Source organism: Lontra canadensis, unplaced genomic scaffold, assembly GCF_010015895.1.
Source record: "Lontra canadensis isolate GAN:19392208 unplaced genomic scaffold, GSC_riverotter_1.0 scaffold59, whole genome shotgun sequence".
Classification (NCBI taxonomy): Eukaryota; Metazoa; Chordata; class Mammalia; order Carnivora; family Mustelidae; genus Lontra; species Lontra canadensis.
In genome coordinates, this window is record NW_022631053.1 from 4,329,438 (window position 1) to 4,440,317 (window position 110,880).

Sequence of the window (110,880 nt, forward strand, 5' to 3'; positions counted from 1 at the left end):
TTGAAGGCAGTAATATCTCTGACATTGGCCATAGCAACATTTTTCTATATATGTCTCCTGAGGCAAAGGAAATAAAAGCAAGAATAAACTATTAGGACTATATCAAAATAAAAAAACTTTGGTATAGCAGAGGGAACAGTCAACAAAACTAAAAGGCAAGTTACTGAATGGGAGAAGATATTTGTAAATAACATTATCTGATAAAGGGTTGGTATCCAAAATATATAAAGAAGTTACAAAACTCAACACACAAAAAACAAATAATCTAACTAAAAAATGGGCGGGAGACAGGAACATGAACATGACTTTTTCCCAAAGAAGACATCCAGATGGACAACAGACATGAAAAGACATTCATCATCACGGATCATCAGAGAAATGTGAATCAAAATTATAATGAGCTATCACCTCACACCTGTCAGAATGGCTAAAATCAAAAACATAAGAAACAAGTGTTGGCAAAGATGTAAAGAAAAAGGAGCCCTTGTGCACTAGTGGTGGGAATGCACACTGGTGCAGCCACTGTGGAAAAGAGTATGGAGGTTCCTCAATAAGTTAAAAATAGAACTATTCTGGGGGTGCCTGAGTGGCTCAGTCAGTTGAGCAACCAACTCTTGGTTTTGGCTCAGGTTACAATCTCACAGTTGTGGGACTGAGCCCTGAGATGGAGTCTGCACTCAGTGCAAAGTCTCCTTCAGATTCTTACTCCCTCCCCCTCTCTTTGCCCCTCCCCACTCAAGCACACACTCTCTCTAAAATGAACAAATAAAATTTTAAAAAGAAAATAGGACTACTCTATGATCCATTAATCACACTACTGGGTATTTTTTAAAAAAGACTTTATTTATTTATTTGAGAGAGAGAGAGCTCACACAAGCAGGGGGTGTGGTAGGCAGAGGGAGGAGGGGAGAAGAGGGAGAAGCAGGTTCCCCACTGAGCAGAGAGCCCGATGCAGAGCTCAATCCTAGGACCCTGAGATCATGACCCTGAGATCATGACCCTGAGCTGAAGGTAGAGGCTTAACCAACTGATCCATCCAGGCACCCCACAGTACTGGGTATTGACCCAAAGAATACAAAAAAACTAATTCAAAGGAACACATGCACTACTATGTTTATTGCAGCATTATTTACAATAGCCAAATTATGGAAGCATTCCAAGTGTCCATCCATAGATGAATGGAAGGGTGCCTAGGTGGCTCGGTTGATTAAGCATCTGCCTTTGGCTTCGACCATGATCAGGGTCCTGGGAACCCAGTCCCGCATTGGAGCAGGAAGTCTGCTTCTTCCTCTCCCTCTGTCTGCTGCTCCCGCTGCTTATAGTCTCTCTCTCTGTCAAATAAATAAATAAAATCTTTTTTTTTCTTAAAGATTTTATTTATGTATGACAGAGAGAGAGAATGAGAGAAGGAATACAAGCACAGGGGAGCTAGAGAGGTAGAAGTAGGCTCCCCACTGAGCAGAGAGCCTGATGTGGGGCTCAATACCAGGACCCTGGGATCATGACCTAAGCCTAAGGCAGACGCTTAATGACTGAGCCACCCAGGTGCTCCAAAATAAATAAAATCTTTTTTAAAAAATTGGATGAATGGATAAAGGAGATGTGCTATACACACACACACACACACACACACAGAAATATTATTAAGGCATAAAAAGGAATGAAATTTTGCCATTTGCAATGACATGGATGGAGATAGTATAATACTAAGTGAGATGTCAATCAAGGAAAGACAAATACCATATGATTTCACTCATAGGTGGAATTTAAGAAACAAAAAAATTAGCAAAGAAAAAAAGAGGCAGAGAGACAAACCAAGAAACAAACCCTTAAATATAGAGAGCAAAGAGATGGTTATCAGAGGGAATGAAGGTAGGGGGGATGGGTGAAAGAGGTGATGGAGATTAAAGAGCATAACTATCATGATAAGCACTGAATAATGTAGAATTATTAAATCACTAAATTGTACACCTTAAACTAATTTAACACTGTATGTTAACTATGTTCAAATAAAAACTTAAAAATACTGGAAAAGAACCAGTAAGAAAAAAAGATAATGGGGGATGGAATGGATAAAAATGTAAGACCCATCTATATATGCTTCCTATAAAAGACTCACTTCAGACCTAAATACACATACAGACTGAAAGTGAAGAAACAGAAAAAGATATGCCATGCAAATACAAAAAAAACAACAAAAAAGCTAGGGTTTTGAATGTTAAACCCCCCTTGCATTTCCGGAATAAACCCAACTAGACCCTATGTATTATCTATTTAATACACTGTTGGATTCAGTTTCTAATAATTTACTTACAATTTTTGTGTCTGTGATAATGATACTGGTCTGTAATTTTCTTTCTTTCCCTGTCTCGTTTTGGTATCAAGGCTATCATGGGTCTTACGTAAAGAGCTGGTGAATATTTCTACTTTTTCTAAGTTCTAGAAAAGTTTATGTAAGATTTAACTAAGCTATGGGGCGCCTGGGTGGCTCAGTGGGTTAAAGCCTCTGCCTTCGGCTCAGGTCGTGAGCCCCACATCGGGCTCTCTACTCAGCAGGGAGCCTGCTTCCTCTCTGCCTACTTGCCTCTCTGCCTACTTGTGATCTCTGTCTGTTAAATAAATAAATAAAATCTTAAAAAAACTAAGCTAGTTTTTGAAAACAAATAAATAAATAGTAAGAAGTTAGTCTTTGAAAATATGGACGAACATCTAACTAAAGCTATCTAAGTCAGGGGCTTTAATCACTGACTGAATTTATTTAATGGAGCTTTCAGCAGCAAATACTGGAATATCCATGAAACAATGGCTTAAACAATAAAGAGATTTAATTATTTCTTCTAACTAGAACACTCACCAGAAAAAAGTGTTAACAATTGTTTTTCTCACTCTTGAGGGTATTGCCTATGAACGATACTATAACAGAAAATGTAAAACGTTTGTATATACATCTGAGCAGGCTCAAGTTTATACATGAACCAAAGGAAAATAAGGAATGAGCTTTTGGAAATCAAACAATAAAATCTTATTTGATAGGTGTTCCAGTCTAAGTTAAACATACATACATACATACGTGGGAATGTATTTTACACATAGAATCAGAGAAAGAGTTCTGTATATTTTTGTGCCTGAGATAGATCCAATGCACTATACAATTAAGTTTTCGTACATGTGAAAAAACAGAATTAGTGACTTTGAGTTCTAATCCTAGCTTGCTTTCTTAATGGCTAAAGTATTAATGTCCAAATCTTATACTTTTGAATTCTCAGGGCCTAGTACAGTACATAAACAGTTTATAGAAAGTCTGTTCTTCATTAGAATAGGAATACCGATACACACATAATAAAGTTGGTATGATCAGTCTGATTGATTCAGAGTATTTTGTGTTTCAGCAGATGCTCTCAAAATAGGAACTGGTAATTTTTCTGCAATACCCCAAACATAAAGATAATTGTACACATAACTGAAAATCTGTTGTTTGCTAATAGTGATGTCCAGACCTTCCCAATAAATAGCTAGGGCATTTTGAAAAGTTTTTTCTGCCTTTAGGAATGAAAGTGATTGTGAAAGGGCAGGTGTGTTGGGGAGCAGGGAGGAGGAACCAGAAGCAACTATCTCTTAAATTAAGTAGTACCACTATCTCTTTCACAGGATAAAAGTGGGAGAAGGTAAAGAGGGCCAGAATCTGGTAATTTAAGGTGACAGGCACTAATAAAAAGTGTCTTTGAATTTAAAAGCTACAGCACGAGAGGACATAATTAAATTACACAAGGACAAAGAAGGATAGAGAAAGTCTAAAGGGTGTTCTCAGGTCAACCTTCCACTACAGCCGAGTACTGTTCTCACAGAGCTCCCTAGAGAGTCTTCTACCAGTAAGTGACATTTGAGGTATTAAACATGTGAGATAGGATTGGACACCTTGAGCATATGATCCTTAAGGGGCTGACAGCGCATACTTCCTGCTGAACTAGTTTCTTATCCTAGAGTCTGATCCCTGAGCTCAGATGTTCTCCTGTTTTCCAGTATTCTATAAACTTCTATCATTTTGTTACTAAAAGAATGAGGAAGAACTAACAGATCAGCTTCTGCTGTGGGGTATGCAAGTTACCTCCAGAAAATTAAGCCTATATGAGGAAGGATGGGGTGAAATGGAAAAGGAACCTAATATTTACTCAGTGTATTATATGCTAAGAAGAGTACTAGGTGTCATTTAACTTAATCTTCACGACAACACTGTCACCCAAGTATTATTATTGCCAAGGAAGGAGCTGAGATTTAGAGAAGCTAAAAAACTTGCCCCTTGACTCATATGAAGAAGTCAAAGAGATGAAATGCAAATGAATTCTGACTCCAAAGCCTACGCTTATTCCAGCAGAGCAAGGAATTCCTCCTACCCAAGTGTTAATGCATGGGTGTTTCCCTCCCCTTAATAATGCATCATCTCCCTGGTTCTGTAACATTTCTACAACAGAGCAACTTTTTACTGAAACGATTTATTTAACATTCTGCAAACTAAGAATGTGACAAAAACCCAGAGGCTTATGAAGTTCAGGAATATTAGTATACATGTATTTAAAATCCAGAAGATTGAAAGGAAGTATATTAATCTGCCAACAATAAGTTTTTCAAAAAGGAAAATCACTTCCTCCTTCATTTATTGGAATTGCTTGGAAGCAGAAGTCAGGAAATCCCCTTCCTTGATTTGTGGTATTTATGGTTGTTATTCCCAAAGAACAGAATTTATTTTGCTTTATCTCCTGAAAATTTCAGTATTTTTTTCATTCTTCATTAATAGAACATAGTTTTGGTTGCTTTAAAGATTTCTGCATGACAAGTTTATTTTACTCCCTTTTCAACATTCTGAGAAAATGAAGCTATAAGCAAAGGATGCCTAATTACTTTTTATACTTTAAAAAAAAGGTATATTCCAGGACACCTGTCTGGCTTAATCTGTAGAGCATGTGACTCTTGAGCCTGGGGTTGTGAGTTCAAACCCCACCTTGTATGTAGAGATTACTTTAAAAAAAAATGTATATTCCCTATAATGATAACTTACTATCCTAGGAATTACTTATGGGAAAATACCTTTAATACACATATACATTTCTGGCTTAAATAATAGTTGGGAAGAATGCAAATTGTTCACATGTTTAGGATTCAGCCCTTTTCCATAAAACCCAAGAATAACTTCAGAATACTTTTTACAAAAGTAAAATAAATTATTTTCATTACTGAAAGATTATTGTTGACATACAGTTTAAAAGAATAGAATAAAATGTCCAAAAATAAATCAGCACAGGAGTGCCTGGCTGGTTCAGTCAGTAGAGCATGTGACACTTGGTCTCAGGGTTGTGAATTCAAGCCCCACATTGGGTGTAGAGTCTCCTTAAAAAAATTAAAAAATAAAATAAAATAGACCAACACAAATATATTAATTTAATATACAAATGAATTACAAAAGTAATTTAATGGGGGGGGGGCAGATAGCCTTTTCAATAAATGGTGCTAGAACAACTGAGTGTCCATATGGAAAAAAGCCTTGACCCTGACCTCACACTGTACGCCAAAATATTAACTTGAGATGAATCAGAGACCTATAGGTAAAAGCTAAAACTATAAAACTTCTGAAACTATAAAACATAGGTGAAAATCTTCACAACCTTGGGTTGGACAAAGATATCTTAGAATGCAAAAAGCATAAGTCATAAAAAAAATTGATACAGCATACTTCATCAAAACTTACAACTATTTTTTGAAAGATACTCTGAAGAAAAATTAAGAAAAAGACCATACATGATCACAGGGTCCTGGGATAGAGCCCTGCATCGGGCTTCCTGCTCAGTGGGGAATCTTTTTCTCCCTCTGCCTCCTCCCCACTGCTCATGCTCTGTCTCTCACTCTCTCTCAAATAAATAAATAAAACCTTAAAAAAAAAAAAAAAGAAAAGAAAAAGAAAAAAGAAACAGACCATAGACTGGAAGAAAATACTTTCAAAGCAGGTATCTAATTAAAAAAACCTATATCCAGAGTATGTAAATAATTTTTACAACTCAATAATAAAAATAATCCACTTAATAAATAGGCAAAAGACTTTAACAGATACGCCACCAAAAAAGACACATGAAAGGCAAATAAGCACAAGAAAAGATGTGCAACTTCATTAGTTGTTAGGGAAATGCAAATTAACAACAATGAGATATCACAGCACCCACTAGAATGGCTAACACTTAAAAGACCAACAATATTAAGTACAGTGGAGAATGGGGAGAAAATAGAACTCTTATACATTGCTGGTAGGAATACAAAATAGTATCACTTTGTAAAAGTCTGGCAGTTTTTTAAAAAAAGTTAAAATGCATGTTACAGTGCAACACACTCCTAAGTATTTACTCCAGAGAAATGAAAACAGATGTCCATATTAAGACTGGTGTATGTAAATGATCACAGCAGCTTTGTTAATAATAGTCCCAAACTAGAAACTGCCCAAATGTCCTTCAACTGCTGAACTGATAAATTATGGTATGTCCACATAATGGAATATACAACTTATAATTGAAAAGGAATGAACCATTGCTACTTAAAACAACCTGGATAATCTCAAAAGCATTATACTAAGTGAAAGAAGCCAGAATTAGACACAAAAGACTATAAACATTTATATGAAATTCTAGTAAAGTCAAAATTGTGACGACAAAAAGCGGATCAGCCGATGCCTGGGGCAGGAGAGATTGGGGGAGGGTACTGATGAAAAAGGGGCACTAGTGAAAATTTGGGGGTGACAGAATATTGTACATCTGAATTGTCCTGGTGGTTACACTGCTATACACATTTGTCAGAAACATACAAAAATGTATACTTAAAAACTGATTAATCTTATTGTATGTAAAGCATACCTCAGAAAAGTTTAATTTTTTTTTAAAGATTTTATTTATTGATTTGACAGAGAGAGATCACAAGTAGGCAGAGAGACAGGCAGAGAGAGAGAGGAAGCAGGCTCCCCACTGAGCAGAGAGCCCAATGCGGGGCTCGATCCCGGGACCCTGAGATCATGACCTGAGCCGAAGGCAGCGGCTTAACCCACTGAGCCACCCAGGCGCCCCAGAAAAGTTTAATTTTTAAAAATGGTTCTCTTCCTTTGTGAGAATCAGAGATTTAGAATAGACATATTTCTGATCATGTGACACTATTAAAGATTCAATAATGTCCTTTCCTTCACAGTTTTTAAGATAAAGATGCGAAGGCCATTTTTTGAACTAGATTTTTTGAGGCAAAAGTATCTGATAAATGCATTATATATGTATGTCATATATATATCATGTAATATATAGTAAATAGGCAATTCTAAAAGAATTTAGATAAGAACCACAAAGCTTCTCAAATTAAATTTTTATCCCTCTATTAAGATTTGAAAAAAATAGGGGCACCTGGGTGGCTAAGTCGATTAAGCATCCAACTCTTGGTCTCAGCTCAGGTCTGATCTCAGGATCGTGAATTCAAGCCCTGTGTTGGGCTCTACACTGGGCACAGAACTTACTTTATAAAAAAAAAAAATTTTTAATATATAGAGTTTAGGGGTGCCTGGGTGGCTCAGTGCCTTTTTTTTTTTTTTAGATTTTATTTATTTATTTCATACACGAGAGCAAGAGAGCACAAGCAAGGGAGCACCAGAGGAAGAAGGAGAAGAAGGCTCCCTGCTTCAATGCAGGCCTTGATCCCAGGACCCCAGGATCATGACCTAAGCCAAAGGCAGATGCTTAGTCGACTGAACCACCCAGGTGCCCCCAAAATCAATTTTTCTGTTAAAGATTTTATTTATTTATTTGTCAGAGAGAGAGAGAGCATAAGCAGGGGGCATGGCACATAGAGGGAGAAGCAGGCCCCCCATGGAGCAAGGAGCCCAATCCATGTCTCAGAGCCTTGAAAAGGACATTCACAAGAGAGGCCTGAAGGTTAACTTCATCAGTTTCACAGCAAATCTACCTCTGCTATAACTGTATCTTAAACTCAGATATTTCTTTTTTTTTTAAGATGTACTTATTTGGGAGAGAGAGCATGTGTGCACTTGCATAAGTGAGTGGGGAAAGGGGCAGAGGGAGAGAGAGAGAATCTCAAGCAGATTCCTCACTGAGCATGGAGCCTGATGTGGGGCTTGATTCCACAACCCTGAGATCATGAGCTGAGCCAAAATTAAGAGTTGGACACTCAACCGAATGAGCCACCCAGGTGCCCCTGCCACCCTCTCCCATCCGATATTTCTTTTAGTGACTAGAACTATCCTCCATCTGCCTACTGGATATCTCTACTTTTAAGTTCCCCTTAAAACTAATAGGCCACAGTTGAGCTTGGTGTCTCTTCTTCCTACTCCCACCACTACCCCCAGGAAGTGGCTAGTTTTCCTACATTCTATTCTCCAGATTAGGAAATAGCATCAGCATCCATCCAGTTGTAGAAGTTACCACCATATCAAAGCAAACCATCAAGTCTTGACAATTCCTCTTCCAAATAAATTGACTTTTACCTCTCTCTAGTTCATCTACTTCTCTCCAACTCCAATCCTACTCCAGTTCAGGCCATCAGCTTCTCTCATCCAGTTATTCTAATAGCCACCTAATGGGTTGCCTGGCCTCCAGTTTAACCACCTTCCAAACTATTCATATTGCAACCAAAGTTAGTTCTAGAATACACTTCTGATCACATCATTCCCTAACTCAAATACTTTACTGTAGAAACTTCAATACACGTAAGATATTACTTAGCAGTATTGTTAAAAAAAGATACAGATTTGGGGACTTTACCCTAGTGATTTTGATTCAGTAGGTCTGAGATAGAATACAGGAATGGGCGTTTTAAACAAAATTTCTAGGTGATTCTGTTCTAGGTAATCCATACTTTAAGGTACAATGTTTAACGTTTCCCCAGTTGTCCTATAGTAGAATTCAAACTCCTTAACATGCCTTCCAATGTCTTGTAAAATCTGGCCCCTGCTTACCTTTCCAGTTTTATCAGTAACTATCACCTCTTATACCCTAGGCTAAACAATACTGAACCCCCCCTTTTTAAAGTAATCATAGCCCTACCATGCACAGTTTTCCCCTGTTGATCCCACCCCATCCACCTCCTCCAGCGAACCAACCACACAAATATACCCTTCTCCTTTGCTAATTCCTATTTACTATTCAGTTTAGACATCAATTCCTCTAGAAGATTTCTGATTTCCAAGTCTGAGTTAAGTATCCCTTCTAAGAGCTACTGTAGCCTCCTACATTTTCCTCTATCATAGCATTTATCTAAAGCATTCTACTAACTCAATTATTTGTCCCACTGAATCACTATCTTGTTCTCCACTGAATATCCCAGTGCTTGGCACTCCACCTGGCATTCATTAATTGAATAACAAAATTAATAACTTTTACTTAGAAATATGAATGAAGTTAAGGGAAAGATGATGAAAAACCATATTTATGCATTGTAAAATATGTATACCAATGAACAAGTACCAGGAGAGACTACAGAAAAATAACAGCAAATGAACAAGGAGGAAAATGAATAAAGGATTTGAATAAGTAATTCAAACAAAGAAATCCAAATGGCCAATAAATATAAAAAAGGGATATTTATTCTCATTTTTAATTAAACAAATGCAAATTAAAACAATGATTTTTTCATTCCATACCTATCAAACTTACAAATATTTGAGTTCATAATTCCAACTTTTGGCAAAGATGTAGAGAAATGAGATCTCACACTGTAGATAAAAGGGTAAGCTGGAGGTATGTACATAGAAACTCCAGCATACAGGTACGCCAGCATACAGTGGCTCAGTCGGTTAGGCTGCTGCCTTTGGCTCAGGTCATGATCCCAGGGTCCTGGGATCAAGTCCTGCCTTGGGCTCCTTGTTCAGAGGGGAACCTGCTTCTCTCTCTGCCTATGCCTGCCACTCTGCCTACTTGTGCTCTCTCTCTCTCTGACAAATAAACAAATACAATCTTTAAAAAAAAACAAAAAACAAACCTCCAGCATACAAATATAAGAATGTCTTTTTTAACATTGTTTATAATAGTAAAAAAATGGAAATAATCTGAATATCCATCAGCAGTGGCAGATATGTCAATAAGACATTTCAAAGCATGAACTAGAGTCACATGTATGAATATGGGTGGTCCCCCACAACAAAGAATAAAGCTTAGAAGATCTGAGGAAAATTACAAAACTCTGATAATCAAAATCAAAGAACTAAAATGGAAAAAAAATATTGCATGTTCATAGATAAGAAGAGTCACTACTGTCAAGATGCCAGTTCTTGGGCACCTGGGTGGCTCAGTGGGTTAAGCCTCTGCCTTTGGTTCAGGTCATGATCTCAGGGTCCTGGGATCGAGCCCTGCATCGGGCTCTCTGCTCAGCGGGGAGCCTGCTTCCCTTTCTCTCTCTGTCTGCCTCTCTGCCTACTTGTGATCTCTCGCTCTTTCTCTGTCAAATAAATAAATAAAATCTTAAAAAAAAAAAAGCTGCCAGTTCTTTCCAAATTGATCTGTAGATTCAATGCAATTCCAACAAAAATCCCAGCAAGTTATTTTGTGGATATAAACTGATTCTAAAGTTATATGGAGAAGCAAAAGACCAAAATTAGCCAACATAATACTGAAAGAGATGAACAAATTTGGTGAACTGACACTAATCAAGACAGTGTTGTATTGATGAAAAACAGACGGATTGATCAATGGAACTGAATAGAGAGTCCAGAAATAGACCCACACAAATATAGTTAACTGAACTCTGACAAAGGAGAAAAGGCACTACAATGGAGCAAAGACAGTCTTTTCAACCAATGGTGCTGGAACAACTGAACATTCATAATCAAAATAATGAATCTAGACACAGACACTATACACTTCACAAAAATTAACTTAAAATGGATCATAAACCTAAGTGCAAAATGTACAACTATAAAACTCCAAGAAAATGACATAGGAGAAAACCTAGATGACGCTGGGTATGGCAGTGATGTTTTAGACACAATACCACAAGCACAACTCATAAAAGAAATATGGATAATCTGGACTTCAGTAAAATTTAAAACTTCTGTTGTGTGAAAGACAATGGTCAAGAAAATGAGAAGATAAACTACAGACTGGGAGAAGGTATTTATAAAAGACACAACCAATAAAGGAGTATTATCTAAAATATTATCTAAAATATTTTTAAGAATTTAAGAATTTTTTTTTAAAGATTTTATTTATTTATTTGACAGAGATCACAAGTAGGCAGAGAAGCAGGTAGACAGAGAGGAGGAAGCAGGCTCCCCGCTGAGCAGAGAGCCCGATGTGGGGCTCGATCCCAGGACCCTGGGATCATGACCCGAGCCGAAGGCAGAGGCTTTAACCCACTGAGCCACCCAGGCGCCCGAATTTAAGAATATTTTTAAGAATTCTTAAAACTCCACAATAAGAAAGCAATCTAATTACAAAATGGGCCAAAGACCTGAACAGGCATCTCACCAAAGACATACAGATACTGAATAAGCGTATGACAAGACGTTCCATATCATATGTCAGAAGAGAGATATAAATTAAGACAATGAGATACCACTACAGCCAAAATCTGGGACAATGACAATACCAAATGTTAACATTAACCAAAAGTTAACATTAATTTCTTGTAAGACCTTGCTTTAGTGATTAACATTCTTGAAGAATTTTCATTATTTTCTCTTGCATTGCAGTCAAGATCAAATAACATTCAGAAAGTAAAAAAATTAAGTGTACCATAAGAGATTTGGAGAATTTTACACTGGTATTAGAAAGCATGAATCTCGGGGCACCTGGGTGGTTCAGAGGGTTAAGCCTCTGCCTTCGGCTGAGGTCATGATTTCAGGGTGCTTGGATCGAGCCCCATGTTGGGCTCTCTGCTCAGCAGGGACCCTACTTCCTACTCTGTCTGCCTGCCTCTCTGCCTGCTTGTGATCTCTTTCTCTGTGTCAAATAAATAAATGAAATCTTTTTTAAAAAAAGAAAAAAGAAAGCATGAATCTTGTGTTAAAGATTTTAATCAAAATGTTTAAAGACATTCCACTAATAAATTCGAAGCTCTGACTAAGAATATATTACTAAAAAGTAATAAATAAAGGGGGGAGAATATTCTTTACTAAACCAAAATAAAAATAAAAAATAAAAATAAATAAAAAAGTAATAAATGTATGTCTTTTTATTAGAAACAAATCATCTTTTATTTGTTTAAGTAGTCTCCATACCCAACATGGAGCTGGAACTCACAACCCTGAGATCAGGAGTTCAATGCATTATTGACTGAGCTAGTCAGGTGCTCCAGAAACAAAGCATCTTAATTATTTTGATTTATTAGGACTATCTCCTTAGATTTATGGAGCATTGACTTCACCATGAATAGTTGGTAGGGGAAAATTGTATCATTAAAATAAAATTTTAAAACATAACATAATTTCAATGCTTCTCAAAAATTTGTAGATAATAATGTGGAATTACAACCCCTACAACAATACAAAAAGTTTTAAAAAATAGCACTATTGCAGTCAGAAGTGATAAAGCTGAAATAAGTTTTATTTTAATGGCATTAGCACGAGGTGAGAAATGGTAGTTTAATAGTAGATCACATATCAAAATTATACACAATTTACTGGAAAAAGAATTCACAGATTGGGATCATCAGATGATGGTTATGTCATTGCTTTGCTTTTCTCCTTTGTTGGGTCCTATATTTCTTTACTCCTGATTTCTCAACATTGGCACTTTTTCTTGAGTTTTTGGTGTTTTATTTTGAAAATGTAACATTCCAGAGTACTAGATGGCTCAGTCAGTTAAGTATCCAACTCTTGGTTTCAGCTCAGGTCATGCTCTCTTGGGTGATGAGATCAACTCTACACTCAGTGGGGGTGGGAGATACTTCTGCTTGAAGTTTTTCTCCCTCTGCCCCTCTCCCATTCACTCTCTCTTGGTATGTCTTGCTCTGTCTCTCTAAAATAAATCTTTAAAAAAAGAATAATAAATATCAAACCATCCATACATCCTAATTTACCGTCTTTTATTTCAAACATTTGTACTGTTCCAAAAACAAACACTTGTTTTTCATGCCAATAATCTGGAAGCATAAGGTTATTTATTTCTTCTTTTGATGAACATGATGGTGTTTCTTCAATGACTGGTCACTCAATAATTTTGAAATTTTCCATTAGCTTAGGTGTACCACAGTTATCACTCCTATCATTTTCTGTGTCTATTTTAAACTTCATTAAAAAATACATATATGGGGCGCCTGGGTGGCTCAGTGGGTTAAGCCGCTGCCTTCGGCTCGGGTCATGATCTCGGAGTCCTGGGATCGAGCCCCGCATCGGGCTCTCTGCTCATCAGGGAGCCTGCTTCCTCCTCTCTCTCTGCCTGCCTCTCTGCCTGCTTGTGATCTCTCTATCAAATAAATAAATAAAATCTTTAAAAAAACAAAAACAAAAACAAAAACATATATATTCTTCAGATTTAAAAAAATAAGTCACTGTTACCCTGGCATTTAAGGGATCAGAATCTGAAAAATAATTTTGCTATGTTAGTAAAATTCAGAATACAACTTGGGAGTTAATACAAAATTTTTGTTAATAATTTTAATATGCCTTTGGAAAAAGCATAAATTTCACTTTTTAAGTGGAAAAAAAACTTTACTACATTGTAATTAGTTAAACCAGTAATTTTTTACCTTGCTTATTAATGGAGATCTGGTTAAAAATAAGTCATAGATGATTTGCTTGGCTTTTGGTTTTAAGTGTTTTAATGCAAATTTCTAAGAATATGCTAATATCTAGTTTCATCTTAAAGATTTAGAATCTTTATTTTATTTTTGTTATTTTATTTTATTTTATTATTTTGAAATAGGTATACAGAAATAGGTATATATAAATAATAGGTATATAATAGGAATAACAGGTATGCAGCAGTGTTTTAATATATTACATATACCTGTTATATACATTAACATACACATAAATATATATACATACATATAAAGTCAATATTTTGAGTACAGTTCAAAATTTCTATGTCTCTTCTATATCAACTACATTTTCTTTCCCCAAGAGTCTCTATGCCCAATGTGGGGTTTGAACTCAAGTCCTTAAGATCCAGTCACATACTCTACCAACTGAGCCAGCCAGGCACCCCTCAACTACTACATTTTTTTATTTTAACATTTGACCCCCCTTCACCCATTTCTCTTACTTCCCACCTCTAGCAATCACCAATTTCTTTTCTGTATCCATGAGCTTATTTTGTTATTTGTTATTATTTTAAATTCTGTATAAGAAATCATACTGTAGGGTGGCCTGGGTGGCTCAGTTGGTTAAGTTAACTGCCTTCAGCTCAGACCATGATCCTGGAGTTCCAGGATTGAGTCCCACATCTGGCTCCCAGCTCCTCGGGGAGTCTGCTTCTACCTCTAACCTTCTCCCCATTCATGCTCTCTCTCACTGTCTCTCTCTCAAATAAATAAATAAAATCTTAAAGAACAAAAAAGAAATCATACTGTATTTGTCATTCTCTGACTTATTTCCCTTAGCCTAATCACCTCAAGACCCGCCCATGTTGTCTCAAATGGCAAGATTTTATTTTTTTATGGCTGAATAATAATATCCTAGTATATAAAATATACCATATTTCATATCTTCATGATTTCTTTATCCATTAATCCATTGGTGGACACTTAGGTTGTTTCCACATCTTAGCTATTGCAAATAATGGTGCAGTGAACATGAGAATCTTTCTGGGTTAATGTTCTTGTCTTCTTTGGATACATATGCAGAAGTGGAATTACTGGATCATATGGTAGTTCTGTTTTTAATATTTTGAAGAACATCATACTATTTGCCACAGTAGCCACACTGATTTACCTCCCATCAACAGTGCACAATAGTTTCCTTTTCTCCACATCCTTGCCAACTCTTGTTATTTCCTGTATTTTTATAATACCCATTCTAACAGGTGTGAAATGACATCTCATTGGGTTTTGATTTGCATTTCCTATGATTAATGACATTAAGTATCTTTTCAAGCATGTCCTTTTGGGAAAATGTTTATTCAGATCTTCTGCCTATTTTTTATACATTTTTACTTATTTATTTTATTTATTTTTTAAAAGATTTTATTTATTTATTTGACAGACAGAGATCACAAGTAGGCAGAGAAGCAGGCAGAGAGAGAGGAGGAAGCAGGCTCCCCATGGAGCAGACAGCCCGATGTGGGGCTCGATCCCAGAACCCTGGGATCATGACCTGAGCCGAAGGCAGAGGCTTTAACCCACTGAGCCACCCAGGTGCCCCTTTTTATACATTTTTAAAAAGCTTTTATTTATTTGAGATATGGGGTCAGGGCAGAGGGAGAGGAAGAGACAGAATCTCAAACAGACCCCTCACTGAGCAGATCTGATATGGGGCTCAATCCCAGGACCCCAAGATCATGACCTGAGTCCAAATCAAGAGTTGGACATTTAACCGACTGAGGCACTCAGGCACCCCATACTACCTATTTTTAAATTGGATTGTTTGCTTGTTTGCTATTTTGTTCTATGAGTTCTTAATATATTTTGGATATTAGCTCTTCTCACATACTTAATTTGCAAATATTTTCTCCTATTCAGTAGGCTGACTTTCCATTTAATTGGTGGGTTCCCATGCTTTGCAGATTTTAATATGATGTAGTCGCATTTATCTATTTTTGCTTTTGGTATTATATTAAAAAAAAAATATTGCCAAGGGGCACCTGGGTGGCTCAGTGGGTTAAGCATATACCTTCAGCTCAGGTCATGATCCCAGGGTCCTGGGACTGAGCCCCACTTTGGGCTCCCTGGTGAGTGGGGAGTCTGCTTCTCCCAATTCCTCTGCTCCCACCCCTCCCCTTCATCTCGTGCTCTTTCACACACACTCTCTCTCTCACATAAATAAAATCTTTTTTAAAAATATTGCCAAGATCTATGTCAGGGAGCTTACTGCCTATGTTTTTTCCTATGAGTTTTATGGTTTCAGGTCTTACATTTAAGTCTTTAATCCATTTTAAGTTAATTTTGGTGTATGGTGTAAAATAGTGGTAGAGTTTCATTCGTTCTTTCACATGTAGCTGTCCAGTTTTCTAACACCATTTATTGAAGAGACCATCCTTTGCTCATTATGTATTTTTTACTCCTTTGTTGTAAATTTGTTGGCTTGGGTTTATCCCCAGGCTCTCTATTTTGTTCCATTGGTCTTATGGGTCTGTTTTTATACCAATACCATATTATTTTAAATATAATATAGTAAATGTTATATACTTTAAAATCAGGGTGCATCCTTTCAGCTTTGTTCTTTCTCAAGATTGCTTTGGCTATTTAGGGGTTTTCTTGGTTCCATACAAATTTTAGGATTATTTGTTCTATTTCTTTGAGAAATGCCATTTAAACTTTGATAGGGATTGCACTGAAACTGTAGATTGCTTTGGGTAGTAAGAACGTTTTAATAATATTGATTTTTCCAGTCCATAAGCCCAAAATATCTTTCTATTTGTGTCCTTTTCAATTTCTTTCATTATTGTCTTAAGTAGTTTTCAATATACAGATCTTTCAGGACGCCTGGGTGGCTCAGTTGGTTAAGCAGCTGCCTTCGGCTCGGGTCATGATCCTAGTGTCCTGGGATGGAGTCCCACATCGGGATCCTTGCTTGGCAGGGAGCCTGCTTCTCCCTCTGCCTCTGTCTGCCAGTGCTCGCTCTCTCTCTCTCTGACAAATAAATAAATAAAATCTTTAAAAAAACAAAAACAAAACAAAATACAGATCTTTCACCTCCTTGGTTTAATTTATTCATAGGTATTTTATTCCTTTTGATGCAACTGTAAATGGGATTCTTTTATTTCTCTCTAAGTTTGTTATTAGTGTTGAGAACAGATTTTTGTGTATTGATTTTGTATTCTATAACTTTATTGAGTTTGTATATTAGTTCTCAAAGATTTTAAACTAAAATAGTAACTTTGCTTTTTGGCCTATGTTTATATTTTGTGTGACCTGGTATTTCTTGAAAATTCATCAGTTTTGATTCACTCTTTTTCCAACAATACTTCACAAAATCAGACTATGAACAAATGCTTAATTACAATCTGATTCAGCAAAAAAGATGCTCACAACACTGTCAAAGAAGTGTAGTTCAAACAAACAAACAAAAGTGTAGTTCAGACATGAATGCTGGTTGATATTTTCACCTAAGTTAACCAGTAAGACAGAAATAAAATAGCAAAGAGGTATGTTGGAACTTCACTCATTTATCAAAGACATTAGCAACTTCTTTGCTGAATTGGACAACAGTTTCTGAATGCTGAAAGAACACTTCCTCAATTTTTTGTGCTGTTCACAATGTCAAGGCCAGGAATATGATACACTATTAAGTTTAATTCTGCATTATCAACATTCTCTCTATCAGCCTGACTGTTTTGTAAACAAAGTTTTACTGAAACATGGCCACACTCATTTTTAATGTAGGAGTTGAGTAGTTGCGACAAAGACCATATGTACTAGAAAGCCTAAAACATTTACTATTTGTTTACAGAAAAAGTTGCAGATATTTGGGCCTGGAAAATCAACAAAACAATAAACTAAGCTGTTATTTGTAGCATTTGCCAACTTCCATGATGTAAATGTTCCTATTGCAGCCAATTTCAAAGTACAAATATGAACTCTCTGACCAGAGTTGGGAAAAGATGTATATATTCCCACCATACAGATAAAATACACACCCTCAGGGGCAGAGTTCTAAGTAAAACTAAGTTTAAAAAAAAAAAAAGTTATGAGTTTTGAGTATTTATTATCTGATTTTAACATATTTAATTGTAAATTTATACAATTTGATAACAGTGGTTATGTTTAACAACTGGCTCATAAAATCCCCCCAAATTTAGGAATCAGCTTTGAAAACTGGTAAAAGTCAGCTGTGAGGTACTACTAGTTCTATGTTCAAAAGGTCACTAAGGGAGAATTTTGGGAGTAATTTGCCTCCTTGGTTAAGTGGCTATGACAAGATTCAAAGGTAGGTCTAAATGATCCAGATTAGGCTTCTTAGCCTTCTTGGTGGAGAATAAGGGCCCTTATTTGGCTTGAGTTTTTACAAATTGAGTATGTGTTTGTGACATCTATCGTGGGAACTAAGCCTGCAGGGGAATGTATTTTCTGGAATACCATCCTATAGTGATATTCTTTTGCATTTCCACGCTTCCTGCCAGTTTTGCTAGTCTTGATGCTTTGTACCTATCCAGAAATCAGTCTAGGCTGCATATCTGAAGGAAGAAGGGAATGGATTGGTCTATCCATCTGTTGCTGGAAATTTCTCTTATTAAATATATTCCTTAACTGCTTCAGGAAGTATAAGTATAGGCATTTAGTACCACAAGCCCCCTGGAGTACTCGTCAAGCTATATGAATTCCAAAAGCCTTCAGAAAACTTGTGTTCCGAAACCTTACCTTACGTGCGGTGCAGGAAAAGGAAGGACACTATCAGAGGGTACTCAACGCTGCTCACGGAACTGGGGCAAGAACTTGGGGACGGGAATGCCAACTGGTAGGCCTCCTGACGTACTCAATTTTTCACACAGCTCCAATTCTAAGTATACAATAATAACGGTTAGAGCTGTTGGAAAACTAGATCCGCCCTGTCCAACCACTTAATTTTTACAAGAAAACACAGCCCTAGTGAGGTAAAGCGACTTGATGAACGTCAGGCGGTACAGTCAGGGCTCATTTGTAGCTCTTTCCACTATACCACACGGCCTCCTCCAAATAACCCTCTCTTCACAAAACTTACCCCGAAAGCACCAGGAACCTGGTTGGGGACTGACCTACAGTTGAACCTAGGTCAAACCGCCCAGTCGTTACTGAGTCAAACTGCAGAAACTCTGGGTCAGAGTTAAGGCCAAAGCACAGAAGCACAATAAAGGAGCGTTGCTCCCTCACAGAGAAGCCAGGAGCTTTAGAAGCAGCCCTTGGAAAAGCAGCCACGCCTCTCACGACGCTAAACGCTGCGCGCTGCGGAGCATCCCCAGCAGCCGGGAACGCAGGGTACGCAGCCGGTGGCGCGCACGCCCGCCCAGAGGCCGCACGGGAGGCCGGCGGGCGTGCGCGCCCCCGCAGCGGGGGGCGGGGCGGGGCGGGGCTCTGAGCCGGACCGGGGCGGGGCCGCAGGAGCTGTAGGTGTTGCAGCTGGGTCGCGACAGGTGCGCGAGGCAGAGCTCCTGGGACCTGTGGCAGGGCTGGTAGCAGCACGGAGGAAAGACCGATTTTAGCCAGGTAAGCGCTTTCTCACTCCACATCCTCTATAACCGGGGAGTGCGCGAGACCCCGGCTTCCCTCCACAGTCTCTTTCTCCAGCGACTTCTGGGGCAGGGGGAGCACAAGGAGCGTGAACCGCCCCCTCTTCCCCCGGAGAGAAAGAGTGGAGGAACCACTGATCATCTGCTCTTTCCTCACTTCTGGGTACTGCGCTGGGCTTGGGAGTAATTATGTAGGGCCGAACCTTTGCTGCTTGAGAGCGGGAGCTGATGGGACCACCTCTTCCATCGGAAACACTCCTTTCTAACTATATACATTTTTGGTGTAGTGGAGGAAGGCGACATAAAATTCAAAACAGTCTCCTAGGGAAGTATTTTGATATTCAGCTGCTCTTTTCCCATCTTCATTTAAAGCCATTCCCTCCCTCTTCGATTTCCCCCCTTCCAATCTGCCAACTGAACTCTAAGACACTTACAGCTCTTTGAGGCATGTTGAGAATATAGCTGTCCTTGCAGCTGGGTGTGTCATCCTCGAATCACTATCGTGTATATATCACTGGCACCTGTCACCAACATACGTAGGTGTTAATATAAGGTAACTGTACACCCGTGGCTGCACCTACTAAGGTTGAAGTGTAGGTGCTAGGAGCCAACCATCTGGCGTCCTTCCTTGCCTTCTTACTGGTGCTTACAACAACGAGTTTAGCTGATCCTGGTAAGAGATATTTGAACTACTATTGTCTTTCACCTAATTCCAGCTTTCAAAAGTCTGCCTAATCCAGATGGTTCTACTGACTTGGCCTGTCGAGTTAGTCCAAAGTACTTAGAGAGTTATCAGCCTTAACACAATACCTCTTTAGGGGAGAGGTCTTTTGCATTAAATATTCTTTCTTTTGCTGTTGATTTAAGTGATTAAACAGAATACTTTTTATCCACATGGTTACTAATACTATTCACAAATGTTAAATATTTTAGGAACCATAAAATAACACTTTCTTCTGAGGTCTGATGGAGACACAAAAGAAGATGACCCTCAACAAGCATTTTCTAAGTTTCTGTGGAGTTATAGCCTGGATGAAGGATGATTCTGTCTTAGGTAGACCTTCGAAACGTTATCGAATTAGCAGGAAAGAAGGTTAAAAAAAAGTTTTGCATGCACATATATTTTCTTGTTTTGAATTGACAGAACAGTACATAACATGGTATTAGGTAATTACTTTAGGAACATATTTCATTTTTTTGGACAAAGCATTTATTGAGTACCTTTTGTTTTGTCAGTCCTATTATGGATTGAAAGTTCTGAACATCCCTACTCTAAAAAAGCTTATTTAAAATCAAATGGGTTAGGGGCACCTGGGTGGCTCAGTGGGTAAAGCCTCTGCTTTTTGGCTCGGGTCAGGATCCCAGGATCTGGGATCGAGCCCCGCATGGGGCTCTTTGCTCGGCAGGGAGCCTGCTTCCTCCTCTCTCTCTCTCTCTCTCTCTCTGCCTGCCTCTCTGTCTGCTTGTCATCTCTGTCTGTCAAATAAACAAATAAAATCTTAAAAACAAAACAAATAAAATAAAATAAAATAAAATGGGTTAGATAGAATCAGCAGCTACAACTTACAAGTTTGGTGAGATCAGTGCTGTACTAGACATCAGCCCAGAGTGCTGTAGAAGCATAGGAAATACAGTTTTAAAAAATGTCCCTCTTTGGGGTTCCTGGTTGGCTCAGTTGGTTGAGCCCCCAACTCTTGATCTCTGCCGTGGTCTTGCTCTCGGGGTCGGGTTTGGGCCCCACCCTGGGCTCGGTACTGCGCATAGAGCCTACTTAAAAAAAAAAAAAAAAGAGGAACTTTTCTTCTACTTTTCCTTAATAGTAAAACAAAATAAACAACAATAACAAAAAACTTTGAGTAATAGTGAATTATTTTCTTCATATATTTGTATTGCTTATACTTCTTACGGGGTGTTTTGCCAATGGTATGTATGGCCTTTTGAAGGTGGGATAAGGACCTGTCCCTAATTCTGTGTCAGTTCAGTAAATAGTTGGTGGAGCTGTTTTTCACTGTTCTGTATTGGGCCTCCAAGTTGTTATCATGTAGTTCCTGAATTGTAGAGCTTCTGAGAATAGAATAGTGTATTGGCAACATTAGGAAAACAGTGCCATTTTATAAAATTGCTTCATTGTGCAACTTTGTTTAACTTGGTACATTCAAGTTTTGTTCCAGATTCTGGTTAAAGGTGGACTAACTTTAAATCTTCTAATAATTCTAAGAAGAGAGAGCTTTAGAAGTGAAAACAGTTCTTTAACAGCCCATCTTGATGGCAGAGGATACTTTTTCTTGCTAAGGTGCCTTCAAAATGTCTCTTTCTTTTTTTCGAAGAGGGAACAGGATGGGTAAATGAGTGAAGGAGGAAGGGGTCAGAAGTGTTTAAAAGATTCTTTGCAATTTTGATGATCTGAAGTCTATGGTAGTCTAAAGCACTCTTCATGTAACTGCAGGTTTTTATTAATTGCCTACTGTGTGCCAGTGATCCAGTATATAGAGGATGAACATGACACAGTCCCTTCTATGTGATGATGGTTTTCATTTTTCTTATTTGTTTGCTTGTTTGTTTATGCATAGGCTCCATGCCCAGCATGGAGCCCAGTGCCGGGCTCAAATTCACAACCCTGAGATCAAGACCTGAGCTGAGACCAAGAGTCGGACTCTCAACTGACTAAGCCACTTAGATGCCCCTGTTTTTCATTGTTTAAATGGAGATTCTGAGTTAATAAAACAGATGGTGGTCATCTGATTTGGTGATGTGAGCCATGGTACTTGATGAACACATTTCTTTGACATTACTTACCTCTTTTCTTTCTGTTTGCATCTTGGGAAAGGGGTCTCCACTGGAAATTTTTGGAAAGGCAGTCAGTATTTGCATGTATTTGGGTATCTACAATGATTATGTTGTTTCCTTAAATGTTTTCAAGTACAATTTTAGTGATTGTTCTTAGGGTTTCAAATTTGTGACTTTCCTCTGATACTTTTCAACAATCAACTATAATTAACCTAGGGCTTCTGTACCAGAAAGGTTTATCAAAGACATATACACTCAGACACAAAAAAAGGTTGAGAGTATAGGAGATCATTAGACATCTTTGCCAAAAAAGGCCACAAATTGGGAGAATTTGTCCCTGTTTATGTTGACAATGAAACTAGTTTTCAGGAGTTCTTAATTCTGTACTCTCAGAAATAGTGAGTTTTATTTAGATTGGAATTGTACTCTTTCTGCAGACAGGCAAATTTGTGACGTGTCAGGAATTTCCGTAAGAAAAGATTTATTTTTTCTTAAGGTTACTATGGTCTTTCACTGTGTTTTGTGATAGGAAGTTAAAGTACTTTACTTTGGATTGTGTACAGTAATCTTCAGGTGATGTTAAATTACTTAACACAGACTCTCAAGGTTCTTTAGTAACAAATGAATGGTTGTAAATCGAGTAGTTTCTTACTTAATGATTGTGGAATTGAGATTCTATGGTAAATGGTACTCTTGGTAGGAACATACTGCTATGTTTATTGTGTGGCTGGATGCAAAGTCCCTGAGGCTCAAATTATTGTGCAAAAGCAGATCTCTTTTTATTAAAAGGACAAGATTTGACCCAAAAGCAATCCATTATTTAGCATGTCAAATTATTTCTTTATACTTGGAAATGTTTCTAGAGACTTCACATGTGCAGTCCTGAGAAGTTACCAAGATACTATGGTATGTTACATTCATTTTATTTTCTTTTTAAAAATGTCTTCATAATGCTACAATGAAACTAAGAACTTACATCTTTAAGAGGAAAAAAAAGCAAACTTTTTGTGTTCTTTTAAAAGACTTGATTTTTAAGTAATCTCTCCACTGAACCTGGGGCTCAAATTCATGACCCTGAGATCAAGCTTTGCATGCCCTACCAACTGATCCAGCCAGAAGCCCCCCACCCTTTTAGAAAGATTGACCTTTTATACTTCTGATGACAAGTGTGGAGCTATTTTTTTCTCTTATTTATCCTATAACAGAGCTTACTATATGAAAAACTTTACAATCCCTCAAACATGGTTTTTCATGCCAGTTTTTGATTCATTACCGATAGATTAGTAATCCTGATATACTTTTAACTTGGTTTTAGATTTCCACAATCTTTTTTCCCCCCATAAACTGAAATTTAAGCAAATGGCCCAGGACTTCTTTTCCTCATAGTCAGTTTCACTGAATAGATAAATTTCAGATTTGGCTTCCACCTCCAGCACTAGAGGAAACCTGTCTACTCTTGCATCGTACCCAGTGATTTCCCTGTAAGGATCCTGTCACTGTCCTCCTTCTAACCACTTGGCAACATTTGACAAAGTGAGAAACTGTTTTGGTTCTTTCTTTTATTTGACTTTCTCAGCATGACTTCACCTGGTTGTCCATCTTCTAATCTAACACTCCCCCCCACCATGTCCCTTCACTAACTCATACTCTTTTTGACCCCAAGTGTTGGTGTGTGCCATGGTCCAGCATCCTGCTCTTATTATACTCTTTCCCTGTGCAGTCTGATCTATTTCCATGGCTTCAACTAACATCTCCATGTGACTGATTTGCAGATTATTTTTTAACCTCTTTTGTCATTATATAGATAATTCTTGTTTTATTTTCACATATACAAACATGTATACCCATTTAGAGGAGAAGAATTACATATGCTTATTATGAAAAGCTTGAGGAAAAATAAATTAAAAAGAAGACAAAATATTCCACAATCTGTTCCAGAGAGAACTATTTGGCATATTTTCTTTCAGTTTTTTCCCCCACTTTGATACAGACACACACACACACACACACACACACACACACGGTAATTGGACTCATCCTATTACAGTAGATACAGTTTTGTATTTGCTTTTTTACTCTATGTCATAATTTTCCATGGTATCAAAATTATTTGCAAACAATTATAATGGATGTTCAATATCCTATTGTATTGATATTGCATAATTTATCTGTGTAGTTGGGTATTTCGATTGTTACAACATTATTAACAAGTGAAAAAATTGAGAATAAATTAATGCATAAATCTTTGTACAAATCACTCACTATTTCCTTAGGTTAGATTCCCAGAAATTGAATTACTGGGTCATAGGGAATAAAAATTAAAAAACACTAAACCTGCTGTCAAATTGCTTTTCTTAAGGATTAGACTAATTAAATTAACATTCTCACCTGCAGTGATTGTGAGTGTCCATCTGAGGTCATCCTTCATAATACTGGATCTTATGTTTTTATCTTTAGTAATTTGTTAAGCAAAAGTGATTTAATTTGTGTTTTATTACTAGTGAGAGCAAACATTTTTCATATGTTCATTTCCATTTCAGTTTCCTCTGTGCATTGTCTTTTGGTTAATCCATTCCCATTTTGGGGTCTTAACATTTTAATTATGTTGCTTTTTGTTTGGGGTTCTTTCATTTATTTGGGGCTTTTGGGGAGGGAGTACAGATTTTTATTAGGCCAAACTGAATGAGTGGAGTGATGAGGTGGAAACTGTACACAAGTTGAAATTGTAGCATCTTATTTTATTTCTTTTTTAAGATTTTATTTATTTTTTTGAGAGAGAATGAGAGAGAGAGAGAGAGAGTGCATGCGAAGGGTAAGGTCAGAGGGAGAAGCAGACTCCTTGCTGAGCAGGGAGCCCAATACCAGACTTGATTCCAGGACTCCAGGATCACGACCTGAGCCGAAGGCAGTTGCTTAACCAACTGAGCCACCCAATCACCTGAAATTATAGAATTTTAAATGCCCATTGGTGTGAGAACCCAGAGCTTGTGATTGCTGGAGCAGCACTGCCAAGTAGAAAGGGTATTGACCTGAAAGCCAGGATTCCCAACTTGGTACTGGGAAGCAACCACTTAGGTGATCTTGGGCAAGTCATTCATCCTCTCTGAGCCTTTTCTGTAAAATGGGAGGGTTGGGTCATTGATCCCAAAGTCCATACAACCTCTGCGCTGAAAGGATGCTTTCAAGCCACCACCCTCTAGTTGTTATGAAATTATTTTTTGTTCTATCCCTAACCCTTCACCAAATTTAGAAATATAGAGCCCAAGGAAAAAGACTAGTCACTTAAATCACTGCAGTAAAGGCAATTTTCATAGGGATAGCAAGGCTTAATGGAATCTAGAGGCACTTTAATATGTTTGTGCCCTCAGAACAGTAGAACTTGCAAAGACTGGCATTTTTGAAGCACTCCCATAGATTGACACTTGGCAGTCTAGTTACATAAATCATAAAAGCCCTGATGATCTATGCCACAAAGCCCCATCATCTCTAATGGATGTAAAGCAAATCTTATTTTATGACAAGAGGTTTAAATTGCCAAGCCAAGTTACTTAACAACTTCCACTGTTTCATATAGAAGCTATACTTAGGGGTCGCCTGGGTGGCTCAGTGGTTTAAAGCCTCTGCCTTCGGCTCAGGTCATGATCCCGGGGTCCTGGGATCGAGCCCCACATCGGGCTCTCTGCTCCATGGGGAGCCTGCTTCCCCCTCTCTCTCTGCCTGCCTCTCTGCCTGCTTGTGATCTCTGTCTGTCGAATAGATAAATAAAAACTTAAAAAAAAAAAAGAAAGAAGCTATACTTAGTAGGCTTTTTTCTTTGTCATCTGCATAAGCTCTTCATTTTTTAAAAATATTTTATTTATTTATTTGAGAGAGTGTGAGAGGGTGAAACAGAGAGCATGAGCAGGAAGGGGGGGGGCAGAAGGAGAGGGAGGAGCAGACTCCCCACGGGGCAGGAACCCAACAAGGGGCTCTATCCCAGGACCCCAAGATCATGACCTGAGCTGAAGGCAGACACTTAACCAACTGAGCCACCCAGGTGCCCAGCTCTTCATTTTAAGAATGTTAATTCTTTGCCCTGTGGTCAAATGTTTAACTAGTTATTTGTCTTTTAATTTTATATATGGCATATTATTACTTATCTATAGATCTTTTTCTCTGGGAGTTCTTTGGTTGCCTTTACCTTGTGAGGTCTTTTGCCATCTGAAGCTGAGTTAAGTATTCACTTTGATGGCCTTCTAATTTTTTAAAAAAATATTTTGTTTATTTATTTGACAGAGAGAGATCACAAGTAGGCAGAGAAGCAGGCAGAGAGAGAGGGGGAAGCAGGCTCCCCGTTGAGCAGAGAGCCCGACGTGGGGCTTAATCCCAGGACCCTGAGATCAAAACCTGAGCTGAAGGCAGAGGCCCAAACCACTGAGCCACCCAGGCATCCCTGCCTTCTAATTTTTATTTTTATTTTTTATAACTAATTTTTTAATTTGTCTTGAATTTACTTAGGAGTATCAAAGCCGTATGTTTAGTTCCTTTGCATATCTTCTGAGCTCCACATCCGAATTTCCAACTACCTGGCAGACCATGTAGATATTTCCTGTGTACTAGGCACTTGTGTCCATGTCGTTTCCCTAAGGAGAAAGCTTGAAGTTGTCTTGAACGCTTCGGTCTTTTTCTTTCTTTTTTTTTTTTTTTAAAGATTTTAGTTATTTATTTGAGAGAGAGAGTGTGTGTGTGCACAAGCGGGAAAGTGGGGGGAATGGCAGAGGGAGAGAGAGAAGCAGACTCCCCACTGAGCAGGGAGCCCAGGGTGGGACTCCATCCCAGGACCCTGAGACCATGACCTCACCTGAAGGCAGACACTTAACTGACTGAGCCACCCAGACTTCCCAGTCCTCCTCTTTTCCCACATTTGGGAGATGTTGCCATGTTTGGTTGATTCTACCCCAACAGTGATAGTGGCTCTTTGTTGTTGTTCTAATGCATATCCCCCTTTTTTGCTAAAGTCCTTAGAATTGGCTACAGTTTTCCCCTTTTAGTACAAAGTTGTCACACACACACACACACACACACACACACACACACGCAGAATACTGGTTTTCAAAGTATGGTTCCCTTGATATCCTGTTTAGAATCACCTGTAGTATTAGTGTAAAAGGTTGATTTCCAGGTCCCAACAGACTTATAAATCACTGCATTTGGAGGAATGGGGCCTGGGAATCTGCAGTTTTAACAAAGTACCACAGAAGATTCATTTACACACTTAAGGGGAAGCAAAGCCCAAGTAAATTAAATCTAAATTCCTCTGGATGCCCTTCAAGACCCCCACTCCCACACCCTGACAGCCTATTTTTCCAGGCTTATCTCCCACATCACCACCCACCCACCTGGCATTGTAGCCACACAGTGATTCATGGTTTCCTGGACCCACCCGTCCCTTCCTGCCTCTGTGCCTTTGCTCATGCAGTTCCCACAGCCTCAGGCTCCTCTCTCCTCCCACTCCTGCTTAAATCCTTTTCCTTAGGAGCTCAAATAAAATGCTCCTTTTAAAAATAAAGCCTTTTCTAATTTCTTCTATTTAATCAGTGGCTCCCTACCCAGTCTTCACTTAGCACTTTATTTTTACTTCATTTTTTTAACCTCAGTACTGTCATTATTTATGAATTATTGCTTCCTTGAAAGATTATAAGTCTTCTGAGTTTGAGAACTCTGCTGTTCCTTTTTATTGAGTTGTCATTATACATATAATAGGCAATTAAATATCATAAAGAATATGAAATATATCTCTTCTTGTGAGCACTATTACATAAAAAATGTTTGGCTTTCCCTCACACTTAGAATAAAATTAAGATCTTTTACCACTGCTTATAAATCTTTATTAAATCTGGCTGCTACTCAGCTTTGTCATCATTTCATACTTTTTATTCACTCCCAGCCATATTATTCCTACCTCAGGGCCTTTGCATTTGCTATTTCTTCCATCTTGAAAACTCCCACATCTCTTCTCTTCCCCTGGCTGGCTGCCTATGTCCTCCCCATCATTCAGGTTTCAGCTCAAATGTCATTCTCCCAAAGAGGCCTTCCCCAGCTGGCTATCTAAAGCATCTGGCCCTTTTCCTACCACCACTCCAGTTACTCTCTTTGTATTTCCTTCACTGCACTAGTCACCATATTTAATTGTCCTGTTTCCCCAGTAGAATGGAAGCTTCATGAGAGCAGAGGCCTTGTCTGTCACTTTTAACGCTGTACCTTTAGCAGGTAGAGCACTGCTTGACACATGCTAAGTCCTCAATAAGCATTTGTTGAATGCATGAATAAACCTTTGAAGATAGACTTCTTATTTTAACAAGTCTTGTTTTGGTTTGCAATCCAAAGTTTTGTTGTTGTTTAATAGACAACAGCTGAGTAGTTCCATCTGGGGTCAAAACAGGTAGCAGCTTCAGAGGATTTCTGAAGGGAACAGGACAAATGGAGGCTGGGATCGCCAGGATTCAGTTCTGAGGGCAGGTTTTCCAAGGTGTTCCCAGGATCCAGGCCACTATTTCACTCCCACTGTCAGAATCTATTTCCAGGGTTGTTACTGCTGCCCAGTACTAGTCCTTTAGCTCTCACTGCATTTTTTTTTTAAGATTTTATTTATTTATTTGAGAGACAGAGAGTGAGAGAGAACATGAGAGGGGAGAAGGTCAGAGGGAGAAGCAGACTCCCCATGGAGCTGGGAGACCAATGTGGGACTCGATCCTGGGACTCGGGGATCAAGACCTAAGCTGAAGGAAGTTGCTTAACCAACTGAGCCACCCAGGTGCCTTCTCACTGCATTTTTTAAAGCAAGCAAAACTGGAATCCAACTGACAAAACAACTTACGGCAAAACTAGAATCCAACTAACTAGAATTTTTAAGCAACCAAAAGTTTTCTTAAGCTTTTCTTTTCTAGAAGAAAAATAAGAAAACTACCTAGAATCCTCAAGGAAAAATGAAATTATGTTCAGTATTCTTACTACATACCTATTGATTTGAAAGATTTTTAGCAACAGCTTCAGACAAGGGGTTTCTTGGTAATGTCTGGTTAAATCAGATAATTGAAATCATCTGTTCTAGTTTCTTCTAATTTCTCTTCATTGGGTAAACTTCTCTTTTTTAAACAAATATTTTATTTATTTATTTGAGGGAGAGAGAGAGCACAAGCTGTTGGGGAGGGATCAGAGAGAAAGGGAAAAGCAGATCCCCTGCTGAGCACAGAGCCTAATTCAGGGCTCAATCCCAGGACCCTGAGAACATGACCTGAACTGAAGGTAGACGTTTAACTGACTGAGCCACCCAGGCACCCCGGATAGACTTATTCTTTAATTCTGTTTTTTTTTTTCTTGAAACTGACTTGAAATTTTATCAAAAATTACAATAGTTTTTATAGCAACTTATAGTTTTCAAAGTACTTTAGTTTTATTCTCTCATTTAATCTTCACAACCATCCCAGGGCACCTGGGTGGCTCAGTCAGTGAAGTGTCCAACTCTTGATTTCGGCTCAGGTCATGATCTCAATGTTGTGAGACTGAGTCCCGCATCAGTAAGCCCTGCACGGGGGTATAGAGTCTACTTGAGATTCTCTCTCTCCCTCTCTAAATAAAACAAAACAACAAAAAACTGGTAATCCTCACAACCATCCCTTGTAAATATGTTTCTGAGTTGAAGAAACTGAGACCCAAAGAAGTTGATTGACTTCCCCCATGCCAACTAAAAGACCACTACTCAATAAATGCCTTTCAAAAACTTTAAAACAGCATCATCATTTGATATAATTTTTAGAAGGTAAACATTAAAGTGTAGTTAAAACACTAACATTAGGGTGCTTGGGTGGCTCAGTCGTTAGGCATCTGCCTTCAGCTTGGGTCCTGATCCCAGGGTCCTGGGATGGAGCCTGGCATCAGGCTCCCTGCTTGCAGGAATCCTGCTTCTCCCTCTCCCACTCCCCCTGCTTTTGTTCCCTCTCTCGCTGTGTCTTTCTCTGTCAAATAAATAAATAAAATCTTAAAAAAAAAAAAACCCACTAATATTAAGATGTTTGTGACCAGTCTCTAAGACATAAGCTGCATAGCATTGATTGAGATAAGTAGCAAAATTTTATCACTTCTGTGGCTCCGTGGTCCGTCTTTGTTTAATCAGCTTCAGCTATGCTCGTACTTGATGAAAGCATTGTTCTGGGTTAGCTTCTCAGGTTTGTACAGAAAGAAGAGATAGAGAACTTGCCTAGAGAAGAGTCACTTTTCAGTAAACTCGTTTTAATTCTCCTTCTGCTTGAAGGGATTGGTTAAATTGATCTGAACTGGCTTTTCAGATTAAGCAAGTCCTGAAAAAAAAAACACATCATCTAAAATTTCAGCTAAGAAGAATGGAAGCCAGGCCCTTCCTGGAAATGGCCAGGCTTGAAACTAAGAAGCCCTGTAATTAATGGAGAAAACTCGATTAATTATTAAGCATAAAGGACTTGTATAAGGGGGTTATATCCTTAACCGGAAGCAGCCTTCTTAAAATAAGTGTACATATTTCTTCTGGTTTGACATTGTAAAGAAGACTCTTTAATTAGCTACTCTGTGTTAATTAAGCATGTAATTGACAAGACTTGTGAGCATGTGGTTTATAGACATTCAGTTTTGTAAGTGGGCCTTTGTTGAGATATGTGGCAACTGAGAACTAACATAAAACTGTTTTTTATTCATATGACAGATTTTTATTGAGCTTCTACACTGTACCAGGCACTGATACATGACTCATCTGATTTTAAAAGCATGGAATGGTGCAAAGGTTGAAGGAGAAACAGGCTATTCAGAGTAAAACTATGCTTTCTGTAACAGTCTTAGTTGATTATAAATTTCCACATTCTTTTTCAAGTTAACTATGCCTTTCTCTTCTCTTCACTTTAAATATGAAGTTACTGATATAATTATCTGTTTTTCTACTTACTGAGAGATTTTTCTTACTATGTGTGAATAATTCTGAAAAACAAACAAACAAAAAAACTCAATCCACTGGATTATGTTCGCCCTTACAATAAGTTAATTACCAACTGGGGAGGGGGAAGAGGAAGAAGAACCAAGCAGATAAATAACAAATTAGATTTGAGAGGTAGAATCAAACTTGGAGTATATTGGGTGATTTTTAATTTAAAGAAGAAAAAAAAGATTAGGAAGGTTCTTGTGACCTAAAAATTTTAGAGCAAAGTCAGTTTTTAAAGACTGTAATTGGAGGTTACTCTTTTACCTGTCCAAATAAGATACATGAAGACTACCACAATTATGTAAAAAGCTAATTTGGGTTTCAAAAGTACAAGAAGATAAGATATTCAAACTGCTGAATAAAGTAATAAAGTAATGGAAGCCATGTAGGATAGTTATATATCATTTTCTATTTAGAGTTTTCACAGAGGTATTGAGAATACCTATAATTTGGTCCTTACACAGTGAGAGGGAGAGATTTTGAGAGAGATTCAGACTTTTAGGTACAGAGAAATGGTGTCAAGGTTTTAAGCAGATCTGGTGCTCCTGGTAGTCATTGACACTTTCTCAGAGATGACAGTAGAGATCTTCTTTTCTTATTGCTAATTAAACAAAAATAAGTTGCCTGAAATATAGTGTACAGTAGAATGGAATTTCTGGCTTATTCTCTGTGCTAGAGGTCATTTTATTTTCATCCCATTCTCCTAAAAAAATTAATAAGTTAAATTTATTTGACCTTTATGGGCCTCAGTTTCTTCATCTATAAAGTGGGACAATAATATTTCGAGTGTGCTACTCTAAGGATTAAGAAACTTATTTTTTTTTAAGATTTTATTTATTTATTTGACAGACAGAGATCACATGTAGGCAGTGGGGGTGGGGAGCAGGCTCCCTCTGACCCTGAAATCATGACCTGAGCAGAAGGCAGAGGCTTAACCCACTGAGCCACCCAGGCACCCTAGGATTAAGAAACCTATATATGCAAAAACAATTAATGCACAAAAATGCACAAAAATATAATGCAAAAACAATATGCACCTGACACATGATAAGTGTTCAGTAAGTGTTCTCTATTTTTTTTTAAGATTTTTCTGTTTTTTTACTTTGTCAGAGAGAGAGAGAAAGCATAAGCAGAGGGAGTGGCAGGCAGAGGGAGAAGAATGCTCCCTGCTCAGCAAGGAGCCTGATGTGGGGGGCACCTGGGTGGCTCAGTGGGTTAAAGCCTCTGCCTTCAGCTCGGGTCATGATCTCAGGGTTCTGGGCTCGAGCCCGCCATCGGGCTCTCTGCTCGGTGGGGAGCCTGCTTCTCCCTCTCTGCCTACTTGTAATCTCTGTCTATCAAATAAATAAATAAATAAATCTTAAAAAAAAAAAAAAAAAAAAAAAAGGAGCCTGACGTGGGACTCGATCACAGGACTCTGGGATCATGACCTGAACTGAAGGCAACCAGCTGTCCCAGTATTCGATGTTTTTATTAGCGCTACCACTTTCACTTTATTAAGCATTTATTTTAGCACTGAGCTAAAGGAATATTTGAGAGATGATGGGACTAAGGCTTAGAGTAATTTTCCTAGTGTTACCCAATAAGTTAGCGGTAGACTGAAGATGTTGACTTGAGCAGAAAAGAACCAGGGGCAGAATGGGTTTGATGTGGAACAGCCTGGGGCATTTGAACTAGCCCGTCTAGTTTCAAGACACTTAGGATGAGCCTGGCCCAGACCACCCGCAAATACCAGGAACATGTGTTTTTGCAGTAAGTCATTAGACATTGACATCTGTCATACTACCTAACTAGTTGTGTGATCTTGAGCAAGTTATTTAACCTTTCTGGGCCTCAGTTTCTTTCTCTGTAAGATGAGAATAATAGTCTTTTCATGGTATCATAAAGACTAGGAGAATAAAGTCAAATGGAATGACTTACCTTGCATATGACCAGTGCCAAATAACCAATTCCCAGGCTTATGCTAAGGTGGCCCAGATTTTTTACCTGATTTTGACACAGTCCATCTAGACAGTGGGGTATTAGAGCCAGTGTCTGCCTCCTTGCTGAAGCCCAATAACTCTGGGATTAAACCAAATCTAAATTCCCAATGCTATTTTTACATTGAAATCATAGGGAACTGTTTTAAGAAAAATTAGAAGTGTTTGGACTCCCCATGAGAGATTGGGATTCCAAAGATGATCAGATATTCATAGCACCCTCCCCAACCCCTCCATCACCACCCCCTCCAACCACCCCCTCAGCCCCCCACAACTGAGAAGCATTAGATTGGCTAGTTGAGGGTAGCAGCTGAAATACAACCCCAAACAGTGATCTTAATGCTTGGATTATTGGTGTCAGTCGGGCTTCTTGAAGGACTGTGCACTGGTGACCCAACAAGGGGTGGGTGCCCTAAAAAGGGAACTCTACAGAAACCATCTCATCTGTAAAGTCAAGCAACGTTTCTGTTGGGAAAGAATGTTAATGAGATCTGGATAGGAATCAGACACCAGGAAAGGAGAGCTGCTGTGAGAGGCAATATGAATTGTCCAAGGAGTTACACATGATATTAAGAAAGTCCTTGTGGAACTTTAAAAAGTAATTAAGTTGTAGAGATAATAAACAATTTATAAACAATGTTTAAGAAGTGAATGTAGTTTCAAAAAATAAAATATTCAGGGGCCAGCACACATTTGAAAATATGTTCAACATCCCCCACGATTAAAGGGATGAAAACTAAAACAATAATGTACCATTTTTCACACATCTGGCAGATTGGAAAAAAATAAAAAGGATTAAGCATGCTCAGTATTCACAAGAATGTGGAAAATAGTCTTTTTCATGTAGCTAGTGGTTCAAATATAAATTGATGCAACTTTTTTGGAGGAAAATTTGGGAATGTACATTAAAATTTTTTTACTGCATAGGCCTTTTAAACTAGAAATGCTGCTCCCAGGAATTTACACCATAGATGCACACACCTCCAAGTAGACAATAGTAGAAATGTTCACTGCAGTCTTGTTCTTAATTATGAAGAACCTCCAGCAACCTGTGTATTCATTAACAGGGACCAGGTTACATAAGTTATAGAAGATTACAGAGTGAGATAGTATTTGGTACTGAAAGGCTGAGGTAGATAGATCTATATGTCCTCCTCCATCTATGTGGCTTTCCCTATAGGTCCTCCTCTCCTGTGTGGGAAGATGTCCAAGAGGAAATAAATAATTGCTGAATAGCACATTAACATAAAATCACTAATTTTTAAAAAAAATGTATGTGTTTATATGTTGGTGTTAACATCTCTGTGCCTCACAGTTTCCTCATTTGTAAACTAAGCATCACTGTAGGATCTCATGAGTTGTTGTGAGAATAAAATAATATATGTAGAATGCTTAGGACAGTGACTGACCTGTTGTGCTGTGCATTTGCTATTACTATCACGTATAGGTAATATCAGAAAGTTTATATTCCAAAGTGTGACAGAGGTTACCTTTGGCAAGTCAGATTGTCCTGGGGAAAGGAGTATACGAGAGGAGGCAGAGACTTTGGTTTCTTACATTGTATGTTTCCACATAATCATTTATGCTAGGCAGGCCCATTTCTTGACCAATCACTCTGACAAGGAAGATAGGCAATGAACAATGGGCAGCCCTAGTTTGGGGTGCTTGTGGAGAACTGTGGAGGTGAGGTTTCCCAAAGGAAAGGAGAGGATGAAGGAGGCTGGTGGTGTGGGGAGATTTGAGGGATGCTTGGGAATTCTGCCTTGGCTGCTGAAACCCTTTTTGAAAACCTCTGACTTAATCAAAGATTGAAAACTTTTATATTGCAACAAGAACCTTATTAAGTCCCCACATTTATATCTGGAGTTTTCCTTTTTGCAATTTGGTTACATTTATCCTAAAAAAAAAAAAGTGATTCCTGTTTAATTTGACTTGTGGGCAAAAGCTACAAAAACTAATTGCTCACATGTCTAAAACAGACATTTAAGAGGAGATAGGTAATTTTCCTGGTCATTATGAAATAAAAATTTCATGCTTTAAAGAGACCACTAACTCCTTTACTAGTATTACTACCTCCATTAGATAATATTAGAGTAAATTTAGCACTAAAAAAAGTCAAACGGCTGAAGACTATGTTAGGTTTATGAGTTATTTTAATCAGAGCCTTATGACATAGGCCTTGTTAAAATGACATATAAACTAAACTAAGCCCAAATATATAATCTATTAACTAAACCTTTGGAATAATATTTATTCGGTTTCTTAGACACAGAGGCATCCAAAAGACAGACAAGATTTGGCTCTTTCCTCAAGCAATGCGCCAGGTACTGTTTTGCCTTTATTTTCTCCTTTTATTTTTAGAACCACCCTGTAGCTTAGATGTGTCAGCCTCATTTTACACAGTAGGAAAGTGTAGCACAGAGAGGTCGCCGTGCATCTGGTTAGCCCTGGACTCCGGACTGGAATCAGCAGGTGTTCCCATGGCACTGCTCTGGCTCCAAATAACCAGGATATGAAGATAGGTGATGTGCCCCTGGGTCGGGGCACCCTGAGAATTCCCAGGGGCCTCAGTAATCATTGATCATCTAGTCTAGTGGCTTTCAATCTATAATTTTTAAAATAACAGTTTTATTGAAATATATACCATACGATTTACCTATTTAAGGTGTGTGGGTTACTGGTTTTTGATATATTCGCAGAGTTGTGCAGCCATCACCACAATCAATTTTATAACACTTTCATCACCTCCCAGAAAAACTCCATACGCTTTAACAGTCAGGCCAATCCCCTTCAACTCTCCCGCCAGGGCTAGTCAACCATGATCTCCTTTCTGTTTCCATAGGTATGCCCATTCTAGACATTTCATATAAATGGAATCATACGATATAGGATCTTGGTGACTGGTTTCTTTTACTTGGCATAATTTTCTCAAGGTTCATCCATGTTGAAGGATGTATCAGTACTTCATTCCGTTTCATGGCCAAATTTTATACCTTTATATGGCTAGACCACATTTTGTTTATCTGCTTATCAGTTGATGAACATTTGGAATGTTTCCACTTGGGGCTATTGTGAATAATGGCATCGTGCACAGTCTTGTACAACTTTTTGTGTAGACATGTGTTCTTTTTTCACTTCTCTGTCTGTGTGTACCCCCTCCCCCCAGGAGTGGAGTGGCAGGATCAGATGATAATGATGTGTTTAACCCTCTGAGGAGCTGCCAACTATTTTCCAAAGCAACTGCATCATTTTACATTCTCGTCAGCAGCGTCTATGAGAGTTTCAATTTCTCTACATCCTCGCCAACACTTGTCAAACTATAATTTTTTTAAACCACATCCCACAGTAAGAAATACTTTACATTCTTACCCAGTTATACACACACAAATAACTGAAACAAAAGCTTTATAAAAGAATACTTAAACTCTGTGTGATGCAGCCTGACATTTTGTATTTCATTCTGTTCTTTTTCTTTAGCGCAAACATCTTGGTTCCGACCTGTTAAAATTGATTTCACAACTCACTAATTGTGACCTGCAATTAGAAAAATACTAGGCTATTTTAACCCCTTCATTTTACACCAGAGGAAATTGAGGCCCTGAGATATGTCTTAGCAGATGATACTGCTAATTAGTTGCAGATGAAAGATTAGAGCCCAAGTCTGTTGGCTTCCCGCTTTAACTTTTGACATCTCAAATTTAGCTGCCTTCATATGTGGTAGGTAAAAATAAACTGGAATTTCTGCTCAGATACCATTTTTAAAATTGTGCATACTTTTCTTAAGCAGCGCTTTAAATTCAGCAATAAATCAAGCTAGAGACAAAAAGAATGAAAAAAACACAATTTTGTTATCACAAGTCATTAGTCTACAGAGTAATTTTGTGCCTGCTGGACAGGCAAGCTTTTCTGTTTGCTTCATTTTGTTTTTGGTTTTTGTTTTTCTTTAAACTTTATTTCTTTGTGAGAGAGAGGGAGAGAGGGAACGCACATGTGAGTGGAGGGAGAGGAAGAGGGAGAGAATCTTTAAGCAGAGGGTCCCCACTGAGCAGGGCTCCATCTCACAACCCTGAGATCACGGCTTGAGCTGAAATCAAGAATCAGATGCTCAACCCACTGAGCCACCCAGGCGCCTCTTGAATGGCAATATTTGAAAGTAAGCAATATAAAAATCTTTTATGCTTCTGTTTTTCTGTTTTTCTTGGAATACATCTGGGTTTTAAACCTTTTTATTTCAGTGTTTTCCAACATGTGATAGGGAAACCACTGACACTAGAATCACTTCAAGATTCTTGTTAAAATGTGGTCTTCCCAGGCCCTACTCCAAACCTAAGGAGTCAGAATTGTGGGATGGGACCCGGAAATCAGTGTTTAAAACAAACTTCCCTGGAGAGTGGAAAATCAAGAATGTTTCCAACCTGGTGACTGATGACACAGAGATGAAACAGGTGGCTGACATATACAAGTGTGTCAATAGACATTGCAAATCAAGGGCGAAATTAACTCCATTATAGTAGGTAACTGACAGAAACTCAGTTTGGTGTTCAGTGACGTGGTGGGCATTGTGGAAATAATCAACAGCAGGGATGTCAAAGTTCAGGTCATGGGTTAAGGGTCAAGCCTTTTCCATCAACAAAACAGAGGGCTGCCACATTTCCCTGAGCAAGAATTCCCTGGGTTATGAGACAGCCAGAGCCAAATCTGAGATGAAAGTCCTCATTCCTACAGAAGGTGATGACTTTAATGAATTCCCAGTCCCTGAGAGGTTCAAGACCCTTTGGAATGGGCAGAAGTTGGTAACCACAGTGACAGAAATAGCTGGATAAGCAAAGGGCCACTGGGTTCCTTGCCCTCTCCTTCATACCATGGGATAAATCTGTATCAAGATGGTTCTTTTTTGGGGCGCCTGGGTAGCTCAGTTGTTGAGCAGCTGCTTTCAGCTCAGGTCATGATCCCAGGGTCCTGTGATCTAGCCCCACGTCAGGCTCCCTGCTTGGCAGGAAGCTTGCTTCTCCCTCTCCCACTCTCGCTGTGTTCCCTCTCTCACTGTGTCTCTGTCAAATAAATAAATTAAAAAAAAAAAAAAGGTAGTTCTTTTTTAGGGCGCCTGGGTGGCTCAGTTGGTTAAGCGATTGCCTTTGGCTGGGGTCATGATCCTGGAGTCCAGGGGTGGAGTCCTACGTCAGTTTCCCTGCTCAGCGGGGAGTCCACTTCTCCCTCTGACCCTCCCCCTTCTCATGCTCTCGATCTCTCATTCTCTCAAATAAAATCTTAAAAAAAAAAAAAAGATGATTATGGTTCTTTTTTAGATTTCTTTTACCTTTCTGCTCTTAAACTATTTCTCTACTTTGAGAAGCACAGCTACCTGCCCTCACTAAAATATACCTCAGGCTGAAATTTAGGGCGGGACAGCAGGGCAGCTGATCTTCTCCAAGAAGGTACAACTTTTCCCTGTCAGCTCAACCACACCCTCAGTCCATTCTTAAGGAAACTACACCAAACTAGTGTGTTTTGGCTTTCAGACTTTGGGGTTATTTGACCAACAAACAGTGTTTGGGGAAGAATTAAGCAATCCCCAGGAATTAGCGGATCAGAATATTCACACAAGTTCATCTTTTTCTAACAATGAGCTTTAAGGTAGCAGAGGCTGGTGTGATTCTAGCTGCTGCTTCTAACCAAACTGACTTTTCACTGTGGACAAGTGAGGCAGGGGTTGCACTGGACCAAAGGCTGAAGCCTGGCCATCTAGCATTCTAAGAAAAATTGTTTCCTTATAAGCATTCCTTTTATTTTGCATTCCATTCTGGATCTGCCTGAAACTGAGAGAGGAGATTCTTCTGCATCAGGTGCTGTGGCAGCGTCCTGCACCCAGGCCAGTGAAAGGAGTCTTGGACCTCTTCTTTCTCTGGGATCCCTGCCCAGCACCTTCCTACAAAGATGATTTAAAAAAAGGGGAAAAAAAAAAAAAAAAAAAGAAAGAAAGAAAAGAAAAGAAAAAGAAAATACACCATTCCAAGGATTCTGGAATTCCTTCCTCCTCCCATGCCTATCCTCTATCTTCACTGCCTCCTTTCCCTGTCATGCTCAACTGCTTTTGATTTCTGTCCAGGGACCTGAACAGAGGACTAAAATCTTCATTGCAGCCTGGTTTTAAGTTTTATATAAGAATCTTGCATAGTGGGGTGTGTGGGTGACTCAGTCAGTTAAGCATCTGCCTTCCACTTAGGTCATGATCTCAGGGTCCTGGGATTGAGTCTCAGCAGGGAGCCTGGTTCTCCCTCTCCCTCTGCCTGCCACTCTTCCTGCTTGTGTTCTCTCTTTCTCTGTCAAATAAATGAATAAGGAATGCCTGGGTGGCTCAGTCAGTTAAGAGTTTGCTTTTGGGGCGCCTGGGTGGCTCAGTGGGTTAAGCCGCTGCCTTTGGCTCAGGTCATGATCTCAGAGTCCTGGGATCGAGCCCCGCATCGGGCTCTCTGCTCATCAAGGAGCCTGCTTCCTCCTCTCTCTCTGCCTGCCTCTCTGCCTGCTTGTGATCTCTCTCTCTCAAATAAATAAATAAAATCTTAAAAAAAAAAAAAAAGAGTTTGCTTTTGGGGTGCCTGGGTGGCTCAGTGGGTTGGGCCGCTGCCTTCCGCTCGGGTCGTGGTCTCGGTATCCTGGGATCGAGTTCTGCGTTGGGCTCTCTGCTCAGCAGGAAGCCTGCTTCCCTTCCTCTCTGCCTGCCTCTCTGCCTACTTGTGATCTCTCTCTGTCAAATAAATTAATAAAATCTTTTTTTTTTAAGATTTTATTTATTCATTGGACAGACAGAGATCACAAGTAGGCAGAGAGGCAGGCAGAGAGAGAGGGAGAAGCAGGCTCCCTGCTGAGCAGAGAGCCCGATTCAGGGCTTGATCCCGGGACCTTGAGATCATGACCTGAGCCGAAGGAAGTGGCTTAACCCACTGAGCCACCCAGGCGCCCCATAAATTAATAAAATCTTAAAAAAAAAAAAAAAGAGTTTGCTTTTGGTGCAGGTCATATTCCCAGGGTCCTGGGATCAAGTTCCGCATCGGGCTCCCTGCTCAGTGGGGAGTCTGCTTCTCCCTCTCGCTCTGCCTGCTGTTCCCCCTGCTTGTGTTCTCTCTTTATCTGTCAAATAAATAAATAAAATCTTAAAAAAAAAAAAGAATATTGCATAGCATTGCTAATGTAAATTACAGTTTTTCTCTCTAGGACACTTACCAAAATATGCAACATTTTTGGTGGGACGAGAGATTGTCCTGTGACTTCTACCCATTTCCTGAGGCCTGTGGAAATACACCTTTATGTACTTGAAGTTATATAGAAAATAGAATAAAATTAATATCATACTTGAAAAACAATAAAACAAACTCCCAAGGTGATTCTTATTTTACTCAAGGTTGTGACCTACTAAATTAAGGGTTCAAAAGCCAAATAGATATAATAGAAAATAAACATTTGTAAGAAAACACCTGAATTATAGCAACAGAGGGAATTAACTAAAACAATCTGTATTGATAAGGTTCAGTATTATTCTACCTGAGTTGGGTGCTAGAAACCATTTTTTGATGGCTATATCCACTGATTTATTATAATCTCAAATAGTATGTCTTGGAATAAATAAATACAGCCTGCTGTTCACTTTTCCCCCCAAAGTATTAGCCTATAAAAACAGTTGAATCCAACAAACAATTTCAAACACCTGGTATTCCTCCCTTTATTTTACAAATATTGAGTACCCACCATATGCCAGGCACTGTTCTGAGAGTAAAATACAGTGTGATTTAAAAAATAAATACAGTGTAATCAGTGTCTGGAGTAGATCTGTACTTTGGGGACTTAAGAGGAATCTCCTAGGCTTGGGGCTCAAGGAGGGTATCTGGAAGGAGGTGTCATTTCTAGCTGGGACTGGTAGCATAAGGCCAGGGAGGGTCTAAAGCATTTTTAGACAGTGGGGAATATGTCTGAAGAAAGACAAGGGATCAAGAGAGATAAGCTGAGCCTGCCTAAAGATATGAGAAAAAGTTTGTGCAAAGTCCACATGTGAAAGAAAGTATGCATGTAAAATAATGCTTACTAATTAATAATAGTATTAAAACATTTTGAGGATTTCTTAGGTGCTAGGTAGTGTTGTTCATACTTGACATATAGGAACTTGTTTTAATGCTCAATACAAAGCTGTGGAGTAAGTTCTTTTATTCCCAGTTTGCAGATGAGGAAACTGAGACAGAGTACAACTTGCCCAAGATCACACACCTAGTAAGTGGTGTGAGATTTCAACAGCTAGATTCTACTCAATTTTCTATACTCTTAGCTTCTCTGCCTTTTTCTCTCCTCTGTATGTCACTATGTTTGACATTTTATGTAGAACTTCTGACGAGCTAAGGTAGGTGGTGTGTTACTAGAGGTGACCAAATTGCCAGTGGTCTCCACAATTAGAAAGAGGCAGAGTAAGAACTTGTAAGTCTTTCTTTTCTTTTGTTATATCATACTATACTTCATTTTATTTAATAAAAGCAAAAATGTATATGCCAGCTCATCTTGGGTGAAAAATTATGTGTAGTGAAATAAACTTAATTCGAGGAGTGGAGATAAGAGAGGGTGACACATGTGATTTGGACTGTTATGTTATTGATTTATGGGACATATGAAGCTGTTCTTCATGCAGTAGAAATTCTAGGGCTGGAAGTCAAAAAGCTTTGAATATCATCTGGTGTAAGTGACCTTTGATGACTCAAGAGTGGCTAAGCTCACCCAAAGAGAGAAGAGAAACTGACCCTTCAGTAATGCCTAGGAATAGAGGTGAGCAGCAGAGGGAGAGTGAAACTGAAATTGGTTGGAAAGATAAGAATGGAAACAGGAGAGTTCCAGTTAAGGAAAAAAAAAAAAAAAACCCAAGGGGAAATACAGTCTCAGAAATGAGAGACTATTCATTCAAATGGCAACAGAGAATGATAAAAACAGACATAGTCCTTGGGCTTAACAGCAGGAGGTCTTTAGGAGATGAACATCGGTAGGATGGTAGAAGTAGAACCCAGACCCAAGTGATCAGAGGGATGAATGGAAGATGAGGAAAAGGAAACAATGAACATCTGGAGACTAAGGTTTGCTGTGAAGGTAGGAGCAAGGTTGAGGTGATAGATTGAGGAGAAAAAAGCCTTAAGAGGAAAAAGGATTATTTATTTAATCTATATACATATACAAATTTCAGATGTGTGTACACAAACACACATGTCAGAAATGTGAGCATGAAAGTGCCTGGGTGGCTCAGTAGGTTAAGCATCTGACTGTTGATATGGCTGGGGAAGATCTCAGGGTTGTGAGATGGAGCCCTTCCCTGTCGGGCTCACATGCTGGGTGTGTAGCCTTCTTAAGATTCTCTCTCCCTCCCTCTTCTCCCCATGCCCACCTCTAAAAAAAAAAAAAAAAAGGAAGAAAGAAAGCAAGCATGTTTTAGATAGAGACAAAGTCCGAGGTAGAGGTGAAATGGAAGTTTTATAAAGACAGAAGGGAAAGGTTGGAAGCTCAAGTAGACTGTCATTGACAGTTATTTTTTCCCAGACATAGGTGAAGGGAGGGATAGGGGATATATCTAAGTGTGCTTTCTTTTCTTCTCTCTGGAGTGGTAAAGTGTGAATCACTAAGGGTAAATTTCATAAGCGCCCAGTGAAAGTGGCTCTGATGCTTTGGTGAACAGTTTCCAGAAGTAAAATTGCTTCTCAGAATTACACAACCTCCTTTTCATTACTCTGGCTCTGCATCATAGTGTTTTTTAAGAACAAAATATTCTTAAAAGGAGATTTTAAAAAGAGACAAGATGTTACTGACGTGATTTTGTCTTGATGCAAACATCTACATCCTTGTTGACCCTTGGGAATTTGATCATTGTTACAATTTTTTTTAAATTTTATTTATTTATTTGAGAGAGAGAGAGAGTGAGAGCATGAGAGGGGAGACGGTCAGAGGAAGAAACAGACTCCCCATGGAGCTTGGAGCCTGATGTGGTACTCGATCCCAGGACTCTGGGATCATGCCCTGAGCCGAAAGCAGTCACCCAACCAACTGAGCCACCCAGGCATCCTGTTACAATTTTCTTATTGTCTTGGATACATGTTTCTACAGAGACCTGGCTAAAACTCTTCCAAGATCAGTGGCAATGATAATTCTAACAGACTCCTTAGACTTGCCTAACACAGTTTTGCTGAATAATTGAGTAGTGAGGCTTTTATGTACAGTATTTGAAGTTATTTACTGGTTCCATTTTTTTTTCATTCCCTTAAGTTTATCTCAAAGCTTGAATAAGGTAAAATTGCTAATTCACAGTTCTGAAAAATGATACATACTTTCTCAACAACTAGACTTAAGACTGTGTAATAAGCATTCATTCTATTGTATTGATAGTGTTTTGGATAAATTTTAAACCTTCATGCAATTTCATTCAAAATAGGCATAAAGTTCCTTCTATTTAGAAAGCAATATATTAGATGCCAAGAGTGTAAAAGGCAAATTAGACCTGTCCTCTGATCTCAAGAATCTTTCTAACAAGTAGAATTTATAAATTATGTTAAGATAAAGGGACCGACCTATACTGATTGGGAACAGGACTAGGGCATTTCAGGAAAGGGTTCTTTGATGAATAGATTGAGGAAGGGATAACATTCGAGGTAGAGTAAAAATATATGTGGTGTATCAAAGGAATAGGAACTGGTAATGGCATAATTTTGGAAATTCTTTTTTCGTGTCAAAATTCTATGGAGTTAGGCTTCTCCCTTTCAGAGAAAGAAGTTACAATTAAAAGGAATGCTAGAGGGCACCTGGGTGGCTCAGTGGGTTAATAAGCCCCTGCCTTCGGCTCCGGTCGTGATCTTGGAGTCCTGAGATTGAGCCCGGCATCTAGCTCTTTCCTCAGCAGGAAGCCTGCTTCCCCCTCTCTCTCTGCCTGCCTCTCTGCCTACTTGTAATCTCTCTCTCTGTCGAATAAATAAATAAATAATCTTTTAAAATAAATAAATAAATAAAAATAAAAGGAATGCTAGAATGAATCTTGTGATGCTAGATTATGTGTGTGTGTGTGTATCTATATATACACATACATACCAACACACAGATATAGAGATTAATATAAAAATATATGTGTATTATATATGTGAGTTAATATACATACATATATTCCTGGTTCTGTCCCCCAAGACAGCCTAGAAGCAGTGACATCTCAGTACCGGTGAGCACGTGTAATGCCCAGATTTGGTTTCTCCAATAAAAGGAATCAGGACTCTTTGGAGAAATGGTTGATTTCAGGGCTGAGGCCGTGCAAATAAAAGACGAGTTTGAAACATCTTATAGGGCTAAAAAGTAAGAATGTTCATTAAAAAAAAAAGTGGTGGCACGTTGAATGGACGCTAGAGCCAAGCTGAAAGTGCTCCAAGTGACCAAAGCTGGGAACAATTTGAGCAACAAAATAAAATTAGCCAGGGAATAAAACAATCCAAGAATTGTTATAACTCAGGAAATAAAATAAATATCCATGGGTCTATCCTAATATAAATAAATGACTGAATAAATAAACAAGAGGGAAAGGACAGTTTTTCCTTATAGAAGAATTCCAATTAATAAATGCAAAAGAAATGAGGGCAATAGAAAATCCCCTTTAAAACATCATAATAATTGCTGAAGGCAAGATCAGCCCATGAATGCTAAAATTAGTGAGTAAACATTTAAGAAGGAATAGGATTAAAGTATCTTCCCTCCAATATTTATGAATTCTAAAGGTAAGCATAGTAACTTTACAATGGTGAAACCTGGCAGGATAGCACCTTAACCAAATGATCCATTAACAAGATGCCAACATCATGTGCCTTCTGACAGGATACACTGAGGAAGAAGGCACATCAGCTCTGTAGTAGTCTCCCCAAAATTCTGTAACTTCAGTCTAGTCTGAGAAAGCATCAGATTTTAAAAAGGAAAAACCTTTTTTTTTTTTTTTTTTTGGAGTGTTGCCAGATGTCCCAGGCTCATCTGGTATCTGCGCTGCCCCAGCTCTGGAATCAACTACTTGTTCAAGGAGTGTAGGTTCTTATTACCAGGGGAACAAAGAAACCCGAATTGAGGGTCGTTCTACATAATACCTAAACAGTACTCTTCAAAAGTATCCTGCTCATGAAAGGCAAGGAAAAACCGAGGAATTGTCATAGAAATTGGAATAGACTTAAGACATGACCATTAAATGTTTTGTAGGATCCTGGAACAGAAAGAAGACTTTAGTGGAAAGTCTTTTTTTTTTTTTTAAGATTTTATTTATTTATTTGACAGAGAGATCACAAGTAGGCAGAGAGGCAGGCAGAGAGAGAGAGAAGCAGGCTCTGTGCTGAGCAGAGAGCCTGATGCAGGACTTGATCCCAGGACCCTGAGATCATGACCTGAGCCGAAGGCAGAGGCTTAACCCACTGAGCCACCCAGGTGCCCCTTTAGTGGAAAGTCTTAATTTTGATAGTTGTGCTATGGTAATATAAGATAAAGCTATGTGAACGTTACATGGGAACTTTCGTACTATCTTTGCAACTTGTGTATATCTAAAAATTATAAATAAGTTAAAAAGAACTACTAACTGTCAAAAGCTTTTCCAAGTGTGTGAATTTAGTCACTGTTTTTGTAAAAAAAAAAAAAAATTATATATATATATATATGGGGCCCCTGTGTGGCTCAGTGGTTTAAAGCCTCTGCCTTCGGCTCAGGTCATGATCCCAGGGTCCTTGGATCGAGCCCCACATTGGGCTCTTTGCTCAGCAGGATGCCTGCTTCCTCCTCTCTCTCTCTCTGCCTGCCTCTCTGCCTACTTGTGATCTCTGTCAAATAAATAAATAAAATCTTTTAAAAAATTAAAAAAATATATAGATAGATATGGCCTCAGAAATATATGTAGGGGTGTCTGGGTGGCTTAGTTGGTTAAGCATCTGACACTTGACTCAGGTCTTGATTTCAGGGTCATGAATTCAAACCCCATATTGGGCTCCATGCAGGGTGTGGAGCCTACTTAGGAAGGAAGGAAGGAAGAAAGGAAGGAAGGAAGGAAGGAAGGAAGGAAGGAAGGAAAAAGAGAAATAAAAAGAAATGTAGTTTATATTCTGAAAAAAAATTATGTGGGAACATATTTCATGTGCTTTTGTTTAAAGTTTCCGTTTGCACCTTGAAGTTCTTTTAGGTTGGTTTTTTCCTTTTAATTTAGTTGCTCTCTGATGTTCAAATCACAAAGAATTTTTGATTAAAAAAGAAAAGAAAAAAATTTGAAACACTACAATATGTTTCTAAAAATAACATTTTCTTTTAACAAGTGAGTTTATACTTTCTTTTAATTTTTTTTTTGAGGCTGTGTTCAGGCAACCTCTTGCACAATTAACTATCTCCTGGGAGTGGGGGGGGTGGTAGAGAGGGAGAGGGAGAAAGATATGATGAGATTAGGAGATTATATTTTAAGAACAGGACTGTATTAGTGGCAGCTCATTTGCTTTTTTCCAAGCATGAATTCTGCAAGACAATTTGCTTAGTTAGGTTAAGTCTGTAAATGAATTTATTATAGAGTAGGTTTCCTGGAGCAGCTGCAAGCTTCACCCTCAGCAGTAGCTCAGGGAAGCACATACCTGGGACCAAATTTCCCAGTGAGTCATCGCCCAACCCTTAAACTTTAAAGAACCTTTGTTTAAAGGATTTTTATCTCCAGGCTACCACTCAGCCATAGGACATTTAGCTATCCTACCTCAAGCTACCAAGTGTGATAAAAGAACTTTGAACTGGTAATTAGAACCCTGGCTCTCATATGGGGAAAATTATTGGACCTTTATGTGGCTCAGTTCTCTTGCTGTAAAAAGGGAGACTTGGTTACTTAATTTCTAAGGTTCCCTCTTGATGTTAAAATCTGTCCTATATATCTAAAACTGAAGGTATCTTCCTTCTTAGAAAACAGTTATCTTTTATCCCATTATTGTTTGTTAAACCACTGTCCTTGCAATCTCTGAGGCTAAAAATCTTAGTTATTTGTGTTATACCCATTTCCTTTAACTCTTGCACACAATTGACAACCAGTCCAGCAATTCTTCCATCACAGCTGAAGTGGCAGTAGAATGCATTTGGCCTAAGAGGTTGGGTTTTGGAGTTTGAACACTGATTTCTGCCTGAGCCATATATTAACTATGGGACCTCTGCCAAATTACTTAACCTCAATGGACCAGTTTTTTGTTTGTGTGTTTTTGACTGGAAATAACACTAACTCCAGGGTTGTAGTAAGTATTAAATGAGTTAGTAAGTGTCCACTAAGTGATAGTGCTTTTTATTAGTAGTACGTAGTAATGCAATGGATTGGATCTTAAAGTCAAATGGGCCTCTGGAGAAAAAAAAAATGTTAAAAGATTTTGCAGCCCAAATTGAATACCTCCTTCTAGATAGGTCTTTCCAGTACATGCTTTTCTTATTTATTTATTTATTTATTTATTTATTTAGAGAGCAGGAAGGAAGGTGGGGAGGGACAGAGGGGTGGGATAGAGAGAATCTTATCTTAAACAGGCTCTACACCCAGCACGAATCCAGTGTTGGGCTGGATCTCACAACCCCAAGATCATGACCTGAGCTGAAATCAAGAGTTGGACACTTAAGTGACTGAACCCCCCCGCAGGCACCACCATCCCCCTTTTTACCCCTCTCACTCCTAACAAGATTTCTAGAATTAACAAAATTGTTCTAAAGTCTGAGAATGGGATTTCCATCTATGAGAGTGTGGGTATGTAAGGAGAGCTATCACACCTTTAATTCAAGCCCACAAAAATAAAAATATTGACAATGGAGAGTATTTCAGGTAGGCCCAACGTAACTCTAAGTTTCACTGAAAGAACCAGTTCTTATCTCTGATGCTGACCATTCTGAAAAGATCTGTGCTACTATAGTCTTACCTAGAGATAGTTTGTGTTTGCAGCTAGGTGGTTCAAAAATTTTGCTACCCAATTTTCTACTGTAGCTAAAATGATGGTTTTAATCATTTCATTACTAGTAGCGGAAGGAATATTGACTTTGGAAATCAAAGAGAATATGGATTTGAATCCCAGCTCTGCTACTTTATAACTAAGAGATCATTGTAAAATTATTTAATATCTCTGAATTTTAGTTTTTCATCATATATATAAGACAATAAAACCAATCTTATAAAGTGGTTCAGATAATTAAGTGAGATATGTACTTCGTATAAGTAGAAGTTGTAATCTGTTCATTTCTTTCCAAGAGTCTGATTTTTTTTTCAAGATTTTTTTACTTATTTATTTGACAGAGATCACAAGTAGGCAGAGAGACAGGTGGGGGGTTGGTTGGGGGGGGAGCAGGCTGCCCGATGAGCAGAGAGCCCAATATGGGGCTCCATCCCAGGACCCTGGAATCATGACCTGAGCTGAAGGCAGAGGCTTAACCCACTGAGCCACCCAGGCGCTCCCAGAATCAGCTTTTAAAACATGTTTCCCATTATGTTACTTGCTTTTTCAGAAACTTGCTGTGTTCCACCATAGAGACTCTGCGTGATCCACCCTAAAACTCTTATCTTAGAGATGTGGGTGTGGGGCTCAGGGAAATTATTTTTTTGATTTGCCATGAAGGTCACCTGTGCTAGGGAGTGGCATGTTAAGACTAGTCCTTATCTCTGTTCACTCACAGATTAGTTCTTTCCACCATTGGAATATGGCCCCAACTCCTTAACATGGTTTCCAAGGCTCTTCCCATTCTGGCCCCATTATTTCCCTATCTTATCTTCAGCTACCCCTGTTCCTACAGTCAACTCCTTTGAAGTGTTCTATGCTATTTCAACTCCCTGACAGTGTAATGCTGTTCTCTCTACCTGGGATATACTTTCCTCCTCCTGCCCTTAGTTGATGAAATTCTATCCATCTCTAAGTCCCAAGTCAATCTGATGTCTCTTCCCTTCCCTTCCATCAAGCCAGAAAATCAGATCCCCTACTCCTAGATCTCGCATTACCTCTAACCACATTCAGCTTTGTGCTATGATTATTTGTGTACATGTCAGCAAGCCAACAGATTTTTTATAAATATTTTATTATTTGAGAGAGAGCATGAACAGGGAGAGGAGCAGAGAGAGAGGGAGAAGCAGACTCCCTGCTGAGCAGGGAACCCGCCCCCAGTCAATAGATTTTACACTCTATTTGGGCCAGGCCATCTCCTTATACCTTATAAAAAGTAGCCAGTTACTCATTAACCTGATACCAGAGTCTATCAAAAATCATAATCTGATTCTTACCTTTATCTGTTTCGTAGGGTGCTAATCACATTGTTAAGAAGTTAACAGTATTGCTTCTGTAAAGGGAAGTATGGTCAGGGTGTGAGCTATCTCATTCCTTGAATATAAAGCATGCTTAGCCTAGCCATATACCAAGATAGATATTCTAACTTTTCTTGGATTTCTGGCCAAGATTAATCAAAACCATGGAATTAGATTGGGAATTAAACTCCTTTTTTTTTTTTAAGCTACACTCAGTCCCTCAAATAATGATTTTTCCTTTATATAAATAAATTTGACAACATATCCTTTATATTTTTTCCTTTGATCCAGAATTGATTGCTGTAGAAGCACTGCCATTTATACCCACATCTGCATTGGAAGCACAGTTGTACCAAACAGTGTCTTAAAGTGTTGTTCGGTATTTCCTAAACTTGGCCCAAAGGGTCATTATTGTAGTTTTACATGACTAAGTTTAGCTGAACTGTTCGTTGCTTTTGTGTCTTTCTCTCATTAGAATAAGGGCTGACAATGTTTGGTGAGTCAGATACAAACTGGAAAGCAGGTAGACAAATATATATTATTTGTACATTCAAGTTTACTTCAAAGAACATATGTAGAGGGACCCCTGGGCGGCTCAATTGGTTGAGCATCTATCTGACTTTTGATTTTGGCTCAGGTCGTGATCTCAGACTCATGAGATTGAGCCCCGAATTGGGCTTTGGGCTCAGCATGGAGTCTGCTTGAGATTTTCTCCCTCTGCCCCGCTCCCTGCTTTCATGTCCTCTCTTTCTCAAATAAATAAAATAATTTAAAAAAACAAAACATGGGTAAAATTAAGATTATTTTATCCAGGAAAAGAGATATTATTAAAAACCAACACTTATAACTTATTCTGTGTCAGGGTCTTTTCTTCTTTATCTTATTTATTCCTCATATGGGTATTATGAAGGAAGTACTTTTGTTATGGATGAGAAATCTAAGTTTTAGGAATGGCCCAAACTCCCATTTAGATGCATCTGTCTCTAATGTCAGACCTCCTAACATAGAGGCTTCTATGTTACCTTCCAATATGGGGACTAACAAGTAAACAAAAACAATAAAATTAGCATTATTTTCAGACAATACTTGAATTGGAAGAACGAGTACTACAGGTGGGAAAGTGGTGTGGACTTTTAGGGTGGCCGATTACTTAGTTCGCATCACAGGACTTTTAGTGTGAAATGGCAGCCCAAGCTGCTTGGTCAAGCTCACCGTGTTCCGTTGTTGTCAAGGTTGTTAGAAGCAGTACCTGATGAACCGTGCATTCTGTCAGATCAGTTATGTTTTGTGGTAGTCAAGAGACCGGTGAGTAGTAGTTTTCACTCTTCAAATAAGGAAACTATTGGCTCATTTCTAATCTTACCTCTTCTGGACAAAGGTTGGAACTCCTTTGGTAATTACTAGGGCAAAAACTCCTTTGGTAATTTCTGGGACAAAAACCAAACAACCTAGATTAATGGGTAGAGACTGGATGATTTCAGGAGCATGGCTTTATGTATTCTTTGACTCTAAGGGATTTTAGAAAAGAATTTCAGAATAGGGGTTTTGTCCTCTGAATTTAAAGTACATTATACTGGGATGCCTGGGTGGCTCAGTCAGTTAAGCATCTGTCTTTGCTCAGGTTATGATCCCCGGTTCCTGGGATTGAGCCCTGCGTCAGGCTCTCTGCTCACCAGAGTCTGCTTCTTTCTCTCTCCCTCTGCCCCCTCCCCACTCATATGCTCTCTCTCTCTCTCTCTCTCTCTCAAATGAATAAATTTAAAAATCTTTAAAAAAAAATAAAGTGCATTATACTTCCCCCAGTTGTTAAGATGGTTAAAATGTAAAAATAATAAGAATTCTAACAAAAGCCAATTCTAATATATTATACCTAAAATATTCTTAATCCTATTAAAATGTACTTAGTATTTAAAACATATCCTCTCCTTAAATTCATATCAAAACACCTATAATGGTAGGTATTATTCTCCTTTTTAAGCAGAAGAAACTAAAACTGAAAAGATTATACAGTTCGTTCAGGTGAACAAAAGTTACGATTTCAAGTAAAATCTATCTTGACTTAAAGCCCTTGCTCTTTATATGATACCATGACGTTTCCCCAGCTCTCTCTCCAAACCAAGGGGTCAGTGCCACAGAGTTTGGGGAGAGAGAGCAGCCAGAGGAAACTTGGATGTAGGTAGAACCTAATTTGGATCTGAATCTACAGAGATGCCAGTTGTACTTCCCCTGGGATGTAACTCAGAAGAGTGAAATATTTCACTCCAAATGTGACTTTGGAACAGACTTAAGTTCAGGAGAAGGCCAACTGATGTTTGCACAGTGAGGTCAGTCATAAAATGATGGAACTGGAAGAGACCTTAGAGATCATCTGGTCTAACCTTCTCATTTTACAGAAAACTGCAACCCAGATATTGAATCATTTGACCAAGGTTATAGTTTTTGAGAGAACCAGTAGAGGAGTGTGGTTCTGGTGGTCTAGGGCTTTCTATTCTCTCAAGGCTCACTACTGCCAGTCCTTGGATGCTGGAGAATCCTCTTCTGTGTCTAACATTCTGACTTTCTTTATTGCATAGGTATTTCAGTATCTGTAGACGAGATGGAATCAGCTCCGTTTAATAGACGGCAATGGACTTCAGTATCATTGAGGGTAACAGCCAAAGAACTTTCTCTTGTCAACAAGAACAAGTCATCGGCTATTGTAGAAATATTCTCCAAGTAAGTGCTGATCCTGGTCCAAAAGGACCATCTGTCTTGAGCAAACATTACCACCTGTCAGAGAAATCAGTAAAGGAAGTACATGGTGTAAAATGGCCTTATTGAGCACATTCTGAAATTTAAGCATCATACAAGGTGCAGTGGAGAAGGATGATAATAATCAGGAGACACATTCTCTATCCTGGAATTTTTTTGTTTAGTTGGGAAAAGAAAAAGTTATAAACACAAAAGGTAATTATAAAACACATAGCTCTTAAGCAAAGTGTCAGCAAATACAAAATGAATGGGAGTAGGGACCAGAACAGAGTAAGGGAGAGAAAGTGACGCTCGTGGGCAGAAGCTAGTGAGGAAGGTTTTCCAGTTGAGATGAGTTCTGAGGCAAGTTTTGATTTAGCTGAAGGGAGTGTTAGGCATACTCTGTATCTGCATTACCCAATATAATAGCCACTACATATAAACCTATTTAAATTTAAATTAGTTAAATTTGAATAATATTTAAAATTCAGTTCATCAGCTGTACTAGCCACATTCCAGTGTAGCTGGTGGCTGGTGGCTACCATATTGGAGATCACGGAAACATTTCCCCATTGCATAACATTCTGCTGAACAGTGCAAACTCTGTGGCCAAACTCTGGCCTGCTGGCTGCCCATTTTAGTAAATAAAGGTTTATTGGAACATGGCCGTATCCATTTGTGCATTGTCTATGGCTGCTTCCATACTACAGGAGCAAAGTTGCAGCAGAGACCAGAAACCATATGGCCTCAAAGTCTAGAATATTTATTATCTGATCCTTTAAGAAAAAGTTTGCTGGCCGCCCCCTGCTTGGGCCATGAGTTCCTTGATAGGAGTGTCCCTTTCCTGCTGATTTTATATGCCTAGCACGTGTATGGCAATGTACAGCACGGTGACTGGAACAGAATAGGCACCCAACAGATGTAGAAGGGATAGGATATGTAAATAATATTACAGGGATGGCAAACACATTGATTTTACTGAAACAGAGGAGGAGCTTAGGACAGGTGGTAGGTTTACCTCATGAGTAGAGTTTGTTCATTAATAGGAAGCTCTTATACATTTAAGGGAAAAAAGATGGTCAAGATTTGAAGAAAATGTTTCTGGGAGCTTTAGCATACAGCTAAATACCAATAGGAGGTTTCTGTAATCTACAATGTCACCTTTTCTTCAGTAACAAATGCATCACGCACTTGCTCTGTGGAAAACATTGCCCTTCCAAGCTCTTGACCTTGGTTGCTGCTTAAGATAGAGTGAAGGTGGAGGGAGACTGCATGGTCCTTTTACCTTCCACATTATGCATTTTGTATTACTATAATTTTATAACAAACGTATTGTTCATATCAAAACAAGAAAATCAATGAAGATATTTCAGATAGAGATATGGAAAGCTCTTAAGATTTAATCCCTGACCTCAAGGAAATTAATAGTATAGGTTAGTATAATTTATATAGTAGATGAAGTCCCCTAACTCCTTCATCTTCTCACATGGGGTGCCTATTAATAATACGGTGTTCCAATTATCTGTTATCGCATAAGGAAAAAAATCCCCCAAATTAATGGCTTGAAATATGAACACTTATTTTGCTTGTGAATCTCCAGTTTGGGTAGGGCTTGCCTCTGCTTCCCTTGGCATTGGCCAGGGTGGCTCAACAATGGGCCGAAAATTATCCAAAGGCTCACTCACTCACAAGTCGGGTTGTTGCTGCTGGCAGTCCACTGGGATCTCAGCTAGAGCCCTGGTCAGAATACCTACACATGGCTTTTCCATGTGGCTGCTTGGCTTAGTTAGCTAGGTTCCAAGGGAAAGCATCCAGAGGTAGAGGGAGGGAGGAAACAAAGGAAGAAGGGAGCCAGGGTCAGGGGTTGTGTGGCCTTTTATGACCTAGCCTCAGACGTTACACAGGATTACTGTTGCCACATTGTCTTCATTAGAAGCCAGCCCCTAAGGCTGGCCCATTTTTGGAGGGAGGGGACTTTGACTGTATTTTTTTTTTTTTGCTTTTAATATTTTATTTCTTCATTTGAGAGGGAGAAAGAGAGAGCACAAGCAGGGGAAGAGGCAGAGGGAGAGGGAGAAGCAGACTCCCCGCCAAGCTGGGAGCCCGACGTGGGGCTCCATCCCAGCACCCAGAAGTCACGACCTGAGCGGAAGGCAAACACTTAACCAACTGACCCACCTAGGCGCCCCTGGCTGTACTTTTTAATGGAGGGATGTCAAAGGTTTTTTGGACATGTTTTAAAAACCATCCTATATGGCTTCCCTAGCCCCTCCCCTAAAGATTCAGAGTCCATGTTACAACAATGAAAGATACTATTTTAGAAATAATTTCTTCTTTTCTAGAGTAGTCCATCCAGCAATCTGGGGCATTATCAAATATTTTATACAGGTAGTGCTCTGGTCTTACTTAGCAGGGTCTGGCAACCCAAGATTCCTAAAGAAGTTTGATAAATACCCACACTCACTCACAGTAACAAGGAGCAGTTATGTAGGTGACTAACACTAAGAAATTTCATAGGCACATTTCAGCCTTAACCGTCTAGCAGCATGTCAGCTTTACATTCAGATGCGTCTTTAATCTGACCACTCCTCAGCACCTGCACAGCTCTAAAGCTGAGTCCAAGCTACCTCCGTCTCCCCTTAAGTTTTCTGCAGTAGCTCCCTGAATGGCCTCACTATTTCCACTTTTGCTGCTATATAGCCAATTATCCACGCTATAGACAAGAACATAAAACAGATCATATCCGTCGTTTTTCAAAACTCTAGTGGCTGTTCTAATAGATGATAAAAGGAAAGTCCTTGCACTAATCTAACTGAAAAAAAAAAAAAGATTCTGATTCCATGTGTCTGGGATGGGGCCTAGGAATTTGTGTTTTCAGCAGGTATCCCAGGTGAATTTTACTTTCAGGGATGTTTAGTTTACCTTCCGTTGAAGAGATAGACTTATGAACTTGCAGCGGTGAGCTTGAACATAAAACAAAATGAATATGGTTTCTGCTTGGTTCCAACAGAGGATCGTGGAAACTGACCTTGAATAAAGGAAATAGGAAGGCAAGAAGTCCGACATGGAGAAATATAAAAGGGAGAAGCGACTGGTACAGTTCAGGTTAGCCAGGTGATAGAAGGCCTTGGATGCCATCCTAAGTTTGGGATTTAGTTAGATGAACAACGGGAACAGTTGAAGGTTTTCATGCAGAGAATGACATCAGACTTGTATTTTAAAGAAAGATGTTTCTGGCAACGGTGTAAAAGGTAGACTGGCAAGGTGAGAGCTTGATAGCATAGAGAAGAGCGGTAAGACTCTCTCAAGAACCCAAGTGAAAGCTCTTGAGGGCGGAGGGCAGCAGGGATGGAAAGGAAGACAAGGAATTGAGACTTTGTTGAGATGTGATTAATGGGACTTGGAAACTCCCTCTTCTGCAGAAAGACTTCACATTCTTACCCTTTTCACCCTGGCTAGCCCCACCTCTTTGTAGCTGAACTTGGCTTTCCCTCCTCTTGCATTCTGTCTCAGAGCCGTTGCCGCCTACTCTTTCTGCACATGCTTCCCTGAAATATCCTGGGGCCAGGAGTCAAGGCTGCCACTCTCCTACATCTCTCCTACTGGTTCCCATCCATTGTGTTTCACTCCTTGTTCTGAAGTTCTGAACCTGTGCTTTGAGGCTCACATCTAACTAGACTCTTTTTATCCTCCCCCTCATTGCAGTGGTGTGCCAGCCGCCTGGCCAAGCTCCTCACCTTCACTGGGGACACTAGCTTCCAGCTTCATTCTCTTCTCAGTGTCTCTCAGCAAGGGTGCTGTGGGCATTTTCCATGAGGCAGACCTTCCTTCTGCAGGATGTTCATCATCTTGCATTCCTCCAAATGCTAGTAGTGCCCCATGACATTGTGGCATCCAAAAAGAGGGGGGGTGGAAGGGAAACCCCAGTAAGATGCCCTCACACATTTTCAAAAGTCCCCCAGGGCCAGTAGGGCCCCCAGTGAAGAATCACTGGTCCACTGAACCTGTTTCATACTCTGGATCTTAACCTCTTGATCTTCCCTGCTTCTTTAACCTGCACATTGTCTGTCAGAGCCTTTCATCCAGTCCCAGCCTTATCATCATGCAGAATCCATCTCTGGAATGTACACTGGGAATACACTCTCTGATTGTAGCCTCCTGTCCTAATACTGTTCCACTCTTTTATTCCCACTGATGCTGTTCTTGGGCCAAAACAGGACACCCAGGCCCTGGATTTCGGTCTCCTTCCTGGCTTCACTTCCTTTCCTGCCTACCTCAGTTGGTCGCTTCAGTGCACTCTCACCCCTTCCTCAGATCCCTTCCCACTGGCCCGCTGCCCGGGCCAGTTCTCAAGATAGAGGAATCAGGTCTTGTAGCACTGATGAGAGGAAGTTGGAAAAAGCAGTTCATCTTCGAGGACTTCTTAATCTTGCAGAGAGAAAGCAAAAAGCAATCTTGGAGGTCACCTTCTCATAGCATAGCAGGGTGACTGTCTTTTCTCCCTGAAGGTTATAAGGGCAAAGGACAGCTGTGCAAAACTGTAAGCCCCAAACCCATTAACAGAATCAGTGTGCCAGGCACCCTGCTAGATTCTTAATAGAAACAGATACTATTTCTAATCCTAACAAAAACTGTATGAGGGAGGGATCTTAGGCTTATTTTATAGCTGAGAACACAGTGAGCGTACACTAATTGGATTTGTTTCTACCTAGTATTTTTCATCTGATTCGTATATTCTAATGTACTGAACAGGTTTTGAGGAATGAACAGAATTGTATTTGGTAGGCTGAGAGGACGGTGGTGACACTGCAGAGAACCACAGGACGTATAAGGCACAGAAGTACAACAGGGTGACAGGGTGTGATGTGTACTTAGGACAGTAAAGACCAGAGACTCGGCCTGGACCTCTTTTCCATCTCACGCTCAGCAGAGACTCTGAATCGACATTGCTGATACTGCTTATGGCTTTTAGAGTTCACTCACCATAGGTTCCCAAAGCAGATTGCCAGACTAGGTTCCACAAAGCAACTACTAACCTGGTGACCTGATTTTCCCTTATTTTCAAACACCCCCAATTACGGGGTTTAGAATTCATAAATCTTCCACAAGACTAGTTAAGAGACTGTAGGAACCCTTAGGAAGTTTCTGATCAGAGATTAATGTAAAAGTGGTATTTGGGGGAAGCTTAATCTGGCTAATGTTTATAGAATTAGCTGGGCTTTACTTTCTCATTTTTAGCACATTTTACATTTATTTGTACATAAGAGAAATTTTTCTAGCATCAGAGCTTGCATCTTATGAGTCCTCTGTAGCTCCAGACTTGTTTCTTTTACTGAACCTCTATACTATATAAATCATTAAATTTGAGGTAAGAAAGGTCTTATTGATGAGTCCATTCAAGCGGCTAGCTTTGGTTTTACTCGCCATTGACTTCAGCATGACATAATCCTTTGCTTGATTAAAATGTTACTCTTTTGGTGGAATTTGGTTTCTTGGCAGCAGACTCCTCTTTGACTTACATTTTTGGAAGTAAAGGAAATCTAGCTCAGTGGTTTCCAACCTATCTTAATTGAGTTCTTCAGAGGAACCTCAGAGGCCAGTTCTGGGAAGATGGGAAGATGTGAAGGGCTGAGCCTGAGACCTTCCACACCAGCCGTCTTGCTTTGATCTCTTTCATATGTTAGGTTCTAAAGATATCATTTGAAGAGAGGATTCTGCGGTGAAAAGAATTTTAAAATCCCTGATCTGGCTAACCTTTGCCCCATTCCTCTCACAGACAAGGAACTTGATATCCAGCAATTATGATGCAGTTCACACCCCAAGATAGTGGCAAAGCTGAATAGAGCCGATCCCTGCCCCCCATCAGCCTCCCCTCATGTCACAGTTCCTCCCGCTCTTGTGATAACTTTCCCCATAACATCGTCTGAAGAAAGAACATGCTTTATATTTAATCTTCTCTGACTGTTCTTCCTTCATTAAGAAAAAATTGACCCTCAGATCTCTCTGGCTAACTTCCTCTCCCCCACGCGCACCCCCCCCCCACCATTTTTGCTTCTCTGTAATATATTAGTGGTGAAATAGTTCCAGAGGAAAATACATTGCCTAAAACTTGGGAGTTTCCATTATCCCTTTGCTCTATTTGAGGGCATACAAGCAAGAGTCATAGCTCAGGAACTCTATTCTGGCCTTAGAAAAGTTTGAGGCACTGTTATTACTGCCAAGATAATTTTAGCGTCCTCCATCAGCTGCCTGCCCCACAGCTGAGCATTAATGAGCAGTTGCAAGATTAAATTCTGTGTGTGAAGAAGAGGAGACTGGAGGACAAGACAATCTGGGGAGGGAAGAAGGATGAGATTTTAATTATAGAAATGTTACTGCAAATATTTTTTACCTCAAATTTGGGTCTTCACAATGCCTTTCCCCTCCCCGGCCCCATAACATCAGCAACCTTCATGTTTTGTCGTCAGAATAATGCTAGTTGCTCTGAGTTCCTTTGAGGAAAGTCTGAGGCCTGAATCCTAGTCTCACTCTGAATTCAGCAGTATGTCACCTAAGCCTCTCTTAGCATCCTGAGAGTGCAAAATGGAAAAAACCCAAGGCGATCACTTGGAAAAAAGCAGAGGTATACAACCTTTCCTCCCTGTGCATCTACTATTTAGCAATAGCTCATTATAAATAAAGGGTGGGGAGATTGGAGAGGGAGTTTCAAAACCTAATTCAAGACAGCCACCAGCATATACACCTGTGTGTCTTGCACATGGCCTCAGTCTAAAAGAACAGGATTGAAGATGAAAACTATTCCGGGCTTCTTACTTTAAATCTATGTTTCTGTTAAGACAGTAAAGGGAAGGGAACCTTTGAGCTTATTTACTCAACTAACCACAGTGTAAATACTTTGCCTTGGAGAACAGTTGACTGAAAATAAACCTGTCTGCTAATTGGCTCTGCCTCTCGTAGATCATATTATTGCTGTAGTATATACTGTAGATGATTACCCAGGGGGGTGTGGAAACAAGGTTCAAGGCCAATTGTAAGTTCCTTTCCTTCTATAATCCACTTTTCCCCCTGCATTTCCAATTTTAGAGACTGTCAGACAGATGTATTAGTGCAAGTGGGGAAAATACATGTACAAGAACATTCACCAAAGTGCTAATTGTAATGATAAAAACTGGAAACAACCCAAATGCGCATTAAAGGGTATGGGTGAATTAACTATATTTATAATGGAAGAGGACTGCCAGGGTTCTCTGAGCCTTCCGTCCTTGTAGCCTTTGTCTCACATGACTTCTCAGCACTTTGTCCTTCCCACATTTTTCCTTCTCGTGGCTTCTCTGGCAGTTTCCTGGTTTTCTACCACCTCTCTGTCTTTCCCTTGTCATTCTCTCTTATCACCTCTTTCTTCTCTTCTGAATTCTAAATGTTAGAGTCTCTAGGACCTCTTCTCTCACTACACACTCTTTGTAGATGATATCATTCATATACTCCCATGGCTTTACCATCTGTGGACAGACAAGTCCTAAATTTATATTGCTAGCTCAGATCTCTCTTCTGAGCTCTAGACACATGTATCTAATCACTGCTACCACCAAATGGCTAACACTGAACTCCTTATCTCCCCCATCCCCAAATTTTCTCCTCCTCCAGAGTTCCCCATCTTAGTAAACAGTGATTCCATTGACTCAGCTGCCAGAAACCTGGGAATTGTTCTTTTTTTTTTTTTTTTTTTTTTATTTATCTGACAGGCAGAGATCACAAGTAGGCAGAGAGGCTGAGAGAGAGAGAGGAGAAAGCAGGCTCCCTGCTGAGCAGAGAGCCCGATGCGGGGCTCAATCCCAGGACCCTGGGATCATGACCCGAGCCGAAGGTAGAGGCTTAACCCACTGAGCCACCCAGGCGCCCCTGGGAATCGTTCTTAACTGCATCTGTGCCCTCCCTCATGGCCAATCCTGTTGATTCCACCTCTGAAATACATCTCAAGTCTATTCACTCTCTTTCTCTTCAAGACCACCAACCTGGATCATTGCCAGCATCACCTCCCACTAATGCCACCTCCTTTCTCAGCCCCTCCAGTCAATTCTCCATACAGTCTCTGGAGCACTATTTTATTTTAGGCTACTTTTTAACTTTTTAAATTATCAGTTTCAGAGGAGGAACTTAGTGATTCATCAGTTGCATATAACACCCAGTGCATCAAGTCCCCTCCTTAATGCTCATCGCCCTATTATCCCTCCCCCCTACTCCTGCCTCCAGCAACACTCAGTTTGTTTCCTATGATTAAGAGTCTCTATGGTTTACCTCCATCTCAATTTTCATCTTATTTTATTTTTCCTTCCCATCACTTATGTTCATCTGTTTTGTTTCTTAAATTCCACATATCAGTGAAATCATATGGTATTTGTCTTTCTTTAACTGACTTATTTCAGTTATTTAGTTCTATCCACATTGTTGCAAATGGCAAGATTTCATTCTTTTTTATGGCTGAGAAATATTCCATTGTGTATGTATACTACATCTTCTTTATCCATTCATCTGTGGATGGACATCTGGGCTCTTTCCATAGTTTGGCTGTTGTGGACATTGCTGCTGTACACATTGGGATCCATGTGCCTCTTTGAATCACTATGTTTGTATCCTTTGGATAAATCCCTAGTAGTGTAGGGTAGCAGGGTAGTGAGCCGTAGGGTAGCTCTATTTTTAACTTTTTGAGGAACCTCCACACTGTTTTCCAGAATGTCTGCACCAGCTTTCATTCCCACCAACAGTGTAGGAGTGTTCCCTTTTCTCTGCATCCTTGCCAACATTTGTTGTTTCCTGACTTATTAATTTTAGCCATTTTGACTGGTGTGAAGTGGTATCTCATTGTGGTTTTGATTTGTATTTCCTTGATGCTGAGTAATGGGGAGCATTTTTTCATGTGTCTGTTGGCAATTTGTACCTCTTCCTTGGAGAAATGTCAGTTTATGTCTTCTACCAATTTCTTGACAGGATATTTTGTTTCTTGGGTGTTGAGTTTGTTAAATTCTTTATAGATTTTGGATACCAGCTCTTTACCTGATAAGACATTTGCAAATATCGTCTCCCATTTGGTAGGTTGCCTTTTACTTTTGTTGACTATTTCCTTTGCTGCGCAGAAGCTTTTTATCTTGATGAAGTCCAAATAGTTCATTTTCGCTTTTGTTTCTCTTGCTTTGGAGACGTGTCTAACAAGAAGTTGCTGTGGCTGAGGTCATAGAGGTTGCTGCCTGTGTTCTCCTCTAGGATTCTGATGGATTCCTGTCTCACGTTTAGGTCTTTAAGTCATTTTGAGTTTATTTTTATGGAGCACACTTTCAAAAACATGAATTGGATCAGCACCCATTCCTTGTACCTAGGATTATGTTCAAAACGCTCACCATGGCCCACAAAGACTCTGCCTCCCCACACCATCTTTTGCCCTCTCCCCTTCTCACTGTGCTCCAGCAACACTGGAGTTCTTTGTGTAACTTATACACCTGAGACACTTTCTTGCCTCGGGGCCTTTGCATGTGCTAGTTTTCTGTGCCTGGAATGCTTCCCCCACCGCACCCTCCCCCAACCCGGGCCTTGTTTTGCCTGGCTAACTCCTCTGGTCAAACTTCACATCTCAGTCTAAAGGTCATTTTTGCAACAAGACTTTCCTTCATACATACAACACACACGTGCACACAGCCCACCCACTGCCTTCTCAATTTGGTTCCTTTGTTAGGTTGTTTCATAATACTGTGTTCTTTTTCTTTGAAGGATTTATTGTTATATATGTGTGTGTGTATATATGTGTGTATATGTGTGGGTATATATATTCATGTGCTTATGTGTTTAACCTGTAAGCTGTCTGAGAGCAGGAACTGTATCTCTTTAGGTTATTTCTTTTCCTACTTTTCTCTAGTGCTTGGAACATATTGCTTAAGTGAAAATTCAGCTGTTCTGAAATGGAGAAAGGGAGATGCCAAATAGTATGTACAGAGCTGCCTGGGTGGCTCATTCGGTTGAGTGTCGGACTCTTGGTTTTGGGTCAGGTCACGATCTCAGGGTCCATCCCGGGATTGAGCCCTGCGTTGGGCTCCATGCTTATTAGCAGGGCATCTGCTTGAGGTTCTTTCCCTCTTCCCCTGCCTCCCCCCACAGTAAATAAATCTCAAAAAAAAAAAAAAAGAATAGTATGTGCGATACTATCCCATATTTGTTACTTTTTTAAAAAAATATGTATTTTGGATGCTAACCCCTTATCAGATATGATTCACAAATATTTTCTTTCATTCCATGGATTCCCATTTCACTCTGTTGATGATTTCCTTTGAAGCACAGACTTTGTTACAGTTCAGTTTGTCTACTTTTTCTTTTATTGCCTCTGCTTTTACTCCAAGAAATCAATGCCAAAGTCAATCTCATGAAGCTTGGTCCCTATTTTCTTCTAAGAGTTTTATAGTTTTAGTTCTTACACTTAGGTCTTGAGTCCATTTGACTTAATTTTATATGTGGTGTTAGGTAAGGGTCCAACTTTTATTGTTTTTGCCCATGGATATCCAGTTTTCCCAGCATCACTTGTTGAAAAGACTGTCCTTTCCCTGTTAGATGGTCTTAGCACCTTTGTTGAGAAGCCTTTGACTACATATGTGAAGGTTTATTTCCAGGCTGCATTCCATTCCATTGATCTATATGTCTATCTTTATGCCAATATCACACTGTTTTGTTGTTGTTTTTTAATTGTGGTAAAATGTATATAACACATAATTTATCATTTTAACCATCTTTAAGTATACAATTCAGTGCATTAAGAACATTCACATTGTTGTGCAGCCATCAGCACCATCCCTTTTTCTTTTTTATAGCTGCATAGTATTCCAAACAAGAATAGGTTGTATTTTCTTTATCAGTCCTCTGCTAATGGACATTCAGCTTGTTTTCAGTATTTTGTTGTTACAATTAATGCTATGACAAATAGTCTAACATAAAAGTCATTTTTGCTTTTGTGAATATATCTATAGGACAAATTCTGAAACAAAATTGATGAATCACAACACTTGTGCTTTTGTGATTTTTGTAAAATTGACAAAATGCCTTCCATAAAGGTTTTATTAATTTACCCTCAGTATTTAGCTTTTTAAAAAATTTTATTTATTTGCTAGAGAGAGAGCGAGCACAAGCAGGGGGAGCAGCAGGCAGAGGGAGAACAAGACTCCCCACTGAGCGAGGAGCCTGATGGGGAACTCAGTCTCAGGAACCTGGGATCGTGACCTGAGCTGAAGGCAGATGCCTAACCAACCGAGCCACCCAGGCATCCCAGTATATAACCTTTAAAAAAAAAAAAAAATCTTTTCCTACTTCATAGGTGAAGAATTTTAGTGTAGTTGGAATTTTCATTTTGAAATTGAACATCCTTTTTGTTTAAGAACCATTTGATATCCTTTTGTGTGAACTGTAGGTTTGTATCTGGGCCCATTTTTCTACTAAGTTGTTTGTGGTTTTCTTATTGATTTGTAAGGGTTCTTTTTAATTTATGAAAATTAGTCATCAGTCTGTAATATAAATTGCCAGGTATCTTTCCAGCTTGTCACTTGCCCATTATCTTCCATAACCTATTTTGGTCAATGAAATACCAGAGATTTTTGGAAGCCTTTCACCCTACTTCGTTAGAAAGCTCTGGTCAGTTGCAGAGTAATTCCCAGCCTGGTGAATGAGATGCTTATTAATATCTGATTGTTAAAATTCAAACAGTGTCAGAACTGGAAGAGACCTTAGAAATCTTCTCACATAGTTATTTAATTTTATAGATGAGGCCCAAGTAAATGGAGTGATTTAACCCAGGTTTTATAGCAGCAGTTATGCCATATATAAATAGAGAGAGAGGGGGAGAGAAACCTTTGACTATATTTGAAATATTATGTGCCAGAACCAGGGCATTTTTCATCAATCTTCATTTTGAACGAAGTTATTCTGCGTAACACACGCTAAGAGAGTTCTGAACTTATGAAGATATTTTTTAATTGAAAGTTGTTTTTGGCAGAGACAAGGGCCCTTCCCCATTCTGCTTTTTATCTTTTTCTCTCACTTCCTTTTCCTTCTCCAAATGTCTTGTGAATTCAGAAATTCTACCTTAAGACAGAGAACAAGTGGGCCTTTTCTAAGGTGTGTTGATGCTGAGTTGTAGGCATGTAGGCTCAAGGGAGTCACGGGGTGGGGATTCTCTGGGTAATAGCCCTTTCAGTGTTTGACTCGGAGGCCCTGAGGAAGCCAGATGAGGTGGTTCTGGGTGGTCTGGGAATTTGGTGCAGCCTAGACACCCCAGCCCATCTTTGTCTTCAAATGGAGAAAACCTACTCCCCCCTGAAAAGTCCTGGGACTTCAGTTGTTTCTCAGAGATCTTCTGGTCCAAATAATAAAGATGATTAAAGTAATAATAAAATTAAAATAATTAAACCATACATGCCTGTTTATCAAATCTAAGATGCCGTCCCCTGTAGCCTGGCCACTATTTCATGCGTCACTAAGAAAAAATACTACTAATTAAAAGGACCGATGCTTTCTTAGCACATAAACTTTTCTCACGTATCACCCTTATACATACCTAAAACAGTAAAGTAATTTTTCTTTCAATACCAAATCATAGTATAATTTCTTTAAAGACATTTTAAGCGACATTTAAAAAATGTGAAAAAAAAAAAAAAAACCAACCATGTGCAATACCATCAAATACATTGAGCTAAAGTGACAATACCAACAGCTTAGATCAAATTCACACATGACCAGGAAGTATAACTACCTCTGCATCATTTGGCAAGAATTAGAAGATCTCAGAGGCATTAGTGTGGGGGAAATGTGCATCCACGGGTCAATGCAGTGTTCTATCCTTTGACTAATTCCAAAGCCTTATTACACATGTGATCTCAGTCTTCATAGCAACATGGGAAGTAGATCTATAAAGCCATTTTCTAGGTAAGGAAGCTGAGACTTGCCAGAGATCACAGTTAATAAGTGATTAAAGTAGGACTTAAACCCCAGACTTTCTGCTCTACCTAGTCATTTGCCAGCATTTGACCTCCTCGCGTTCGATCTTTCTGTTAGACCAGACTAGATGACTGGAACAGTGCCAGAAGTGAGGGCCACTCTGATTTTGTGTTTCTTCTGATAGAGTTGATTAAAGACACTTGCTGGCAGAAATATATAGGCAGAAGTCATTTCGTAAAAGATAAAAAGTAAAAATATAATTTAATTGAGGACATTCTCTTTCTCCCCCTCTTCCCTGAAGGTACCAGAAAGCAGCTGAAGAAGCAAACATGGAAAAGAGGAGAATTGTAAGTACTGAGAAGCCTCGGGGCCTGTGGAGCTTCCCGAATGGAGCCTGGGTGGCCGAGCCACCTGCAGCCTCTGTGGGGCTTGGGCTCCACGTCAGCTGAGCAGGGCCTGAGGCCAGCTGGTCTGAACATGTGCCACTTAACGGGAGAATGTGGCTCGGGTGCAGGGAATCTTATTTTTCCACTGAAGTTCTCCTTTTGAACCCTTTTTTTTTCTTCCCTGAGTTGAGTGAAAGATAGAAGACCAAGTGCTTTGCCTGAGGTTAGGAAAACGGCTTACTACTTCTGCTCACATTAGAATACAGGGTCCCTCGGCTTCAGCCCTTGTTACAAATCACACCACCAGAATTTCTGTTTCTGCATTTAAATGGTAGCAGCTGTGCAGCTGTTGTCGTCCTCTGGGTTCTTTGTTTAAAGCACACTTCTTGACCCACTCTAGTTAGCAAATTTCTCAGCTGCAGGATCCATCAAAGGCAAAAACCTCAGAACAAGCTCTCTGCTCGTAACCATTCTGTGCTCTCCCTGCTGGCTAGCCTCCAGCTGGGCTGGAGCATGTATTTCTTTTGAAATCTTACTTGGTTTAGTCTTAGGAGGGAAAAACCTCACATATTTGGGTAAGAATTCTTTAATTTGACTGCATTGCAAAAATATCCTCCTGGCAGTTTTTAGTATCCAACCTATTTAAATTAGTACGTAACGTGCCCCTGTCAATTTATTCTCTCTAAGGGGGTAATGCTGACCACGACTTTGGCTTAATTTTTCTATAATTAAAAATTGGATCCCTCTAGTGCACTGTAAGCAAAAGCTACCATCATTTCACTCAACTGTTGGTTTCTTTTCTTTCCTCCTCCACTCTACTGCCTGTTATTTTTCCTCTTCCTCCTTTCCTCCTTCCTTCTTCCCTTTCATTTATTCATTTAGCGAGTATTCACAAATCACCTACAACATGCCAAGCACTGTTTTAGGCATGCATACAGACCACATGACAGCCATCATGGAGTTTTACATGATAGTGGGAGAGATGAACAATAAAGAAATTGTGGTGATTAGTGCTAAGAAACAATGCAAAGCAGGTAAGAGGGATAGAATGTAGGCTGGTTCAGGAAAGCCTCTGATGAGGGGACATTGGAGCAGAGATCTGAGAATATGAACCAGGGAGAATGATTCCGTTGGCAGTAAGAATATATGCAAATGCCCTGAGGCAGGAACATTCTCAATGTGTTTGAGGAGTAGGAAAACGAGTCTTAGAGAGCCACTATAAAGACCTGGGCTTTAACTCTGACCACATGGGGCCTTTGGAGGGTTTGTATGCGAAGGAGTGATTTGATCTGACTTAAATTAAAAAAGAGGAGGGACGCCTGGGTGGCTCAGTCAGTTAAGCATCTGCCTTCAGCTCAGGTCATGATCCCAGGGTCCTAGGATCATCCTGCACCGGACACCTTGCTTAGTGGGGAGCCTGCTTCTCCCTCTCCCTCTGCCTGCCACTCCCCCTTCTGTGCTCTCTCACTCTATGACAAATAAATAATTAAGATTAAAAAAAAAAAAAGAGGAGAAAGAGACTATAGGAATATTGGCAGAAGCGTGGAGACAAATTATAAGACAATTTCAGTGATTTAGGCAAGAGAGGATAACAAATTGAACTGGAGTGGTAGCTCTATAGATAATAACAAGTAGTCAGGATTTATACTGAAAGAGAAAGAGAAGGATCATGCATGGCAACAGTGGCTTGGGCTCAAACACTTGGAAAAATATTATTAATAGAAATGGAGAAGACTGGGACGCCTGGGTGGCTCAGTGGGTTAAAGCCTCTGCCTTCAGCTCAGGTCATGATCCCAGGGTCCTGGGATCGAGCCCCCCATCGGGCTCTCTGCTCGGCAAGGAGCCTGCTTCCTCCTCTCTCTCTCTACCTGCCTCTCCGCCTACTTGTGGAATCTCTCTCTGTCAAATAAATAAATAAAATCTTAAAAAAAAAAAAATGGAGAAGACTGTAGTAAAAGCAGGTTTAGAGAAGGGAAGATGGTAGCAGCTCAGTTTGGGGATTGTTAAATAGGAAATGCCTTAAAGACATCCAAGTAGAGATGTTATGTAAGAACTTGTATATATAAATCTGCAACCGAAAGAGATGAAGGCTGAAGATAAGATGTGTATGTATCAAAGGATCAGTGGTATTTAAAGACATGAGATGTATGAGATCACTTAGGGAGTGAATGTAGACAGAAGAGAAGAGGTCTGAAGATGGAGCTCAGGAGTACCTTGATGTTTGAAAGTTAGAGAGATGAGGAGGAAGCAGCAAAAGAGATGGGGCAGGAGCAACTGGTGAAACAGCAGTAGAAACTAGAGAGTGGGTGCCAGAAGCCAAGTGAAGAAAAGGCTTCTTAAAGGAGAGTTATTAGCAGACACACAGAGGAGCTGGGAACTGACCGTTAGATTTGGCAACACAACGGTCATTGGTCACCTTGTGCTCTTTGGGAGTGATGGGATAAAGGCCTGACTGGAGTAGGTTCTAGACAGTATAGATAGATTTCTGTGAGAGTAGACAAACATTTATGGGGCATCTCGTAGGTGCCAGATGCTGAAGACACAAAGAGGAATAAGATGCAGTCCTTGCCTTCAAGGGACTGTCTAGTTTGGAAAATAGAGTTTATAATCCCAGTGCAATTAGTACCATGTTAGAGAAATACTCATGGTGCTGGGGGAGAATTTAGGAGGAACTCATAACCTGGACTATGCCATGTGAGAAAGACTTAAGTGGTGCCTGACTAAACCCAAGGGACAGATAGGAATTAACTAAGCACAAGGGGCAAAGAAGTGGCAGAGGAAGTGACACATGCACAGCATGGAGACATGAGGACAGGCACATTTGGCATTTGAAAAGATAATTGTCACATTCACCAAGATGGAGGACTCAGGAAAAGAAACAGATCAAAGGGTGAGGGGTAAAGAGAGGAGAAAGGAGACTTCAGGCTTAGACAAGGATGAGTTTAAGATGCCTATAGGATTCCCTGGTGGAATTCTAGGTAAGGAGATATCTGGCCAGAGTTATAGGGTATGAGTTATCAATAGGCAACTGGTGGGTAAAACCGGAAGGTAGATGACATCATCTACAGGGAATAGGTAAGTGAGAAAAGAGGACCGAAGATGGAACCTTCAGGGACCCCAGCAAGTGGTGGGTTGGGGGTGGGTTGGGGGAGGAAGAGAAACCTGTAAAGAAGACTGAGGAGTGGCCAGAGAAATGGGAAGAAATCCAGAAAAAAAAAAGGGAGGGTATCTCACAGTAACCATGAAAGGAAGGGGTTATTAAAAGGGGGAGTGGTCAGTAATGTCAAATGTTACAGAAAGATCAAATAAAATAAAGCAGAAGTGTCCATTGCATTTGGCAGTGATGTAAACAGATAATTAAGGAAGAAAAAATAAACATATGAAAAAATGCTTAGGGGCGCCTGGGTGGCTCAGTAGGTTAAGCCTCTGCCTTCGACTCAGGTCATGATCCCAGGGTCCTGGGATCAAGCCCCGCATCGGGCTCTCTGCTCAGCAGAGAGCCTGCCTGCCCCAACCCCACCACCTGCCTCTCTGCCTACCTGTGATCTCTGTCTGTCAAATAAATAACTAAAATCTTAAAAGAAGAAAAAATACTTAGTCTCACTAATAATAAAAAATGTAAATTAAAGTAACCATGAGATGTAAGTTGTAATCTAAACAGTTGGCAGATTTTTTTTATCAGATAATATTCAGTATGTGAGGAAATAAGAATGCTCATACACTGGTAGTGATAGTACAGTAACCATACTCTCCTGTTCTGTATCTTGCTTTTAAACACATAATGTGCTTTTTGATATCTTCCCATATAAATATATATATTTATAATATCTAAAAAATATATATAGTATATAGAAAGGGGGGGTTGAGAGCATATGTGTCACACTGTTGGCAATGGGTATCTTGATGGGAAAGGGTAGGGAAGTCAAATAAGGAAAATTAGAGTACATATCCAAGGCATGTATACATTCCTATATTGATTGTGGCTTTCCTTCCCCCCCAGTAAGTTTTTTTATTACTTTATTTTCTTTCAGACTGAAAGTGACTAGGTGGGGAGAGGGGGACGTGGTGAAAGGCAGAGGGAACAGGAGAGAGAGAATCTGAAAGAGGCTCCATGTCCATCGCAGGGCCTGACTCTGGGCTCAATCCCACAACCTTGAGATCATGGCCCAGAACCAAAATCAGGAGTCGGATGATTAACGGATTGAGCCACCCAGGCACCCTCTTACTACTTTTGTAGTTGAGAAAATAGTAAGTTAAAAATAAGATAATAAAATGAAAATGTTAAAGAGGTCATGGGTAATCTTGACTGGAGCTACTTCAGAAGTGTTTGGGTGGTAGAGGGAGCAGGAGCGGAGAGCACGCAAGTGCAAACAGCAAATACAGACAGTGCTTTCAAAATCCTTAACTTTAAAAATGCAAAAGACAGCAGTCACTAGAGGAACATAGAAAGTTGAGGAAGCGTTACTTTTTTTTTAAGCAAACTTTTTGTTTTGAAATATTTTCACATTTACAGTAGAGTTCTTAAGATAGTACAGAGAATTCCCATATATCTCCACCTACCTCCCCCTAATGTTAACATCTTGCATAACTCTCAAACATTTATTGAAACTAAGAAATAACTAATGCAATGCTGTTAACTAAACTATGGAATTTATTCAGATGCACCAGTTTTTCCACTAATTACAGAGGGTTGCTTATAAGATCCACCAGAAGCCTGAATTTTCTCCTGAAGAACAGGGAGAAATATCCATATGCATTTATAGAAGTGACTGACCAGATGAAATACTTATATTCTGCCATGGAAAGCAAGTTAGAGAAACATTCAGAAGCAAGTGGGTACATTTATTCCTTCAGTAGACAGTGGGATCAGATTACATAATAGTCTAGTTTTCCAGAAATTTACTTTTCCCCTTTTTCTTCCTCTTCCACTTACATCTAGGAAACACAAACACAGACCATTAATACTTCCATCAGTTATATTTTCAGGTTCCTTTCAAACATGTAATATGCCGCTTCTTGAAATCTGTACAATTTGGGCACTCATCTCTATAATGACTGGCTACCACTTTTCTGAGAAGCTCTCAGCTTAAGAATTTCTTCCCTTCCTTGGGGGCTGTACATCCCGGTAGTCTGTGTTTGCAGCTGCACTGGAGTCTTCTACCCAACATCCTCAGCTTTTAATATGAAGCTACCCCTGGCAGGATTTCAGCACTAAAGTTCATTTGACCCCGCCTCTTCATTTGAATGGTGGAATAACAGAGACCCACAGAGAGGAGAGGACTTACTCACAGTCATACATCTCAGATGGGCAGTGCTGGGACACATCCCAATTCCAAGTCAAATGCTCCAGCAGAAAACGCATTGTGTTGCATTTCCAGGTTGTATCTAATCTGGATTCAGGAAGCCAGTTATGGTCCAGAGGCAAATCTGCCAAGGTTCCCAGCCTTGCTGGGTAGAATGAACAGCGTGCTGGATGTCACACTTGAGAGAGGAGGCTGTCGTCATGTAGCAACCCGTAGGATCCTTGAAAACTTGCAGCCTCCATGGCTTCCCACTGCCTCTTCTAGGAAAATATTTGGGGAAAAGTTAAAACCAACTGGAATTTCGCCTTACTGTGTGCCCCACACCCCAATTCTGGAACCGTGGAGACTAGATAGTGAATAGAAAGAACAGTAAGAGACTGTAATCCAAGTACAGGACTTGGGAGTCGACTGGATACTGTGGTTGATCATTATGAGGTGTGGCTGGAGGAGTAGGGAGGACCACCCACTTAATCTTAATTGGATCACCACTTACTGGGCACCTGTTTATGTCCAATACTACACTACATGCTTTAATATAGACACATCTGTTCTCCACAATAGCCCAGTACGGTAGGTTCCAGAAATGAAACTTGCCCAAGGTCACTTGTCTGGATGGGGCTTTAATAGACTAGTAACACGTGTTCTTTGTAGAACGTGGAAGTGGGTTATAATCCCTTCTCCAGTGGTAACCCAGGCCATCTCAATACAACACTCTTGCCATTGTGCAGTCCGGACTGCTGTCAGCTATTGCTTTTATTCTGTACCTTCTAGCTTCTTTTCCTTCCCCAGAAGGACTGGAGTCACTGCTTCTTCCCCGTTTTTGCTCTCCTCGGGTCCTAAAGACCCGCATACTGGCATTGCCTGCCAGAAGGGATTTCAGGGTGTGGGGCCTTTCATGCTATCAGACTGCACAGCCTCTTTTGTCCCCACTTAAAGACTTCTGAATGTGTACCCTTAAGAACTCCTTTTAATAAAAGAGCACACTCACTCCTTGTTACAATGCCCCCAAGGGATGTCCTCCACCCAGGCCCTTTTTGGGACACTGTCTGTACCCTGTTCCACAGATCCCTCTCTTCCTGGTCATCCCAAGTAAAGTAGAAGTGGTCATTTTTGAGCTGCTTATAGTAACATCAAAATGTTCTAATATTCTGTCGATTTTTGTGATAGGAAGATGATGCATAGTTCTATTTTGTACTCATTTGTGTTACATGAATAGAGATGCCCATAATCCACATCTGTTAACATTCGGATGTCTTTTCTTGCAGACTGCTTTTCTATGCTTATAAATATACGTTTGTATTATAAAATAGGATTATGTGGTCTTTAAAAAATTTTTTTTAAGATTTTATTTATTTGTCAGAAAGAGAAAGAGCACAAGCAGGGGGAGCAGCAGGCAGAGAGAGAAACAGACACCTGCTGAGCAGGGAGTCCAACTCAGGACTTGATCCTGGGACCCTGGGATAATGACCTGAGCTGAAGACAGATGCTTAACCAACAGAGCCACCCAGGCGTCCCTGTGGTCTTAAAATTTGCTTTTTTCCACTCAAAAGTATCTTATGAGCATCTTTCCATGTCAGTAAATATACTTGGATCACACGATTGCTGAGAAAAGTAGAGTCTAGTTACCAAGGCAAAATGCCACTTAGAGTGGCAGGGCTCCTGTTCGGGCTGGACATGGGCACGGCAGGTGCAGCTGGAGACCCAGATGACTTATCCATTGTGTGGCAGGAGGTAACATCCAGCAAAGCATGCTACAGGCGATAAGGCAGCACCAGCATCCAGTTTAATTCTTTTCCAACAAGAAGACTCTTCACACTTTCTGTATTTCCAATCCATTCATTCTTCCACCAGTGAATCATCTTGTCAGTAAAGATTTAAACACTAAAATCAAGCAGTTGTCCTCTGTAAGTTTTTTTTTTCAGACCTGGGTACTATTTGATGAAGCAGCTCCTGCAGTGTCTTCAGGAGAGTAATAGGGTGAGAGATTTAATTCCCAATATAGCTGCTAATCCTGTTTAATTCCCGGTAGTCTTTCAGTCCTAGGTAGTTTGTCCTTTCTTTCTTAGATGAAAAACCGGTGAGTCACAGACCACAGGAACGGAGGGCACGAAGGTACTGGAGTTCGTGGCTTATTGGGAGGTGGTGCTGCTCTGTTTATTTATAGGAACGCTTTCAGAGTATGGGACATTGAATTTTACTTCGTCAAGCATGTTTCCTCTGTTATGGAACAGCCCTGGCAGTTTCCAGGTTGTTTGCAATCCTACGTGTATCAATTAATTCCATTTTGACCCAGGTGAAAGTGACCTCTCTCAGATGTGTAAGTGTGTGTCTTTCAATCCAGAAAGTGGGTGGTAGTGTTTTCATATGCAGCCTGGATATTTGTCTACCAGAGGATCTGTGAAATAGTAAATTTTCTGACAACCAAGAATTTACACATGGACAGATATGAAGAGAAGAGCAGAGGGGGAAAAAAGAGGATTAGGTTCTTATGTAAAAATAAAATTTGTTCTGTGCATGTAGATTATGTCAGATATGATGAAATACCATTTATGCAAATACACGTAAAAGTCTGGTGAGTTTTCTCAATTTCTACCAATACTTTCAATCCTTGATGATACTATCCACAATTACAGTACTGTATAGTTTCAGTCATACTGCACCTTTGTCATATTTAAAAGAAAGAAAACCCCAGCAGGATTCCCCATGTAATTTTGTGACATGTAATGATGAACTTGTATTAATGTATATCTGCGGGGTTTAAAGTGTCCAGTATTTTGCTTCCTCTTTCTTGTTTTCCTTATTAATCTTTGGATAAAAATCCCTTGTTTCCCATGTAACTATCATTAGATCTGGGCTCTCCTTTCTTCTCATTTTGTCCTTATAAGGCTATCCTGTTTTATCACTTCCTGCTTCAGCTCCTGACTTTTTCTCTCTTCCCCTCTCCGTCTCCCGTCTCCCGGGCTGGATGCTTTCTCCATGTGGCAGGGCTGTAACTGTTCACAGCTGTCTGAAACGCCAGTGGACCAGGAGCTGCTTAGAGTTCTAACTTTCATTTTACAAAGAACAACATGTTTGAATGTTTCACCAGGCAAGTTATAACTGGCACTGACTTCTTGTTCTTCTAGAACACTGAAAATCTCCCCCAGCACTGCAGGAGGGGAATCCTGACTGTGTTAAAGAAGAAGTGGGAGAACCCAGCCCAGGGCACAGAGTCTCACACAGACGCCCTGCGGAACGGCAGCGCCGAGTTCAGAAACGGAGGCAGCGGTCCTGCGGGTGACTTGGCTAGAAGCTCTGCCTCTGAGGCCGAAGCTGACCAGGAAGGAAGAGCCCACCCCAGACCTAGACTCGGATCTCCTCCTGAAGCCCTTACTCAGTGTCTGTATCCCTGCACTGAGGCCAGTGAGCATCTTAAAGACCACTCGAAAGAAAGTAAAAAAATGGAAAATTGTCTAGGAGAATCCAGGCATGAAGTAGGAAAACCTGAAATCAGTGAAAACACAGAAGCCTCAAACAAAATAGAGAAATACAATGTTCCGCTGAACAGACTTAAGATGATGTTTGAGAAGGGTGAACCAGCTCCAACCAAGGTAAGGACTGGGTCGGTGGCAGGCTTGAGAAAGCCAATTCACGTGATTTAAACAAAACTGTTTTTCTGATCTAGACAGTTCGAGTGGTGGCCAGTAGGTCTTTTGATTCAGAATTAAATGAATTAACAAAAAGTCTCGAATATTATAGATGCTAAGGTTTGCCAATCTTTGACCCAGTTTCAAGTGAAACTTACACACTGGGATTGAGGTTAATATCTAGAAACAAAGAGTTTGATGCCGATTGGATTTTGTGTTTTTGTACCCGTGCCCTTTTAATTTGTCTTCCTGTGCCTTTTGTCATTTGTAGCTTTGGGGGGTGGAATTACTGCTGAATATCTCTCCGCGTGGACACAGCTGCAGGCTGAGTGTTAAGGCCAGAGTTTAACATTAAGACTGAGGCTCAGTTGTCTCTTTGCTAGCTGCCTCCTTCTCTTCTCAACTTCCTCATCTGTGCCTCCCAACAAATGTTTTCTATCAGCTAAAATCCTCTCCCAGGAAAAATCATTGAGGATAGCCAGACTAGCTGTAGCCTTCAGGAGTTTTGACTTGCAAATGCACAGGGTTGCATTTTCCTACAACTGCTAATGAAATTTGATCCTTCATGTGGATTGCAGACCGGGTACCCAGAGGGAATTACTTAACTAGAAAATGAGTTACATATGCGGGTGACTTATAACACAATCCAGGGGCTGCAGAACTGGTAAATTTTTCCAGTTTTCTCATACTTTCCTGCATATCTGGCTTTGTACATGGGGATGGTTTGTTACAACAGTCATTATAATGAAATAAACAGATCTGACAGGAAGCAAAACCCTCATTTTCTCTAGATTCCATCTAGATGGGAAAGCTGAAATTTTTTAAGCTAAATATTTGGCCCAAATCCCTACATGTGTGAAGTAATGATATAAGACCTGCTTTCTGAGACAAAAAACTCGGTAACTCATCCTCTAGTCTTCAGTTTTGTTTGACGTGACTTAGTTTATCTCTTCCCATGACTTACAGTGCCTGTAGCTTTCCTGCCTAGGAAAGTTCTTGGGTGTTTAAAGAATTGTCTACTTAGAGGATATAGTAAGAATTTTTAAAGGTTTGCAAACCTAGAACCCTTTCCTGTGCATGAGTTTTAGCTCTATTTTAACATTAAAACCAGTTGGCAAAAGATGGAGCCACAAAGTGGTTTTATGACTTTCCTTAAAACTCTCATCCCTCTCAGTGTTTAGTCCTCTAGGCCTGCCAACTCCCTCTTTCTCCTTTATGGTCTTAATAAAAAAAAAAAAAAAAAAATTAAAAAAAATTTAAATAGGAAGAAGAATTTTAAGTGGAAGGGAAAAAATGTCAGAACTCCTAAATAGAGAGGAAGGGGTTTTGTTGTGACTCAAAGCACCATTGTAAGCCTCCTCCTCAGAGACCCTGTTAGGGGCAGGACAGCTGATGTCATGCCAGAACACACAATGTCGATTCAGTGCAAAAGCCTGGTGCGTGTCGAAACTGGCCTAAGGTAGGAAATGACTGGGATTGCAGCAAACAAAAATGCTGATTATGTGTAAGGATCTGGTGAGAGACTTTTTTCTCATAAATGTCTGGTGAGAGATGGGTCAGAACAAGCCTATCACTTTGTGGCTGGTCAGAGTAGAGAAAGACTCCATGTAAAGAAAGATCCTTCTAGATCTCTAATAGCACAGAGTAGGTAGCTTGATTGTTAATGGTATAGGAAGATGGGGGCGTGGAGGGGGAGTGTCTAAGATTGACCTGGGCTTTCTTAGGTGCCCTTTAAAACTTCCTGATTAAATAGTCATTTGTCACTTAATGGACTTCTTAGTAAAAGAGAGCTGACCTTGGTTTTATAGGTGTTTCTAAATAAGCATCCTTATCCATGTTAGACCCATGGGTAGTTTGCTTTAAAAAGTATTGTCTAATATTTTAAAAAAATGTTTAAAAAGAAGTTTTGTCTACTTTAGCCTAAGGAATAACTCATTAGTTTGAAACTATGTTATGGTTATTGTTAACATAATTTCAGCTTTAATATGGATAAGGCTTTAATCGGTAAGTTACATAATTGGCTCTTTGGAAGGAAGCTCTGAGAAATATGGTAGGGACCCTAGAAGTCTCTTTACGAGTAAGAGTCTGCAAGAAAGAGTGTATACCTCAAAGCTAACAAATGAGTACCTCCATGAGACAAGTAAATACGGTAGGTACAAATTGTGTGAATCTTTGGTTCCGTAATTAAATTTTAGAGAACTGGACTGAATCTCAACCAACTAGCTGGGCAGGGTCAGGGAGCACATAGATAATGGAAATAATGTTCTAATGTTGTGTCCTCCTAAATCTTTTTCTCCGTTATTTACAGGAGACAAAGTTAATTGGCTTGAGTTCCACTTTTCTTAGTCTCTCTTGCTCCCTTTTGCCAGAGATGGTTCTGTTCTTGTCCACTTTTCTTCCTGATCTCTGCCCTCCTGTTTTTTTCTCTCTCCTTGTGAAATCTCATCACTTTCCATGACTCCAAGAGGTGAATCCCCGAACTAGATTCTAATCCTCAGTTCTTAACTGAAGCTTCAGCCTCATATTTCTGGTTGCCTGCCAAATCAACAGCTCTCCTTGAATGAATATCCCTTAAGCAGTCACATTCAAGAAGGCTAAAAAAGAATCCATTGTCTTTCCAAAAAAACCTGCTTTACCCCGGTGTTCCTTCATGCATTACCATGCACCAAATCTCTTTGTCCTTAAAACTTGAAATCAGTTCTCCCTTCTGCCTGCCTCCTCTTCCCAATCAGTCACTTATTAAGCCATCTAAATAAGCCTTCCCTTGGGGTGCCTGGGTGGCTCAGTCAGTTGGGCATCTGCCTTCAGTTCGGGTCCTGGGATTGAATCCCCACATTAGGCTCCCCACTCAGCAGGGAGTCTGCTTCCCCCTTTTTCCCCCACTTGTGTTCTCTTTGTCTCAAATAAATAAATAAAACCATTAGGTAAATAAATCCATAAATAAGGCTACCCTCCACACATCTCTCAAATATGGGCCATTCTATCTGGTATCATAGTATTGCTATGACCTTCCCTATCAGCTTCTTCTCTTTCTTCCCATGCATCCTCTACACTCTTGCTATTTATTTTTCTAAATAGAATTGTACATTACTTTACTCCCTCCATCAGAAACTTTTGATGACCCGGGGTACCACCCAGGCAGTTGGTTAAGTGCATCTGACTCTTGATTTCTGTTCGGGTCATGATCTCAGGATCATGAGATCGAGCCCCATGTAGGGTTCCACACTCAGTGCAGAGTCTGCATAAGATCCTCTCTCCCTCTGCCCCTCCCACTCATTCTCTCTCTCTCTCTCTCAAATACATAAATAAATAAACCTTTTTAAAAATCTGAATACTCAAAATTAACCCATATTCAATATTTAGGTCTTCCACAGTCTGAGCTCAACCTATCTTTCGTTCTCAGAGTCAGTCTTACACTTAAACCCTGGATCACTCCTTGCTCTCTAAATCAGTCATGCCTAGCCCCCATTACTGCCTTCTGAAATCTTTCTCCTCAAGGTCAGTCAAAACTGGGAGACCTTGGGGCACCTGGGTGGCTCAGTGGGTTAAAACCTCTGCCTTCGGCTCAGGTCATAATCCCAGAGTCCTGGGATGGAGCCCCGAATCGGCCTCTCTGCTCAGCAGGGAGCCTGCTTCCTCCTCTCTGTCTGCTTCTCTGCCTACTTGTGATCTCTGTCAAATAAATAAATAAAATCTTTAAAAAAAAACAAAAACAAAAACAAAAAACTGGGAGACTTACCTTGGTTTCCCTCAGATAAATTAACCCTTCTATACCTATAGAATTTTCTTTTTACTTCTGTTTAGGCATTTATATCATGCTTTCCTTAATAATCATGTGTAAATTTGTATACTCCTGGGGCACCTGGGTGGCTCAATCAGTTAAGTGTCTGACTTGTTTTCAGCTCAGGTCATGATCTCAGGGTGGTGGGATTGAGCCCCCTATTGACCTCTGCACTGAGGTGGGAGGGGGGTTCTACTTGTCCCTCCCACCCTGCTCTTCCTTCCCTCCACTACCTTTCCTCTATCTCTAAAAAATAAAATCTTCTTGGGGTGCCTGGGTGGCTCAGTGGGTTAAGGCCTCTGCCTTCAGCTCAGGTCATGATCCCAGGGTCCTGGGATCAAGCCTCACATTGGGCTTTCTGCTCAGCAGGGAGCCTGCTTCTCCCCCTCCCCTCTCTCTGCCTGCCTGTCTGCCTACTTGTGATTTCTGTCTGTCAAATAAATAAAAATAAATATAAAAAAATAATAAAATATTAAAAAAATAAAATAAAGTCTTCTTAAAAAATTTGTATACTTCCAAAGTCTGTAATTTCTTTCAAAAAAGTAATGATGTTTTTCTTCCCCAATGGTTAGTACAATGACTTAGCTCTTAGTGCTTACTTAATAAAAGGAAGAAACAAAGCTTAGAGTTCAGACAGCTTATAAGTAGTAAGAACTGATTAAGTGTTCTTCCTTACTTATTCTCTACTTTTAGTGAATGGATACATCATTCAGGTCAGATAGTTTAGTTGAACATGATGGCTCTAATTCCTAAGAGCAAATGAGCAGTGGGTGGATTAATAATAACCTACCATCATTAGTAGGAAGAAGAAACTCCCCCCCAAGCCCAGTGGCTTATACTGAGGTGGTCTAGCAATTCTAACTTCATGTATATGTTGATCTGGATTTTAGATAGCTGAGATAACTATTTTGGACATCCTTTTATGAAAAAGATAGCTGATTAAGTAGCCATAACCAACATTTGGGTATCCTCATGTTGAGATTTGAATCCATAATCTTTAGAAACCAGGATGTGGGGGTACCTGGGTGGCTCCGTGGGTTAAAGCCTCTGCCTTCAGCTCAGGTCATGATCCCAGGGTCCTGGGATTGAGCCCCGCCTCGGGCTCTCTGCTCAGTGGGGAGCCTGCTTCCTCCTCTCTCTCTCTCTGCCTGTATCTCTGCCTACTTGTGAATCCTGTCAAATAAATAAATAAAATCTTAAAAAAAAAAAAAAAAAGAAAGAAACCAGGATGTGGTTATTAAAAAAAAATTAAGTACCTCTTCTTCTATGCTCTGGAATGACCAGGAGGACGTAAGGAGCATGTGATAGGCTCATTCAGTATCACTTCTTTCTGTTTGGTTCCTAATATATTTGGTTCACACAATCCTTGGATAGGAAAGACCAAATATTTGGGTGACCTATTTCTGCCTTCATCACCTATTTAAATTATTATCTTCTGCTTTGGTCAAGATCGAACCACTTAGGTGTAACGCAAGAAAATAAGACTAGACCGTGAATATCTGTTGATACTTTCATACAGATGTGGAATACTTCTTCTTCCATGAAATATTTCCATTTTCTAGGAGAGAAGTTTGATAAAGGAAGAAGGGAGAAGAGAGGAGAGGAGAGAGTACCTCCTCACCAAAAATCACTATTCCTAAAACACATAATCTCACTCATTTGCTCATTCTTTGGAGACTAACCATGGATGGGAAGTCACAATGAGGAAATAATGATGTTTGTCCATAAGTGAAAAGAATTAAACTGTTTAGACATTTTTTCTTTCTCCTTTCCCCCCCATTATTCATGATATATTTTAATGCTACCAGTTAGTCATATTTTAATTGTGTTAACTTGTCTTACACTACAAAGGCAAAACAGTACATTCAGCTAAAATAGAAGTATCTAAAATAAAAATGGAAGTTTCCCTTGTCCCAGCCCCCTTTTCACTTATTTGCTACTTTTTTCACTTTGGAGTCCTAAGCCCTTAAACTTCCCTTAGAATTTCTGTTCCTCGGGGCACCTGGGTGGCTTAGGGGGTTGGGCCTCTGCCTTCTGGGCTCAGGTCATGATCTCAGAGTCCTGGGATCGAGCTCGGCAGGGAGCCTGCTTCCCACCCCGCCACCTGCCTCTCTGCCTACTTGTGATCTCTCTCTCTCTGTCAAATAAATAAATAAATCTTAAAAAAAAAAAAAAAGAATTTCTGTTCTCTTATCACCAGGCTCATTGTATGAGTGGCTAGCACCAAAACACCAACAAAATCCGTACTTGTTGATATGAGAGTAAAACCATCCTTCTTCAAACAGTCCAAAGTTTCTGTGATTTTCTTCATGTAATTTCCTGGAAGTGACATTTGGTATTTGGTTTAGTTTTCTGTAACTCATACAGAACAGTGTGTACATGCTGGTGTCCTGGAGTAAGCCCTTGAGAAAGGAAGGCAACCAAGCTGAAGTCTGATCTGTGTTCATTAGATATTTTGACCTTAGCCAACCAATCTGTAATCTACATCAAGGAAACAATTTTTATTTCCCTTCTTGAAGAATGGGTAGGTGTCTGTAGGGAATCTGTACATTGTTATAAAATTATCCATGACATTTTATTTTCTCCTTTCTTGGTTAACAACTACATGTGTTCTCTTACCCACTTAATGTTATCTTAGTAACATTTTTCTTCTGTGTCTTTAATGGTTTAAGTAAGTTATTTGAAATTATATTCCAAGGGGCGCCTGGGTGGCCCAGTGGGTTAAGGCCTCTGCCTTCGGCTCAGGTCATGGTCCCAGGGTCCTGGGATCGAGCCCCGCATCGGGCTCCCTGCTAGGCGGGGAGCCTGCTTCCCTTCCTCTCTCTCTGCCTACTTGTGATCTCTGTCAAATAAATAAATAAAATCTTAAAAAAAAAAAGAAATTATATTCCAAGAAGAATAAAATTCTGAGGATGTTCATAATTGCTATTAATTGCATACTTTTAAGCCATAATTTTCAGATGGACTTAAGGAGGAAAGGGACTTGAATAACTGTCAATATCAGTGTAGGGTGTTTCTTTTGAGAGAAGGCGTGAGCACAAGCAAGGATAGAGAGTGGGGAGGGGCAGAGGGAAAAGCAGACTCCCCACTGAGCAGGGAGCCCTAGGTGTGCTCCATACCAGGACTCCGAGATCACGACCTAAACCAAAGTCAGATGCTCAACAAACTGAACCACCCAGGCACCCCTAATATAGTCATCTTAATGTGGGGGGGGGGAGTATATCTTTAGTTTGCTTATCAGCATATCATAAATCTTACATTGACCCAAAATTAGACCTCCAATAGATACATTGCTAGAGCTTTAAATATGGATACAGTAACTGGTTTTGTTAAATAAACATAAGAATTATCTTTGTTTTTTTCTATCAATGCCATCTTTCTTATATGTCCTACTAAAAGTAATTTTTTTAATTTATTATATTCATCCATGATTTATAAACTTCTTCTATAATTTCAAAATGTAAGTTCACTGTTCTCAGTGTTATTTTGACTGGCCTCTCTAGCAGATCATTTCTGGTAAAGATGCCATACCAGTGTAAATTAAATTTTATTTACCCTTAATTAGTAACTGAGTAATTCTTTCATCTTTTGTGGTAAGGTTAAGTAATGGGTCTGGGTATAGAGATGCTGATCACGCAATTCTGATATTTCTCACTGTTGCTCTAAGTGGCTGTTCTTGATATACCAGCTGGAGACCAGTCATCTCTTTTCTGTTTACTTTCTTTTTATTTATTTATTTATTTGTCAGAGAGAGAGAGAGAAAGCAGGTAGAGGTGGAGAGAGAAGCAGGCTCCCTCAAGCAAGGAGCCTGATGCGGGATTCGATCCCAGGACCCTAGGATCATGACCTGAGCCTAAGGCAGCAGCTTAACCAACTAAGCCACCTAGGCGTCCCTTCTGTTTACTTTCAAGTCAACTACTAACAGGTTTTTAGCCGGTTTCATTACAATAAAACATTTTGAAAAGTTAACAATAACAACAAAAATATTGAAAAGAAATGTCAAAGGGGCACCTGGGTGGCTCAGTCAGTTAAGCCTCTGCATTTGGTTCAGGTCATGATCTCTGGGTCTTGGGATTGAGCCCCACATAGGGCTTCTGCTTCTCTCACTCTCTACCTCTGCCTCTTCCCACTGCTCATTCTCTCTCTATCTCTCTCATAAATAAAATCTAGAAAGAAAGAAAGAGGAAGAAAACAAAAGAAAGGAGGAAAGGAAAGAAAAGAAAAATAGAAAGATAGAAAAAAGAAAGAAAAAGAATGTCAGAGGACTGGAATGTTCTGTAAACAAAGTTGGCTCCATGAAGTTTGGAGTGGTCAGAAAGACTTCACTTAACCCCTCAAATATGACCTCCTTTATCTTTGTGGAATCAGACTCACTCCTAGATTAGACAATATAGGTATGTATATCCAGATGAATATTTTAGCCATTTCCTCTAGTCTTCTAACTCATCAATGAGTTACAATGAGTGAAAAATCCCTATTAATATCTTTGACATAAATCCTAAAACTGTTCAGGACTGTAAGGTTATTTAATCCAGCTCACTGCTCTCAGGATATTAAAATTCCAAATTTGCAGATGGAAACAGCAATCAGAGACATTAACTGACATGCCCAATGTGATTGGGTAATTAATATCAGAACAAGGACTGAAATTGTTTAATAACCTGTCTCTACCATGTAACAGTGTCTTCATTAATATTGTAATAACTGTTTATTAAGTAAAAACAATTGGCTATGACCTCCCTTATCTGAAATCTAAGGAAATCAGCAAAAATTTAAAACATATCAACAATTGTATTCTCAAAGACTTTAACTCTCTATCTTCCCGCTTCCCACATTTTGCAGTCTTGTAACTGAATTCAAAGCATCAGGGTAATGAAGAAAATACATACGTTGGAATGTAAGAGATTTGTACTAAAACTCTTGAGTCAGAAACTTATCTGTCCTCCTTCCCCTGCCACACACAGTAAACCAGAAAGGAGGAAAAAAAGCCAAGTAACCCTGGAAAAGCCAGTAACCTTCACCAGGAAAAAAGAATAGAACAGCTGTGTACAATGATATCCTATCATTGCATAAGTAGTTTTCACATGGTTTTCATCCCTGTGTCTCACTGTTTCATGTGCTTTATCTTATGTTTGGTCTTTTTTATGTAACCTTTCTATGTATTTTCCTAGTTCATGTGATTATCGTTTTACGGCAATGTAGTATTTCATTAGAGTTTAATCTTGCCCCAGTAATTAGATATTTTTCTAGTCTAATTAAAAAAATTTAAAGCATCTTGGCGGAAACATTTTGTTTTTAGCTTTTTGGGAGGAGGGCAATATTACTGAAGTGATGTTCTCATGATCAAAAGCCATAATTCATTAAACGTTCTTTTTGGGGCACCTGGGTGGCTCAGTTGGTTAAGTGTCTGCCTTCAGCTCAGGTCATGATCTCGGGGTCCCTGGATTGGCCAGGGTTGGGCTCCCTGCTCAGCGGGGAGTCTGCTTCTCCTTCTGCCTCTGCCCTTCCCCCTGCTTATGCTCTCCCTCTCTCTCCCAAGTGAATGAACAAAAAATCTTAAAGAAGAAAAAAGTTCTTATATATTTTCAGCTGGTTCTCAAAAATTACACTCCTTTATAACACTACTAGTGCAATCTAAGGACATATTTAATTCTCCAGCACCTTGTCAGCATTTGGTTTTTATCATTTTTATCTATTTGTATTAATAAATATTGAAGTATTGCCCCTCCTTTCTTTTTTTTTTTTTTAAGATTATTTATTTGAGAGAGAGAGAGCACATGCAGAGGAAGGGGTAGAGGGAGAGGGGGAATCAGACTCCCTGTTGAGCAGGGAGCCCAGACCTGGTGACCCAGGCCCATCCAGGGACCCTGGGATCGTGACCTGAGCTGAAGGCAGACACTTAACCAGCTGAGCCACCCAGGCACCCCATCCTTTCTTTTCTTTTTTTCCTAACTGTAAGAGTAATGTATAATTTTTGTAGAATGCTTAGAAATACAGAAAAGATAGAGAAATCCTACAACCTGGATATAAAGAGCTCCTTCTTTATGTATTATTTTACTTAAAAGAGCTCCATTTTTTTCTGTTTTCTTCTACCTGAAGAAGGAAATGTTTGTCTCTCAGTACTTTGAGAAATTAAGGCTAGGTTTTATCTACACCCTATGCACAGTTCAACAAAGTCCCATTTTCCCTAAAAGTCACCCTCTACACTTGACTTTGGAGGGATGAGAGTCTGAAAGAAGGTCAAAGTTGAAAGTTTGAAGGAAGTGGCTGAGAGAAGTATAAGGAAAATTAAAGTGTTAAGAATCAATTTTTAGGGAGCCCGAGTGGCTCAGTTGATTGAGCTACTGCCTTAGGCTCAGGTCATGATCCTGGAGTCCTGGGATCATGTCCCACATCAGGCTCCCTGCTTGGTGGGGAGTCTGCTTCTCCCTCTGACCCTCTCCCCCTCATGCTCTCTCTCTCTCAGATAAATAAATAAATTCTTTAAAAAAAAAAAAAAGAATCAACTTTTAGACAGAATTTTTCCTAAAAATTAGGAGGACAGGAAATCCTGCTTTTTACTTGATATTTAGGACCTCACTTACTTTATTCCCTTAAGAAAATTTTTCCAGAGGGCTGCCTGAATGGCTCAGTTGGTTAACAAACTGCCTTTGGCTCCGGTCACGATCTCGGGGTCCTGGGATCCGAGTCCCACATCGGGCTCCCTGCTGTCCCTCTCCCTGTGGCCCTCCACCCCCACCTCTACCCCTGCCCGTTCCTGCTGTCTCTCTCTCAAATAAATAAATAAAATCTTAAACAGAGAGAAAAGACAGTTTTCCAGAGGAAAGAAATTCTACAGACTACTGGCTAAAAGCCCTAAGCTCTTTTTCTTTTATTGGTATGTGTTGATGCATTTGGTTTATGGATTCTGAGAGTAATTTCAAGGGGCCATCCCACTAATGAGAGTTACTACAGTCATCTGACAGGAAGGAGGACTTGTGGGGTGGGGTGAGGCCAAGCCTTAGGAAATTCCAGAAAGTCTTGAAGTATCTTGTCTTTTCTCTTAACAGGCTCCCTCAGGCATCTGAGTAAACAGGGCTGAAACGTGATAAAAATGTGTTACAGAAGAGTATTTCAGTATCAGAATTGCTGCTTTTTTTTTTCCTCTTTGTGTTCTTCTACTTCCTTGAGAAATATTAGAGGAAACTCCTCCTTCTTCCTGTACCTCAGATTACCACTTGTAAAATGAGAATCACAAAATTCATTGTAAATGCACTGGAGTTCTTGTTATTCTTAATATTTGAGTGATTTGGAGGTGAACCAGTTTTGAAAGAAATGTTTAGTGCTTCATCTGGGATCTCATTAAAAGCTTTCCCGTCTCAGCGCTGTGTTCTTCCTCAGAACCAGTGTCAGTATAACTTTGATTTCCAGAGACATTTCTATTTTCCTTTAGGACCAAATGGCTTTTCACATTCACTTTTTCAGTACTTGGAAGAAAAAAATTAGGAGTACTAATAACCTCATGTACCAGAAGGCTTTAAAAAAGGAAAAAGCTCTTAACTTTATTTAACTTGAAGGTTTAAATTGAAAGCTAGCAAAGATGGAAAATTTTATGCATCTAAAACCAAAGGAAGCCTCTGCCCTGGCAAGGCATATGTTCTGGTTCTAAATGGGCTTGTTCCTAGTAACACCAGTGCAGGGACTCTGCATGCAACAGAGGGCTTTGACTATGAGTACAGACAGAAAACTGAGCTATCTGCAGGTTGTGACACATAACACATAGTCTGGGAATTGTACTTGAACTTTACCTTTGACAGAATGTAAATATTTGAAATACTGCTTCATTATTAAGGATGCAGAACCCAGTCTCCTTTGGTTTTAAAAAAAAAAAAAAGCGTATTTCCAGGTGTTCTTCCTTTTTTGAGCCCAGAAAATTTTAATTTTGATAGTAATCATCTCACAGTGAAGCAGCATGGAATAAGTTTTTGGAATTTCCTTTAATTGTCTACAAATGAAAAATACTTTGAAAATTAAAAAATGTGGATAGGGAGGGTGTCCTGCCAAATTTATCTTTTCATTTTGGCTGATGATCTTCATTTCTAGATGGGGGGCTGCTCCCAGAGCAAGAGTATGTTGTGTTGTATGAGTCAAGTTCATGTGGTTGATGTTGGTGCAGCTGACGCGAGTGTGATGGGGCAAGGTTAGAGCTGCTACAGCTTCTTTTATTTCTTAACATGAAAAATGTAATTAGCAAAGCTAACTGGAGACAAATTATATGAAATGTATATCGAATTTGCAAGGAAGTATTGTCATTGGTCAGGGGAGGACTTGAAAAAGTTCAGTCTTACACTTGACTGTTGAGTTGATTAGTCCATTGAACTTAAACGTTTAATAACTATTTACTAATCTTGTGTTCAGAAGGGTACTGCTTTACTCTTCTGTCCTACCGGATTTCAGATATCCTTCCAACCTCAAGTTATCTGGAAATAAATTGAGATTTGAATGATAGGATCTGGTTGAAGGCTGTCATTGCAAGCTGAATAAACATGACATATTCTCTGTGTACTATTGTCTGGGAACATTCTGTGACAATGCCTTCTTTTAAGTTACTTTTCCAGTCTTAAAAATTATAATTTGTAACTTTAACTAGAGATCTAACCTAGATATGAGGGAGATAAACTCACAAAATAATTTATTAAAAAAATCTGTACCGTCTACATTTCTATTTAAAAAACAAAAACACGGTCCCTGCCCTCCTAGGCTTCCAGTCCAGTGGAGGGACACACAATAAGCATTGTAGTGGAAGTGTGACCAGGTACCTTGGAAACAGAGAAGGACTACTTAGATTTATGTAGGAGAGGTAAGGTGTACTTCGCTGTTGCTCAGCCTCCACTGAGTCTTGAAAGAACAAAGAAGGATAAAAGGGGAGTGGGGGAAGGGAACTCATTTACAAGCTCAGAGACCTCCCAGCAGTTTGCTTCTCCTGGGGGGTAAAGGGTGAGGAAAGGAATACTCAGGGGAGGTAGGGACTACATGTAGAACTGGTCTTCTGTGACATACTAAGCACTTTAGATTTAGTTCAAGGAATGATTACAGGAATTTTTAAAGCATTTTGAATAAGAGAGTAATATACCGTTATATTGGGGGATAATTACACGATATGGGATAATGGCAGCATCATAGAGACTTGCTTGGAAGGTATAGAGGAACCAATTAGAAATGTAATACAGTAGTCCAGGGAAAAGATGAAGATGTGAACCAAAGCAGCAACAGCAGAGATAAAGTGGGAGGAGAAGGGAAACAAACAGCAAATACTGCCATCCAGACTTGACGATTTGGGTAGACATCTGCGTGTCGTCTGGGACATGAGGATTCCCCTCCATGGCTGGTTAAAGTGCTTAGTTTTCTGGTGAAGCTGGTTAGGCGTGATTATTACCACAGAGAATTACGTATATAGAGTTACTTATTTTCCCCTGGACACCTATGAATATGTAGTACTTCATATTTATAATGCTAAAAACACATTCTGTAGAATATAAAAACTAATACAAAATAAAATCTCTTGTGGATTTTATTAAAAAAGGAGATTTGCAGGCCTCTTTTTTCAACATTCATCAAGATATCCCACCTTCTATGTAAAGCTTATGGCTGGTTTTGTTTTCCAAGCAGGTTCTTCGGTCCCAGAGCCGTGGTGCAGGTGGAAGGAAGATCTCTGAAAACAGCTTTTCTCTGGATGATTTGGAACTGGGCCCCGGTAAGCAGCGTTCCATGTGTGTGGGGTTCTCTAGGAAGTACTCATTAGTAGCAATACCTTTTTGGCCTTAAAGCCAATGCTTTTAGAGGAAGAGTGGCACAAATTAAAAGTAACTGTGTTTGTAACAGCCGAGGGGCCCCTTGTGGGATAACGAGGGAAGTACTGCTGACCATTTTGGCTCTGCGGTCATCTGGGACTCGCGGCTGCCATGATGGGCTGCAGTGTCCTCTGTCAAGATCGGTAATCCTATATTACCACTGGTAACATAACACCTCGAGAGCGTAATTATTATATTTGGAAGGCAGCCTTTACAGGCATTACACAAAAGAAGAAAAATAAATTAACAGGAAAATCATCAGCCTCCTGGTAAAGAAATGCAAATTAAAATGGCATTAAGATCTAGTTTTTTCCAATGTTAAATAAGCCAAGATGTTTAAATATATAATGCTCATTTATGGAAAGGGTTCTCCTTTTAATGTTGGGAAAATGAGCAGCTATTACCTAGTAAGTAATAGTTATATTCCCGATTTTCCTCTTTGTACCCTTCATAGAAGAAATGGATTACATCCAATTCCAATAGCCCCAAATTTAAAATCTTGAAACTATTCAAATCACATATTATCTTCTGATAGAGCACATTATTCGTGTGCTTCCAGGTCAGTCGTCATCTTCCACATTCAACGTAGAGAAAAGCGAGAGCAGGCGAAATCTGGACTTACCACGCCTGTCTGAAACCTCCATCAAGGATCGAATGGCCAAGTACCAGGCGGCTGTGTCCAAGCAGACCAGTTCCACCAGCTCCACAGTATGTGCTCCCCGTCATCCGTTCATTTCATCCAGCCAGTGATCAATGAGCACAGAAACTAGACATGTCTCCCAGACCCCGACCAGAGAGCCCTGCTCAATCCCTTGTCCCAAGCCACTCTCCTTCTGTGTAAACCCTACCCTAGCTTCATTCAGAATCCTTATCATGTTCTAATCCTGACTTTGCTTTCCTAGGCCTCATTCCCACCCCACTCCTTCATTGGTGCTATTACCATCTAGTAATTTCATGGAGAGTTTTCCTGCCTGTTCTGCTTAATTTTGTTGTTGTTGCTAAAAAAGTAGCTGTTAGTTTTAACAAAACACTTGTTTTTGAGGAAAGGAGGAGAGAATATTAGCAAGAAATATAGGATATATGTGACTTTAATGTGGGATGGGGAGGTTTCTTACAGGTTTTTTTGATTTAGGGGTCACATGACATAAAATAACCACTTTTACATATAATTTAGTGATTTTTGGTATATTCGCAAGATCATGCAGCTATCATCACTAATTCCAGAACATTTCCATCACCCCAAAAAGAAACCCTATACCTGTGCAGTTGCTCCCAGTTCCCCTGCCCCTCAGTCCTTCGCAACCACTAATCTGTCTTTATGGATTTACCTATTCTGGACATTTTATATAAATAAATCATACAATATATGGCCTACTTAATCCTCACTTCTTATGATGTAATGATTTTCTAAGGAAATAGAACAGTGATTAGGTAAAGGGGAGGGAGAAGCAACAGGAAGATGACATGCTCTGTAAGCATAAAAATGTGGTATTCTAAACCGAATGGAGGGTCTTTACGTTTTCGGTTTTCCTGGCCTTACCTGGCAGGCTGACACTACAGAACTCCTTAAGGAAAGATACCTGTTAAATGCCATTTATTCATACCTACACATTCATAAAAACCCTCTACATATGCATAGATATGTATCTCAAACATTTGTTCCTTCTGAGATTCAGAATACAAGCCACAAATCTCTTGGTGTCCTATGTTTTTGGTTTTTTCTTTTTAAACAAATTTGGATGATAGTATTGAATTTTATTTGTTCCCAGGCAGACTGAAATGAGTACCTATTAGAAATCAGAACTTGTATTCCAGAAATTGAGCCTTCTTTTCCTCACATTATTAAATATTCCTTCTCCAATAGTACTTATTGGTAGACTGAATCTCTGGGCAATGAATGATTTCATACTGATTTTTCACTGTGGTTTTTTAAAGAAGAGATGATGTGTATAACTTGGTTGTAAAATGGAACACTTTTATTCACCGACAGCGTGAAAGTGAGCAAAGTTAGACTTCTCTTAGAAGGAGGTCAGATCGATCGAGCAAACAGGTGATCTCTGGAGCTTATTTCCCTCATCTCAAGATTTTGCTCCTTCTCTCTGCCCTCCTGCTATAAACATTCCAACCAGGTGACTCCCGAAGTGGAAAAACCTGTTCAGTGAGGTGTTTTTTTTTTAAGTCCTAATAAGGTTTCAGCGCTGCAGTTCTCCTGCTCTGTAAATTTTAAGAGTTGAAAAGTCTTTAGGAATTCTTGTTAAAAAGTACATTTTATCTCATCCCAAAAGAATTTCTCAGGCCCCTTCCAGAGGATGGCTGTAACAAGGCGCACATTCCCTGGCATGATTCTGGAAGCAGGGCTTCAAGATGGAGTCAGGAATGAGTCCTTCAGCTGTCCTGTTGGGTTCTGCACCATTGGCTCCCAGCTCCCCCTCATGAATGCTCCTCCAGAGGGAGCCTTGTCCCTTAGTCAGGGATCCCACATCTCAACCAGGTCCTGATTGAGGCCACTCACACTGGCCCTGTGGCCATACGTGGCTTGTTTTCTTGCCCTGCCTAAAGAATCTTGGAGAACAGAAAGATACCAGACTTTCAGAAAGGTAGCAAACTAAACGTAGGAAATGTCCATATTCATCTACCACTCTATTGATTTTGGATCTAGTAGGTAAAGTTAATTTTAATATTTTCCCCAAGTGTTCTTTGCAAGGAAAAGAAATGTGATTCTGCTTACTCCTTACAATTGTATTAATGCCTGCTTTTTTATGTTGAGGTTCTGTTCTGAGAAGTAGAATAAGGTATGTCTTTAATACAGCGTATGAATTTTATGCCAAAAGAAGCATGTTTTTGAAAGTCTCGCCAAAAAGGTTGTTTTATGGTGTCATTAAATATAATTTCAGTTTTTATATGTGTGCATGATCCCTGTCTCTCTTTCCAGGCCGAGCATTTATATATATGGTCAGTATATTTTCTTAATTATTGGCACTTGGCATCTCCTTTCCCCCGCTCCAGAATGGTCTTTTCTGATAAAACTCACAAGCTTTGCATTCCCACAAGCTCTGCTGCTAGAGGAGTGAATCACAAGAACATTGTGTGCTGGGGCTGGTTTCTGTGTGTGTCTTTGTTGATATGTCTGTATTCTAATGAGCACCCAGTTTTAGACTAGTGTACAAATATTTAACTCTGAGGTGTGTGTCCACAAAACCGCTTTTGTCATTTCACTAGTCAATGGGTTTTGCTTGTGAGAATTAGGGGGTTGATTTGACCCGAGGCTTCTTAAAGGAACTTTTCTTTTACCGTTCCAAATTTATTTAATGGATGTGCTATGAAGAGCGTGGAATAGCGAGCTTTTTTTATTTTCGTTCACAGATTCTTTTTATTTTGTAGAATGACTTGAGAGCCAATGGCGGTGAAATCAGAACTCATAAGTTGGAGCAAAAGGAGAATGTGCCCCCGGATCCTGAGGTCTGCATCTCCCATCAGGTTGGAGAGAAGGTGGGTTGAAAAGTCTGATGTCCAGTTGCCAAGGAAGCATGTGTTCTAAATTAGATGCTTAAAATTAGAAACCACTCTAACTCTAGGCTGCAGAGTGTCTGGGAATTTGGTAACAGCTGCCAGGACAGATTGTCATTTTTGCAGGTCACATAATTTCAGTTGGGGAACTCCGCAACTCATAGCGGACCAAATAATGAACCTTCACTGGAAAATTCTTTCACTCAGCAGATGCTCAGAGGGTATAGCGCTTAAGTGATTTTTAGAAGTCTGTTTTGATTAGAGGTGATATCTTCAAGAAATTCATGTATTCTTCATTTAACACATTGTATGCAAGACAAGTTCATTCTTTCATCAGACTGTTTTGAAAGCAAAGCACTATGCTAAGCGTAGGAAATGCTAAGCTTAAAAGCTAAATAAGAACGAACCATTCTGTGGGGTCTTTATCTGCAAGGGAGCTAACAGAAAGAAGGGAGATGAGTAACAGGTTGGCTATCCTAAAGCAGTGTCTGACTAAGGACATTTAACCAGACTTCCTCAAGAAGGTGTTGTCTGAGCCAAGTCCTGAAGAATGCGTGGGATGACCAAGTGAATAGGGAAAGGCTGAGTAAAAAGAACGAAGGGCATTCCAGGTAGACACAAACAGAGGTTTGGAAACCAGAGGCTAGGACCCAGGGCACATAGAGGTAATGGAGAAAGCCAAGTGGAGGGAGAGGGCCAGGCCAGATCTTGAGAAGCTATATATGCCACGCTTGAGACTTTGGATAGAGTCCTGCCGAGGTGAAAAACCTTAGGAAGATTTTAAGCAAATGATATTTGTGTTTTACGTACCTATCATTAGATGAATGGCTTGGTTGGTGTACGTAACAACATTTATGACAGGTGAATTTATCATTCTCTTTGCCAGTCCATTACCCAGGTTTGGTTTTGTTTTGTTTTTGTCTTTGATCAATATGATATCCAAATGTTAAGTTAGATGAGGAGAAAGGAGCTTTCAAATATGTCACAGTGATTAATCTTAGGAGAAGAGTCATTGCTTCGGTTACACATATTGATACCCTTGAGGCCGTTCTTCCAAAAGGTGAGGAGATCGTTAACATGGATTAAGAGCAATAGTTGTCAAATTTACTGGACTATAGGAGACTTTAAAAAGCATGATATAGGGGCGCCTGGGTGGCTCAGTCAATTAAGTGTCTGCCTTCAACTCAGGTCATGATCCTGGGATCCTAGGATTGAGCCCCACATTCTCCCTCTCCCCTTGTTCCTCTCCCCTGCTCATGCTCTCTCTCTCTCTGTCAAATAAATAAATAAAATCTTAAAAAAAAAAAACATGCTGTATTGACAGAATGCCAATTAAGAACTTATGAAATCCACTACATATTTTGGACCAAAGTATGCACAGAGGAAAAATGGCCTCAGATTAATGGCTACAAAATTTGAATCTTATGATACAACAGGAAAAAAAAATTAGAAAAATTTAAATCTCTTTATTTTACAAAAACATATTACAAGTGTATATTGAAATAATGAGACAAAATACTTGGCAGCTATTTTGTAATCATAAAATCATCCAATAAATTATATATATTCTGGGGCACTTGGGTGGCTCAGATGGTTAAGCATCTGCCCTCAGCTCAGGTCATGATCCCAGAGTCCTGGGATTGAGTCCCCATCATGAATAAATAAATAAAATCTTTTAAAAAAAATTACATATATCCTTGGAACAGTGGGCTTACGCATTAGTCCCAAGAGTCACATGCCATGTATCAAGTGAGTTCTCTTTATTAGACTGCCTGGTTTTCGTATCTTTAAGTGGGAGATCGTGTCTTAAGAATAAACTGAGTTGGTGTGCCTTGCTGGCTCAGTGAGTGGAATGTGCAACTCTTGGTTGCGGGGTGGTGAGTTCAAGCCCCATGTTGGGTGTACAGATTACTTAAATATAAAATCTTTTTTTTTTTTTTTTTAAGAATAACTGAGTTAAAATGTTACATACTATAAAAAAGAAACTTAAGAGAAAAATACTGCCAGCGCTGAAATCTCCCCATCTATCCCGGGAGCATAGTTTGAGAAATGATCATCTAGAAAATAATGCTTGGATTGTCCCTAATCTAATTTTGTGTTTGCTTCTTGATTGTCTTCACACTGATTTGAAACTAGAACTCTGAGTTGAACTAGAAGATTGGAACACTGTAATTGTAACCTAAAAGGGCATCAGTGGAACTAAACCATGAATTGAGGCGTGGGTGGGGAAGAAAGGAGATAAAGACAGAACACAGTCTTCAAGTACATACTGCAGGTTCCTAAAGCTGGGGCTGCCTTCAGATTCATAAAATTTTTCAGAACCTGTTATCCTTTCAGCTATTTGCCTAGCTTTTGTTAACTGATACCCAAGAACTATTTGAACTTCAACTTGTTACAAAGGGACATTAATGCTAGGGTGAACTTTCTGAAATAGAATATTCTGTCAGGGTATTGTTCTTCCCTTTCTCCTCTTATAAACGAAATTGAGCTTTCCTTTCATAAAATGTTGAAGCAAATCTCACGTGCCCTCTCCTGGTAGTTCCTGCAGTGAGGTCAGCTGGTTGGGCATGTGCAATGATGTCATGATTGGCAGTAAGTTTACCCTGCAGGTTCAAGGTGACCAAAATTAGAGGTGAGAGAGGAACATCCTGGGATGGATGCACCTACTAATTAACAAGAATTGAAGAGCTTGTAATTTCTTTCATATCATTAAATGGATAATGCATGTAAAGTGATCATTCCAATACTTGGCACATACTAAACACTCAGTAAATGTTGACTATTATTATATTGGTTTGCTCTATGCCATGTCAGAATTACTGTAATGAAAACAGAGTGGGGGCACCTTGTTGGCCCGGTCTCAGTTCAGGATCTTGATCTCAGGGTCCTGAGTTCAAGCCCTGCATTGGGCTCTATGTTGGGTGTGGAGCCTACTTAAAAAGAAAAAAAAGAGAGAGAGAGAGAGAATAATGAGAAAAAACAACCTTGCAAAAATTCAGGTGCAGTCAGCCAATGACTTAAACTCCTTTGTGAATTTCTTCACTACATTAGACATCCTGACAGAAACACTCAGCATTGCCATAAAATCCCTGACATCTGAATGAAAGACGTTTACACGAAGACTACACATTGGGTCACCTACTGACCCTTCATGACTTTGAGTGCGATGGAAGATACCCAAAAGGCCTAGCTAGATCTGCCGTTTTGTTAAGCAATGCCATTTTGAGACTGGGATTAAAAAGAAAAACTAACCTTGAAGATGATACCAGAGGTTGGGTTTTGGTCAGTTTGCCTTTTGGCTATCAAAAGGTCTTCAGTACTTGTAAGCTTGTTTCAGCAGAATGTAACTGGTTGGGAAATAAGGAATTACGAAGCTAAAGGATTAAGAATAGTTCCTACTGTAAAGACTTCATCTCGCCTTGGAGTGAGTTATAGTTCTATGGTAAGGAGCTCTGTTCTCTGTGATAGAGGGTTTTGTTTTGCCCTTTTTTTTTTTAATTTGACAGTAGAAAGATATGGTTTAGAAGTTCTTTTATAAAGGGAGATGATGCACACTTTTGGCAGCTGAGTGCAGTCTATTTCTCCCGTTACTCTGTAATTGAGAGGCATGTTAATATCCTCATAAAAGACATTTTGCTGCCTCTTGTTTAAATGCTCAGCTGTTCTGGGGCCCGTTATTTCCCCTAGGCAGCCAGTGACTGACTAGAGTCAGCAGGTTTTTATGGCATTAACAGCAGTCTACTCTTTTATTTTTAATGTGATTCTTAATCCCTCCCTTTTGTAGGTTTCTGCAACTGAGAATAGCCTGGCAGTCCGTTCCACGCCTGCTGAAGATGACTCCCGTAAGCATTTGTTCTTAGATCTGGAGGATGAGGTTCTTGTTCTGTATTCTGTATTTGGTCTAGGAATGTCCCCTTTGCTGGCAGTGCTGCGAATGCAACATATTAAACCCAGCAATTGAGCTGATCAAATCTTTCACTTGGTATTAAGGACTTACGCTTGCATACCCTTCACACATTCCATGGCTTAGGGAGAAGTTAAGCTCAATATGATTAACTTGGGGCAAACCGAATAGTTTTGGTCCTTCTCTCATCGAAAGTATCCTGCCTTTTGTATCAAACCTTTTCAGGGTTCAAGCTGTAAAAACCAATTTTGAAGTTTCATTTTAACAGGAGTTTGGCCAAGAAGGATTTTATTTATTTACAGGGATAAAGAATTGGCATTCTTTTTCAAAAATATATTTTTCTTGGGGCACCTGGGTAGCTCAGGTGTTAAGCATCTGCCTTCGGCTCAGGTCATGATCCCAGGGTCCTGGAATCAAACCCCGAATCAGGCTCCCTGCTCAGCGGGAAGCCTGCTTCTCCCTCTCATTTTCCCCCTGCTTGGGTTCCCTCTCTCCCTCTGTGTCAAATAAATAAATAAATAAAATCTTAAAAAAATTTTTTTTTCTTTTAAAAATATCTTTCTCTGCTTACCTACATGTGTACCACAGTCCACCTTCTAGCCTGATTCTAGAGATTTTCCTGTTGGTGCTGAATTTTATCACCTTTTTATCCATTTCAAGCCTCACTTCTCCCAAAAACAGAAACCTTTCTGGGTTTTTTTCTTTCATTCTTTACTATATCCACTTTTGATTTTGATTTTCAGTGTTTTTTTTTTAAGATACACGTGGATTTCTGGGACGCCTGGGTGGCTCAGTTGGTTAAGTGTCTGCCTTCGGGTCAGGTGGTGATCAGGGTCCTGGGATGGAGCCCACATCTGGCTCCCTGCTCAGCAGGGAGTCTGCTTCTCCCTCTGCCTGCTGCTCCCCCTGCTTGTGCTCTCTCTCTCTGTCTCTGTACCTGACAAATAAATGAGTAAAAAAAGTCTTAAAAAATTAAAAAATTTATATATGTGGATTTCTAGCTTCTCCCCAGGTTTACTTCACTAGACATTGAAAACTCAGCAACTAAAATAGAAATATGAATTCAACAAATATCTAGTAAATTGTAACTTAAAATTTCAGAGAGAAATTTGCTACTTGAATCCAAGAACATTCCTTTTGCAGTCATTTTGCTTGGACTAGAAATTTTCCTGAGTTTTGACTAGGTTTGCAAAACATTTGAAAAATAAGCCTTAACTTTTTAGTACTTTGTTGACCTAACTCTAGATTTTAAGGAATTCTTTTATTGTTCCTTAGTAGTACTTTTCTGTGTCTGCTCAGTTTTCCACACAATGACTATATTGGCAGAAAATTAACTTATGTAGGTGACACATCAATGATTATGAAAAAAGCTTCATGAAGCCTTTTTCCATAATCTCTATCCATAGATATTTGTTATAGGACTGACCAAAAAGATTGTGTCAAATTGCACACACACACCCACATGTGCACATGTGTGGGTCTGGGTGAGGGTGTGCGTGTGCAGTAGGAAGTTTATATCCTCACAATCCATCATTTTTCCAACTTCAGTTGAAGCATCCCAAAAGGAGTTATTGGGGGTGCTAACTACCAAAAAGGTCATTAACATCTACAAACAGCCTTTTTAAAAAAATTTAAATTCAATTAATTAACATATGGTATATTATTAGTTTCAGAGGTAGAGTTTAGTGATTCATCAGTCTTACATAATACCCAGTGCTCATTACATCATGTGCTAAAAAAAGGCTTTAAAAATGACAAATCGGGGTGGGGGGGGGGACAGGGTAGGAGGGAGAGCATGGGCAGAAAGTTCTATAGATCGGGTGATTTGGATTTCTGCAGTGTATGGCAAAGGGTGAGAAAGCCTCCCAGCTCAGAACTTAAGAGCATAACTTTTAGTATTAGAAGAGCTGTGTTCTCCTGGTATTGAAAAGTTCTCTTTGGTGTCCAACTTCTGCTTTGGGGAGGAATTATTTCTGAGACTTCCCTTGAGGTATTATAAAATGTCTTCCTTTTGTAACTCAAGCAGGTAACTCCCAGTTCAAGAGTGAGGTCCAGCAGCCTGTCCATCCCAAGCCACTAAATCCAGATGCCAGAGCCTCCAGCCTCTCTGAAAATTCCCCTCCCAAAGTGGTGAAGGTATGGTGGCTATTTCTCTCAGAGCCTTTAGACATGGTTTACTAGTAAAGCTCATTGCACCTTACATCATTATGTTCATTATCACCCGTTTTTGCTTTCCTGGGGATGAAAACATCAAGTAAGAGCATACTTAAGCCAGTCTCTTACGCTGGAAATCTTGTTCTTCTGCTCAGATGTTTGAGCCAGGAGGGGAGAGGTTCAGTAATAACTTTCAGTTTGAAATCTGGAAAATTCATGAAAGTTTTAGGGAAACCCAAAGTTAAAGAAAATGATGTGGGATCTATTTATTTAAAAAAAAATTTTTTTTTTTTTTGAGGGGAAAAAATGCCCAAGTCCATAAATCTGTGAATGGGCAAAAGACCACAAAATGGGAAATTCAAGAAATCTGTTAAACTAAATCAGCCCATTGGATGGGGATGTGCATGTCAGCTTAGAGAGAGTGGCCCCCTGGTCTGAAGAACTTGACTATAACATGATTGGTGGTTAGCTTCTTTAAAAAAAGAATGTGTACGTTGCAGTGGGGGTTGGCCAGCCCATTTGCTGTAAAATGGGGCACTCAATAACATTCATACTAGGATATATAATATTAGATGTTAAGGAATGTATAAAAGTTTTGTACCCTAAGAAAACTTTACTAGGCCACTCAATCTCTGGCCACCTTTTATTCATCAGTTTTTAAAAACAGTCTTTTCCCATATATTTATATGAATAAATATATACTCATAAAAGAAAAGTTAAAAATAAAAAAACACTCAATACCTACTTTAGACTTCATTACCTGACTTGTTATAATGAAATGCTTTGCTAATGTGGTGCAAATTTAGCCACATGGATTAATAACCAAACATAGGCACACTTCTTTAGTGTCTTTCTCCTCTGGTGCTCTCTTAAGTAGGTTGGTTTTGTTTAGAAAGTTTTGACATTTCAAAGAAAGGCTACAGTAGATAGAATTGGTGTGTTGATGGTTTGTAACGGCCCCAGTCCCCAACCTCCTGGACCCATCAGCTGTGCTTGTACCTCTCAATTGTGGGCATGACTGGTGCTTTGATGAAAGTTCAAGTGCACAAAAAGGAGGAAGAGAAGAGGACATAGATGAAAATTCCGAACAAAAGGAGAAAAGGGGACAATCTGGGACTGAAAAGGCGAGTTAAAAAAGGGAAAGGGGCGGAGTGAAGAATATAAATGAGAACTTTATGGGAAGCTGAGATTCATGAGCAGATTCATGAGATTGAAGAGCAGAGGGTGAAGAAAGTAGCAAGAGAAAGCAGGTAAAGGAAGGAAGGACGGAGTTACAGTGATTGAGCTGCCCATTGTATTCAGCATGACCCCCCTCTTCTGATGGCCTTAAAGTCCAGCTCATGCTGTCATCAGCACTTTGTCCAGTATCTGGAGCCCAACAAAGTAGCAAATGCTGTGGGGTTAATTTCTTCTCCAACAGCAACCCTGCCCAGAAGTGAGTCCTTGAGTTGTGGTTGTGGATAAAGAACAAGCCAGTAAATCTGACTTCGCCATGGACTGGGGGCTTAGGGAAATTCCATGGTTTGTCTAAAAATTAAAATCTGTTCTTGAGGATCTGTGAATTCTCAGCCTAGGCTTGTTTCCCTCCCTCAACTGCTAGGTCAGACCTCTTGGTACTAGGTTGAACTTTTGAGGTCTCTCCTTGATTCAGACTCCAGGGTCTTAGCTGCTGAGTGCTGAATGACAGAGTGCACCTCACTTAGGTCCTCCCTAGCATACATGGGATGAGGGGAGGTGGAGATGAAGCTCCCCCTGTACCTGTCCGAGACCCAGCCCTGTTCTTTGGCCCCGGACACTCAGCAGGAGAATGCAGACAGGCCTGCTTTCACCAGACAGACACTTCAGGTTTTGAACATTGTGTAAAGACTGGAGTAAATGGGCCTGGCTCCTGTGTTTGCCTGTGGTCCAAAGCTCAAATGATTACAGATGGGACTCCATCACATCTCCACTTTTATCTAAGGGTAGTTTATTTTCTCCTCCTCACATTTATCCTTTACATTCTGAAGGCAAGTGTGTATATATATACGCTTCAGTGTTTATAGGAAGACCTTCTGGCGTCACTGGTCTCACGGCTATAGACCATGCGACAGAAGTTGTTTCTCCACTTGGGGAAATTACATACAGCCCAGAATAAACTTGTTCACTCAGAATAGATTTCTAGGCCCCACACATACTGGAAAAACTGTTCCTTAGTGCCTATCTGTCTTTTGTTGAAAAATGGGACATCTGAGGTAGAGATTCAATTCATTTCAAACTTTAGCTTGGTAAAGTAAAAAAAATAAAATAAAATGATACTAGTCTTTACAAGTAAGAGTTTTATTTGTGTCTTTTGAACACTGGTTAGATGGCTCAGTTGATGAGACGTGGTGCTAATGAAATTGAAGTTGCAGGTTCATACTAAAAAAAAACAAAAACAAAAACAAAAACAAAAAACAGTCTGGGAGCGGAGCTCAGTGGACCCTATGAGGTAGATCAGGAACTTTCTACTCAAGAGACCCAGAGGTCTTGTAGGCTTTAAGTCCTTCTACTGAGAGAAGTTATCCCCTAAATGTTTCTAGGGTGGGGAGGATAGAGAGGAAGAAGCTAAGGAGATGTGGCCAGCTCTGGGAACACCCACTTGCCCTCACTAGGACAGCCAAGGCTTCCTTGACTGGTCCTGCTGAAGGATGTGGAGAGAAAACATGGCAGACTGCATGAGAGGACACACTCTGGCACCCTGTCTGTGCCCTGCTGGCTGTCCCTTCCTCTATGGACAGGGTAGGAGGTTTTATGCTATTTTGCAAAGCCATTAGAATTATGCTGGAAGGACATCTAGAATTGTTTCTTACTATCTCCATTATTCCTGCTTTATCAGAGCACAAACCTTTCCCCCACATGTAGAGCTGTCTGTTTAAGATGGGAGTATCTCCAAAATGCTGTCAAAAAGAGTTTCACGGAAAGCCATGGGGAAGGGTTAAGGCTGCATAGAGCTGGCCCATCCGTTTACTGTATATGAAGAATTTCAGTTTAATTACCTAGATATTTTGCACAGATGGGAAAGGAGGGAATGAAAGGCATTTTGTGGTGTTCTGAGGAATGGAAGCCTGACATCAATACAGAATTTTCTTCTGATTTCACCATGTCCAAAGGCTATTTAGCTTCACTGACTCTTGCCAGGTCTCTCCCCGTATATATGTATGTTGTTTATATATATTACATATACATATAAATATAAATGTATCTATAATCTCCAAACTAGAGCTTTCATTAGACTGAAATAGGTGTATAAGATAAGAGGGTGAAAGAACATAGGGGAAGTCGTACACATTTATTAGAAAAATAGCTTTGCATAGATGCTGATCAACAGAGGGCCTGTAAGATCCCTCATATGGGAAAGACATGACAGTGTTTATGAACATCAGTTATGTAAATATTACTACCACCCAGAGATACTATCTACATATTTGAATTTGAAACAAAGTGAGGACTGTAGTTTGGTTCAAGCTGCTAGAGGGAGATTATTTTCATTTGGGTTAGCATCTGCTCTCCTCCCCAAAGAGTTCCCTTTAGTTACGGAAAATCAGCACGCCAGGACAATTTAGAAAATGCTCTATTGGTTTGTGAATCAAGAGTTCTGAGTTTTAATTTTAATTCTGTTACTGACCGTGGGAGCTTTGATAAGGAACAGTGCTGTCGTTTCTACACGTGAAAAAGAGTGAGGGAGGAGAGATGAAAAACATCTGACCTAGGGAAAAAATATATCTTAAAGATAAAAAATAATGTCTAAAATTCTAATACTGGCAGTATTAGAATTAAAATTTCAGTTTAATTACCTAGATATTTTGCACAGATGGGAAAGGAGGGAATGAAAGGCATTTTGTGGTGTTTTGCCGTGCCAAGTCCAAGCATACCATGAAGGCATGGGTAGGATATTTGCCAGGCCTACCATAATGGTAGAGATTTTTGGGCACTGACTCTGCTTCCTGTCGTCTGAATAGACATGGGGGCAATTACAGAAAAGTGGCTGAGAGCCCGGGACAGAGGAAGTAAAGGGAAGGCACAGACGTCACCACTCTGATTTGGCATATTACCAGATTGGGATCCTCTTGACTTTATGAAACTGGAAAGCCCTTGGGCAGCTGCGATATAAACATTAAATAATATTGGAAAAGGTCTATGTAAAAACCGGGTAGGAATAATGGGCCTCTGCTAGGTCTGGTTAATTAGAAGCTTGTGGTTAGTCAGGTGTTTGGGCTAGCAGTCAATTAATTTGATGTTAAGGAGGGGTGGCTTTTCACTAGGGTGGGTGAAGGCTCCTTTCAAGGGAGAGCCCTTGTGGGTCAGGTGTGGGAGGCAGTAAGACACTAAAGAATTGTTAATGAGACACTCCTTGTGTGGGTGAAGGCTCAGAACAGCTCTCTCTCCTGAGCTGGGCCAGGTTCCAGCCTCAGGTAGACAGGAGTGAGGCTGCTTTTGCCCACAATTAGCAGAATTACTTGAAAAGTCAAGAAAATGTGGTCTTATTCTTGGATCTGAGTCTGTACCTGAGTTTCAGCTCAGCCGCAGTGAAGCGCCCCAGGGCCCCCCCCAATGCTGTGTATTCACCGAAGGTTCCTGTTTGTCTCTTGCAGCTTCTGCTTCCTGCTCCTCGGGTACCTAATCTCTGCTCCTGCCTTCCACTTTCCTCCTAACGTGAGCTCAGCTTTCAGCTTTCTCTCAGGTTTTCCTTTCTGTTCCCGGGGCCGCACCCTCCTTCAGTGTGTCCTCTGTGTGTGTATGATGGAAGGCGGGCTCCAGATCTCTCCATTGGGAATGAGCACAGTCACACCCCTCTCCTCTTGGACCCTGGGAGAGTCCTGTCTCCTGCTCTGTCTTTACTGCCCAGAAGGAATGCTGTCCTCCTAAGTCAAGGGCTCAAAATGCGGAAGCTACCGTGCAGCTGAAAAAGAGTTTCAGTCTGAGAAATAGATACATTTGGCCTCTGACTTTTACATCATGTGAATTGTGATCTGCACCAGGTCTCTCCCATGCTGTCAACTGTACTGTTACACCCAAATTTTATTTTGCATTTTAATGTATTTCCTGCTTGCTAGACAAGGACCTAGTTCTTTTTAGAGAAAACCTAATTAAAACTATGCAGTGACATCTCCACTGAGTCCTATCTTGTTAGAAGTGTCCATGTAAGAATTCTGAGCTCCAGATAAGGCCCTGATTGCTTCCAACAGCATTCAGTCATAATAATATTTGATCATATTTAAATACCTCCCTTGTGCTTGATAAACTAGGTTGAACTTGTCTTTGACTATTTAAGTTTTTCTTTTTAGGGCTCTAACCTTAGGAATGGAAGGGGGCTGTTGAGGAGCCATTTCCATTCAGTTCTTTTCCTTCGTTCTTCAATCCCTTGGTGCTATTTGGGAGTTTACCACTAAACTCTATTAAACTCCCTTTTATAGAGATTTCCCTTTATGGCTTTTTTTTTTTTTTTTTTGCCCATTTTCTACTTTTGTTTCTTGTCTGGATCCATTTGGGAAACGATTCCTATTTTTTGCTTTACCTCCTGGTGAATCATGTAGCAACTGAACCAGCAGTCTGAATTTTTTATGGAACTATTTCCAGGTTTTTTTTTAAATGAAAATTCTATCTTGCCCATAACCTGGTTTATTTTTGGCTTATCTTAACCATTCAAGTCCTAGACCTTGGTACTAATTTGCATTATTTACCACCACGCAGGTCTTGGCTGCCAGAGCACCACCAGCCCCCCGTCCCACCTCCCACTCAGGTGATTGTAAGAGCTTCCTGCGACCTTAACGCAAGCTGCTCCTGCATTTGCTGGAAAGGTGTTTCTGCTGGAGCAAGTCAAGAGTTATTTACAAATACCTAGGGTCTTCTTACCCCCAGTCCCTAGTAGCCCAGTAACCATTTCTTAAGTAAAAACTTGCCTTTTGGGAATTCTTACTTTCATCAGTGCTATAATATGACCTATTTTATTTTCTTTAGGATTGGGATTACCAGCTGAAAGAGCTGTGCTCACCCTGCTCTTATTCCACCCTTTATAGACAGTTTGTGAATTCCCAGTCTGTTATGACTTTTCACTCCCCATTACAATAGTTTTCTCCATTGTTTTTTGGGGGGTTTTGTTTGCTTGTTTTTTAAGTAGGCTCCATGCCCATCATGGGGCTCTAACTCACAACCCGGAGATCAAGAGTTCTCATGCTCTCCCACCTGTGCCAGCCAGATTGGTTTCTGAGAAAATTATAGAACCTATAGCTTTGTTGGGCTATGCTTTCTTCTGGAGTCCTAATGAAATAGTTTGTCTCTTTAAAATTAATTACATTTACATGTCAGTTTTGACTTACTTAAAAATATTGTGCCTAATGGATAAAATATTATGCTAAGTCAAGATTATAAATGGCGAACACTAAAAGATGCTTTATCAAATTGTCTTTTCCCAATTCCCAAAGTCCAGTGCTTTTCCTCTCCTTTAAATTTATCCCCTTCCGAATCTGTTCTTGTAAAAGTCTGTCCTGCTTTTACCAGGCACTTGAATCAAACAAACTTCCGTGTGTGATGACATTTTCTCCTAATTTCTTGTCTGTGAAACCATTTTATGTGTACTTCTGTGTGTATGTGGTGGCCTGTCCAAGCCTTCCTCTGCAGTCCTGCCTCAGTGGCTGCTACACGTGGGGCAGCCAGCCAGTCAGGGAAAGGGATGCAGGAGAGCTTCCTGGCCTTAAAGAGTCAGCCGATAGAATCATAACAGGCTTAGTGTTCCTATTAGAATGGACAGGTAAGGGAGCCCTTAGCTAACAAAGTAAAACCAGGGCACATCTCAGCAGAGGAAGAACTCATCCTTGCCTGTGCTAACGCTACCCTTTTCCTTCTAGAAGTTTCAGACACCTGCAAGAGAGACTTGTGTGGAATGTCAGAAGACAGTCTATCCAATGGAGCGTCTCTTGGCCAACCAGCAGGTGTTTCATGTCAGCTGCTTCCGTTGTTCCTACTGCAACAACAAACTTAGGTAAGCCAACCAGAGTGCGCTATCTCTCTGTCGCTGGACCACAGGAAGGAGTCATTGGCTTTTATAGCTCTGCTACTAGAAGCTCTTGTACAAAGACTGCGCTGTTAAAGGTCCTTGAAGAAAGTAAAAAGTACCATTTAGTAACAAGTATTTCATATCAAGTGAGAGTGATGTTTGGAACTTCTTGGTACATTGATATTTTAATTTACATGTTTAATTTATGTGGAGCTTAAATCCTATGGGTGGCAGGTAAAACCCCCTATGACTTAATTTAGTAGAATATCCCTCTTTGGTCTCACAGAATCATAAAGTTAGGAAATCTTGGGGCGCATGGGTGGCTCTGTTGGTTGAGCCACTGCCTTTGGCTCAGGTCATGATCCCAGGGTCGTCCCGCATTAGGCTCCTTGCTCAGTGGGGAGCCTGCTTCTCTCTCTGCCTCTGCCTGCCTCTCTGCCTGCTTGTGTGCTCTCTCTCTCTCTGATAAATAACTAAATAAAATCTTTTTTAAAAAAAAATAAATAAAAAATTTAAAAAAGTTAGGAAATCTTAAGAGTATACTTGTCGGGGTGCCTGGGTGGCTTAGTTCGTTGAGCGTCTGCCTTTGGCTCAGGTCATGATCCTGGAATCCCAGGATTGCGCTCCACATCAGGCTCCCTGCTCAACAGAGAGCCTGCGTCTTCCCCTGCCACTCACCCCACTCTTGCTCTCTCTCTTTCTCAAATAAATAAAATACTTTTAAAATTTTAAATAAAATTTTTAAAATAAAATCTTTAAAAAAAAAAGTATACTTGTCTAAGTCCTTACATGTCCCAAACTGTATAATTGGTAATAACAGTAATAATAGACCTTAAAGAGCATGTATTTTTTTGTATATTGTTTCCTTTGATTTCTGAGAAAATAATTATAATTTCTTCCACATAACTCAAAGTATGGATAGAAATGTGACAAACTGGGGCTCCTGGTGGCTTCAGTGAGTTAGGTGTCGAACTCTTGATTTCTGCTCAGGTCACGATCTCGGAGTTGTGAAATCGAGCTCCGTGTTGGGCTAGTTGCTCAGCGTGGAGTCTGCTTGTCCCTCTGCCCTCTGCTCCTCCGCCCCCTCACCCCTGCCCGAGCTCACTTTCTCAAATAAATAAATAAAATCTTTAAAAAAAAAAAGATCTGTGACAAATTGGGGACATACTCCATATTAACTCATTTAAATCAGAGAGTCTTAGAGAAATAAGTAACTAGGATGCCACTTTCCCCAGCTTTCTTTCCAGAGCAAGCATTCCTTATAAGATATTACCTAGTTCCAGTGTAAGATAGCTCTAGCTCCACAACTTTCCCTCCTATTGAGCCAAAATGTGCCTCTGTAACTTCTTCTCGTTGTTTCTTTTTCTGCCCCTGGTATTATTTTTTTTTTCTCCAAAGCATATTTTTCTATGTTTCTGAATTTTTACATCTCTTCTGTGGAAATGCTATTATTTTTATATCTCCTTTAAAATGTGTTGCCCTGCAAGAGACACCAAATCTCCTAAAGGCCTGTCCAGCACTGATATTAGAGTAGATTTCCTTCCTGGCTGCTGCTTGCTGGGCTGCTGTTCACCATATCCAGGCATATCTAGTGAGAACAGACCATTTGCAGGGCATTATACCTACTCCTGTAGAGATGTCCTTTTAAATTATAACACAAAAGGGGAACAAGGAAAATGATACAACTTTGTACAAAGGGATATCATTGTAAGTAGTTATAGATTGTAAATAGGAAATCTGTGAGTGGTCAGAGACAGGTGGGCTTATCTAGGGAAGACTTCCTGGAAGAAATAATGTTTTTTGACAGTTTTCACAGAGGGGAGTGAAGCCATTTGAAAATAGGAAGATATACCACATGAAAGAATGTCTTGTGAAAGTTCAGGCCTAGAAATGAACATGTTTTTATAAGGGTAGTAAAACACATGGGCTTGAAAGGGAGGGGGTAAAGAATTCTAGGTGGTCAATGTCCTTTTAAAGATACTTTCTAAGATATTAGCATCTTCTGAAAATACTGCAGTTGCCAGATTTCAGCCTGCTAGTATAAATAAGAGTATACAGGTCTACTAACTTTATGCTCTTTTTCTTTTAACAACAGTCTAGGAACATATGCATCTTTACACGGGAGAATCTACTGCAAGCCTCACTTCAATCAGCTCTTTAAAGCTAAAGGCAACTACGATGAAGGCTTTGGGCACAGACCACACAAGGATCTGTGGGCAAGCAAAAATGAAAATGAAGGGGTTTTGGAGAGATCAGCCCAGCTTCCAAATGCAGGCGAGACCCCTCAGAGCCCAGGGGTAGAAGATGCCCCCATTGCTAAGGTGGGTGTGCTGACAGCAACCATGGAAGCCAAGGCCTCCTCTCAGCCAGAGAAGGAAGACAAGCCAGCGGAAACCAAGAAGCTAAAGATTGCCTGGCCGCCTCCCACTGAACTTGGTAGTTCAGGAAGTATCTTGGAGGAAGGGATCAAAGTATCCAAACCCAAATGGCCTCCTGAGGATGAAATCAGCAAGCCTGATGCTCCTGAGGACGTCGATCTGGATCTGAAGAAGCTAAGACGATCTTCTTCACTGAAAGAAAGAAGCCGCCCATTCACCGTAGCAGCTTCATTTCGAACCACTTCGGTCAAGAGCCCAAAAATCTTGTCCCCACCTATAACGAAAGGCTGGAGCATGTCAGAGCAGAGTGAGGAGCTGATAGGAGGAGCTACAGCAGAAAGGAAACAAGTGGAAAATGCCCATACCTCCGAGAAGAATGGTAGTGTGGGAAAAACAACCTGGCAAAACCAGGAATCTAGAGGAGGGGAGATGGGGGGAAGAAGTAAGGAAGATCATAGTTTTGAGATGGGGAGTGAGAATCTTACAGAAAATGGTGCAAACTTAGATGAAGATGAAGGAAGCCTCAAGCAGCAGTCTCCACTAGAACCCAAGTCTACAAATTGGTCCAGCTTTGCAGATGATACCTCCCCGAAGGAATTCTCTACCCCAAGTCAGAAATCCCAGGATGTGGGATTGTGGGAGGAAGAAGTAGTTCAAGAGCTGTCTGTGGAGGAACAGATAAAGAGAAATCGGTACTATGATGAGGATGAGGATGAGGATGAGGAATGACAGGCCACAAGTGGTGCTGGGCCTTAAATTTGTGTTCGTGTTAGTGAGCCTCTGCCCTTTCTCACAGTGATGCACGTACACAGGTATCTTAGCATGAACTGTAATTTATATGCAAGTAATTTTGGAAGAGTTCTTAAAAAAAAAAAAATCCCATACTGCAGCTTAAGTGAACCAATTCTAAGTTCTAGAGATAATTACTTAAGTCCTCTATTTTAGCAATGATAATATACGTAAGTGCTTTAAGGTCTTATGGTGAGGGGGGTAATATGCCAACTGATAAGTCCAGACTCCACTGTATTCCCAAAAGGCAATATAAAAATAGATGATTACAAGCACATTGTTACGCTAAAAATTCAACTATGGAATTAGGGAACGTACAGAAGGGGTTTAGAGACCTAAACATTATGACTGAATGCACTTTAGTATAAAGGGCACAGTTTGTATATTTTTAAATGAGTACCAATTTAATTATTTAGTATTCGTCTGTTAAGAGATCCAATATTTAATCTTTAAAACATTTTTTAGGTTAATTTTCTTACTTTGATAGATATGGGGGATTTATTGCTATGCATCCTTTTCTCTAAATAATATCCTGAACTGGATTCTTGAGATATAACACCACCATTCTTTGGGGGCACTTGAGCACATTTGGTGCTTGGGGAGATCCACTGTCTCTCCTATAAGCTCTGGTATTTGCCAGGGAAGTTTGACTAGACCCCAAATGATTGCTTTCTTCTTTGGTAGTCTCTATGCAGCTCCTAATATACTGAAAGCTGCAATATTTTTATAAGATCTTTTGTATTGTTGTTTGCCATGTTGCATGTTAAAGCAAAAGTGAGGAGTTTAAAGGAGGAATAACAGAAAAAACTGCCTTAAACCGCTTGAGCCCACACTTCCAGACCCGATATTCCACTTCTGATATCCCCTTTCTGGGACACTAGTTTTTTTTTTAATATTTACCAGCTCTGAAATGTATTGATTTTTATGGCAAACGGTATTTCCAGGGTGCAATTAAACCAATTATAGGCCTTTTTCGGGAAGATGGTTTTCTAGTAGTTAAGTTTCAGACCATTATAAACTTGAGTACATTTGTTGTACATAATTGATATTCCAAATCTATGTGGGGGAGAGAGGTATTTTAAGCTACAGACTTTTCTTTGTACTCCCTTTTTAGAGATTTAACTCTAATATTTTTTAGAGATGTAAAATATTCTGCTCTCTTACAGTCTTGCTTAGTCTGAAACATTTTTATTCAATAAAGCTTTTAATTTACATTTGAACTTTTCGGTGTTCCTTTCCCATTTTTTTTTTTACGTTGTGACAGTCTCCCAGGACCTCCTTTTACTTGAGTGGTTTGGAAAGAAAAAGCAAATGGGTCTGGTGCATTTTAAGTGAAGATAAGTGTTATGAGTATATCTCACCACTAGGTGGTGGTGTTGGGTCGATCATGGGTGCTCATCTGTCCTAAAGGAGGACAAATTTTTCTTAAAAATTGAGGGCAACTTGTCAAGAAAATTAGTGTGTACATTCAAAATGAGCTGTTTGTTTTAGCCATTCAAAATCGGTTAGTGGTTTTTTATTATTCATTGTACTCAACATTTAACAATTCACCTTGCAATTATGCCTAACATGCTAAAGGGAATTTCCAAAGGCCTCTACTTGAAGATATATGTGTTTTCCACTCTGGGCAGAGGAATAGTTGGTTGTTTGATTTCCTTTCTATGAGAGGCAACTGCCCCAATAGTTAAAGCACTTTTTTTTTTTTTAAGTATCATTTATTTATTCATTTGAAAGAGAGAGAGCACAAGCAGGGGGTGCAGACTCCCCACTGAGCAGGGAACTCCATGTGGGGCTCGATTCCACGACCTGGGGATCATGACCTAAGCTGAAGGCAGACACTTAACTGACTGGGCCACCCAACACTTTTTTTTTTTTTTAAGGGAAGTATGGGAGTGTGAATTACCTTGGAGATGGGCATGCTTTTTGAGTTATCTGTGACATTTTTCCAGGGTCACTCACTGTATGGTCCAGGGTCTTGCCTGGTCTTCCAAATGGATGGCAGGGTACTATTTTCTGCTCTTGGCCCCATCACAGGCTGAAGTCATTTAGAAAGCCCTGTTTACTCAACATTTAATCCAGGATGACATCCATAAAATATCCAACCCTGGCTTGATTTTAGCTACATTTACTGTGTGACTCACTGATACTCCAGCCCATCCACATGGTACTCAACGAATCTACTGATTTTATACAAAAAAGTCTGTGTGTCTATGGACAGCACTTATGGATATTAGCTGAATATATCACCATAAATCAGATATGCAGGGACTGAGATTAATTTTAGAAGAACCATTTTCTTTGCCTTTCAAGGGCTAAGATAGACATAAGTACAGAGAGTAGAAACAAGGACTAGCTCCATAACAATATAATAAAAGGTGATTTATTTACTTGACATATAAAATATGTCATATTTTATGACATAAAATATAAAAATACATTTTTATATATTTGTCATATATGTCATATATATATATGACATATAAAATATAAAAAGGTGATTTTATTTATTTACTTGACAGACAGAGATCACAAGTAGGCAGAGAGGCAGGCAGAGAGAGAGGAGGAGGCAGGCTCCCGGCTGAGCAGAGAGCCTGATGCGGGGCTTGATCCCAGGACCCTGAGATCATGACCTGAGCCGAAGGCAGAGGCTTTAACCCACTGAGCCACCCAGGTGCCCCGAGCATGTGCTTTTCTGTTGGTGAAACAAGAAAAGGGGCCAAGCTTGGGACCTGAGATGGTTAAGGAGACTCTTCATGACTACTATAGGGCCAACTTAGTTCCTTCCACTAGCTTGCTCGTTGGATCACTGCTGAACAAGGTGAAAGCTGTACAAAATTTGCTCTCATTACATATTTCGTCAACTATGTATTTTCTTACAGCCAAGAGGTTGAGAAATGGTACAAATGTGGTTTTGGGGGGATAGACCTGGAGACCTAGATCACTGTGTGCTAGTTCCTGCATGCCAAGTTAGTATGTTCTTTGTTCCTTGGGACTCTGATTTGAAATCCCATGGGATCAAGGAGAGTTTACTATTTTATTTTAAGATTTACTTATTTGACAGAGTGCACACAAGCAGGGGGAACAGCAGGCAGAGGGAGAGAGAGAAGAAGGCATCCTGCAGAGCAGGGAGCCTGATG

General features: G+C 39.8%; 1 protein-coding gene across 4 annotated transcripts; it reads left to right on the forward strand.

Annotated features, from left to right (window-relative positions):
• Positions 1–19,180: 19,180 nt before the first annotated feature.
• LIMA1 (LIM domain and actin binding 1) lies at positions 19,181–108,963 on the forward strand. Of its 4 annotated transcripts, XM_032876820.1 has the most exons (11): positions 19,181–19,305; positions 51,954–52,095; positions 65,375–65,420; positions 73,888–74,352; positions 87,815–87,902; positions 88,559–88,707; positions 91,381–91,488; positions 95,291–95,348; positions 97,434–97,546; positions 104,428–104,561; positions 106,672–108,963. In XM_032876820.1, the coding sequence occupies exons 2-11, from the start codon at positions 51,977–51,979 to the stop codon at positions 107,681–107,683; spliced, it is 2,292 nt and encodes a 763-aa protein (XP_032732711.1). In that variant the 5' UTR covers positions 19,181–19,305; positions 51,954–51,976; the 3' UTR covers positions 107,684–108,963. The 4 variants fall into 4 exon arrangements, with proteins under 4 accessions (XP_032732711.1, XP_032732708.1, XP_032732709.1 ...); XM_032876817.1 differs by lacking the exon at positions 19,181–19,305 and having other exon boundaries at positions 97,437–97,546; XM_032876818.1 differs by lacking the exon at positions 19,181–19,305 and having other exon boundaries at positions 87,818–87,902.
• Positions 108,964–110,880: the final 1,917 nt, after the last annotated feature.

What these genes read in the sequence shown, in the direction of transcription:
- LIMA1 (XM_032876820.1), top strand. Translation starts at nt 51,977, where the DNA reads ATGGAATCAGCTCCGTTTAATAGACGGCAATGGACTTCAGTATCATTG. An exon ending in ACATGGAAAAGAGGAGAATT is followed by an intron (nt 65,421 to 73,887) that starts GTAAGTACTGAG and finishes TTGTTCTTCTAG; the next exon opens with AACACTGAAAATCTCCCCCA. An exon ending in CCCCTCCCAAAGTGGTGAAG is followed by an intron (nt 97,547 to 104,427) that starts GTATGGTGGCTA and finishes TTTTCCTTCTAG; the next exon opens with AAGTTTCAGACACCTGCAAG.